This window comes from Oncorhynchus mykiss, chromosome 19 (genome assembly GCF_013265735.2).
Source record: "Oncorhynchus mykiss isolate Arlee chromosome 19, USDA_OmykA_1.1, whole genome shotgun sequence".
NCBI classification, from domain to species: Eukaryota; Metazoa; Chordata; class Actinopteri; order Salmoniformes; family Salmonidae; genus Oncorhynchus; species Oncorhynchus mykiss.
In genome coordinates, this window is record NC_048583.1 from 8051407 (window position 1) to 8195585 (window position 144179).

The 144179-nt window shown below is 41.8% G+C and overlaps 3 protein-coding genes across 10 annotated transcripts; 2 read left to right on the forward strand and 1 right to left on the reverse strand.

Moving 5' to 3' along the window:
* Positions 1–6891: 6891 nt before the first annotated feature.
* LOC110534596 (C-type lectin domain family 4 member M-like) lies at positions 6892–14298 on the forward strand. Its single transcript, XM_036954119.1, has 7 exons — positions 6892–6997; positions 9229–9304; positions 9422–9523; positions 9609–10928; positions 11017–11159; positions 12727–12821; positions 13773–14298. Exons 2-7 carry the CDS (start codon positions 9244–9246, stop codon positions 13918–13920), a joined length of 1869 nt encoding a protein of 622 aa, XP_036810014.1. The 5' UTR covers positions 6892–6997; positions 9229–9243; the 3' UTR covers positions 13921–14298.
* A 5914-nt stretch (positions 14299–20212) lies between these two features.
* On the forward strand, positions 20213–85229 carry LOC110534593 (fibronectin). Of its 7 annotated transcripts, XM_036954121.1 has the most exons (16): positions 20213–20333; positions 25845–25887; positions 26075–26341; positions 26806–27072; positions 30524–30793; positions 39837–40097; positions 40593–40862; positions 43467–43742; positions 74001–74270; positions 76105–76374; positions 79939–80022; positions 80107–80505; positions 83832–83971; positions 84046–84155; positions 84583–84726; positions 84966–85229. In XM_036954121.1, exons 1-15 carry the CDS (start codon positions 20331–20333, stop codon positions 84713–84715), a joined length of 3063 nt encoding a protein of 1020 aa, XP_036810016.1. In that variant the 5' UTR covers positions 20213–20330; the 3' UTR covers positions 84716–84726; positions 84966–85229. The 7 variants fall into 7 exon arrangements, with proteins under 7 accessions (XP_036810016.1, XP_036810015.1, XP_036810018.1 ...); XM_036954120.1 differs by having other exon boundaries at positions 84583–85229; XM_036954123.1 differs by lacking the exon at positions 76105–76374 and having other exon boundaries at positions 84583–85229.
* A 5441-nt stretch (positions 85230–90670) lies between these two features.
* Positions 90671–120388, reverse strand: LOC110518665 (interferon-induced very large GTPase 1). 2 transcript variants are annotated; one of them, XM_036954127.1, is made up of 8 exons: positions 120301–120388; positions 104802–105213; positions 104600–104658; positions 103046–103136; positions 98705–98760; positions 98394–98477; positions 97606–97681; positions 90671–97286 (listed from the first exon to the last, which is right to left on the reverse strand). In XM_036954127.1, the coding sequence occupies exons 2-8, from the start codon at positions 105145–105147 to the stop codon at positions 92599–92601; spliced, it is 5400 nt and encodes a 1799-aa protein (XP_036810022.1). In that variant the 5' UTR covers positions 105148–105213; positions 120301–120388; the 3' UTR covers positions 90671–92598. The 2 variants fall into 2 exon arrangements, with proteins under 2 accessions (XP_036810022.1, XP_036810023.1); XM_036954128.1 differs by lacking the exon at positions 120301–120388 and adding an exon at positions 113335–113507.
* Positions 120389–144179: the final 23791 nt, after the last annotated feature.

Consider the following 144179-nt stretch of genomic DNA (forward strand, 5'->3'; position numbering starts at 1 on the left):
TCGTGCTGATGAGTCGAGAATGTTTGTGTAAAACATTCACCTGATGTTGCATGAACATTCCTAGAAAACGTTGCGTCTGTCCTTTTAAAAGGTTCCCAGAATGTTTCATTACGTTGTGGGAACAGTCTAGTGGGAACATTGTGAGGACAAAAGGACAAAATATATAGTATGTTCCCAAAACATAAATACTGTCCAGTTGTGAAGATGATTCTACATTATGTTCCTTTGAAGGTGCATTCCTAGAACACATCTAGTCAGTTCTTAAAAGGTTCCAATAATGTTTATTTAGGTTGTGGGAACATTGTGGGGATATGACAAAAGATGGGTTCCCAAAACAACAACAAAAACAGTCTAGTTGTGCTGACATCCAGATAATGTTTGTATCAGGGTGCACAAAACCTTCCTTTGATGTTGCCAAAACAGCCTTTCTGATTTCTTTAATTAAAAGGTTCCCAGAACATTTAATTTGGTTGTGGGAACAGTGTGGGTACATTACAAGAAAATGTAGGTGATACAGAGACAAACAACATTTTAATTTCATTCATAGGACATTTGAACAGAATTTTATCAAACAATCATAGTTTATATTTCATATGTTAACAATCTGCACATGTGGAGTTTGAACCTGCAACGTCTGGTTCTTATTTCTTCTATCCTCTGTGGCACAAGGGAATCTCTTTTACATCTTGATTTGTTTTCAGTTTGTTCTTAGACATTATTAACCCAGGGGAAATACTGGTAACTGGGTTATTCACCATCATGTCACCCGTCCTCTTTATGGCTGTGCACTGCTGGACCATATTTAGATGATGAAAAATAAGCATTTCTGACTGGATTTATACATCTGGACGAAATAAAGAAACATGGTTGAATAATATGTGGGCTTGAACCACACATGTTCAGCTCTGCTGCCAGATCATTACCCATTCATTTGAAAAATGTTCAAATGTTAGATAAATCACTAACTAAAACTTAAATTGGAATATTGGCTAATGTTATGGGAATGTCGCTGGTTTGCTGGGAGTGCACTTGCCCTGGTCAAAAGAAGTGCACTTAGTAGGGAATAGAGCGCCATTTCATCATCTCTCTAGTCTCTGTAGAATATTTAGACGTATGTAAAACCTAAAGAAAGTGCTGCATCAGCAGACTCAAATCAGGGCCCATGTTTATCAAACGTGTCAGTGTAGGAGTGCTGATCTAGGATCAGTGTATCCTTTTTGATCATAATGAATAAGGTCATGTGGACAGGGAGGACTTGATCCCAGGTCAGTGGTGGTTGTGGGCATTTAGAGGTTGACGTCTGTGTTTCAAGACTATACTGTGGTGTGGATATAGAAACATACTGTACACTGAACCCAACTGACACACAAACACACCATCTTATCCTGTGGTTGTGTTGTCCTGTATGTTAGAGCATGTTTGCAGAGAGACAGCCTTAGGCACGGCGTTTGTGTGTGAGAATGCATGAGATGTATGTGTGATACATGTAAAAGCCTATACATCCATTCTGTGTGACTGCTCAGTGACCATGCAGGATAACCATGCTCACCACATCTGGCCCAGAAGCTCTACATCCTGTGCAGGCTTCAGTTCCAGTCTAGCGGAGTAATAACACAACACGAACCCCGTACACTTGGGCTGTCTCTCAGTCACCTAAAACTCTGTCCTCTCCTGCACTGATCTGAAAGAAGTGACCAGGTGAAAGCTAAGCCAGTCTAAGCTTCCTTCCACTGTTATTTTTATTTTAACTGTGAAGCCAATCAGTGCAGATGAAGAGGAGACAATTGAGAAATAGCCTCTGGCCACGTTTAGTAGCCAAACGTGGTCGAACGTTGCAGAAATGCCATGAATTAAGCAGACTTGATTCCTTATTCTACACATCCGATGGGTAAGTTTTTTCTACACAGCATATTTCTATCTGAACGTTTCTAAACGTTGCATCCTGCTGAACAGGCCCCTTGGTCTGGTCACATGTCCACAGATGACGGACCAAGACCACCATCTACTGGTCAATTATTGTACTGCTATAACCTTCCTTATAAAGACGAGTTTCTATCAATGATGTGTAATAACACAAGACTAACAGGGAGAACTGTTTTGAAGCGATGGCACAGTCATGTTGGTACTACTCCTCCATTGAAACCCTAACCCTTACCCTAACCATAACCCTTACCTAATTCTTACCATTTTTACGTTTCAACCTCAATGGGTTAGGGAGGTCCCAAGGTTCCCGGAGAGCACAGACCATTTTTTAACATCTACATTTGTTTTTGACAAGTATATTCTACTACAGAATCTCTAATTAGTACTTAAAAATTATATTAAGTAACCTGAACATAAACATTATATTTCAAAAATATATAAAAACATATTCCTTAAAATATATTTTAGAGAGTACTAATGTTACTGTCCCCACTACAACAAAAACACTTAAATACATGATTGAAATAATGTAGATTTAAATTCATTCCTATGGAGGACGGGGAGTGTCAATATGGCCAACCGGTGGCTTCAAAGCCTCTCATTGGCCAATACAAAGCATCAGCAATCCAAGGTTTATATACATCATTGGTTTCTATCTGTTCAATCTGACCTTTTCTTTTCACACTGCGTTGTTAACTTATAACTGACACCATTTAGAAGTGAAACACTGGTCTTACTATACTATTAGTACAGTACAGCATGCATGCATACCAATACATCTTTAATCCCAACGTTGTAGGGTCACTAGCTGGTCTATAGTAGGATCCCTATATTGTCTATTGTAGGGTCCCTAGATGGTCACTAGCTGGTCTATTGTAGGGTCACTAGCTGGCACCTGCCTGCTGAGTGCTTGTTGCTAACTAGGTAGATAGCCTGTTGTAGAGCCACCTGCCTGCTAAGTGCTTGTTGCTAACTGGGTAGCTAGCCTCGTGGAGAGGCACCTGCCTGCTGAGTGCTTGTTGCTAACTAGGTAGATAGCCTGTTGTAGAGCCACCTGCCTGCTGAGTGCTTGTTGCTAACTAGGTAGATAGCCTGTTGTAGAGCCACCTGCCTGCTGAGTGCTTGTTGCTAACTAGGTAGATAGCCTGTTGTAGAGCCACCTGCCTGCTGAGTGCTTGTTGCTAACTGGGTAGCTAGCCTGTTGTAAGGCCTTGTAGGGGCTACTGTAGGTCAACCAAGATCATGTGGTTTACAAGAAACTGTATAGGACTTTAAGAAGTCACATGTTACCCCCGTGGAGTGTTAAGTGGATTCCTTCTCATAACCCTGACACAGCTCCTCCACTTCTCCTTTTCTCACACCAAACATTCATATTTTTATCTTTCACTTTCCTCTTTTTTTCTCTGTAGTTTTAGACTTTTGTAAAACCTAAAGAAAGTGCCTCATTAGCAGACTCAAGTCAGGGCCCATATTTGTCAAATGTCTCACTGTAGGTGTGCTGATCTAGGATCTGTTTATCCTTTTTGATCATTATGAATAAGGTCATGTTGGCAGGGATGACTTGATCCCAGATCAGTATTTCTGACATGCTTGATAAAGAAGGGCCCTGATCTCTAGATTTGCTCTTGCATTGAGTTAAGGTTTGGGTTGATTTCACTGAAGAAGATTGCCTGCACTGTCATTCACACAGACCACATTATTTCACAAAATATTTATTTGAAAGTACGGTATAGACACATTTTGGTGTTGAATCTTTCAAGTTTTCTAATGTTAGGGAATTTTGGAGTAGCAGAATTTTCAACCATTCATAACCCCAGGATTTGTGCTTGAGAGAGGGGGTTGTGAAAGCCAGCAGCCTGCAAATTTAACTTTCAGTTGGACTGAGCTTGACTGAACTTTAGTTACATATCCTTCCTGTTTCCAACCAACCACACATTCTGTTGTTGTCACATTATGTATCTGAGCCTATCAGACAGTGGTACATCAGTTCATTATTGTTTGGCCTATCTTAATCATGCTCTATCACTACTATTGTGTTATCAATCAAATGTATTTATAAAGCTCTTCTTACATCAGCTGAGATCACAAAGTGCTGTACAGAAACCCAGCCTTAAACCTCAAACAGCAAGCAATGCAGGTGTAGAAGCATGGTGGCTAGTAAAAACTCCCTAGAAAGGCCAGAACCTACTATAGACCTGCTAGGGATCCTACAATAGACCAGCTAGGTATCCTACTATAGGCCTGCTAGGGATCCTACTATAGACCTGCTAGGTACTCTATAATAGGCCTGCTAGGTACTCTATAATAGGCCTGCTAGGTACTCTATAATAGGCCTGCTAGGTACTCTATAATAGGCCTGCTAGGGATCTTACTATAGACCTGCTAGGTACTCTATAATAGGCCTGCTAGGGATCTTACTATAGGCCTGCTAGGGATCCTACTATAGGCCTGCTAGGGATCCTATTATAGGCCTGCTAGGTACCCTATAATAGGCCTGCTAGGTACTCTATAATAGGCCTGCTAGGGATCTTACTATAGGCCTGCTAGGTACTCTATAATAGGCCTGCTAGGGATCCTACTATAGGCCTGCTAGGGATCCTATTATAGGCCAGCTAGGTACTCTATAATAGGCCTGCTAGGGATCCTATTATAGGCCTGCTAGGGATCCTATTATAGGCCTGCTAGGTACTCTATAATAGGCCTGCTAGGGATCCTACTATAGGCCTGCTAGGGATCCTATTATAGACCTGCTAGGGATCCTACTATAGACCTGCTAGGGATCCTACTATAGACCTGCTAGGTACTCTATAATAGGCCTGCTAGGGATCCTACTATAGGCCTGCTAGGTACTCTATAATAGGCCTGCTAGGGATCCTACTATAGGCCTGCTAGGGATCCTATTATAGGCCTGCTAGGTACCCTATAATAGGCCTGCTAGGTACTCTATAATAGGCCTGCTAGGGATCTTACTATAGGCCTGCTAGGTACTCTATAATAGGCCTGCTAGGGATCCTACTATAGGCCTGCTAGGGATCCTATTATAGGCCAGCTAGGTACTCTATAATAGGCCTGCTAGGGATCCTATTATAGGCCTGCTAGGGATCCTATTATAGGCCTGCTAGGTACTCTATAATAGGCCTGCTAGGGATCCTACTATAGGCCTGCTAGGGATCCTATTATAGACCTGCTAGGGATCCTACTATAGACCTGCTAGGGATCCTACTATAGACCTGCTAGGTACTCTATAATAGGCCTGCTAGGGATCCTACTATAGGCCTGCTAGGTACTCTATAATAGGCCTGCTAGGGATCCTACTATAGGCCTGCTAGGTACTCTATAATAGGCCTGCTAGGGATCCTACTATAGGCCTGCTAGGGATCCTATTATAGGCCTGCTAGGTACTCTATAATAGGCCTGCTAGGGATCCTACTATAGGCCTGCTAGGTACTCTATAATAGGCCTGCTAGGGATCCTACTATAGGCCAGCTAGGTACTCTATAATAGGCCTGCTAGGGATCCTATTATAGGACTGCTAGGTACTCTATAATAGGCCTGCTAGGGATCCTACTATAGGCCAGCTAGGTACTCTATAATAGGCCTGCTAGGGATCCTACTATAGGCCTGCTAGGGATCCTACTATAGGCCTGCTAGGGATCCTACTATAGGCCTGCTAGGGATCCTACTATAGGCCTGCTAGGTACTCTATAATAGGCCTGCTAGGGATCCTACTATAGGCCTGCTAGGTACTCTATAATAGGCCTGCTAGGGATCCTACTATAGGCCTGCTAGGGATCCTATTATAGGCCTGCTAGGTACTCTATAATAGGCCTGCTAGGGATCCTACTATAGGCCTGCTAGGTACTCTATAATAGGCCTGCTAGGGATCCTACTATAGGCCAGCTAGGTACTCTATAATAGGCCTGCTAGGGATCCTATTATAGGACTGCTAGGTACTCTATAATAGGCCTGCTAGGGATCCTACTATAGGCCAGCTAGGTACTCTATAATAGGCCTGCTAGGGATCCTACTATAGGCCAGCTAGGTACTCTATAATAGGCCTGCTAGGGATCCTACTATAGGCCAGCTAGGTACTCTATAATAGGCCTGCTAGGGATCCTATTATAGGCCTGCTAGGTACTCTATAATAGGCCTGCTAGGGATCTTACTATAGGCCTGCTAGGTACTCTATAATAGGCCTGCTAGGTACTCTATAATAGGCCTGCTAGGGATCTTACTATAGGCCTGCTAGGTACTCTATAATAGGCCTGCTAGGTACTCTATAATAGGCCTGCTAGGGATCCTACTATAGGCCAGCTAGGTACTCCATAATAGGCCTGCTAGGGATCTTACTACAGGCCTGCTAGGTACTCTATAATATGCCAGCTGACTGCAGGATGCCAAATGCATTAAAGAGAAGGGGGTGGGGGGATAACTAATGTTGCCTCCAGAGTGATTAATATCTTACGAGCTAGGCCTGTCACGGACAGTTTGGTGAATCTGTTGTTGGCCTAAACCATTCTAGCACCCTCCTCCTGATCAGAGTTCAACAAGTAGTTACAAAAGGTCTGCTATGCATCCTGCAAGTAGGTCAGGACAGGAACAGGATTAGAAAGTTCAGAACCCAGTTTGAACACTGAACATTGTTATAAAATGACAGTTGACAGGGATTTAAATAAGATATAGACACGTTCAGCCTTCCAAATTTTCTAAGCTTTAGAATTCTGGAGTAACTGAACATACAACCATTACTTTTAACCTAAAGTTTACCTTTGACCCCTATAGCTCATGTGCTTGAGAGAGAGGGGAAATGAAACACTTATATGCAGCATTCTGTAACTTGAACTTTCAGTTTGACTTACTTCCTGTCAACCACGTTGCCTTTTATCTGAACCTAACATCCAGTGGTATATTAGTTCATAATTGTTTTACCAAATTTAAAGGATATGCTGACGTTGACACAAAAGGTGGGGTCTCTCAGACTATAAAAAACGTGGACACATTATTCCAATCTTACTTTGATGCTCATTCATTTAACATATTTGTATGCATCCGTTTTCAACTCTCAAAGACTGTGGTAAGATTGTATTTCTCTATTTCACCAGATATTATCATTTTATGAGGTGTGTTTATTGTGTGATTCTTATGTAATATGTTAGTGTCTCTGGGAGACTAAGCAGGTGAACAGTAAACAGGACAAAGTACATATCTACAATACATTCGGAAAGTATTCAGACCCCTTGACTTTTTCCACAGTTTGTTACGTTACAGCCTTATTCTGAAATGCATTAAATTGTATTTTTCCTCTCATCAATCTACACACAAGACCCCATAATGAAAAAAAACCCGGAAATATTACATTGACCTAAGTATTCAGACCTTTTACTCAGTACTTTGTTGAAGCTCCTATGGCAGCGAATACAGCCTTGAGTCTTCTTGGGAATGTCGCTACGAGCTTGGCACACCTGCTCTGGTTGGGCAACTCAAGGACATTCAGAGACTCCTAAGTTCTCTTGGCTGTGTGCTTAGGGTCATTGTCCTGTTGGAAGGTGAACCTTCGCCCAAGTCTGAGGTCCTCAGCGCTCTGTACTTTGCTTCGTTCATCTTTCCCTCGTTCCTGACTGATCTCCCAGTCCCTGCTGCTGAAAAATATCCCCATAGTATGATGCTGCCACCACCATGCTTCATCGTAGGGATAGTGCCAGGTTTCATTCAAACTTGACACTTGGCTTTCAGGCCAAATCTTGCTTTCTTCAGACCAGAGACTCTTGTTTCTCATTGTCTGAGAGTCCTTAAGGTGCCTCTTGGCAACCTCCAAGCGGACTGTTATGTGCCTTTTTCTACCATCTGTCTGGCCACTCCACCATAAAGGCCTAATTGGTGTAGTGCTGCAGAGTTGGTTGTCCTTCTGGAAGGTTCTCCCATCTCCACAGAGGAACTCTGTCAGAATGACCATTGGGTTCCTGACCAAGGGCCTTCCCCCCCGATTGCTCAGTTTGGCCGGGCGGCCATCTTTAGGAAGAGTCTTGGTGGATCCAAACTACTTCAATTTAAGAATGATGGAGGCCACTGTGTTCTTGGGGACCTTCCTTTTTTGGTACCCTTCCCCAGATATGTACCTCGACACAATCCTGTCTCGGAGCTTTACGGACAATTCCTTTGACATAGTGGCTTGGTTCACTCTGACATGCAATGTCAACTGTGGGACCTTGTATAGACAGACCTTATAATGGTCTGAATAGTTATGCATATAATGTATTTCTGTTTTTTAATACATTTGCAAAAAAATCCATAAACATGTTTATACTAGTCATTATGGGGTATTTTTTGTAGATCGATTAGGATTTAAAGAAAATACAAATCATTATACAATAAGGCTGTAACGTAACAAAATGTGGAAAAAGTCAAATTTATTTATATAGCCCTTCGTACATCAGCTGATATCTCAATGTGATGTACAGAAACCCAGCCTAAAACCCCAAACAGCAAGAAGCACGGTGGCTAGGAAAAACTCCCTAGAAAGGCCAAAATCTAGGAAGAAACCTAGAGAGGAACCAGGCTATGTGGGGTGGCCAGTCCTCTTCTGGCTCTGCCGGGTGGAGATTATAACAGAACATGGCCAAGATGTTCAAATTACCAGCATGGACCAATAATAATAAGGCAGAACAGTTGAAACTGGAGCAGCAGCACGGCCAGGTGGACTGGGGACAGCAAGGAGTCATCATGTCAGGTAGTCCTGAGGCAGGGTCCGAGGGCTCAGGTCCTCCGAGAGAGAGAAAGAAAGAGAGAAAGAGAGAATTAGAGAGAGCACACTTAAATTCACACAGGACACCGAATAGGACAGGAGAAGTACTCCAGATATAACAAACTGACCCTAGCCCCCCGACACATAAACTACTGCAGCATAAATACTGGAGGCTGAGACAGGAAGGGTCAGGAGACACTGTGGCCCCATCCGAGGACACCCCTGGACAGGGCCAAACAGGAAGGATATAACCCCACCCACTTTGCCAAAGCACAGCCCCCACACCACTAGAGGGATATCTGAGGGGTCTGAGTACTTTCCAAATGCACTGTACTGAAGTGTGCTTGTTTGAGCTCTACTACCGTGTATGTGTCGCTAGTTGGGTAGAGATTGGGACTATCCTATTGTTTCCTTTGTACTGGGTAAGCCAAGTCAGGTGACCTCAAGTATTTGCCTTGACGACACATAAGGCACAGTTACAAACCTATACTAGAGCTGAAGTAACAGAGGAAAATATAGCATTTAACTTCTACAAATGTAAGAGACAATCTATACAAACACAGGTGGAGAATACAACAATGCAGACCATGGTTATTGATGACAACACGTCTCCCAACAAGCCCAGTGTTACATTTTCAGGTATCAATTCAAGTACAAGCACACACCATATGTACCTTCAAATCCTGGATAATATAAGTATTTTAAGATTACCAGAGAGAGTGCAAAGATCTTACATGATACATCCCTGTGATTCAGCTAATTTTCTGTGGTGGAAGAGACCCTCTGGAGTTGCTGCAGTGTGTCTGGGGCTGCTGTGTGTTCTTCTATTGGCTGGGATCATAGGCCTGTCTGTCTACTGTAAGTGTATAATGCCGTTTTGTTAACTTTAATGGTGTGATAGTTAAACATAATTTAATATTTGATCAACTTTTCCCTTTTACAGATGGAGTCATTGATCATCACTACTCAACAGAGAGAGACCAACAGACCAGTTACAGCCTTCTGACTAAAGAAGGAGATCTGCAACCAACCAGTTATAATAACTTGACAAAAGAGGGAGACGAGCTACAGAGCAGTTACAACACCTTAACTAAAGAGAGAGACGAGCTACAGAGCAGTTACAACACCTTAACTAAAGAGAGAGACGAGCTACAGAGCAGTTACAACACCTTAACTAAAGAGAGAGACGAGATACAGAGCAGTTACAACACCCTGACTAAAGGAGATCTGCAACCAGACAGTTTTAATAACTTGACAAAAGAGGGAGCCAAGCTACAGAGCAGTTACAACGCCTTAACTAAAGAGAGAGACGAGGTACAGAGCAGTTACAACACCTTAACTAAAGAGAGAGACGAGCTACAGAGCAGTTACAACACCTTAACTAAAGAGAGAGACGAGCTACAGAGCAGTTACAACAACTTAACTAAAGAGAGAGACGAGATACAGAGCAGTTACAACACCCTGACTAAAGAGAGAGACCAGCTACAGAATAGTCTCACCACGAGGACCAAAGACAGGGACCAGCAGCAAAATAGTCTTAAAGTTATGACTGCTGAAAGGGATCAATTAAAGAATAGTCTTAACTCACGGACAAAAGAGAGAGACCAGTTGCAGAATAATCTAAATACTAGGACCACAGAGAAAAACCAGCTACAGAATAGTCTAAATACAAGGACCACAGAGAGAAACCAGCTACAGAATAGTCTCACAACCAAAACTAAGGAGAAAGACCAGTTGCAGAATACTCTCACCACAATAACTCAGGAGAGAGACCAGATACAGAATAGTCTAAATACCAGGACCACAGAGAGAAACCAGCTACAGAATAGTCTCACAACCAAAACTAAGGAGAAAGACCAGTTGCAGAATACTCTCACCACAATAACTCAGGAGAGAGACCAGCTACAGAATAGTCTAAATACAAAAACTAAGGAGAGAAACCAGCTACAGAATAGCCTAAATACCAGGACCACAGAGAGAGACCAGCTACAGAATAGCCTAAATACCAGGACCAAAGAGAGAGATCAGCTACAAAATAGTCTCACTACAAGGACCAAAGACAGGGACAAGCAACAAAATAGTCTTAAAGTCATGACTGCTGAAAGGGATCAATTAAAAAATAATCTTAACTCACAGACCAAAGAGAGAGACCAGTTACAGAATAGTCTAAATACCAGGACCACTGAGAGAGACCAGCTACAGAATAGTCTAAATACCACAACCACTGAGAGAGACCAGTTCAAAACGAGGCTTAGGTTCTATGGTGAGTGGAGTCTTTCATTTTCTTATTTTAGAAGTATAATTTTATTTCATACTTTTAAATGCCTGCAGTTCTGTTGTGTTTATCTCAGAGAAACCCTGTCTGGATGGATGGTGGAAGTTTGGCACCAGCTGTTATTATGTCTCCTCCACGATGAACACAGCTGGGGGCGGTCAGAGGGAGTGCAGAACAATGGGAGGAGAGTCGGTTATTATAAACAGCAGAGAAGAACAGGTAATAGATAATACATTAGTAATACTATAATACTACTGTTTCATTATTATTATTATCTCTCATTCATTTTCAACATGTTTAATTCTGTGTGGTTACAGGGTTAATTCTGTGTGGCTACAGGGTTAATTCTGTGCGCTTACAGGGTTAATTCTGTGTGCTTACAGGGTTAATTCTGTGTGGTTACAGGGTTATTTCTGTGTGGTTACAGGGTTATTTCTGTGTGGTTACAGGGTTAATTCTGTGTAGTTACAGGGTTAATTCTGTGTAGTTACAGGGTTAATTATGTGTGGTTACAGGGTTAATTCTGTGTGGTTACAGGGTTAATTCTGTGTGCTTACAGGGTTAATTGTGTGTGGTTACAGGGTTAATTATGTGTGGTTACAGGGTTAATTCTGTGTGGTTACAGGGCTATTTCTGTGTGGTTACAGGGTTATTTCTGTGTGGTTACAGGGTTAATTCTGTGTGGTTACAGGGTTAATTCTGTGTGGTTACAGGGTTAATTCTGTGTAGTTACAGGGTTAATTGTGTGTGGTTACAGGGTTAATTCTGTGTGCTTACAGGGTTAATTCTGTGTGGTTACAGGGTTAATTCTGTGTGGTTACAGGGTTAATTCTGTGTGGTTACAGGGTTAATTCTGTGTGGTTACAGGGTTAATTCTGTGTAGTTACAGGGTTAATTATGTGTGGTTACAGGGTTAATTCTGTGTGGTTACAGGGTTAATTCTGTGTGGTTACAGGGTTAATTCTGTGTGGTTACAGGGATATTTCTGCGTGGTTACAGGGTTATTTCTGTGTGGTTACAGGGTTAATTCTGTGTGGTTACAGAGTTAATTCTGTGTGGTTACAGGGTTAATTATGTGTGGTTACAGGGTTAATTCTGTGTGCTTACAGGGTTAATTCTGTGTGGTTACAGGATTATTTATGTGTGGTTACAGGGTTATTTCTGTGTGGTTACAGGGTTAATTCTGTGTGGTTACAGGGTTAATTCTGTGTAGTTGCAGGGGTAAAACCGAAACAATTCAAATGGTTAGTGTCTATGGTTAGTGGTTAAGGTTAGAGCTATGGTTAGGGGTTAAGGTTAGTGGTTATGGTTAGTGGTTAAGGTTTGTGGTTATGGTTATGGTAAGTAGTTAAGGTTAGTGGTTATGGTAACTGGTTAAGGTTAGTGTCTATGGGTTGGGGAAAGATTAAAACGAAAATGATTAAACACAACACACTCTCCCAGCTCTCCCAGCTTGCTAGATCATTGTGAACTGCCGTGGTGCAGTCGTCAGAGCAGAGTGCTTGGTCTGTGTGGTCTGAGCACGCTTCCCCTCGAGCATCATGAGTTTGCACCAGTGTTCTGCAACAGTTTTGTATTGTTTTTGTGAGGAAGGAATATATGGAAGTACTCAGGACCTTTTCAAACATCCTAAATCCCCTTGTATGTCTAGTTACCAGGCTGAGTACATTATACTACAACTACTATTAGACTACTACTACTACTATTATTTATAAAATGTAAAAGTGTTTCTCTGCTGTGGAGATGAAATAATGGCCATTGTTTTTTATCCACAATTCTATTCTAGATGTTTATCCATGGATTTAAGAAGAATGTCTGGATTGGTACATATAAAAAAGACAGAATCTGGCAGTGGGTTGACAGCACACCATTTAAACCTACGTAAGGAACAGGTTCTGGAGGACTTTTACATTATTTTCTGTTGTAATAAATTACTGATTACTGATAATTACTGATATTCTCATTCTCAGCCAGCTCTCTGTCTCCCTATCTGTAGAATGGTAACAACTGAGCCTGGGGACTAGGTTAACTGTCTGATTCTCTCTGTAGAATGGTAACAACTGAGCCTGGGGACTAGGTTAACTGTCTGATTCTCCTTGTAGAATGGTAACAACTGAGCCTGGGGACTAGGTTAACTGTCTGATTCTCTCTGTAGAATGGTAACAACTGAGCCTGGGGACTAGGTTAACTGTCTGATTCTCTCTGTAGAATGGTAACAACTGAGCCTGGGGAATAGGTTAACTATCTGATTCTCTCTGTAGAATGGTAACAACTGAGCCTGGGGACTAGGTTAACTGTCTGATTCTCTCTGTAGAATGGTAACAACTGAGCCTGGGGACTAGGTTAACTGTCTGATTCTCTCTGTAGAATGGTAACAACTGAGCCTGGGGATGTCACGAGTCCGACCGAGGGTGTTTCCCTTTCCCGGGCAGGTGGCGCTCGGCGGTCGTCGTCACCGGCCTATTAGCTGCCACTGATTGTTTTTTCTTCCCCTCCTTGTATGTTGAGTGGTAGCACCTGTGGATGTTTAATTAGTTTGTCTTTATTAGACAGCCTGGTTGTTGTGCGGGATTATTTCTATGTAACCTTCGGCTCTGTGGTATAGGCACGTGTTAGTGTCCGGTCGGGATTGTTTCCCATTGTACATTTTGATTCCCTGTGTTTTGGGAACGTAACTTTTTTGTGAGCACCCTGTGGTGCGTTGGTGCGATTAAAAGACGCGCAGCATTGAACTCTCTGTCTCCTGCATTTGACTCCACACCCACGACACCCGGAGCATTACAGGGGACTTGTATTGGATGATTTTAAATTCTGAATCTCTGTGGTTTATAGATATTGGATGGAAGGGGAACCTAATAACTTGAATGACGAGGCGGCTTGTGTTGAGATCTCACAGACGGCATCAGACCCATTGAAGAGTTGGAAGGATGGACCGTGTATTCCAAAACACTGGGTGTGTGAAAAACCGTTCACACCGTAGTCTAATTATAGTAGCGAAGGTAACCCCATATCTTATGGAGTTGTTCTGGTTTTGCCTGTTAATCTTAACCTGTTTTTGTTTCTATGTGGAACTAACTACATTGAAAGATGTATTCCTGTCTTTAAAGAGACCAGTGCTATGTGGAGTCTACCGTTTATCAGGCCCAGGGGAGTGGAACTGTGGCCTCGTAGGCTCTAACTGTGGTTTACATTTTTACCTATATGGTGTACATATACCAATTTAACAAGATACTGTTTCATTGAAGTTTTTACAGCTATCAATACATTTGAAATGCAGCAGTGTTCTATGTTTGCTTCCATTCTGTTCCATATGTTCCATGTGTTCATTCTACTGATTAAATACATCTATATACTGTGATCCAGGTATGTCATCTGCTTGTCAAGTATACTGTATTACTTAAGTGTTATAATATACAAATAGTAACTCGTGTTTTCCTTCTAAATATAACTGACATAGTGCAGTAAAAATACTTTAGTTAATAGAAAATATTCCTTATCATAAAAGTTCTAGCAATACCAGAGTGGACACTAGATGGGTTGTGTCATCCATGGACATGTGACCAGAGCCTGTATTCACAGAGAGTCCCAGAGTAATAAGAGTGCTGATCTAGGATCAGTTTTGTCTTTGACTTCTCTCTGGTAATGTTCTTTTATTATTATTATTATTTTTACTTAGCTTACCCAGTACAATGGAACCAATGGGATTGTCCCAAAAGTGCAAACTCTACCCAACTAGCGACACAACACTCCTTTTGGATAAAATATTCACATTTAGAACATCTGTGCAGTATTCTGGGACATGAACTTTCAGTTGACTGTGAACTTTAGTTACACATAGTGTCTGTTTCCAACCACCCACACATTTTTTGAATAAGCCCACGTTAACCACCTTACCGTATAGCTGAACCTATTGTCCAATGGTATATTAGTTAATAATTGTTTGTCTAAATGAGATATTACATCCTGCGTAGGCTACTGACCCACACGGACACTTTACTCCAATATTACACCCAGTGTAGTCTACTGACCCACAAGGACACTTTACTCCAATATTACACCCAGTGTAGGCTACTGACCCACAAGGACACTTTACTCCAATATTATAATTTTTGAGATCAGATATGATATGGCAATTTATGAGATCAGATATGGTACACTGCCAGGACCAGACGGCATCCCCAGCCACGTCCTCAGAGCATTCGCAGACCAGCTGGCTGGTGTGTTTACGGACATATTCATTCAATCCTTATCCCAGTTTGCTGTTCCCAAATGCTTCAAGAGGGCCACCATTGTTCCTGTTCTCAAGAAAGCTAAGGTAACTGAGCTAAACGACTACCGCCCCGTAGCACTCACTTCCGTCATCATGAAGTGCTTTGAGAGACTAGTCAAGGATCATATCACCTCCACCCTACCTGACACCCTAGACCCACTCCAATTTGCTTACCGTCCCAATAGGAATACCTATGTAAGAATGCTGTTCATCAACTACAGCTCAGCATTTAACACCATAGCACCCTCCAAACTCGTCATTAAGCTCGAGACCCTGGGTCTCGATCCCACCCTGTGCAACTGGGTCCTGGACTTCCTGTCGGGCCGACCCAGGTGGTGAGGGTAGGAAACAACATCTCCACCCCGCTGATCCTCAACATTGGGGACCCACAAGGGTGCATTCTCAGCCCTCTCCTGTACTCCCTGTTCACCCAAGACTGCGTGGCCATGCACACCTCCAACTCAATCATCAAGTTTGTAGACAACACTAGTGGTAGGCTTGATTACCAACAACGACGAGACAGCCTACAGGGAGGAGGTGAGGGCCCTCTGGGTGTGGTGTCAGGAACATAACCTCACACTCAGCGTCAACAAAACAAAGGAGATAATTGTAATTGTTTACCAAGACGACAATGAATGTTCCCGAATGGCCTAGTTACAGTTTTGATTTAAATGGGCTTGAAAATCTATGGCAATACTTGAAAATGGCTCTCCAGCAATGGTCAACAATTGTTAAAAGAATAATGTGCAAATATTGTACAATGCAGGTGTACAAAGCTCTTGGCAGTTTACCCAGAAATGCTCACAGCTGTAATCCCTGCCAAAGGTGTTTCTAACTTGTAATGAGTCAGGGGTGTAAATACGTATGTCAACTTGATAGTTCTGTACATTCAATACATTTGTAAACATTTCTAAAAACATATTTTCACTTTGTCATTATGGTGTATTGTGTGTAGTTTAGTGAGATTATTTTTAAATGAATTTTGAATTCAGGTTGTAATTCAACACAATGTGGAATAAGGGCTATGAATCCTATCTGAAGGCACTGTACATTCAACTGTGTTTGGTATTATAGCACTGCAATCACTGAGTTGTTTGAATATACAGATTATTGCTGCAAGAACTGATTCATATAAGCATAATGACACAACGATACAGTATGGGAGAGAAAAGTGGATTGATTCTTTGTTCAAAATCTCAGCATTCTTTTATCGTAGAAAAGTGCATGCAACCTATTTCAATGAATCTGTTAAACATTAAACAAACAAAGATGTACACGATTTATAATTGAATACTTTTTAAAATAACAATTGTTTAAAGGAAAATAAATGAACACATAAAAATTAAGTACAACTCTTGAACATTATTTCTAATTGTGGTGAATGATCCCAAATAAACTACAATAAATCTGAATAAATAGAGAGGAAATGGAAAGAAGGGGATGGAGGAAGAAAGAGAGAGGGAGAAAGGTGTTGAAAGAGAGGTGTAGAGAGAGAGCTGTAGAGAGAGAGGTGTAGAAAGAGAGATGAAAGAGAGAGGGAGAAAGGTGTAGAAAGAGAGGTGTAGAGAGAGAGGTGTAGAAAGAGAGATGAAAGAGAGAGGGAGAAAGGTGTTGAAAGAGAGGTGTAGAGAGAGAGGTGTAGAAAGAGAGATGAAAGAGAGAGGGAGAAAGGTGTTGAAAGAGAGGTGTAGAGAGAGAGGTGTAGAAAGAGAGATGAAAGAGAGAGGGAGAAAGGTGTAGAAAGAGAGGTGTAGAGAGAGAGGTGTAGAAAGAGAGATGAAAGAGAGAGGGAGAAAGGTGTTGAAAGAAAGGTGTAGAGAGAGAGGTGTAGAAAGAGAGATGAAAGAGAGAGGGAGAAAGGTATAGAAAGAGAGGTGTAGAGAGAGAGGTGTAGAAAGAGAGATGAAAGAGAGAGGGAGAAAGGTATAGAAAGAGAGGTGTAGAGAGTAGAGAGAGAGGTGTAGAAAGAGAGATGAAAGAGAGAGCGAGAAATGTATAGAAAGAGAGGTGTAGAGAGAGAGGTGTAGAAAGAGAGATGAAAGAGAGAGGGAGAAAGGTGTAGAAAGAGAGATGTAGAGAGAGAGGTGTAGAAAGAGAGATGAAAGAGAGAGGGAGAAAGGTGTAGAAAGAGAGGTGTAGAAAGAGAGATGAAAGAGAGAGGGAGAAAGGTGTAGAAAGAGAGGTGTAGAGAGAGAGGTGTAGAAAGAGAGATGAAAGAGAGAGGGAGAAAGGTGTAGAAAGAGACGTGTAGAGAGAGAGGTGTAGAAAGAGAGATGAAAGAGAGAGGGAGAAAGGTGTAGAAAGAGAGGTGTAGAAAGAGAGGTGTAGAAAGAGAGATGAAAGAGAGAGGGAGAAAGGTGTAGAAAGAGAGGTGTAGAGAGAGAGGTGTAGAAAGAGAGATGAAAGAGAGAGGGAGAAAGGTGTAGAAAGAGAGGTGTAGAAAGAGAGGTGTAGAAAGAGAGATGAAAGAGAGAGGGAGAAAGGTGTAGAAAGAGAGGTGTAGAGAGAGAGGTGTAGAAAGAGAGATGAAAGAGAGAGGGAGAAAGGTGTAGAAAGAGAGGTGTAGAAAGAGAGATGAAAGAGAGAGGGAGAAAGGTATAGAAAGAGAGGTGTAGAGAGAGAGGTGTAGAAAGAGAGATGAAAGAGAGAGGGAGAAAGGTGTTGAAAGAGAGGTGTAGAGAGAGAGGTGTAGAAAGAGAGATGAAAGAGAGAGGGAGAAAGGTGTAGAAAGAGAGGTGTAGAGAGAGAGGTGTAGAAAGAGAGGTGTAGAGAGAGAGGTGTAGAAAGAGAGATGAAAGAGAGAGGGAGAAAGGTGTTGAAAGAGAGGTGTAGAGAGAGAGGTGTAGAAAGAGAGATGAAAGAGAGAGGGAGAAAGGTGTAGAAAGAGAGGTGTAGAGAGAAAGGTATAGAAAGAGAGGTGTAGAGAGAGAGGTGTAGAAAGAGAGATGAAAGAGAGAGGGAGAAAGGTGTAGAAAGAGAGGTGTAGAAAGAGAGGTGTAGAGAGAGAGGTGTAGAAAGAGAGATGAAAGAGAGAGGGAGAAAGGTGTTGAAAGAGAGGTGTAGAGAGAGAGGTGTAGAGAGAGAGGTGTAGAGAGAGAGAGGGAGAAAGGTGTTGAAAGAGAGGTGTAGAGAGAGAGGTGTAGAGAGAGAGGTGTAGAAAGAGAAAGGGAGAAAGGTGTTGAAAGAGAGGTGTAGAGAGAGAGGTGTAGAGAGAGAGGTGTAGAGAGAGAGGTGTAGAAAGAGAGAGGGAGAAAGGTATAGAAAGAGAGGTGTAGAGAGAGAGATGAAAGAGATGAAAGAGAGAGGGAGAAAGGTGTAGAAAGAGAGATGAAAGAGAGAGGGAGAAAGGTATAGAAAGAGAGGTGTAGAGAGAGAGATGAAAGAGAGAGGGAGAAAGGTGTAGAAAGAGAGATGAAAGAGAGAGGGAGAAAGGTGTAGAAAGAGAGATGAAAGAGAGAGGGAGAGAAAGGTATAGAAAGAGAGGTGTAGAGAGAGAGATGAAAGAGAGAGGGAGAAAGGTGTAGAAAGAGAGATGAAAGAGAGAGGGAGAAAGGTGTAGAAAGAGAGATGAAAGAGAGAGGGAGAAAGGTATAGAAAGAGAGGTGTAGAGAGAGAGCTGAAAGAGAGAGGGAGAAAGGTGTAGAAAGAGAGATGAAAGAGAGAGGGAGAAAGGTGTAGAAAGAGAGGTGTAGAGAGAAAGGTATAGAAAGAGAGGTGTAGAGAGAGAGGTGTAGAAAGAGAGATGAAAGAGATGGAGAAAGGTGTAGAAAGAGAGGTGTAGAAAGAGAGGTGTAGAGAGAGAGGTGTAGAAAGAGAGATGAAAGAGAGAGGGAGAAAGGTGTTGAAAGAGAGGTGTAGAGAGAGGTGTAGAAAGAGAGGTGTAGAAAGAGAGAGGGAGAAAGGTGTTGAAAGAGAGGTGTAGAGAGAGAGGTGTAGAGAGAGAGGTGTAGAGAGAGAGAGGGAGAAAGGTGTTGAAAGAGAGGTGTAGAGAGAGAGGTGTAGAGAGAGAGGTGTAGAAAGAGAGAGGGAGAAAGGTGTTGAAAGAGAGGTGTAGAGAGAGAGGTGTAGAGAGAGAGGTGTAGAGAGAGAGGTGTAGAAAGAGAGAGGGAGAAAGGTATAGAAAGAGAGGTGTAGAGAGAGAGATGAAAGAGAGAGGGAGAAAGGTGTAGAAAGAGAGATGAAAGAGAGAGGGAGAAAGGTATAGAAAGAGAGGTGTAGAGAGAGAGATGAAAGAGAGAGGGAGAAAGGTGTAGAAAGAGAGATGAAAGAGAGAGGGAGAAAGGTGTAGAAACAGAGATGAAAGAGAGAGGGAGAGAAAGGTATAGAAAGAGAGGTGTAGAGAGAGAGATGAAAGAGAGAGGGAGAAAGGTGTAGAAAGAGAGATGAAAGAGAGAGGGAGAAAGGTGTAGAAAGAGAGATGAAAGAGAGAGGGAGAAAGGTATAGAAAGAGAGGTGTAGAGAGAGAGATGAAAGAGAGAGGGAGAAAGGTGTAGAAAGAGAGATGAAAGAGAGAGGGAGAAAGGTGTAGAAAGAGAGATGAAAGAGAGAGGGAGAAAGGTATAGAAAGAGAGGTGTAGAGAGAGAGATGAAAGAGAGAGGGATAAAGGTGTAGAAAGAGAGATGAAAGAGAGAGGGAGAAAGGTGTTGAAAGAGCAGGTTGAGAGAAAATAAGTTCTGTCACTTAATCTCTGTGACCACACTCTTTATTTCATAAAAGCATTGAATATAATGAATATTTTATTGGGTCTCCGTACCGCATTGAAATCATCCCTGAGCTTCACTCTTATCATGTCTGCTTTCTGACAACGTTTTAGGACCATCAGCTCCACAAAGACCTCTGCTTCCACCTGGAGGAACAACGGAGTGATTACAACTGTCACAGGAATGACAAAAAAACAAGGAAGAATACTGTATGTTTTCTGGTCTGTTTGTTTGTTTGTATGTTAACAGCATTTAACCAAGAGCTGAAGACATTTCAACTTGATCAAATGTTTTCATGTATAATAAATATTTTAAATAGTGTTTAACTGAAATAGTAAGTGAAAGTAGTAGTGAAACTGAAAGTAAATTCGACAACTATTTTATGTAGCTTCACACGAGACAGCTCAACAGCAGGAGAAATGGTAGGTTAATATTTGTATCATATAAGTCAGGTGTCAGATCTTTTGGCGTCACTTCTTATTTATCCAAAAGAAACGTGAAGATAATACGGCCGTTGTTCAACGTCTTGCTAATAAATGGCAGGTCAAAATATAGAATACCAAACTAGGCCCAGTATGGCGAGGGGCGCACAAAGAAGTCTACGAAACGTGTTCTCTTTTACACAGCGATCGAGTGTATTCAGTGTATTTCTTCCACACTTTGAAAGGAGGTCATGTCATTGATTGCGCTATAAGCAAAATTGAGTTTCGTTACATTTGTTCGGTGTATACCCATACTTGCTTTTAATTAGTAGGCATTTTAGGATGGGCGAAAATAGGGACTTTTATATTATGTGAAATTTGGAAAATAATGTACAATTTCAAAAAGTGAGTACTTTAAATGCCAGGATATTAAACTAATTTCTGCCGTGGTAGATTTCGACCAAGAGAATCTTCTTTACACACTCAGGTATTTACTTACTGCATTCATTTTTACTAAACAGTACGTTCTATATAGTATGTAGATTTCAGACATGGCCTATGACTTCCGGTAGCAGCTGCTCCCAGTCGACCCATACAAAACGGATGCGTAAAAACGGTAAAAATGCAGACAATTTTGGGGTTGAAGGTGGGACCATGGAGATAGATAGATGACTCAACTTTGTATCTATGCCATTTAACATCTGAAATCATGGGCAGCGCCATGAGTGTATCTCCATTTTAAAGTAGTACATTTTCTTCTTCAGCCAGTGAAGTTGGAAATCCCACCCAGTTGACTACATTAATACGATGAAATCCCTCAATGGCGCTGCTCATTTATAAAATAGTTCTTTGGCCACTAGAGGCCTCTATTATTCTCTATGGTTGGGGCAGGTTGGAACATTTGGGCTAGTAAGGTACAACTTTGACGTCAATTATACATAAACTGTATCCCATCTAGCCATGACCAGGTTCGGGCGGATAGGTGTCCAGCCTAGGCCTGGGTCATTTCTACAACGCAGTGCGTTTTCTGTCTCCAGGAAATATCACTTTTTATTTAGTTTCAAATGTGGATTCCAAAATTCTTTAAATATAAGGTCCTTAAAAACTAAAATATTCATCCTGAAAGGATGTATTTTGAACACTATTCTTCAGTGGATGAAAGTGTTTTTGCCATGTCCCTGGGTGTTATTTGTTTGAATGTTAATGACGAGACAGAGGCATTGATGCGAGTAACCAGTCTTGTTCAGAACATCACAACACATCCGGGTATCTCAAGCACCCCGGTAAAACACAAGAGTTGCAGTAATGAATATTTACCAACAGATGGCATCACTGTGCCATTTTACACCCATAACATTATTCATCAACTTCCGCAGGAAACATAAGCAATACATTATTGTATCTTTCTTCATTATTTTATAGTTCCTAGTTAAATTCTCTCATCAATAATGTTTTTTAAATTATTTGTATTATTGCATTATTATTATTGTGTTTAAGATGTTCTGTGTGTCCCTGATATCACTTTCCACCCTGTTAGTTTGTTGTAAATCTCCATTTAAGAAAACAACCATTTCCTAAAGTGACACCACATTCAGGAAGTGTCATAATTTCTTTGGTGGGAAAACAATGGTTTTAAGCTACAGAAATATAAACACTCAGTTGTATCTATTTTTCATGTTTCATGATGTTAGTCTGTACACTATGTCCCACTGTATGTCCCACTGTATGTCCCACTGTATGTCCCACTGTATGTCCCACTGTATGTCCCACTGTATGTCCCACTCATATCTGTATGTCCCACTGTATGTCCCACTGTATGTCCCACTCATATCTGTATGTCCCACTGTATGTCCCACTGTATGTCCCACTCATATCTGTATGTCCCACTGTATGTCCCACTGTATGTCCCACTGTATGTCCCACTCATATCTGTATGTCCCACTGTATGTCCCACTGTATGTCCCACTGTATGTCCCACTGTATGTCCCACTGTATGTCCCACTCATATCTGTATGTCCCACTGTATGTCCCACTCATATCTGTATGTCCCACTGTATGTCCCACTGTATGTCCCACTGTATGTCCCACTGTATGTCCCACTCATATCTGTATGTCCCACTGTATGTCCCACTGTATGTCCCACTCATATCTGTATGTCCCACTGTATGTCCCACTGTATGTCCCACTGTATGTCCCACTGTACGTCCCACTGTATGTCCCACTGTATGTCCCACTGTATGTCCCACTCATATCTGTATGTCCCACTGTATGTCCCACTGTATGTCCCACTGTATGTCCCACTGTATGTCCCACTCATATCTGTATGTCCCACTGTATGTCCCACTGTACGTCCCACTGTATGTCCCACTGTATGTCCCACTGTATGTCCCACTCATATCTGTATGTCCCACTGTATGTCCCACTGTATGTCCCACTGTATGTCCCACTGTATGTCCCACTGTATGTCCCACTCATATCTGTATGTCCCACTGTATGTCCCACTCATATCTGTATGTCCCACTGTATGTCCCACTGTATGTCCCACTGTATGTCCCACTGTATGTCCCACTGTATGTCCCACTCATATCTGTATGTCCCACTGTATGTCCCACTGTATGTCCGACTGTATGTCCCACTGTATGTCCCACTCATATCTGTATGTCCCACTGTATGTCCCACTGTATGTCCCACTGTATGTCCCACTGTATGTCCCACTCATATCTGTATGTCCCACTGTATGTCCCACTGTATGTCCCACTGTATGTCCCACTCATATCTGTATGTCCCACTGTATGTCCCACTGTATGTCCCACTGTATGTCCCACTGTATGTCCCACTCATATCTGTATGTCCCACTGTATGTCCCACTGTATGTCCCACTGTATGTCCCACTCATATCTGTATGTCCCACTGTATGTCCCACTGTATGTCCCACTGTATGTCCCACTCATATCTGGATGTCCCACTGTATGTCCCACTGTATGTACCACTCATATCTGTATGTCCCACTGTATGTCCCACTGTATGTCCCACTGTATGTCCCACTCATATCTGTATGTCCCACTCATATCTGTATGTCCCACTGTATGTCCCACTCATATCTGTATGTCCCACTCACATCTGTATGTACTACTCAAATCTGTATGTACCACTCATATCTGTATGTCCCACTGTATGTCCCACTCATATCTGTATGTCCCACTGTATGTCCCACTCATATCTGTATGTCCCACTCACATCTGTATGTCCCACTCATATCTGTATGTCCCACTGTATGTCCCACTCATATCTGTATGTCCCACTGTATGTCCCACTCATATCTGTATGTCCCACTCATATCTGTATGTCCCACTGTATGTCCCACTCATATCTGTATGTCCCACTGTATGTCCCACTCATATCTGTATGTCCCACTCATATCTGTATGTCCCACTGTATGTCCCAATCATATCTGTATGTCCCACTCATATCTGCATGTTCCACTGTATGTCCCACTCATATCTGTATGTCCCACTGTATGTCCCACTCATATCTGTATGTCCCACTCATATGTGTATGTTCCACTGTATGTCCCACTCATATCTGTATGTCCCACTCATATCTGTATGTCCCACTGTATGTCCCACTCATATCTGTATGTCCCACTGTATGTCCCACTCATATCTGTATGTCCCACTCATATCTGTATGTCCCACTGTATGTCCCAATCATATCTGTATGTCCCACTCATATCTGTATGTCCCACTCATATCTGTATGTTCCACTGTATGTCCCACTCATATCTGTATGTCCCACTGTATGTCCCACTCATATCTGTATGTCCCACTGTATGTCCCACTCATATCTGTATGTCCCACTCATATCTGTATGTCCCACTGTATGTCCCAATCATATCTGTATGTCCCACTCATATCTGCATGTTCCACTGTATGTCCCACTCATATCTGTATGTCCCACTGTATGTCCCACTCATATCTGTATGTCCCACTCATATGTGTATGTTCCACTGTATGTCCCACTCATATCTGTATGTCCCACTCATATCTGTATGTCCCACTGTATGTCCCACTCATATCTGTATGTCCCACTGTATGTCCCACTCATATCTGTATGTCCCACTCATATCTGTATGTCCCACTGTATGTCCCAATCATATCTGTATGTCCCACTCATATCTGTATGTCCCACTCATATCTGTATGTTCCACTGTATGTCCCACTCATATCTGTATGTCCCACTGTATGTCCCACTCATATCTGTATGTTCCACTGTATGTCCCACTCATATCTGTATGTCCCACTCATATCTGTATGTCCCACTCATACATGTCTACCCTGTTAGGTTAAATAGAGAAAAATCACAACATTTCTAAATGTTAAAAAATGTTTGATAGAGAAGTTCAAATCCTGTTCAAGTGTCCACCATTGTACTAGCTCAAACTAGCTCAGTCATACATGTCCTTTTTCTGATAGAATACTACAACATTTCCTAAAAGATGACGACATGAAAAATACAACGAAATAACCTAATTACATAACGACTATAATTGATTTATATAATCTTTGGCTATCATTACAAGATAGCCTAGGTTACCATTACAAGATAGCCTAGGTTACCATTACAAGATAGCCTAGGTTACCATTACAAGATAGCCTAGGTTATCATTACAAGACAGCCTAGGTTACCATTACAACAAGGGTTGTACAGTACAGTTCTGAGGTGCTGAAAAGTGAGGTCAGGTACCGTATCAACAGAACTATTGTTGCAATGTGTGACCACACCGTCAGTGTTTTATCCTAACATTATGTTTTTTAGAATACAATGAAACCTGCAATTGTGCTTGTTTCCTGGCACACTCTCCTTCACCGTTGCAAAACATTCAGGATAACTTCAGTGCCCGTATAAGTGGGAATGCTGTGAAATAATATACAGGTATCTGACCAAATAAAGTATCTTAACAAGGAGCCACCATGAGCCAGAACAGCTTCAATACACCTTGTAATACATTCTACAAGTGTCTGGAACTCTATTGGAGGGATGCAACACTTTTCTTCCAAGAGAAATTCCATCATTTGGTGTTTTTTTGATTGTGGTGTAAAACGCTGCCTCAGGCTCGGCTCCAGAGTCTCCTATAAGTGTTTCATTGGTTTGAGATCTGGAGACAGACACACCCTTTAAAGCCCTTACGCTCCTTTTGAGAGCCCTCTTTCAGAGTCACTGAGATCTCTTCTAGCCCTGTTAGCCAAAATAATGGGCAACTGGAAGTAGTTATACATGACCCAATGCATGATGGGATGTTTTAATGGCTTAATTAACTCAGGAACCACACCTGTGTGTATATACTTTGTATCCCTCATTTACTCCAGTGTTTCCATTGTTTTGTAGGTTACCAGTAGGTCAAAAGCAGTTGATGTATCTTGACTTTAAAATATTTGTTGTACATTTAGCAAAATAACAATTTCTATGTTGTTATAGAAATGACTCATTCTTATTTTGTTCTCACACTTTAAGAGTTGTGATGGCGACCAGCACACAATGCAGTCCTCAGATGATGGTAGGTATGGAAACACAGAATAAACTGACTCAAACTATATTATTTAATTTAAATCTACATTTAAGAGGATACATTTACTAAGATATCAATTGTTGTCCCTTTACTGCTGGGATGAATAACACACATTTGGTTTAGTAATTTTATTTTCAATAAAGTCTTTTTATCTCTCTCATTATTCCTTCACCAGTGCTGCCCACTCCTGGTGACATCCAGGTCCTGTTGCTGACATTAGATTCTGTGTCTCTGAGCTGGAGTTCTCCTCAAGGGCTGACAGGACCACAGACATTCAGAGTGACCTGGGGGTGTGACGGTGAAACAAGCTCAACAAGAGTGAAAGATGTGCATCATCTTGAAATAAGCAGTCTCAAACCTGATGAAAAGTACCAGTTCAACATGGCAACAGAGGGAGAAGATGGAAGACAAAGCAGATGGGTGTCAGCATCCCTATCTACAGGTACAGTAGGCCTCAGCATCCCTATCTACAGGTACAGTAGGTCTCAGCATCCCGATCCACAGGTACAGTAGGCCTCAGCATCCCTATCCACAGGTACAGTAGGTCTCAGCATCTCTATCCAAAGGTACAGTAGGTCTCAGCATCCCTATCCACAGGTACAGTAGGTCTCAGCATCCCTATCCGCAGGTACAGTAGATCTCAGCATCCCTATCCACAGGTACAGTAGGTCTCAGCATCCCTATCCACAGGTACAGTAGATCTCAGCATCCCTATCCACAGGTACAGTAGGTCTCAGCATCCCTATCCACAGGTACAGTAGGCCTCAGCATCCCTATCCACAGGTACAGTAGGCTAACTTGTGTTTTTATCCAGACTACATCAGTCATTCATTACTAGAGACATTTTTGGACTCTGTCAAAAACAGCACATCCTCTATTCTAAACTAATCTTGGTTTTTGTTCCAGTGGTCACACCCAGAGATTTAAAGGTAGACCATTTGGAAGAGACCTCCTTCACTCTCCACTGGTCCAAGGCTGAAGGGATGGAGAAAGTCCCACAGCACTTCTTCATATCCAACTGCATCCCAGGAACAGACCCCCTCACAGCCGTTACTGACGACTGCCACAAAACCTTCTCAAACCTGCAGCCTGGCACTGAGTACACTGTTAGTGTTGCAACTGTGCTGAGTAATGGGGAACAGAGTGAACCTGTCTCTACAACAGTCTGCACTAGTAAGAGATATTCCCCTAATTACAGCTCATCATCTCTTTACCAGTAACTACAGAGATATCTCTTTACCTGTAACTAGAGAGATGTCTCTTTACCAGTAACTACAGAGATATCTCTTTACCTGTAACTAGAGAGATATCTCTTTACCTGTAACTACAGAGATATCTCTTTACCTGTAACTAGAGAGATATCTCTTTACCAGTAACTACAGAGATATCTCTTTACCTGTAACTAGAGAGATATCTCTTTACCAGTAACTACAGAGATATCTCTTTACCAGTAACTACAGAGATATCTCTTTACCAGTAACTAGAGAGATATCTCTTTACCTGTAACTAGAGAGATATCTCTTTACCTGTAACTACAGAGATATCTCTTTACCAGTAACTACAGAGATATCTCTTTACCAGTAACTAGAGATATCTCTTTACCAGTAACTACAGAGATATCTCTTTACCAGTAACTGGAGAGATTTTGTTACTTTACAAATAACATTTTTGTTTTGTTGTTAGTGATCTGTTTTGTGTGTGTGTGTGTTTTTTTCTCCCATATCTGAAGCCCTGGCTTTATTCTACTGTTCCACCCTTAAGGCTATAAACATTTGATTAAATGTTTAAGTGATAAATATTTTTGAAAATGAGGTGAACTAAAATGTTAAGGTAGAAATAGGGCTGTTGCGGCATATTGCATGAACAGTAACAGACAGTTACATGACCTTTCAACATCATCAAATCAGAACCATGGACAGTGTAGTGACTTTAAATAAAAGTCCTCAGATTAATGTTAAACTAATCAATGAACTATGTACTAAAATGAATCATGTAACACTTAACTTTATTTGGATTTGGGGCACCACGAGAGCGGTTCTTTAAAGAGTTACCATCTCCCGAATTAAACTCTTCAAGGTCTTTACCTATCACATCTATAAACAGTAAACTTATGAACCATGACCTCGTATCATATCACCATTCGTAAACTCGTTGCATCTGCAAAAACCTGAGCCTTACTGATGTTTCAGAACTACGGAAATTGGTTTAATTATTAATTTAGATGCTAATTAAATGGGAACACAGGTGAAAACACAACCACTGTACAGGTTATTGACTGGAGACATAATGCGATGAAAACAGGTCCCTAGCAGAATTACAACTTTGATCAATAGTTGTTTAGTGGGGGGGCTTCCCCTGTGATTTTACCCACACACAGCTACTGAAATTGAAAACAGATTTGACGTATTATACTGAGCAAAATATAAACGCAACATTTTATATAATTTTACTGAGTTAAAGTTCATATAAGGAAATCTGTCAATTGAAATAAATTAATTAGGCCCTCATCTATGCATTTCACAATGGGAGCCAGGCCCAGCCAATCAGAATGAGTTTTCTCCCACAAAAGGGCTTTATTACAGACAGAAATACTCCTCAGTTTCATCAGCTCTCCTGGTGGCTGGTCTCAGACAATCCCGCAGAAATATGAAATATGAACATTCAATTATTTGTCAACATCTCTGGTAGACATTCCTGCAGTCAGTATGCTAATTGCACAATCCCTCAAAAGTCATCTGTGGCATTGTGTTGTGACAAAACTGCACATTTTATAGTGGCCCAATATTTCCCCCAGCACCTGTGTAATGATCATGCTGTTTAATGCCATGCCTGTCAGGTGGAGGGATTATCTTGGCAAAGGAGAAACACTCACTGACAGGGATGTAAACAAATTTGAGAGAAATTAGCTTTTTGTGCAAATGGAACATTTCTAGGATATTTTATTCCAACGAATGAAACATGGGACCAACCCTTTACATGTTGCTTTTATATTTTTGTTCAGTAGTGTAAAGGCAAGATTAAATTGAGAATAGTCTAATGGGTGAAAATATGATCACTTGATGAGAGAACAGTGTGTGCAGCCTGAAGCTTTTTTGCTTGCACTCGGTCCCTATAGTCCTATAATGCAGCCCATATATGTTTTCATTTCTAAGACATTCTAAGGGTTTCTATAATTCAAAACTAAAGTTACCAAATAACTTTGAATCTTGCATATAGGACCTGTTTCAAATGATCACTTTTACACTCAACATAGACACTTGGTATGCGCACCAGCTCTGGATTGGGAAAAATATCCTCTCTATTTTATTCAGCTAAGTTCCATTATATTCTTCTTACTATAAATGTATATAATATAAAATAATCGCACAGGACTTAAGCATATATTGTCTGCTAAATGAGCAAGCCTACAGTCTATGGCATGGCACATAGCCAGATAACATACAGTAGAACTCTTCATATATTGTCTGCTAAATGAGCAAGCCTACAGTCTATGGCATGGCACATAGCCAGATAACATACAGTAGAACTCTTCATATATTGTCTGCTAAATGAGTAAGCCTACAGTCTATGGCATGGCACATAGCCAGATAATATACAGTAGAACTCTTCATATCTTGTCTGCTAAATGAGCAAGCCTACAGTCTATGGCATGGCACATAGCCAGATAACATACAGTAGAACTCTTCATATCTTGTCTGCTAAATGAGCAAGCCTACAGTCTATGGCATGGCACATAGCCAGATAACATACAGTAGAACTCTTCATATCTTGTACTCCCGAAGCACTTCACTTTTTGTGCTTGCCAGTTAGCAGTTGTCAGCTGTTAGCAGCCAATGGCTAGCAGTTTCTTTCTGGCTATAAACATGGATGATTGCCATAATGATTGCATGACAATAACCAGCTGACAAAATGTCGTGACCTCCACATCCCTAGCGAGAACATCTTAAAATACTACAGCAATCTTAGTGAAACACCTAGCAGCCTAATCAAGAGATGTTGTACTGCTGGGGAGGCTGAAAGAGGCATAGTTCAGACATTATCTGAGAGGAAGGTATGTATGTCTTCATCAAAAGCTTGAGGACTTTCAAGTTTTACATTTTTCTGATTATACAATTTTTGAGAAATGTTAAGTGGGACATCTATTAAACATTGAATTACATTTGAGTGTACAACACATTTTGCCCCCAGAACAGCCTCAATCTGTTGGATCATAGACTCCTCAAGGTGTCGAAAGCGTTCCACAGGGATGCTGGCCCATGTTGACTCCAATGTTTCCTACAGTTGTGTCAAGTTGGCTGGATATTCTTTGGGTGGTGGAACATTCTTGATACACACTTGAAACTGTGGAGTGTGAAAAACCCAGCAGCGTTGCAGTTCTTGACCCAAACTTATGCTCCTGGCACCTACCATACCCTGTTTAAAGGCACTTAAATATTTCTGTCTTGCTCATTCAAGACAGAAAGTATATTTAACGAGTGACATCAAAAAGGATCATAGCTTTCATCTGGATTCACCTGGTCTGTCTATGTCATGGAAAGAGCAGGTATCCTTAATGTTTTGTACACTCAGTGTATATCTGGAGTTAAACTGTAACCCTGACAATAATGTCTTTATTTTCCCTTAGTACTTCCTGCTCCAGACCAGCTGACTGTTGACTCAGTGGACACCACATCAGCTGCTGTTAGCTGGAGCCAGCCACCAGGATTGGACCAAACCCAACATCATTACCAGATCTCCTACCGCTGTCCAGGGATAAAACCACACATCACTACCACATCTTCACCCAGCATCACTCTCTCTGACCTGAAACCTGCTACTGAGTACTCGGTCACTGTCTGCACTGTGCTGGAAAATGGAAAGCAAAGTCAACTGGTGTTAACGACCCTCACCACAGGTAACTACCCTACTTAAGTATTAGGTCTGGTTATCAAAATGACTATATGTGAATTCCCCAGATCTCAAAATGCAGTTTGGTAGTGAAATCAATAAAAGTTGTGCATCCTATTTCCATTGGTCCTCCTTGATATGTTTCTACAACTTGATTGTAGTGCACCTGTGGTAAATTCAATTGATTGGACATGATTTGGAAAGGCACACACCTGTCTATATAAGGTCCCACAGGTGACAGTGCATGTCAGAGCAAAGCCACCAAGCCATTTGGTGGACGGAAGGTCCCCAAGAACATAGTGGCTTCCATCATTCTTAAATGGAAGAAGTTTGTTACCACCAAAACTCTTCCTAGAGCTGGCCAAAACTGAGCAATCAGGGGAGAAGGGCCTTAGTCAGGTAAGTGACCGAGAAACCGATGGTCACTCTGACAGAGCTCCAGAGTTCCTCTGTGGAATGGAAGAACCTTCCAGAAGGACAACCAGCCCTGCATCACTCCACCAATCAGGCCTTTATGTTAGATTGTCCAGACGGAAACTGTTACTCAGTAAAAGGCTAATGAAAGCCCATTTGGAGTTTGCCAAGAGCCACCTAAAGGACTCTCAGACCATGAGAAACAAGATTATCTGGTCTGATGAAACCAAGATTGAACTCTTTGGCCTGAATGTGAATCGTCACGTATGTAGGAAACCTGGCACCATCCCTACGGTGAAGCATGTTGGTGGCAGCATCATGCTGTGGGGATATTTTTCAGCGGCAGGGACTGGGAGACTAGTCATGATCGAGGAAGAGATTAACGGAGCAAAGTACAGAAAGATCCTTGATGAAAACCTGCCCCAGAGCGCTCAGGACCTCAGACTGGGTGGAAGGTTCACCTTCCAACAGGACAATGACCCTAAGCACACAGACAAGACAATTCAGGATTGGCTTCGGGACAAGACTGTGAATGTCCTTGAGTGGCCCAGCCAGGGCCCGAACTTGAACCCGATCAAACATCTCTGGAAAGACCTGACAATATCTGTGCTTTGACGCCCCCATCCAACCTGACAGAGCTTGAGAAGATCGAAAAAGAATGGGATTAACTTCCCAAATACAGGTATGCCAAGCTTGTAGCGTCATACCCAAGAAGACTCACGGATGTAATCGCTTCCAAAGCTGCTTCAACAAAGTAATGAGTAAAGGGTCTGAGTATTAATGTAAATGTGATGTTTCAGTTGTTTTTTAAATCAAATTTGCAATATAAAAAAAATACAAATGTTTTGTCACTATGGAGTATTGACAAGGGGGGGAAAATTATTTAAAACATTTTAGAAAAAGGCTGTAACGTCACAGAGTGTGGAAAAGTTAAGGGGTCTTAATACTTTGCGAAAGCACTAATATCAGAGTTCACGCTTTCACACTTTCGAATAGCCCCCACGATATGCAACTTTTCAGGGAAGTTAGGGACCAATATACAAAGGCAGCTAGGAAAGAAAAGGCTAGCTTTTTCAAACAGAAATTTGCATCTTGTAGCACAAACTCCAAAAAGTTCTGGGACAGTGTAAAGTCCATGGAGAATAAGAGCACCTCCTCCCAGCTGCCCACTGCTCTGAGGCTAGGAAACATTGTCACCACCGATATATCTGAGATGATTGAGAATTTCAATAAGCATTTTTCTACAGCTGGCCATGCTTTCCACCTGGCTACCCCTACCACGGTCAACAACTCCGCACCCCCCATAGCACTTGCCCAAGCCTCCCCAGCTTCTCCTTCACCTAAATCCAGATAGCTGATGTTCTGTAAGAGCTGCAATATCTGGACCCCTACAAATCAGCTGGGCTAGACAATCTGGACCCTCTCTTTCTAAAATTATCCACCGCAATTGTTGCAACCCCTTTTACTAGCCTGTTCAACTCTCTTTCATATCGTCTGATATCCCCAAAGATTGGAAAGTTGCCGCGACCATCCCCCTCTTCAAAAGGAGAGACACCCTAGACCCAAACTGTTACAGACCTATATCTATCCTACCCTGCCTCTCTAATGTCTTCGAAAGCCAAGTTAACAAAGCATTTCGGATCCCACCGTACCTTCTCTGCGATTACATTTTGGTTTCCGAGCTGGTCATGGGTGCACCTCAGCCACGCTCAAGGTCCTAAACGACATCATAACCGCCATCGATAAAAGACAATACTGTGCTACCGTATTCATCGACCTGGCCAAGGCTTTCGACTGTCAATCACCGCATTCTTATCGGCAGACTCAATAGCCTTGGCTTCTCAAATGACTGTCTCGCCTGGTTCACCAACTACTTCTCAGATAGAGTTCAGTGTGTCAAATGAGAAGGCCTGTTGTCTGGACGTCTGGCAGTCTCTATTCAATTCTCGGGCCGACTATTTTCTCTGTATACATCAATGATGTCGCTCTTGCTGCTGGTGATTCTCTGATCCACCTCTACGCAGACAACACCATTCTGTATACTTCTGGCCCTTCTTTGGACACTGTGTTAACTAACCTCCAGATGAGCTTCAGTGCCATACAACACTCTTTCCGTGGCCTCCAACTGCTCTTAAATGCAAGTAAAACTAAATGCATGCTCTTCAACCGATCGCTGCCCGCACCTGCCGCCCGTCTAGCATCACCTGTCTGGACGGTTCTGACTTAGAATACGTGGATAACTACAAATACCTAAGTGTCTGGTTAGACTGTAAACTCTCCTTCCAGACGCATATTAAGCATCTTCAATCCAAAATTAAATCTAGAATCGGCCTCCTATTTCGCAAACAAAGCATCCTTCACTCATGCTGCCAAACATACCCTCGTAAAACTGACTATCCTACCGATCCTTGACTTCGCAATGTCATTTACCAAATAGCCTCCAACACTCTACTCAGCAATTGGATGCAGTCTATCACAGTGCCATCCGTTTTATCACCAAAGCCCCATATAGATGACCTGGAGCCAGTGGGTTTCGCGACGAATATGAGGCGAGGGCCAGCCAATAAGAGCATACAGGTCGCAGTGGTGGGTAGTATAAGTATTTTCTAGGTAAAGCCCTGCCTTATCTCAGCTCACTGGTCACCATAGCAGCACCCACCCGTAGTACGTGTTCCAGCAGGTATATTTCACTGGTCACCCCCAAAGCCAATTCCTCCTTTGGCCACCTTTCCTTCCAGTTCTCTGCTGCCAATGACTGGAACGAACTGCAAAAGTCACTGAAGCTGGAGACTCATATCTCCCTCTCTAACTTTAAGCACCAGCTGTCAGAGCAGCTTACATATCATTGCACCTGTACATAGCCCATCTGTAAATAGCCCACCCAACTACCTCATCCCCATATTGTCACGCCCTGACCATAGTTTACTTTGTATTTTCTATGTTTTGATTGGTCAGGGTGTGATCTGAGTGGGCATTCTATGTTTCATGTCTTGTTTGTCTATTTCTATGTTCAGCCTGATATGGTTCTCAGTCAGAGGCAGGTGTTCGTCATTGTCTCTGATTGGGAACCATATTTAGGTAGCCTGGGTTTCACTGTGTGTTTGTGGGTGATTGTTCCTGTCTATGTGTTTTCACCAGATAGGGCTGTTTAGGTTTTCGTTACGTTCATCACGTTCTTTATTTTGTAGTGTTTGTATTGATTCGTGTTTTACATTTGTTCATTAAAACATGGATCGCAATCTACATGCTGCATTTTGGTCCGACTCTCCTTCTCACCTAGAAAACCGTTACAGAATCACCCACCACAAAAGGACCAAGCAGCGTGTCAACAGGCAGGAGCAGCGCGAGGAGACGCGCAATAAGGATTTCTGGACATGGGAGGAAATCCTCGACGGGAGAGGACCCTGGGCTAAACCAGGGGAGTGTAGCCGCCCAAAGAGGCAACAGGAGCAGCCCAAAGAGGAGGTATGGACATGGGAGGACGAATTAGAAGGAAGAGGACCCTGGGCTCAGCCAGGAGAATATCGGCGCCCCAAAGAAGAACTGGAGGCGGCGAAAGCGGAGAGGCGCAGATATGAGGAGGCAGCACGACGTAGCGGATGGAAGCCTGAGAGGCAGCCCCAAAAATTTCTTGGGGGGGGGCTAACAGGGAGTATGGCTACGCCAGGTAGGAGACCTGGGCAGACTCCCTGTGTTTACCGGGGGGCTAGAGAGACCGGACAGGCACCGTGTTATGCAGTGGTGCGCACGGTGTCTCCAGTGCGGGTGCATAGCCCGGTGCGGTATATTCCAGCTCCGCGTGTCGGCCGGGCTAGATTGAGCGTCGAGCCTAATGCCATGAAGCCGGCTCTACGCAGCTGGTCCCCAGTGCGTCTCCTTGGGCCGGCTTACATGGCACCAGCCTTGCGCTCGGTGTCTCCGGTTCGCCTGCATAGCCCAGTGCGGGCTATTCCACCTCGCCGCACTGGCAGGGCGACCGTGAGCATTCAACCAGGTAAGGTTGGGCAGGCTCGGTGCTCAAGAGCTCCAGTGCACCTGCACGGTCCGGTTTTTCCAGTACCACCTCCACACCCCAGCCCTCCGGTAGCAGCTCCCCGCACCAGGCTTCCTGTGCGTGTCCTCGGCCCAGTACCACCAGTGCCAGCACCACGCATCAGGCCTACAGTGCGCCTCGCCTGTCCAGCGCTGCCAGAGCCTCCCTCCTCTTCAGCGCTGTCGGAGTCTCCCGCCTGTTTAGCGCTGTCAGAGCTTTCCGCCTCTACAGCGCTGCCGGAGTCTCCCGCCTGTTCGGAACTGCCAGTTTGCAAGGAGCTGCCAGTTTGCAAGGAGCTGCCAGTTTGCAAGGAGCTGCCAGTCTGTAAGGAGCTGCCAGTCTGTATGGAGCTGCCAGTCTGTATGGAGCTGCCAGTCTGCATGGAGCTGCCAGTCTGCAAGGAGCTGCCAGTCTGCAAGGAGCTGCCAGTCTGCAAGGAGCCGCCAGAGCTGCCTTTCTGCAGGATGCCGCCAAAGCTGCCAGTCTGCAAGGAGCCGCCAGAGCTGCCAGTCTGCAAGGAGCCGCCAGAGCTGCCAGTTAGCATGGAGCAGCCAGAGCCGCCAGTCAGCATGGAGCAGCCAGGGCCGCCAGTCAGCATGGAGCAGCCAGGGCCGCCAGTCAGCATGGAGCAGCCAGGGCCGCCAGTCAGCATGGAGCAGCCAGAGCAGCCAGTCAGCATGGAGCAGCCAGAGCTGCCAGTCAGCATGGAGCAGCCAGTCAGCATGGAGCAGCCAGAGCTGCCAGTCAGCATGGAGCAGCCAGTCAGCACGGAGCAGCCAGAGCTGTCAGTCGACCAGACTCTTCCAGATCTGCCAGTCGACCAGACTCTTCCAGATCTGCCAGTCGACCAGACTCTTCCAGATCTGCCAGTCGTCCAGACTCTTCCAGATCTGCCAGTCGACCAGACTCTTCCAGATCTGCCAGTCGACCAGACTCTTCCAGATCTGCCAGTCGACCAGACTCTTCCAGATCTGCCAGTCGACCAGACTCTTCCAGATCTGCCAGTCGACCAGACTCTTCCAGATCTGCCAGTCGACCAGACTCTCCCAGATCCGCCAGTCGACCAGATTCTTCCAGATCTGCTAGTCGACCAGGATCTGCTGAAACCGCCAGCCAGCCAGGTTCTGGTAGTTTCTACTACCTGCCTGGGCTTCCTCTCAGTGCTGAGCTTCTTCTCAGTGCTGAGCTTCCTCTCAGTGCTGAGCTACCCATCTGTCCCGAGTTACCTCTGTCCCGAGCTGTCCCTCTGTCCCATGTTATCATTGTGGTGGGTAACCTATTTAGGGACGTTTAGGAGGGGGATTAAAACTGTCATGGAGTGGGGTCCACGTCCAGCGCCAGAGCCGCCACCGCGGACAGATGCCCACCCAGACCCTCCCCTATAGGTTCAGGTTTTGCGGCCGGAGTCCGCACCTTGGGGGGGGGGGGGTACTGTCACGCCCTGACCATAGTTTACTTTGTATTTTCTATGTTTTGATTGGTCAGGGTGTGATCTGAGTGGGCATTCTATGTTTCATGTCTTGTTTGTCTATTTCTATGTTCAGCCTGATATGGTTCTCAGTCAGAGGCAGGTGTTCGTCATTGTCTCTGATTGGGAACCATATTTAGGTAGCCTGGGTTTCACTGTGTGTTTGTGGGTGATTGTTCCTGTCTATGTGTTTTCACCAGATAGGGCTGTTTAGGTTTTCGTTACGTTCATCACGTTCTTTATTTTGTAGTGTTTGTATTGATTCGTGTTTTACATTTGTTCATTAAAACATGGATCGCAATCTACACGCTGCATTTTGGTCCGACTCTCCTTCACATACAGAAAACCGTTACACATATTGTATTTTTTCCTCCTATGCACCCCAGTATCTCTACTTGCACATCCATCTTTTGCACATCTATCACTCCAGTGTTTAATTGCTAAATTGTAATTATTTTGCCACTATGGCCTATTTATTGCCTTACCTCCCTAATCTTACCTCATTTGCACACACTGTATATACATTTGTCTATTGTGTAATTGACTGTATGTTTGTTTATTCCATGTGTAACGCTGTGCTGTGGTTTGTGTCGCACTGCTTTGCTTTATCTTGGCCAGGTCGCAGTTGTAAATGAGAACTTGTTCTCAACTGGCCTAGCTGGATAAATAAAGGTTAAATAAATAAAAATATACTGGGCCTTGCGAAAGTATTCGGCCCCCTTGAACTTTGCGACCTTTTGCCACATTTCAGGCTTCAAACATAAAGATATAAAACTGTATTTTTTTGTGAAGAATCAACAACAAGTGGGACACAATCATGAAGTGGAACAACATTTATTGGATATTTAAAACTTTTTTTAACAAATCAAAAACTGAAAAATTGGGCGTGCAAAATTATTCAGCCCCCTTAAGTTAATACTTTGTAGCGCCAACTTTTGCTGCGATTACAGCTGTAAGTCGCTTGGGGTATGTCTCTATCAGTTTTGCACATCGAGAGACTGACATTTTTACCCATTCCTCCTTGCAAAACAGCTCGAGCTCAGTGAGGTTGGATGGAGAGCATTTGTGAACAATCAATCAATCAATCAAATTTATTTTATATAGCCCTTCGTACATCAGCTGATATCTCAAAGTGCTGTACAGAAACCCAGCCTAAAACCCCAAACAGCAAGCAATGCAGGTGAAGAAGCACGGTGGCTAGGAAAAACTCCCTAGAAAGGCCAAAACCTAGGAAGAAACCTAGAGAGGAACCAGGCTATGTGGGGTGGCCAGTCCTCTTCTGGCTGTGCCGGGTGGAGATTATAACAAAACATGGTCAAGATGTTCAAATGTTCATAAATGACCAGCATGGTCGAATAATAATAAGGCAGAATAGTTGAAACTGGAGCAGCAGCACAGTCAGGTGGACTGGGGACAGCAAGGAGTCATCATGTCAGGTATTCCTGGGGCATGGTCCTAGGGCTCAGGTCCTCCGAGAGTGTGAACAGCAGTTTTCAGTTCTTTCCACAGATTCTCGATTGGATTCAGGTCTGGACTTTGACTTGGCCATTCTAACACCTGGATATGTTTATTTTTGAACCATTCCATTGTAGATTTTGCTTTATGTTTTGGATCATTGTCTTGTTGGAAGACAAATCTCCGTCCCAGTCTCAGGTCTTTTGCAGACTCCATCAGGTTTTCTTCCAGAATGGTCCTGTATTTGGCTCCATCCATCTTCCCATCAATTTTAACCATCTTCCCTGTCCCTGCTGAAGAAAAGCAGGCCCAAACCATGATGCTGCCACCACCATGTTTGACAGTGGGGATGGTGTGTTCAGCTGTGTTGCTTTTACGCCAAACATAACGTTTTGCATTGTTGCCAAAAAGTTCAATTTTGGTTTCATCTGACCAGAGCACCTTCTTCCACATGTTTGGTGTGTCTCCCATGTGGCTTGTGGCAAACTTTAAACAACACTTTTTATGGATATCTTTAAGAAATGGCTTTCTTCTTGCCACTCTTCCATAAAGGCCAGATTTGTGCAATATACGACTGATTGTTGTCCTATGGACAGAGTCTCCCACCTCAGCTGTAGATCTCTGCAGTTCATCCAGAGTGATCATGGGCCTCTTGGCTGCATCTCTAATCAGTCTTCTCCTTGTATGAGCTGAAAGTTTAGAGGGACGGCCAGGTCTTGGTAGATTTGCAGTGGTCTGATACTCCTTCCATTTCAATATTATCGCTTGCTCAGTGCTCCTTGGGATGTTTAAAGCTTGGGAAATCTTTTGTATCCAAATCCGGCTTTAAACTTCTTCACAACAGTATCTCGGACCTGCCTGGTGTGTTCCTTGTTCTTCATGATGCTCTCTGCTCTTTTAACGGACCTCTGAGACTATCACAGTGCAGGTGCATTGATACGGAGACTTGATTACACACAGGTGGATTGTATTTATCATCATTAGTCATTTAGGTCAACATTGGATCATTCAGAGATCCTCACTGAACTTCTGGAGAGAGTTTGCTGCACTGAAAGTAAAGGGGCTGAATAATTTTGCACGCCCAATTTTTCAGTTTTTGATTTGTTAAAAAAGTTTGAAATATCCAATAAATGTCGTTCCACTTCATGATTGTGTCCCACTTGTTGTTGATTCTTCACAAAAAAATACAGTTTTATATCTTTATGTTTGAAGCCTGAAATGTGGCAAAAGGTCGCAAAGTTCAAGGGGGCCGAATACTTTCTCAAGGCACTGTATATTATTCCATTCCTGTGAGTCATCATACAGTTTGGTGCTGAAATGAATACACGTTTTTATAGTGTCTGAATTCTTGTTTTCTTCCATTAGTGTGAGTCATTATGTCAAGGAGTTGATCTGCTTCTGCTTGCTTTAACTTGATCAGTAGTACAGTATTAAACACTTGTTATTGTGGAGATATAATTACACCATTCTTTTCATTTATATTTATTAATGAATATAGCAGAAACTCTTCTTTTTTATTTACATTATCTAATATCTGACCTCTGTTCTGACTTCTGCTTTAGCTTATTTTTTCCCATATTAAAAGGAATTGCAAGCTTATTTTTCAAGTACTATTCTACTTTTCCTTCTGTAGTTTCTAGAGATAAACAATAGCCCTGACAAAAGTTTATTTCCCCTTAGTACCCACTGCTCCTGGCCAGCTGACTGTTGACACCACATCAGCTACTGTTAGCTGGAGCCAGCCACCAGGATTGGACCAAACCCAACATCATTACCAGATCTCCTACCACTGTCCAGGGACAGAACCACACTACACTACCACATCTTTACACAGCATCAGTCTCTCTGACCTGCAATGTGGTACTCAGTACTCTGTCACTGTCTGCACTGTGCTGGAAAATGGAAAGAAAAGTCGACTGGTGTCAACAACCCTCACCACAGGTAAGGAAGTACTCTGCTTAAGTATTCTGTTTAGTGTCAAAGCTGATTAAACTTGAACTAGTTATTGAAATAACTATGAACTAATGATAATGGATGTGTCAATATGGGATGTAAAGGTCCAGTATCTTCCCTGATGAGAAATATATGATGGTTAATTCCCCAGACCTCATCATGCAGTTTGGTGCTGAAATTAATAAAGGTTTTTATAGTGTGTGAATTCTTGCTTGCTTCCCATTAGTGTGAGTCATTATGTCAAGGAGTTGATCTGCCTCTGATTGCTTCAACTTTATCAGTAGTACAGTGTTAAACACTTGTTATTGTGGAGAGGATTTATAATGACACCATTATTTTATTTTATATTTAAAGAAATTGGAGTGGCGACAACAATGTAGCAGCAGCGGACCACCGTTGATAAATGGATACAGCAGAAACCCCTAAATCCAACTTCTGTTGTGACTTCTATTTTTTAGCTTCTTTCTTATTTATCTTTCTTAGTACTTCCTGCTCCAGACCAGCTGACCGTTGACTCAGTGGACACCACATCAGCTGCTGTTAGCTGGAACCAGCCACCAGGATTGAACCAAACCCAACATCATTACCAGATCTCCTACCGCTGTCCAGGGACAGAACCACACATCACTACCACATCTTCACACAGCATCACTCTCTCTGACCTGCAATGTGGTACTCAGTACTCTGTCACTGTCTGCACTGTGCTGGAAAATGGAAGGCAAAGTCGACTAGTGTCAACAACCCTCACCACAAGTAAGGAAGTACCCAACTAAAGTATTCTGTCTGGTGTCACATTTTGACTAGATATCAAAAAGACAAATGTAATTTAACAAATCATAATTATGTGTCTGTTTTATGTTCCCAAAAGACAAACAGTCGTCACTCCCAGAAAAGGGAACTAACAAAGATAATCACTTCAACAACCAAACACAGAAAGGGTTTCAAAAGGGCTTCTGATAGACACCATGGGGGTTCCCACTGAAAGATGGCAAAGCCACTAGTAACGGGTTCTAAAGACACCATGGGGGTTCCCACTGAAAGATGGCAAAGACACTAGTAACGGGTTCTAAAGACACCATGGGGGTTCCCACTGAAAGATGGCAAAGCCACTAGTAACGGGTTCTAAAGACACCATGGGGGTTCCCACTGAAAGATGGCAAAGACACTAGTAACGGGTTCTAAAGACACCATGGGGGTTCCCACTGAAAGATGGCAAAGCCACTAGTAACGGGTTCTAAAACACACCATGGGGGTTCCCACTGAAAGATGGCAAAGCCACTAGTAACGGGTTCTAAAGACACCATGGGGGTTCCCACTGAAAGATGGCAAAGCCACTAGTAACGGGTTCTAAAACACACCATGGGGGTTCCCACTGAAAGATGGCAAAGCCACTAGTAACGGGTTCTAAAAGACACCATGGGGGTTCCCACTGAAAGATGGCAAAGCCACTAGTAACGGGTTCTAAAAGACACCATGGGGGTTCCCACTGAAAGATGGCAAAGCCACTAGTAACGGGTTCTAAAAGACACCATGGGGGTTCCCACTGAAAGATGGCAAAGCCACTAGTAACGGGTTCTAAAGACACCATGGGGGTTCCCACTGAAAGATGGCAAAGACACTAGTAACGGGTTCTAAAGACACCATGGGGGTTCCCACTGAAAGATGGCAAAGCCACTAGTAACGGGTTCTAAAAGACACCATGGGGGTTCCCACTGAAAGATGGCAAAGACACTAGTAACGGGTTCTAAAGACACCATGGGGGTTCCCACTGAAAGATGGCAAAGCCACTAGTAACGGGTTCTAAAAGACACCATGGGGGTTCCCACTGAAAGATGGCAAAGCCACTAGTAACGGGATCTAAAGACACCATGGGGGTTCCCACTGAAAGATGGCAAAGCCACTAGTAACGGGTTCTAAAAGACACCATGGGGGTTCCCACTGAAAGATGGCAAAGCCACTAGTAACGGGTTCTAAAAGCCACCCTCCATGGATGCCCCTTAAGGTTTGTCTCAGATAAGCAAACACCAACTTAGGATCTGAAGTTAAAAGGGATATGGAGCTAAATAAACAGGAGTTTCTCGCTAAATGCCTTGGCCATCCTAACATGAGGTGTAGGTATCCCAATATGCCCAAATGTGCCTCATTTGTTTATTAATAACTTTTCATGTTCAAAATTATACACTCTCCTCAAACAATAGCATGGTATTATTGCACTGTAAAAGCTGCTGTAATTTGGACAGTGCAGTTAGATTAACAATAATTTAAGTTTTCTGCCAATATCAGATATGTCTATGTCCTGGGAAATTTTCTTGTGACTTACAACCTCATGCTAATCGCATTAGCCTATGTTAGCTCAACCTCATGCTAATCTCATTGGCCTATGTTAGCTCAACCTCATGCTAATCTCATTGGCCTATGTTAGCGCAACCTCATGCTAATCTCATTGGCCTATGTTAGCTCAACCTCATGCTAATCTCATTGGCCTATGTTAGCGCAACCTCATGCTAATCTCATTGGCCTATGTTAGCTCAACCTCATGCTAATCTCATTGGCCTATGTTAGCTCAACCTCATGCTAATCTCATTGGCCTATGTTAGCTCAACCTCATGCTAATCTCATTGGCCTATGTTAGCTCAACCTTCCCATGGAAGGGAAACCGATCCCAAATAAGTTTTAAATTCCAGCAGGACCAGCAGCTCTTAAATACCAGCAGGGCCAGCACAGCTGTAACACATACTGACTAACGAGGTGACTCCAATCAGAGTGCCCAGCCTAGTCAACCTCTAAATGGATAGAGAAACTGAAACTCGTAACAGAACCGAAACCCGTAACAGTCAGCATGGGGTGTAAAGGTCCAGTATCTTCCCTGATGAGTTATATATGATGGTGAATTCCCAGATCTTATCATGCAGTTTGGTGCTGATATCATTAAACATTGTTTATAATACAGTGTCTGAATTCAGGCTGTCTTCTATTCCTGTGAGTCATTATATCAAGGAGTTGATCTGCCTCTGATTGCTTTAACTTTATCAGTAGTACAGTATTAAACACTTGTTATTGTGGAGAGGATTTATAATCACAACATTCTTTTCATTTATATTGATTTATCTTTGGTGTGGCAACAATCTGGCAGCGGCACAGCACCGTTACTAAATGAATAGAGCAGAAACCCTTCATTTGTGTTACTTTACAAATCCAACTGCTGTTGTGTGACGTCTGTTTTTAACTTATTTCTTCCCATATCTAAAGGAATTGCAAGCTGGCCTTTTCTACTTCATTACAACTATTCTACTTTCCCTTCTGTAGTTTATTTCTAGAGTTAATCTATAGCACTGACAATAATGTATTTTCCCTTAGTACTTCCTGCTCCAGACCAGCTGACTGTTGACTCAGTGGACACCACATCAGCTGCTGTTAGCTGGAGTCAGCCACCAGGATTGAACCAAACCCAACATCATTATCATTACCAAATCTCCTACCAGTGTCCAGGGACAAAACCACACATCACTACCACATCTTCACACAGCATCAGTCTCTCTGACCTGCAATGTGGTACTCAGTACTCCGTCACTGTCTGCACTGTGCTGGAAAATGGAAAGCAAAGTCAACTGGTGTCAACAACCCTAACCACAGGTAAGGAATTATCCTACTAAAGTATTATGTTTGGTGTCAAAGTTTATAAGATCTTAACTAGATATCAAAATAACCTCCTACATAGGCGATTACATCACCTGGTTTAAACATCTCTAGAGACTATATCACTCTCTTCATTACTCAATGCCTAGGTTTACCTCCAATGTACTCACATCCTACCTTACCTTTGTCTGTACATTTTGCCTTGAATCTATGCTATCGTGCCCAGAAACCTGCTCCTTTTACTCTTTGTTTACGAATGTGCTAGACGGCCAGTTCTTATAGCATTTAGCCGTACCCTTATCCTACTTCTCCTCTGTTCCTCTGGTGATGTAGAGGTTAATCCAGAACCTGCAGTGCCTAGCTCCACTCCCACTCCCCAGATGCTCTCATTTGTTAACTTCTGCAACCGTAAAAGCCTTGGTTTCATGCATGTTAACATTAGAAGCCTACTCCCTAAGTTTGTTTTACTCACTGCTTTAGCACACTCTGCCAACCCCGGATGTCTTAGCCATGTCTGAATCCTGGCTTAGGAAAACCACAAAACCCCCTGAAATTTCCATCCCTAACTATAACATTTTCTGCCAAGATAGAACTGCCAAAGGCGGCGGTATTGCAATCTACTGCAAAGATAACCTGCAGAGTTCTGTCTTACTATCCAGGTCTGTACCCAAACAATGCGAGCTTCTACTTCTAAAAATGAACCTTTCCAGAAACAAGTCTCTCACCGTTGCCACTTGCTATAGACCACCCTCTGCCCCCAGTTGTGCCCTCGACACCATATGTGAATTGATTGCCACCCATCTATCTTCTGAGCTTAACCCCGGCCATCCTACAATCTAAGCTTGATGCCCTCAATCTCACACAATTTATCAATGAACCTGCCAGGTACAACCCCAAATCCGTAAACACGGGCACCCTCATAGATATCATTCTAACTAACTCGCCCTCCAAATACACCTCTGCTGTTTTCAATCAAGATCTCAGCGATCACTGCCTCATTGCCTGCATCCGTAAAGGGTCTGCGATAAAACGACCACCCCTCATCAGTGTCAAACGCTCCCTAAAATACTTCAGCGAGCAGGCCTTTCTAATCGACCTGGCCAGGGTATCCTGGAATGACATTGACCTCATCCCGTCAGTAGAGGATGCCTGGTTATTCTTTAAAAGTGCCTTCCTCAACATCTTAAATAAGCATGCTCCATTCAAAAAATGTAGAACCAGGAATAGATATAGCTATATATATAGCTAGATATATACCCTTGGTTCACTCCAGACGTGACCAGCAAAAAAACATCCTGTGGCGTTCTGCATTAGCATCGAATAGCTCCTGTGATATGCAATTTTTCAGGGAAGTTAGGAACCAATATACACAGGCTGTTAGGAAAGCTAAGGCTAGCTTTTTCAATCAGAAATGTGCATCCTGTAGTACAAACTCCGAAATGTTCTGGGACACTGTAAAGTCCATGGAGAATAAGAGCACCTCCTCCCAGCTACCCACTGCTCTGAGGCTAGGAAACACTGTTACCACCAATAAATCCAGTATAATTGAGAATTTCAATAAGCATTTCTCTATGCACCCTCCACAGCAACCCGCCCAAGCCCGCATCATTTCTCCTTCACCCATATCCAGATAGCTTATGTTCTGAAAGAGCTTGCAAAATCTGGACCCCTACAAATCAGCCGTACTGGACAATCTGGAACCTCTCTTTCTAAAATGATCTCTCGAAATTGTTGCAACACCTATTACTAGCCTGTTCAACCTCTCTTTCATATTGTCTGAGATTCCCAAAGATTGGAAAGCTGCCGCGGTCATCCCCCTCTTCAAAGGGGGAGACACTCTAGACGCAAACTGCTACATACCTATATCTATCCTACCTCTCTAAGGTCTTCGAAAGCCAAGTTAACAAACAGATTAACGACCATTTCGTATCCCAACGTACCTTCTCCGCTATGCAATCTGTTTTCGGAGCTGGTCAAGGGTGCACCTCAGCCACGCTCAAGCTCCTTAACAATATCATAACCGCCATCGACAAAAGACATTACTGTGCAGCCGTGTTCATCGACCTGGCCAAAGCTTTCGACTCTGTCAATCACCACATTCTTATTGGCTAACTCAACAGCCTTGGTTTCTCAAATGATTGCCTCGCCTGGTTCACCAACTACTTCTCTGATAGAGTTCAGTGTGTCAAATCGGAGGGCCTGTTGTCCGGACCTCTGGCAGTCTCTTTGGGGGTGCCACAGGGTTCAATTCTCAGGCCGACTCTCTTCTCTGTCTACATCAATGATGTCGCTCTTTCTGCTGGTGTTATCTGATCCACCTCTAAACAGACGACACCATTCTGTATACTTCTTGCCCCTCTTTGGACACTGTGTTAACTAACCTCCAGACGAGCTTCAATGCCATACAACTCTCCTTCCATGGCCTCCAACTGCTCTTAAATGCAAGTAAAACTAAATGCATGCTCTTCAACCGATCATTGCCCGCACCTGCCCGCCCATCCAGCATCACTGGATTGCTCTGACTTAGAATACGTGGATAACTACAAATACCTAGGTGTCAGGCTAGACTGTAAACTCTCCTTCCAGACCCACATTAAGCATCTCCAATTCAAAATTAAATCTAGAATCGGCTTCCTAATTCGCAACAAAGCATCCTTCACTCATGCTGCCTAACATACCCTCGTAAAACTGACCATCCTACCAATCCTCGACTTCGGCTATGTCATCTATAAAATAGCCTCCAACACTCTACTCCACAAATTGGATGCAGTCTATCATAGTGCCATCCGTTTTGTCACCAAAGCCCTATACACTACCCACCACTGCGACCCATACGCTCTCGTTGGCTGGCCCTTGCTTCATACTCGTCACCAAACCCACTGGCTACAGGTTATCTACACGTCTCTGCTAGGTAATGCCCCGCCTTATCTCAGCTCGCTAGCAGCACCCAATCACCATAGCAGCACCCAATCGTAACACGCGCTCCAGAAGGTATATTTCACTGGTCACCCCCAAAGCCAATTCCTCCTTTGGTCACCTTTCCTTCCAGTTCTCGGCTGCCAATGACTGGAGCAAACTGCAAAAATCACTGAAGCTGGAGACTCCTATCTCCCTCACTAGATTTAAGCACCAGTTGTCAGAGCAGCTCTCAGATCACTGCACCTGGACATAGCCCATCTGTAAAAAGCCCATCCAACTACCTCATCCCCATGCTGTATTTATTTGCTTATCTTGCTCCTTTGTACCCCAGTATCTCTACTTGCACGTCCATCTTTTGCACATCTACCATTCCAGTGTTTAATTGCTATATTGTAATTACTTCGCCACCATGGCCTATTTATTGCCTTAACTCCCTTATCTTACCTCATTTGCACTCAGTATATACTTTTTTTCCCTACTGTATTATTGACTGTATGTTTTGTTTGTTCCATGTGTCACTCTGGGTTGTTGTATGTGTCGAACTGCTATGCTTTATCTTGGCCAGGTTGCAGTTGCAAATGAGAACTTGTTCTCCACTAGCCTACCTGGTTAAATAAAGGTGAAATAAATAAATAAATAAATACTTTAGTAATCATAATGTATGTGTCAGCATGGGATGTAAAGGTACATTTTCTTTGACTACTATTCTACTTTTCCTCCTGTTCAAGAGTATAGAAATCCTCATAATTTCATTTATAATTTTAGCGTAATATTTCTATATAGTCTATACTTTCTCACTCTGAACTTCTAACTCCAGTGGGAAGGGTGTGACTTCTTGACAACGATCACAATGGCTCCAACCTGCAGCAATTAGGATGAAGTGCCTTGTTCAAAGGCACAACATATTTTTCACCTTGTCCGCTCCGGTATTCAAACCTGCAACCTTTGGTTATTGGCACAACACTGTAACCTCGAGGCTGCCTGCCTCTACCTTACCCCTAACTACAGTGCCCGTTAATATTGAGGCTACCTGCCTCTACCTACAGTGCCCTTTTTCAGGTGCGAGCTGAAAATCTAAGTTTTCACATTGCATTTGTTTTAGGGGGTAGGAGAATTGACGAGGAGAAAACTCAAAATAACTTTGATTGCTTTAATTATAATTTTTTTACACTGCAAATTGTAACTATTTGTAATGCCATGAGAGGTAGCGGATCCAGCCAAATAGGTTGTGGAATCCATCAGTCCAAAACTGAGGTGCTGTTCCTGTTCCTGCAGAATCCAGCTCAAATAAAACAATGATACAGTAAAACACATTACCACATTACCAAAGATCTGACTTTAATAACTTGTTATTCAGAACATGTTCAGTGGTGGAAGAGGCCCTCCAGAGTTGCTGCAGTGTTTGTTCTACTGGCTGTGATCATTGGCCTGTGGGATTCCTGTAAGTCAACATTGTTTTTTACTAAAACATTTGTAGTCAATGTTGTGACAGTTACACATTTTGATTGAGTTTTCCCTTTTACAGATGCAGCTGCAGAGAGAGACCAGCTACAGACAATTTACAACACCCTGACTAAAGAGAGAGACCAGCTACAGAATAGTCTAAATACAAGGACCACAGAGAGAGACCAGCTACAGAATAGTCTAAATACCAGGACCACAGAGAGAGACCAGCTACAGAATAGTCTAAATACCAGGACCACAGAGAGAGACCAGCTACAGAATAGTCTAAATACCAGGACCACAGATAGAGACCAGCTACAGAATAGTCTAAATACTAGGACCACAGAGAGAGACCAGCTACAGAATAGTCTAAATACCAGGACCACAGAGAGAGACCAGCTACAGAATAGTCTAAATACCAGGACCACAGAGAGAGACCAGCTACAGAATAGTCTAAATACCAGGACCACAGAGAGAGACCAGCTACAGAATAGTCTAAATACCAAAACCACTGAAATAGACAAGTTGATGAAGAGACTGAACACTATAACTATGGAGCATGACCAGCTACAGAAGGATATAGGTAAGGATAGACCTGTCCCCCACATGCCACAGGAGATCAGAGTTAATCAGAACTACCTACCTCGAACACCCTCAGATTTAGGTTTGTCAGTCAAGGAAGTTAGATAAATTGTTGTTGGACATTTTTTTATAATTCACCAGTGGCCTTGTGGTTAGTCCGCCCTGAGATTGGAAGTCTGGGAGTTTGATCCCCGACCGAGTCATATGAAAGGCTGTAAAATGTTACCCGATGAGTGTCTGCTTGGCACTCAGCATAAAGGAGATAAAGCGGAGGTCCTACGATAGACTAGTGTCCAGCGGGTGTACTTACATTTTTATTTTATTTAAACAGGATCAACTAGGACCAATGTCTCATTTGCAGTAGAGCCCTGTTTTCAATACAAATAAATAAAACACATACATGCACAACTACTTAGACACAAGACATATACACCTTAAGAAAACAATCACAATGAACAGTTAAAAACTGTTCCACATGTAAGGTGCATCACAACTGAAGGGACATTTTCTGATCTGTGTAGAAACTGGGGATCTGAAGTGTAATGTAATTAATTGACCCAGTTTTATAATGAGTAATTCTAGAAGAGACTAGAGACTAGAGACTAGAGAGTGTTTACTTGAACATCAAGCTGCCTCTACAAAAACAGGAGACTAGATCCTATGAGCTGTTCTGGCCCCTCATAAGCCAAGGCTCATGCAAAGCTACTTATTGAATGTGTGAATAAATAATAGTTGCAAAAGTTATGTTTAACGTGTAAATGTCAGACACACTGAACAAAAATATAAACGCAACATGTAAAGTGTTGGTCTCATGTTTCATGAGCAGAAATAAAAGATACCAGAAATGCTCCAAAAGCCAGTTTCTCTCAAATGCTCAAATTTGTTTTCATCTCTGTTAGTGAGCATTTCTCCTTTGCCAAGATGATCCGGTCCACCTGAAAGGTGTGGCATATCAAGAAGGTGATTAAACAGCATCATAATTACACAGGTGCAACTTGTGCTGGGGACAATAAAAGGACACACTAAATTGTGCAGTTTTGTCCACAACACAGATGTCTCAAGTTGAGGGATCATGCAATTGGCATGGCAACTACAAGAATGTCGACCAGAGCTGTTGCCAGATCATTGAATATTCATTTCTCTACCGTAAGCCACCTCCAACGTTGTTTTAGAGAATTTGTCAGTACGTCCACCCGGTCTCACAACCCCAGACCACGTGTAACCACGCCAGCTCAGGACCTCCACATCTGACTCCTTCACCTGCCACCCGGACAGCTGATGAAACTGAAGGTTTGCACAATCGATGAATTTCTGCACAAACTGTTAGAAATCGTCTCCGGGAAGCTCTTCTGCATGTAGCAAGGATCTGTACACATTTCCTGGAAGATGAAAATGTCCCAGTTCTTCCATGTCCTGAATAGTCACCAGACATGTCACCCATTGAGCATGTCTGTGATGCTCTGGATTGACGTATATGACAGTGTGTTCCAGTTCCCGCCAATATCCAGCAACTTTGCACAGGCATTGAAGTGGAGTGGGACAACATTCCACAGGCCACAATCAACAGTCTGATCAACTCTATGAAGGAGACAAATGATGGTTGTCTGATCCACACCCCTACCTTTTATTTAAGATATCTGTGCCCAACAGATGCATATCTGTATTCCCAGTCATGTGAAATCCATACATTAGGGCCTAATTTTTTTTATTTCTGTCACAGGATTCTTCTGTTGAAGGAGAGGCGGACCAAAACGCAGCGTGGTTATTTAGATACATCTTTAATAAAGATGAAAATAGAACAATATACAAAAAGAAGAAACGTGAAAAACCAAAAACAGCCCTATCTGGTGTAACAAAGACAGGAACAATCACCCACAAAACCCAACACAAAACAGGCTACCTAAATATGGCTCCCAATCAGAGACAATGACTAACACCTTCCCCAGATTGAGAACCATATCAGGCCCAAACACAGAAACAGACAAACAAGACATCCAACATAGAATGCCCACTCAGATCACACCCTGACCAAACAAAACAGAACATACAAAGCAAACTATGGTCAGGGTGTGACAGTACCCCCCCCCCAAGGTGCGGACTCCGGCCGCAAAACCTGGCCCAAGGAGACGCACTGGAGACCAGATTCGTAGAGCCGGCTTCATGGCACTTGGCTCGATGCCCACTCTAGCCCGGCCTATACGCGGAGCTGGTATGTACCGCACAGGACTATACACCCGCACTGGGGACACCGAGCGCTCCACAGCATAACACGGTGCCTGCCCTGTCTCTCTCGCCCCCCCGGTAAGCACAGGAAGTTGGCGCAGGTCTCCTACCTGGCTTCACCACACTTCCTGTGTGCCCCCCCAAGAAATTTTTGGGGCTGACTCTCGGGCTTCCATCCGCTCTGCCGTGCTAGCTCCTCATAATGCCGCCTCTCTGCTTTCGCTGCCTCCAGCTCGGCTTTGGGGCGGCAATATTCCCCTGGCTCTGCCCAGGGTCCTTTCCCGTCTAGGATCTCCTCCCAATTCCATTTCTCCAAATAGTGCTGCCTCTCCCACTGCTGCTGCTGCTGCTGCTTCTCCTGCTGCCTCTGTTGCTTCTACTGCTTCCGCTGCCTGTCACCACGCTGCTTGGTCCTGTTGTGGTGGGTGATTCTGTCACGGGATTCTTCTGTTGAAGGAGAGGCGGACCAAAACTCAGCATGGTTATTTAGATACATCTTTATTAAAGATGAAAATAGAACAATATACAAAAACAAGAAACGTGAAAAACCGAAAACAGCCCTATTTTTTTTATTTTTTATAAAAAATAATTTATTACCTTCAATACCATTCATTCTTTACAACTCAGAATTTTCATACATACTCCAATAATGGTATTTTAATTTAACTAAACAAAAACCTCAAACAAAACCTCAGGGGAGCATCTTCCCTCCCCGTCACCCTACAAACTACCTTTCCCTATCTCCCCGTCCCTAATCTATCCCCTTACAAATCTAAATGACACCCAGCCCTAAACCCCCCTTCCACCTCTCCCGAGCAGCATGCTGCCCCCACTTCCTCTCCTCCCTCTTCATCCTCCCCCTCAAATCTCCTTCCACCCTCCTCACTATCCCTTCCACCCCCCAATCTCTCCCTGTCTTCACCATGTTCTGCCTGGCTTCCCACAGCCCCTATTTAAAGAGACTCATGAGAAGCCAGAGCAGAAACCTGTCCCTATCCGTCCCTCTCGCTCTCCCTACACCTCTCTCTAACCTTGCCCACGTCAATACAAAATCCCCCCTTACCAAACCTAACAACACCCGTGCCTCTAGCCCATACTACTCCGGCAAATGCACAGTCCCAAAAGACATGGCTCACAGTCTCCTCCCTGCCAGAAGAGGATCTTGGACAGGTGGGGGATTGCACCAAACTATACCGGTACATGATGGAACGTACCGGCAAGCACTTATGGAGGCTCAACCAATTCAGGTCCTTGAGCCTGTTGTCCAGACCCCGCGCCTGCACTCCCTCCCAGACCACTTCCGAGATGCCCACTACAGGCGCCGGACTCCCTGCCTTTCTGACCTCCTCGTACAGGTGCCTGTGATCTAAACCTACTCGGGCAACTTCAACCTCAGGGTGCGCACGCAGCCACTTGGCCGCATGACCAAAGTGCCACGGCAGCTGTTCCGCCCGAGGACCCGTGTTAGACCACACCATTACGCTTCTCGCCTGATACGAGAAGAACACCCGCAGGAGGTAACCGTACGGGTGTATCACTGGATGAGCAATCTCCGTTAACAAGAAAGAAACAAAAATTGCGTCCAGCAATCTCTCTCTAACCTGGCCCACGTCAATACAAAATCCCCCCTTACCAAACCTAACAACACCCGTGCCTCTAGCCCATACTACTCCGGCAAAGGCACAGTCCCAAAAGACATGGCTCACAGTCTCCTCCCTGCCACAAGAGGATCTTGGACAGGTGGGGGATTGCACCAAACTCGTGTTAGACCACACCATTACGCTTCTCGCCTGATACGAGAAGAACACCCGCAGGAGGTGCTTGAGGGGGAAATGTGGTACCCCCCTACCTCCCTCCCCGATGGGACAGAGCATGCGTGCCCTGGCGACCCACTCGCACCTGCCACTCCACATGAACTGAAACACAAGCCTCACTAGAGGCCTCCTCAGACAAGCCGGCAATGGGTAGATGTACGCCAAATACAAAAGAGACGGCAATACATCCACCTTTAGGACCAGGACTTTGCCCATAAAAGACAAATACCTAGCCTTCCACATTGCTAGCTTCCTCTGTACCACTGCGATACGCATGTTCCAGTTTAGCGTCGCTGAGCCGGAGGTCTCAAAATGGACCCCGAGAATCCTCAGGGCCCCCTCACAGAGAGATAACCCCCCGGGCACATCCGTTCTACCGCGCCATCTTCCGAAAAACTTGACAGAAGACTTTGCATGGTTCAGAACCGCTCCCGACGCTCGGGTGAAATCCCCAAAGATGGCAAGGGACCTTGTCAGGCACGAGTCCTTGCACAGCAGCAAGGAAGTGTCGTCGGCGTACTGCGTCATCTTAACACACAGCCCACCACTTCCAGGGATCAACAAGCCTTCCACCCCTGTGTCTGCCCTAATGGCAGCCCCCAGAGCCTCCATGTACAGAACGAAGAGGAGAGCCGAGAGTGGGCACCCCTGCCTGACCCCAGACGAGAGGTCAAAAACGTCACCCAAGTGACTATTTACACTAACTCGGCACCCCGCTCCGACATATAATGTACGAATCCATCCTATGAACTTCTCCCCAAATCCTAATCGACCTAACACTCTGAATAAAAATGATCTATTCACGCGATCAAAGGCTTTCGCCTGATCTAGCGCTGCTACCATTAAAGGCAGTCCTCTATCTTCAATCCAAGCGATGGAGTCCCTGATTAACTGTAGGTTCCATCTAATAGAGCGGCCCTCTACCCCGCACGTCTGATCCTCATGAACGACGTAGGGAAGGGCTGTGCGCAACCGGTCTGCTAAAACCTTTGCAAGTAGCTTGTAACCTACACACAGCATGGTCAACGGCCGCCAGTTGCCAAGGTCTGTTACTTCCCCCTTCTTATATAAAAGTGACAGCACACCAACAGCCATTGATCCCCCCGGGACCCCCATCTCAAGGATGGTCTTCAAGACTTCGAGGACCACTGGTCCAAGTATACCCCAAAACTTGAGATAAAACTCAGCCGGCAGCTCATCCATCCCAGGCACCTTCCCTTTTCCCATCCTCCTAAGAGCGCTCTCAACCTCTTCTAGTGAGATCTGGGCCTCCATCACTTCTCTAATGTCCTCCGGCAACCGCCTGGACAAGTGTTCTATAAACACATTTCCCTGCTCTACATCTATTTCCCTTTCCTTAAATAAACCTTGGAAATTATCAGTTGTCACCCTGACCATATCCTCTGGTTCTCTAACTATACTACCATTTTCTTCCCTAACGCCATGCATTACCTTCCTACTCTGTCTGGCCCTAACCGACTAAAGAACATAGCAGAACAAGTCTCAATGTGTTCTAGAAAGCCACTATGCGCACACTCCAGGAAAGCTTGAGCCTTCTGCTCCTGCAACTCCCTGAGCTGCGCCTTTAGGGTTGCGGATCTCTCCCAGTCAAACGACCCGCCGAGGTTGCCTGCCTCGTACTCGAGTTCAATTAACCTTTGGATACAATCCACCTCCCTCCTCTCCTCCCTTTTTTCCTCTTGCAATACCCTATTATAAAAGCCCTAATCCTCACCTTAACTAATTCCCACCACTCTAACACCCCCTCGCACATGGACCGGAGGCTTTCAAGCCTCCAAAAGAAACCAAAAAACCTGTCAACAAAAGCCTGCTCCTCCAGCACATCCCGATCTAACTTCCAGTACCCCCTACCAAAGAGGCAGACTGGCGACCCCACCTGCAGGAGCACCCCGTCGTGATCCGAAAAGAAAACAGGCAACAGCCGCCCAGACAACTTACCCAAAGACCTGGGTACAAAAATATAGTCGAGCCTCCGCGCAACCCCCCTGGAGTTGCGCCATGTAGGACCGGCCATTTTCGGAGTAGTGTGCAGGCCACCATCAACCAGACCATGGCAAGCCATTAGCCCGGTGATGGCGCCTGCACTGCTATCCCCCCCTATTCCTAAATCTGTATTAAAATCCCCCCCTATCACTAATTTCCTATTTGTGACACACAGGGGCGCCAGACAGTCCACCATCTCCCTCCTGTCTGCCACCACCTGTGGCCCATACACCACCACTAATCTAAATTTACAATCCCTTATCGTGACATCCACCCCTATAACCCTCCCTTGCATCACCACAAAAGAACCCTCCACTTTTACCTCCCTGTGCCCACACAAAATCCCTACCCCCGATGAGTGCACCCCCCCAATACCCCAAACCGACTCCCCCTTGTCCCACTCCCTCTTAAACCTACTAACATCCCCTCCATCCCTCAGGTGAACCTCCTGTAAAAAACAAAAATCAAACCCCACACCCTCCAAATAACTAAAAACCGCCCTCCTCTTAACATAATCCCTTAAACCCCTTACATTTAAACTAACAAAAGTAAAATTAGACCCCATGAAAGAATAAAATAAAAACATGTAATACACTCAAATACTAAACCCAGACAGAAAAAAACAAAAACAGGAGACTCACCTGATGCTCCCCTGCTCCATATCTACCTGTGAAAACACCATCCGTACTCCCGACATCCCCCCCTCTTCCTCCATCTCACCAACCCAGGATGCAGGAATAGTGTTTGGCTCCGAGGTGCCCTGCACACTGGGTCTACCCCCACACTCCTACCCCTCCCCAGTGCTGCAGCTGGTTTGGAAAAAAATAGGGGAGGCTGAGTCCCCAAACAAAAAACTCCCCACCTCCTCCTGTACCCAGTCCTGAGTCTCGTTAGGTGTGACCCCACCCAACATAAGTTGAGGGCCTGGGGAAACCAGCAGCAACCCAGAGGTTTCTCCCACCCCATCACTCTCTTGACCATCCCCTCCCTCTCATTGTCGGCCAATCGCACCCTCCTCTTCATTCTCTTCTTTGGTGATGGCGGCAGTGGAGAGATACCACCCTCCCCCCCGCCAGTTACTCCACCATACCTCTCATCTCTTCCACCAGGGCACTTTCCCCCACTCCACTTGCTCTTCCACCGTCTCCTTCTCCACCGCCCCTCCCTCGCTTTCTTCTCTCTCATGCTCCTCCACTCAGTTGCCTTCTTCTGCCGCTTTTCCTGGTTCTCCTACTCCCGTGACTTCCGTTTCCTTCTCTCTTCCATCCGCCGCTTCTTGCTCCTCCTCCTTCCTTGCGACCCTCCCACTCTGGTCATGAGGCGTGCTTCCTTCCCCTCCTCTTCTTCCCCCGCTCCTGCTCCCCCCCCCCCCAGCCACAGACGTGTATGACCTCTGACAAGCCGGGCACCCCCGCCACAGGTGTGCTAACGAGCCACACCCGTGGCACGCCTTAGGCTCGTCACAATCCTTCGCCTTGTGCTCCCCAGATCCACAAAATCTGCATTTTCTTGCGCTGCACGAGGCGAGGATGTGGCCGTAGGCCATACAGCGCCTGCAAAATGGAGGCTGACGTGCATAAAACAACGTCCCCCTGTCAGCCCCCAGGGAGAACATAGCAGGAGGATGGAGGTAGCCACCATGTCCCTTTGGGTCCTCCCTGAGGAGGGCCTGGAAGCCTCTCCTCCCATTCCAAAACCCAAGGGAGTCTTTGAGGTGCCTTGCTGAGGAGACGTTATCCATGTATCTCCCCAGAAAGGCCCTCACCTTTTCGTTCTTAACGTATGGGTTGTAAATGTTGACAGTTACAACCCTAATGTTGTTCCTCGCCAGGCTTGTTATTTCATAGTGGCTCATCGGCCTCTCACCTCCCACTGCTCTTGCCCTTCTCAGGATATCATCGTGTTTCTCCTCTGTATGTAGTGCCACGTCGTATGCTCCCTCCCGTTGGAGTTGCCTTGGAAACAAAACACGTCCTTCACCGTCAGCTTTAGAATCCCCATCAAAATTGTCCTTCCAAAAGTTTCCCGTCCTAAAGGCTCCAACTCCTTTTCCTTCCAAGCAAACCGACTCGTGTTAGCCAGCCCAATCCCAGGGACCGACCGTGTTGATGGATTTTGCACCATCTCCGCAAGGACAGAGCCTGGGCGCGAACCCAGAGTCTCTGGTGGCACAGCTGGCACTGCAGTACAGCGCCCTTAACCACTGCGCCACCCGGGAGGCCATGTTCTTTTTATTTTAAATAACATTTGAGTGTCAAAGTCATAGTAAATGTCATTCAAGTAACACATATGGTAAATGTCAAACTTCTAGGGTCCTATCCTGAAGGATGGAGAAGGTTTGGCTGCAGCTGTTACTACCTCTCTACTGAGAGGAAATCCTGGAAGGAGAGTAGACAGGACTGTCTGGAGAGAGGAGCAGATCTGGTGATCATTAACAGTGAAGAGGAACAGGTGAGAGACAGACATGTATTGGTTGGGAGTCCCATAGGGCGGCGCACAATTGGCCCGGCGTCGTCTGGGTTTGACCGGTGTAGGCCGTCATTGTAAATAAGAATTTGTTCTCAGCTGATTTGCCCGGTTGAATAAAACATAAATGAGTTAAACTGTACCAATGTTTTTTCTGTTCCTCAACAGACATTCATCAATGGGTTTGAATCAGTCACTTTTGCCTGGATTGGTCTGACTGACTCTGTTACTGAGGGGACCTGGAAATGGGTGGACGGAACCCCACTGACCACCCCAAGGTAAGAGACTACTGATCTATAGTAACACTGACCAGCCCAAGGAAAGAGACTACTGCTCTATAATAACACTGACCACCCCAAGGTTAGAGACTACTGCTCTATAATAACACTGACCACCCCAAGGTAAGAGACTCCTGCTCCACAGTAACACTGACCACCCCAAGGTAAGAGACTACTGCTCTAATAACACTGACCACCCCAAGGTAAGAGATGACTGCTCTATAATAACACTGACCACCCCAAGGTTAGAGACTACTGCTCTATAATTACACTGACCACCCCAAGGTAAGAGACTCCTGCTCCATAGTAACACTGACCACCCCAAGGTAAGAGACTCCTGCTCTATAGTAACACTGACCACCCCAAGGAAAGAGACTACTGCTCTAATAACACTGACCACCCCAAGGTAAGAGACTACTGCTCTATAATAACACTGACCACCCCAAGGTAAGAGACTACTGCTCTAATACCACTGACCACCCCAAGGTAAGAGACTCCTGCTCTAATAACACTGACCACCCCAAGGTAAGAGACTACTGCTCTATAATAACACTGACCACAGTGGAAGAAGTAGGACTGATTCTGTGTTGTTCATACTCTAGGTTCTGAGAGAGTGGTCAGTCTAACTCTGTGTTGTTCATACTCTAGGTTCTGAAATAGAGGTCAGTCTAACTATGTGTTGTTCTACTACAGGTATTGGTGGAGTGGAGAGCCTGATGGTTGGACAGACCAGAACTGTGTGGAAATATACATGTCGTCAGGTCAAGGAGTATGGAGGGATTATGATTGTACCTTTTCACAACAATGGATCTGTGAGAAATAGGCTTCTCATAGGTACTTTCTCTGCACTGCTGATTAATGAACTCTACTGTATGTTAATGATGTTCTGAAGACTGGTTTGATTTGATAGAATTGTACTCAACTACAGCTAGGAGAGAAACACATACAAACACATTCACACACACGAAGATAGTGATCTGAACCAGAGTCTCCCGCAGGAGAAGCCAACGTCTTAATTAGACAAAGAGGAAATTCCCTTTCGGGCCGAGAGCTGACACTGATTTTGAAGTTTTAGGCGGGGCTTCCTCATCACATGACTATGAGCAACCAATCATGACCGAGTCATGTCCTCTACACAAGCTTTCACATAATTAATTTGTCAAACAATGATGTGTAGAATAGGGGTGTAATATCATTCAATTGCCGCTGTCAATCAATTACTGTTGTTTTACACTTCAAATACATTTAAAATGACTGTATATGTTTATCAGATATACAATATGTTTGCTTCTTGTGCTTTTATCATTCTGAACATAAACATTGTGTTCTTCCTGCTAATTCAATAAATCATTCAACCGAGATTAAAGACATTTCCTGTCTAGTACATTATTGTTCTCTACTATGTTTAAGCTAACATGGAATCTAGAAGGACAAGACACCTCTCTGCCACTTTAGGATAGAGAGTGAATGTTACTGTTTACATTTGGACTCATATCTTGTTAACTTCCTGTTTGTGGTGACAACACCAGAATGTAGGGTTGGATCATAAATCACCATCATTTATCAAAACAGTGTCTATGGTTTTGTTACTAAACTAACTAGGACTAATCATTGACTACAGTAGAACAGGTGGCAAATACCTCCAGTTATCAGAGAGACAGCCTTAGACAGGGTTTTGTTGGTGTGTGTGCATGTGATTGACAGAATGCATGAGATTCATCTAATAGGGTATAAATCATTGGAGGCTGCTGAGGAGGACGGCTCATAATAATGTCTGGAACAGAGCAAATAGAATGGCATCAAACACAGAAACCATACGCTTGATGTATTTGATACCATTCCACTAATTCTTGACCAGCCATGACAAGCCCGTCCTCCACAATTAAGGGTCCACCAATAAACATGTGTGACCGGCCTAGAGGAGCTGCAGCCTGTGCTAATTCAACACTACACTACACAACACTAACCCAATACACCTGGGCTCTTTCTCAGTCTTCTAAACATCTGTCTTCTCCTTCACTGATCTGGAAGAGTTGACCAGGTGAAAGCTAAGCCAGTCTAATGAGCTTCCTTCCACCATATTGTTTTCACCTGTTAAGCCAATCAGTGCAGCGGTAGGGGAGGAGACAAGGACAGGGAGACTATAGTGAAAGAGCCTCTGGCCACATTCAGATGTCAAACTTGGTCAAAAGTTGCAGATATAAATCATATCAATAAAGCAGAATTGATTCCTTATTCTACACGTCAGAGAGGCATGCTCTTTTTACTACATACTATATTTAAGTTCCTAAACGTTGCACCCTGCTGAACGGGACTCTGGTCTGGTCACATGTCCATAGATTACGTACCAAGTCCACCATCTACTGGTCAATTATTATACTGCTAAAACTTTCCTCATTGACTAGTTTCTAACAAAGATATGCATTACCCCTTGACAACTGACAGGGGGCGCTGTTTTGAAGCCTCTGCACATTCATTTTGGTGCTACTCCATTGTAAAGATTTTGGAAGATACAGAAATGCATTTATTAATGTCTACATTCAAATGGCAATTATTATATTAGATCATTTAAAGCATACTTTAAAATTATATTAAATTAAGATTAAAATATTTAACACATGGGTTCATTGTACAACAACAAAATCAATGAGCAACCATGGGGCATAACTGACAGGGTTGGCTTAGATTGTTGACAGCATGTAAACTATATTTAGTCTCCAATGTTTGAAAACAAATACATTTGAACAATGAGCCCTTGTATCAAATACATCTTTACTGTTGCTGGTGAGACAGCTAGCAAATATTACCCATATTAAAGTGAAATCAGTCAAAACACCTAAAACAAGAAACGGTATCAATAATGATGAAACAAGCTGAAACCAGCCATTTACAATTCACCACATGGATGTTTCTTGTCAATCTTGCTAGCAATTTGGTCATCCAGAATCACAACCACTTACGTTTTCCAGCAAGAACCAAATAATGTAGCTCAAACAGAAGTGGGAACTAACAGAGAGTCACTGACAACAACCAACAAGAAACAGGTGGGCTTTAGGAGGGGTTCTGAAAGACACTCATGGGGGAGTCCACTGGGAGTTGACTAGCAACAACAACAGGAACCTGAAAGACACTCATGGGGGAGTCCACTGGGAGTTGACTAGCAACAACTGGAACCTAAAAGACACCAATCATGAGCACCCACTAAATGTTCCCCAAGAACAGGCAAATAAAATAAAAACCCACACTAGATTGAAAAGACACCAAACTTGAAAGACATGAAAGCATTAATTGACTAAATGTATATTACTGTGTGAATTAAATTGTTGTGTTTGTTTTTTTCCAAGAGTTTTTAAAGAGCTGCACATATGGATATTATTTGCATTATGTTTTCTGGTTGATGTATTTTTAAAATGACTGGGTTGAAATTGTATGTTGGGTTGACTGGTTATCAGGAACATCCATGTTGTCTGGTCAGAACATTCAAATTCATTAGATTAGTATCTGGGTGTGTGTTCCGGTCTTTTATTTTTTACTAGCAATGTGCTAAGAAATTTTCATTCAGGTTGGGGTTGCATTTCCTCTTGAATTTGGTTAAAAGGACAGTGAATTCACTCATACTTTGAGGACTTGCTACCAAGCTACCAAGCTACCAAGCTACTAAGCTACCAAGCTTTCCACTAGATGTTGGAACATTGCAGCAGGGACTTGCTTCCATTCAGCCACAGGATCATTTGTGATGTGGGTCACTGATGTTGGGCGATTAGGCCTGGCTTGCAGTTGGCGTTCCAATTCATTCCAAAGGTGTTTGATGGGGTTGAGGTCAGGGCTCTGTGCAGGCCAGTCAATTTCTTCCACACAGATTTCAACAACCAATTTCTGCATTGACCTCGCTTTGTGCCCGGGGGCATTGTCATGCTCAAACAGCAAAGAAAATTGTTCCTCCTCCACCAAACTTTACAGTTGGCACTATGCATTGAGGCAGGTAGCGTTCTCCTGTCATCCCCCAAACTCAGATTTGTCCATCAGAATGCCAGAAGGTGAAGCGTGATTCATCACTCCAGAGAACGCGTTTCCACTGCTCCAGAGTCCAATGTCAGCAAGCTTTACACCACTCCACCCGATGCTTGGCATTGCACATGGCCACGTTGAAAGTCACCGATAAAAGCACTCACAATCCTTATTAGCCGTACAGTTTGTATTATTTATGACAATATACTACATCCAGTATATAAGGCCTTTCTTTGAGGGCCTTGTTATTCAGAAAATCTCCCTGAAAAATGCTATATGGTTATGTTTTTTCCCCATGTCATTTTGTTTGATTAGAAATAGTGAAAATAGCTAAAGTATTTCTGACCCCTGAACCTACAGTGTAGCGCTACCACCTGAGCTTAGGTTTCCCATCGCTTAAGGTTTGTTAAAATAGAGCCCTAGGTGTTCTAGCTAGAAAATGGGGGACTATGTACAAAAAGTGCTGTCATTCCTAAATGGATGAAAATACCCTCAAATTAAAGGTGACATTGTTTGATTTCAAATGCAAACTTTTAGAATAAAGAGTCAAAAGAATAAAAAATTATTCACTGTCCCAATAATTAAAAAGGGCACTGTATCTCAAGGAATGCTTTTCCAAGAGTCTTGAAGGAGTTCCAATATATGCTGAGCACTTGTGTTGGCTACTTTTCCTTCACCTTGCGGTCCAACTCATCCCAAACCATCTCAACTGGGTTGAGGTCGGGTGAAGTTATTAAGGATACTTTGGATAGTGTATCAATACACCCAGTCACTACAATACAGGCGTAATTTCCTAACTCAGTTGCCAGAGAGGAAGGAAACCATTCAGTGATTTTACCATGATGCCAAATGTGAATTTAAAACCATTACAGAGTTGAATTGCTGTGATAGGAGAAAACTGAGGATGGATCAACAACGTTGTAGTTACTCCACAATACTAACCTAAATGACAGACTGAAAAGAAGGAAGCCTGTACAGAATACAAAATATTCCGAAACATGCATCCTGTTTGCAATAAGGCACTTAAGTAAAACTGCAAAAAATGTGGCAAAGAAATTAAATAGAAAGTACAAGTACAAAGCATTATGTTTGTGGCAAATCCATTACAACACATAACTGTATATCCCTCTTCATATTGTCAAGCCTGGTGGTGGCTGCATCATGCTATGGGTATCCTTGTCATTGTAAAAGAATAAGGATAAAAGTAAATGGAATGCAGCTTTAAGGACAGGTGAAATCCTAGATGAAAACCTGGTTGAGTCTGCTATCCTACAGACATCAGTAGACAAATTCACCTTTCAGCAATAACCTAAAACACAAGGTCAAATATACACTGTAATTGTTACCAAGATGACATTAAATGTTCCCGGGTGGCCTAGTTACATTTTTGACTTAAATATATGGGAAGACTTGAAAATGGCTGTCCAGCAATGATCAACAACCAACTTAACAGAGCTTGAAGAATTAAAAAAATAATAATGTGCAACTATTGTACAATCCAGGTGTGCAAAGATCTTAGAGACTTACTCAGTAATACTCACAGATGTAATTGCTGCCAAAGGTGATTTTAACACTCAGGGGGCTGAAAACGTATGTAAATGAGATATTTCTGTATTTCATTTTCAATAAGTTGGCAAACATTTCTAAAAACATGTTTTCACTTCGTCATTATAGGATATTGTGTGTAGATTTGTAAAACATAATTCATTTTGAATTCAGGCTGTAATACAACTAAATGTGAACTACTGTGTTTGGGATTATAGCACTGTTATCATATACTGATTATTGCTGATAGGACTCATTCATATAAACATAATGACACAACTTTTCAGTACAGGAGAGAAAAGTGTATTGCATCTTTGTTAAAGATGCACAATGTAAAGAATGACTTCTGATTATTTTTAAAAAATCTCTGCATTCTTTAATTGTATAAAAATGGATGCAACATATCTCAGTTTAATGAATAAATATGTAACACTTCATCATTAAATACTTTTTAAAATAATTGTTTATAGAAAAATTAATTAACACATAAAAAATAAATACAACTCATTGAATGAACAATATTTCTAATTGTGGTGATTTCTCCCAAATAAACTACAATAAGTATGAACACATAGAGAGGAAATGGAAAGCAAAAGGAGAGCGAGAGAGACGAGAGAGCGAAGAGGCGAGAGAGAGCGAGAGAGGCGCGAGAGAGCGAGAGAGGCGCGAGAGAGAGGTGTAGAAAGAGCAGGTTGAGAGAAAATACGTTCTGGCATTTAATCTTTGTGCTCTTCAGATACACACAAAACCAATCTCTTCATATCATAAACGCATTAAATATAATTCACATTGGGTCTCTGTACCTCTGAACTCATCCCTGAGCTCATTCACTCTCGTCATGTCTGCTTTCTGACAACGTTTTAGGACCATCAGCTCCACAGAGACCTTTGCTTCCACCTGGAGGAACAAAGGAGTGATTACAACTGTCGCAGGGATGACAAAAAATATCATAGGAATACTGTACATTTTCTGGTCTGTTTGTTGGTATGTTAACAGCATTTAACCACGAGTTGAAGACATTTCAACTTGGTGAACCATTTGAATGCAGAATAAATATTTTAAATAAAGTTTGTGGCATATGCCAAGATTTATCAGATGTGTTGTTATTTCCAGATGTTTTTAATTTATTTGACACCAGAAAAATGACAATTATCACAACTACATACTCTGGCTCTTAGAAAACGTAGAACTGTTTTTTAAAGAGTCGTTTGAAGCTGAAAGCGCGTCGGTTACAGTTAACGAGACAGTTGAGTTGACAACAGTCCAAGAATGGAACAAAAAGTGCTAAGATTGTTGTTTAAAATGAGTCTGATGAATCGTTCTTTGTTGGAATACGCTTTTTTTGGATAACAATGTTAAGGGTGAAAGAGTTGAGGTGTCAAGCAAATCTCTTTTGTGGAGGCGGTGAAGAACATTGAAGGGGCAAGAGGCCACAGTTCTGAAGAAGATGCACCACAACCAGTTGCAAATGTTATACTTCAATCAAGTGATCTGGATACACTTATTGTGAAAAAGGTGGATTTTGTAGAATGTATCGCCACTGTTATTAAATGTCCTCCACAAGTGTCCAAGAAGCTGGACATCATTATATCCGCAGCCGATACGTTTTTGGGCCTCCTTGCAGTGTAAGGACTACTGTCGCCTGGAAATGTCCCGCAATCACATGATCCTTCTGAGCCAGTGTAGGGATGGATACCTGTTAAAAAATATTATTATTATCCACCTGTACAGTAGGTGGCGGAATGCACATATAATTGTTGCGAATGCCATTAAGACAAAGAAGAAGGTACATTTGACAACTATTTTATGTAGGCTGAGGCTTCTCGACAGCGGGAGAAATGGTAGGTTAATAATATTTATATTTTATAAGTCAGGTGTAACATTCTTTAGGAGTCCATTTTTATTTATCCCAACGAAACGTGAAGATAATAGCCCGATTTTCAACTTCTTTCTAATAAACGTCAGGTAAAAACATAAACACCCAACTAGGCCCACTATGGCGGTGGCCACAAAGTCTACAAAAGGTTTTCTCTTTTACACGCTGAGATGTGTTTTGTTAAGCCGATATATTATATTTATCCTAAAATAATACATGCTTATGTTGAAAGAAACAATAAGCGATAGTGTTAGTGTATTTCTTGCTAACTTTGATAGGCGGTCATGTCATTGAGTGCTCTATAGGCCTTATTGAGTTCTATTACATTTTTAGTGTCCGAATACCAATCAGATTTGAAGAAAATTGCGGAAAAATATGTAGCCGAAGTCAGGCGACTAAGGATACAAATTCATTGTTTTTAATAATTATGACAAATGTTAAGAAACTGTTGAACAATGTAGAGACTTTTGAAATAAGTTACAAAATGACATTTTGTTAGCTGCACTATCCTTACGAACCACATAGCATATCATTACAGTACGTTAGTAGCTACCGAAGTTGGCTACAAATGTATATATTTTTTATTTAGCGGTTATTTAACTAGACAAGTTAGTTAAGAACAAATTCTTATTTACAATAACGGCCTACCCCGTCCAAACCCAAACCCGGACGACGCTGGGCCAATTGTGCGCTGCCCTATGGGACTCCCAATCACGGCCGGTTGTGATACAGCCTGGAATCAAACCAGGGTCTGTAGTGATGCCTCTAGCACTGAGATGCAGTGACTTAGACCGCTGCGTCACTCGGGAGCCCCCTCAAATACGTTCAATTGGACAGTAAATTGACTATATGCGGGTTGGTATAATTTGTGGAACGTTCCAACAGGAATCTGTTCCAAAGACTTTAAGTACACGGTTGTCAACAAACAACATGTTCAAAGTAGCATGGTCAATTCACGTAGCTAATTAGCTGGCGAATAGGCATCAACTCACCACGTAGCTTATTCTTTATGTTTGTCCACAGGCTACCAGAGTGAGGAAATACTTTATTCAGAATAAACATGGTGAGTGAAAAACTTAATGAAATAGGCCAGTCCCCACCCGGTATCTCATTCTGCCGCTATACAACTTTATATGCGTTGTTTGTTGGCAACCTTGTTATTTACAACGTTTTTGGAACAGATTCCTGTTGGAACGTTCCACAAACTATACCCACCCCTATATGCTATCTAACTACCCAACCTTCATTGGCTTGATTACTCACATCATGCTTAGCTAAGTTAGGTGGTATAGTCGTTGCACGTTCTCAATAGACATTGTTAATTCGGGTGTGTTTGTAAATTTGCTCTGGCTGTCTACTCTGATTTCAGAGCACTCTCCTCTGAGTGTGCCTGAGCGCAGAATAACTGATGAATTTACGAAGGCTGAACACCCCTTGAATATGGCCGGTGTAAGTAATCCTAGGCGAAAAGGCGTTATTAAGTTGTTGCCAGCAGCACAGCTACAGTCACCAATGAGTTGGATAACATGAAAACAGCCTAACCAGCTCAGCTAGAGTGAATAAAATGGCCAGAGTGAGGTGTTCTCTCATTTATGTCTGGGAGTAGCTACTGTAGCAAGCTAGCCAACGTTAGTCAGTTAGCTTGGGAGCTTGACTGCCGTTGTGAGGCCAGAACGCTCTGATCAACCCTACTACTCCCTGGCCAGAGCGTCCAGTGTGCGCTCTGAACTCTCCGGGAGCGAAACGCTCTGAATTTACAAATGGGCAATCTGACAACGCTCTGAATTTACTGTCGCCCGGACCGAAATTTGGCACTCCAGATTAAATTTACGAACACACCCTAGTTAAGTATTATACAGTATGTTAGTATGCGGCACTGGTTCCCAAACTTTTTATAGTCCTGTACCCCTTCAAACATTCAACCTCCAGCTCTGCCCCCTCTAGCACCAGGGTCAGTGCACTCTCAAATGTTGTTTTTGCCATCATTGTAAGCCTGCCACACACACTCTATATGATACATTTATTAAACATAAGAATGAGTGTGAGTTTTTGTCACAACCTGGCTTGTGGGAAGTGACAAAGTGCTCTTACAGGACCAGGGAACAAATAATAATATAATAATTTTGCTCTTTATTTAGCCATCTTACATATAAAACCTTATTTGTTCATCAAATTGTACAAAAAATACATCACCCAGATAGGCCAGTCGTGTGAGAAACTCACCATCATGCAGGCGGTCAGACAAGTGAAAATTATGGTCAGTAAAAACTTTAAGCTCGTCTCTCAATTTAAAAAAAAATGCCCCTTGATAACCAGCACACTTCGTATGTTGTAAAAGCGTTACATGGTCGCTCCCCATATCATTGCATAATGCAGAAAATACACGAGAGTTCAGGGGCCTTGCTTTAACAAAGTTAACCATTTTCACTGTAGTGTCCAAAATGTCTTTCAAGCTGTCAATCATCCTCTCGGTGGATGCTGCAGTGTACCCAAGTGGTGTTGGGAGCAACCACTTGCACGCACGCTACCACTCCACTATGTCTCCCTGTCATGGCTTTTGCACCATCAGTACAGATACCAACACATCTTGACCACCAAAGTCCAATTGATGTCACAAAGCTGTCCAGTACTTAAAAATATCCTCTCCTGTTGTCCTGGTTTCCAGTGGTTTGCAGAAGAGGATGTCTTCCTTAATTGACCCCCCATAAACGTAACAGACATTTACCGGGAGCTGTGCCAGACCCGCCACGTCTGTTGACTCATCCAGCTGTAACGCATAGAATTCACTGGCTTGTATGCGAAGCAGTAATTGTTTAAAAACATCTCCATGTCACTGATACGTCGTGAAACAGTGTTGTTTGATGAAGACATTGTATCGTTTTTGGGGCCTTTTCCCCCAGCATTATCACAATTCTTCCTGCTGCTGCGGATGTGGCTAAGTCCTCCACAATAGTTTGGCAATGGACTGTTAGTGGAATTCCCGCGAGAGAGTAACGGTTAATGTAATTGAATGTTCATTATTTCACTAGGCTACATTTATTTGACATTATTTCGCTGAACACTAGATGGTTTCATTTTATTTTTGGCAGTGAACCGAAGCTATTCAGGCGAGGGGAAAAACACCACCCAAATGTACAGCCCTATTGGAGAATCTAAATGGACAGTTTGAAAATGTAAAACACGTTTTTATTTGGCATACCCCCGACGGCATTGCCCGTATCCCAGTTTGGGAATAGCCTGTATGGGGTATTCAAACGCAGCTCAGGATTTACTTTTTGTAGCAGGTTGATAAGGAGAAATTATGCAGCAAGTTAGGACAATTAACCCGATTATCCTAACCTACTATGTTAAGGTTAGGAAAAGGGTTAGGGTTAACTTAAATGCAAAAAGAAATCAACGTCTGACGTCAATCAGACATCAACTGTATCCCGTCTAGCCATGACCAGGTTCAGGCAGATTGGTGTCCAACCTAAGCCTGGGTCATTTCTACAACGCGGTGTGTTTTCTGCCCCCAGAAAATATAACTTCTTATTAGTTTAAATGTGGATTCCAAAAGTCTTTAAATATGAGGTCCGGTGTCCTTAAAAACAAAAATATGGCTCTTTAAGGGGAATATTTTGTATTTTGAACACTTTTCTTCAGTGGATGTAGTTGTTTTTAACATGTGTTAACTGCTGGGATGAATAATACACTTGTTTTTGTAATTTTACTGTCAATAAAGTCTGTTTTTCTCTCTCTCTCTCTCTCATTATTCCATCACCAGTGCTGCCCCCTCCTGGTGAATCCATGTCCTGCTGCTGACATCAATATTTGACAGAAGTATTTGTGTCTCTGAGCTGTAGTTGTCCTCAGTGGCTGACAGGACCACAGACATTCAGTGACCTGGGGGTGTGACGGTGAAACAAGCTCAACAAGAGTGAAAGGTGGGCATCATCTTAAAATAAGCAGTCTCAAACCTGATGAAAGTACCAGTTCAACATGGCAACAGAGGGAGAAGATGGAAGACAAAGCAGATGGATCTCAGCATCCCTATCCACAGGTACAGTGGATCTCAGCATCCCTATCCACAGGTACAGTAGGCCTCAGCATCCCTATCCACAGTTACAGTAGGCCTCAGCATCCCTATCCACAGTTACAGTAGGCCTCAGCATCCCTATCCACAGGTACAGTAGGCCTCAGCATCCCTATCCACAGGTACAGTAGGCCTCAGCATCCCTATCCAGGTACAGTAGGTCTCAGCATCCCTATCCACAGGTACAGTAGGCCTCAGCATCCCTATCCAGGTACAGTAGGTCTCAGCAACCCTATCCACAGGTACAGTAGGCTAACTTGTGTTTTTATCCAGACTACATCAGTCATTCATTACTAGAGACATTTTCTGTGTTGCCATGTGTTGCTGCTTTGCTAATGTTTTTTTTTTTTTATCCCAGCCCCCGCAGGAGGCGTTTTCTTTTTAGTAGGCCGCCATTGTAAATAAGAATGTTTTTAACTAAGTTGCCTAGTTAAACAAATAAAAAATAAACGAACTACAACAATTGTTACATTACAAATATACATTTTGTTGCTTCTGTTCTGTTTCTAGCTTATTTCTTCCCATATCAAAAGCCCTGGATTTATTCTACTTTTCCATCTGGAAGGTTATAAACATTTAATAAAATGACTAGAACGTTACCGGTGGAAAAGTAGAGTGATGTTGCAGGGACCATGAAATTGTTAAATCTATACCAAGAGTTAGAAGTGTCCATCCAAGTATACAGCTATATTCTCATATAGTACACGTTTCTAATTTTGTCAGTCGTTTTCATTTCGAGTTAGTGTACTTTTAGCTAGCTAACGTTACGTATGATCTGTGTGTAGTTATAATATTCGTATATCAGAGCCTTTGCTGGTTATAGCTAGTTATGAACCTGGTTGGTTAGCTATCTGCAGATTCATGCAGGGTAGTAACGTCATGCGTTGGGGTTATGGTTCATTCTTTAGCTAGCTACAAGTCTTCGATACGAAAGACTCCACTATGCAAGTTACCATTTAAATAGAATGGTCATGTCACTGCGACAACTGTTGATAGATGTAGCTGGCAAATTCCCTCTAGCTGTCTACTCCGATTTCAGAGCACTCTCGTCTGTGTGCCAGAGGGCAGAATAACTGACCAATTTACGAACGCTCTACACTTGTTGAATGTGTCAGTAAACGTTGGTTATTTAAACATAATTAAATTGTTACCAGCAGCACAGTTACAGTCACCAATGTTCTGGATAACATAAAAACAACCTAACCAGCTCTGCTAGGGCGAGTGAAATGGTCACAGTGAGGTGTTCTCTCATTAATATCTGGATGTAGCTCCTAAACTAGCCAACGTTAGCCAGTTAGCTTGGGTGCTTGACTGCTGCTGTTAGGTCAGAACGCTCGGATCAATCCTACTTTAGGGCCATAGCTTCCAGTGTGCGCTCTGAATTTACAAACCGACATTCTGGCAACGCTCTGAGTTTACGAACACCCAGAGCACACTCTGGCACTCTAGATAAAATGTATGAACACACTGTAGTATAAACCAGCTTTTAGTCTTGAAATGGTTAGCACATGGCCTCACATGTGAATCCCTAAAGAGATGGGTGAGGCTAAAGCTTAACAGGGGGTGAACGATGCTGAATGGGAGTAGACAAAGAGTATTCAAAGACCATTTTCTCAAAAGTGAGGTTACAAGTTTATGTAGTGTAAGTTATACAACTTTGTAGCTCTGAGTCTCTACTTTTATCCAATGTGAAAAAACACAATTTATTTTGCTGCATAAGACCGAATCGAGCCGGTCAGTCACATATTACCGGCAGTCATGGGTCATGACCTCAGTAATATTCCACATGACTACTGAGTTATGGTCATCTCTTTTTTGCACTCTGGACATGCTTTGGTAGTACCCAACTTGCAAACTACCAGCAGGTCCTAATGGCTTGGTACTCAGGGTTCTATTGTCCCTGTAACCTCTCTGACGTCAATGCAATCGAAAATCACATCAAACACTTAAACAGTATGTGCTTTTAAAACTCACCTCACTGTGATGAGCAATTTGAAGAAATAAGTTCAATAACAGGTTGAAACTGAATGGAAAACATGGTAATTGTGGATGTAGTTTCAAAGCGCAACACAACGAAATGAACAGCCCTCTCTAAGGTGATAATTCATTCAAAACACACATGAGCATAAGATTTTACATATAGGCCTATATGAGCCCCAGCCCCCCAAAAGTAAAACTGAATTAAAATAATGATTATGTATTCTTCTTACGATAAAATTATATCAAAGAATCGCACGGGACTTAAGCGTATCTTGTCTGCTAAAATGAACAAGTCTACATGCTATGGGGCGACAGGGTAGCCTAGTGGTTAGAGCGTTGGACTAGTAACCAGAAGGTGGCGAGTTCAAACCCCCGAGCTGACAAGGTACAAATCTGTCGTTCTGCCCCTGAACAGGCAGTTAACCCACTGTTCCCAGGCCGTCATTGAAAATAAGAATGTGTTCTTAACTGACTTGCCAGGTTAAATAAAGGTAAAATAAACAAATAAAAAAAATATGGCATGGTGCATAGCCAGATAATATACAGTAGAACTTCTGTTCTTCTGAAATACATTTTCTTCATATTATGTTTATTTAGTCCTGCCTAAAATACATCATTGATTTGTGATTGTGTACATTAAATTATTTATTACACTTGATGATGCTCCAATGGCACGTATCAGCGGCTTGTAGGTGTTGAGGCCTGGAGATGTTAAACGTGTTTACCATAAAAGTGAAATTGGTCACTGGAAACAACAGGCGGTTATTAGAGACAGGTTTCTATTTGAGCCAGCCGTCTATTTCCTTAATGTACACACCTTTTGCTCATTTGCATAGTTAATTGTTTAATTCCAGCATTCACTTCCAGCATTTTAATAAATATACTAATGTGTTATCATTTACCCGTCACATGTATTTTGTCTTAGTATGCCTTTATTTCAAATAAAAAAATAACTTCCTTGACAGAATATTCTCTTCTTTGACTGTGCATTTTCGGCAGCTGATTTCTTGGGGTCTGTACTCCCGAACTTCACTGTTTTTGTGCTTGCCAGTTAGCAGTGGTCAGCTGTTAACAGCCCATGGCTAGCAGTTTCTTACTGGCAAATTATTCATTAATTATTTAATGTATCGAATCAAACATTAAACATTGTAAATAATTCATGAATTCACGGTCAATTGCCATGAGACCGGCTGTCTATTGCATGACAATAAACAGCTGACTAAATGTCATGACCTCCACAGCTCTAGGTAAAACATTTTCTTAAAACATTATGGCAATCCTTAGTGCAACACCTAGCAGCCTAATCAAGAGATGTTGGCCTTTTGTGGAGGCTGAAAGAGGCATAGTTCAGACATTATCTGAGAGGAAGTTATTTATCTCTTTATTGAAAGCTGGGGGACTTTCTTTTTTTACAACTTTTAAATTTTTCAGATTATTTAACTTATGAGAAATGTTAAGTGGGACATCTGTTAAACATTTAATTACATTTGAGTGTACGACACATTTTGCCCCCAGAACAGCCTCAATCCATCAGGGCATGGACTCTACTAGGTGTTGAAAGCGTTCTACAGGGATTCTGGCCCATGTTGACTCCAATTCTTTCCACAGTTGTCAAGTTGCCGTGATGTCCTTTAGGTGGTGGAACATTCTTGATACACACGGGAAACTGTTGAGCGTGAAAAACCCAGCAGCGTTGCAGTTCTTGACCCAAACTTATGCTCTTGGCACATACCATACATACCCTGTTCAAAGGCACTTAAATATTTCTGTCTTGCCCATTCACCCTCTGAATGGCACACACACAAAATCCTTCTTTAACCTGTCTCCTTCTTTAACCTGTCTCCTTCTTTAACCTGTCTACTTTTTTAACCTGTCTCCTCTCCTTCATCTACACTGATTGAAGTGGATTTAACAAGTGACATTAATAAGGGATCATAACTTTAATGTGGATTCAACTGGTCAGTCTGTCATGAAAAGAACAGGTATCCTTAATGTTTTGTACACTCAGTGTATATCTGGAGTTAAACTGTAACCCTGACAATAATGTATTTATTTTCCCTTAGTACTTCCTGCTCCAGACCAGCTGACTGTTGATTCAGTGGACATCACATCAGCTGCTGTTAGCTGGAGCCAGCCAGCAGAATTGGACCAAACCCGACATCATTACCAGATCTCCTACCGCTGTCCAGGGATAAAACCACACATCACTACCACATCTTCACCCAGCATCACTCTCTCTGACCTGCAACCTGCTACTGAATACTCTGTCACTGTCTGCACTGTGCTGGAAAAGGGAAAGCAAAGTCAACTGGTGTTGAATTAGAATATTTTCCTGTCCTTCTAAGTATTCGAAATGTAACGAGTACTTTTGTGTATCAGGGAAAATGTCTGGAGTAAAAAAGTATGTTATTTTCTTAAGGGATGTAGTGAAGTAAAAGTAGTCAAACATAAATAGTAAAGTACAGATACCTTAACTACTTAAGTAGTACTTTCAAGTAATTTTATTAGTACTTTCAAGTATTTTTATTAGTACTTTCAAGTATTTTTTATGTAAGTACGTTACACCACTGTGAGTCATTATTTCAAGGAGTTGATCTGCTTGCTTTAACTTTATCCAAAGTACAGCGTAAAACACTTGTTATTGTGGAGAGTATTTATAATCACAGCATTCTTTTTAATTTATATGAATTAATGAATATAAATCAAATCAGTTTATTTGTCACGTGCGCCGAATACAACAGTGAAATGCTTACTTACAAGCGGCCGTGGGACGGCCCGTCAGGAAGTCCGGGGGGGGGGTGGGGGGGCGTCAGGAAGTCCAGGCGTGGGACGGCGCCGGAAGAAATGGTGCCGGAATAGCAGAAACACTTCATTTTTGTTACAAATCAGCTTCTGTTGTGACTTCTGCTTTAGCTTATTTCTTCCCATATCAAAAGGAATTGCAAACTGGCTTTTTCTATTTTTTAAACTACTATTCTACTTTTCCTATTGTAGTCTATTTCTGGAGTTAAACGATAACACTGACAATAATGTATTTTCTCTTAGTACTTCCTGCTCCAGACCAGCTGACTGTTGACTCAGTGGACACCACATCAGCTGCTGTTAGCTGGAGTCAGCCACCAGGATTGGACCAAACCCAACATCAGTACCAGATCTCCTACCACTGTCCAGGGACAGAACCACACATCACCACCACGTCTTCACCCAGCATCACTCTCTCTGACCTGAAACCTGCTACTGAATACTCTGTCACTGTCTGCACTGTGCTGGAAAATGGAAAGCAAAGTCAACTGGTGTCAACAACCTTCACCACAAGTAAGGAAGTCAAATACGTCAAGTTTGTCACCAGACATATTATTTATCGAACCTTAACTAGTTATCAAAATAACTATGAACTAATCATAATGGATGTGTCAGCATGGGATGTTAAGGTCCAGTATCCTTCCTGATGAGAAATATATGATGGTGAATTCCCCAGATCTCAACATGCAGTTTGGTGCTGAAATTAATACAAGTTTTTTATAGTGTCTGAATTCTTGCTTTCTTCCATTAGTGTGAGTCATTATGTTAAGGAGTTGATCTGCCTTTGCTTACTATAACTTTATCAGTAGTGCAGTGTTAAACACTATTGTGGAGAGGATTTAGAACTGCAGTGTTTTTTGCTTTGTTGCCATGGTGACAACAATGTAGCAGTGGCACAGTGAGGTTGATAAATGCATATACCAGATTTTTTTTTTTCAAATCTAACCTGTTGTGACTTATGCTTTAGTTTATTTCTTCCCTTCCCATTACCCTCATAAAACTGACGATCCTACCGATCCTTGTCTTCCACGATGTAATTTACAAAATAGCCTCCAAAACACTACTCAGCAAATTGGATGCAGTCTATCACAGCGCCATCCGTTTTGTCACTAAAGCCCCATAACCTCCCCACCACTGTGACCTGTATGCTCTCGTTGGCTGGTCTTCGCAACATATTCGTCGCCAAACCCACTGGCTCCAGGTCATCTATAACTCTTTGCTAGGTAAAGCTCCACCTTATCTCAGCTCGCTGGTCACCATAGCAACACCCACCCCTAGCACACGCTTCAGCAGGTGTATTTCACTGGTCACCATAGCAACACCCACCCGTAGCACACGCTTCAGCAGGTGTATTTCACTGGTCACCATAGCAACACCCACCCATAGCACACGCTTCAGCAGGTGTATTTCACTGGTCACCATAGCAACACCCACCCGTAGCACACGCTTCAGCAGGTGTATTTCACTGGTCACCATAGCAACACCCACCCGTAGCACACGCTTCAGCAGGTGTATTTCACTGGTCACCATAGCAACACCCACCCGTAGCACACACTTCAGCAGGTGTATTTCACTGGTCACCATAGCAACACCCACCCGTAGCACACACTTCAGCAGGTGTATTTCACTGGTCACCATAGCAACACCCACCCGTAGCACACGCTCCAGCAGGTGTATTTCACTGGTCACCCCCAAAGCCAACACCTCTTTTTGCTGCCTTGCCTTCCAGTTCTCTGCTGCCAATGACTGGAACGAATTGCAAAAATGACTGAAGTTATATCTCCCTCACTGACTTTAAGCATCAGCTGTCAGAGCAGCTTATCGATGGCTGCAGCTGTACACAGCCCATCTGTAAATAGCCCATCCAACCAACTACCTACCTCATCCAATATCTGTTTTTGTATTTCTACGTGCACATCCTCTTCTGCACATCTATCACTCCTGTGTTAATTGCTCATTTGTAATTACTTTGCCACTATTGGCCTATTTATTGCCTTACCTCCTTACTTCATTTGTACACACTGTATACAGATGTTTCTATTGTGTTATTGACTGTATGTTTGTTTATTCCATGTGTAACTCTGTTGTTGTTTTTGTCTTACTGCTCTGCTTTATCTCTGCTTTATCTTGGCCAGGTCACAGTTGTAAATGAGAACTTGTTCTCAACCGGCCGACCTGGTTAAATAAAGGTGAAATAAAAAAATAAATATCAAAAGGATTTGCAAGCTGACCTTTTCTACTTTAAGCTACTATTCTACTATTCTACTATTCTACTATTCTACTTTCCCTTCTGTAGTATATTTCTGGAGTTAAACTGTAGCCCTGACAATAATCTATTTCCCCTTAGTACTTCCTGCTCCAGACCAGCTGACTGTTGACTCGGTGGACACCACATCAGCTGCTGTTAGCTGGAACCAGCCACCAGGATTGGACCAAACCCAACATCATTACCAGATCTCCTATCGCTGTTCAGGGACAGAACCACACATCGCTACCACATCTTCACACAGCATCACTCTCTCTGACCTGCAACCTGCTACTCAGTACTCTGTCACTGTCTGCACTGTGCTGGAAAATGGAAAGCAAAGTCAACTGGTGTCCACAACCTTCACCACAAGTAAGGAAGTACCATACTTAAGTATTGTGCCTGGTGTTAATGTAATGAATGTGTTGCGATGTTCCTGCTTGTTTCTGTTCCTGTGGGTCATTATGTCAAGGAGTTGATTTGCCTCTGATTGCTTTAACTTTATCAGCACTACAGTGTAAAACTCTTGTTATTGTGGAGAGGATTTATAATGCATTCAGAAAATATTCAGACACCTTGACTTTTCCCACATTTTGTTCTGTTACAAACTTATTCTAAAATTGATCAAATGTTTTTTCCTCGTCTATCTACACACAATACCCAATAATGACGAAGTGAAAACAGGTTTAGAAATTGTTGCAAATATATAAAAAACAGATACCTTATTTACATAAGTATTCAGATCCTTTGCTATGAGACTCGAAATTGAGCTCAGGTGCCATGAGGTCGAGGGAATTACATTTCTAATGCCAGTGGGACTTCGTGACAATGATCACAATGTCTCCAACGTACAGCGCTCCCGGAGCAATTAGGATGAAGTGCCTTGTTGAAGGGCACAACAACAGATTTTTCACCTTGTCTGCTCCGGTATTTAAACCAGCAACCATTTGGTTACTGGCCCAACACTGTAACCTCAAGGCTACCTGCCTCTACCTTACCGCTACCTACAGTGCCCGTTAATATTGAGTTTACCTGCCTCTACCTTACCACTACATACAGTATCCTCTGTTAATATTGAGCCTACCAGCCTCTACCTTACCCCTACCTACAGTATCCTCTGTTAATATTGAGGCTATCAGTCTCTACCTTACCCCTACCTACAGTACCCTCTGTTAATATTGAGTCTACCTTACCACTACATACAGTACCCTCTGTTAATATTGAGGCTACCAGCCTCAACCTTACCACTACATACAGTTCCCTCTGTTAATATTGAGGCTACCAGCCTCTACCTTACCCCTACATACAGTACCCCCTGTTAATATTGAGGCTACCAGCCTCAACCTTACCACTACATACAGTACCCTCTGTTAATATTGAGGCTACCAGCCTCTACCTTACCCCTACCTACAGTACCCTCTGTTAATATTGAGGCTACCTGTCTCTACCTTACCCCTACCTACAGTATCCTCTGTTAATATTGAGGCTACCTGTCTCTACCTTACCCCTTCCTACAGTATCCTCTGTTAATATTGAGGATACCTGTCTCTACCTTACACCTACCTACATTATCCTCTGTTAATATTGAGGATACCTGCCTCTACCTTACCCCTACCTACAGTATCCTCTGTTAATATTGAGGCTACCTGTCTCTACCTTACCCCTACCTACAGTATCCTCTGTTAATATTGAGGCTACCTGCCTCTACCTTACCCCTACCTACAGTACCCTCTGTTAATATTGAGTCTACCTGTCTCTACCTTACCCCTACCTACAGTACCCTCTGTTAATATTGAGTCTACCTGTCTCTACCTTACCCCTACCTACAGTACCCTCTGTTAATATTGAGGCTACCTGTCTCTACCTTACCCCTACTTACAGTACCCTCTGTTAATATTGAGTCTACCTGTCTCTACCTTACCCCTACCTACAGTACCCTCTGTTAATATTGAGTCTACCTTACCACTACATACAGTACCCTCTGTTAATATTGAGGCTACCAGCCTCAACCTTACCACTACATACAGTTCCCTCTGTTAATATTGAGGCTACCAGCCTCTACCTTACCCCTACATACAGTACCCCCTGTTAATATTGAGGCTACCAGCCTCAACTTTACCACTACATACAGTACCCTCTGTTAATATTGAGGCTACCAGCCTCTACCTTACCCCTACCTACAGTACCCTCTGTTAATATTGAGGCTACCTGTCTCTACCTTACCCCTTCCTACAGTATCCTCTGTTAATATTGAGGATACCTGCCTCTACCTTACCCCTACCTACAGTATCCTCTGTTAATATTGAGGCTACCTGTCTCTACCTTACCCCTACCTACAGTATCCTCTGTTAATATTGAGACTACCTGTCTCTACCTTCCACCTACCTACATTATCCTCTGTTAATATTGAGGATACCTGCCTCTACCTTACCCCTACCTACAGTATCCTCTGTTAATATTGAGGCTACCTGTCTCTACCTTACCCCTACCTACAGTATCCTCTGTTAATATTGAGGCTACCTGCCTCTACCTTACCCCTACCTACAGTACCCTCTGTTAATATTGAGTCTACCTGTCTCTACCTTACCCCTACCTACAGTACCCTCTGTTAATATTGAGTCTACCTGTCTCTACCTTACCCCTACCTACAGTACCCTCTGTTAATACTGAGGCTACCTGTCTCTACCTTACCCCTACCTACAGTACCCTCTGTTAATATTGAGTCTACCTGTCTCTACCTTACCACTACCTACAGTATCCTCTGTTAATATTGAGTCTACCTGTCTCTACCTTACCCCTACCTACAGTACCCTCTGTTAATATTGAGGCTACCTGTCTCTACCTTACCCCTACCTACAGTACCCTCTGTTAATATTGAGGCTACCTGCCTCTACCTTACCCCTACCTACAGTACCCTCTGTTAATACTGAGGCTACCTGTCTCTACCTTACCCCTACCTACAGTACCCTCTGTTAATATTGAGTCTACCTGTCTCTACCTTACCACTACCTACAGTACCCTCTGTTAATATTGAGGCTACCTGCCTCTACCTTACCCCTACCTACAGTACCCTCTGTTAATATTGAGTCTACCTGTCTCTACCTTACCCCTACCTACAGTACCCTCTGTTAATATTGAGTCTACCTGTCTCTACCTTACCCCTACCTACAGTACCCTCTGTTAATATTGAGGCTACCTGCCTCTACCTTACCCCTACCTACAGTACCCTCTGTTAATATTGAGTCTACCTGTCTCTACCTTACCCCTACCTACAGTACCCTCTGTTAATATTGAGTCTACCTGTCTCTACCTTACCCCTACCTACAGTGTCCTCTGTTAATATTGAGGCTACCTGCCTCTACCTTACCCCTACCTACAGTGTCCTCTGTTAATATTGAGTCTACCTGTCTCTACCTTACCCCTACCTACAGGCCCTCCGTAGTTATTGGGACAGTGAAGCATGTTTTCTTCTTATGGCTCTATACTCCAAAAGTTTGGATTTTAAATAATGACTATGGGGTTAAAGTGCAACTCGTCAGCTTTAATTTGAAGGTATTGTCATCCATATCGGGTTAGAAATAACAGCGTAATGAGTAATAAAATTGTGAAAAGTTTAGTATTCTCAGAAAATCAGTCCCGGGATAGAAATCTACGTTTTTACATTGCATTTATTTTAGGGGGCAGGAGAATTAACGAGGAGGAAACTCAAATTAACTTTGAGCTCTTTAATTCAAATTCTTTCATTGCAAACAGTAACAATTATTTTCTATGCCACGAGAGGTAGCGGATCCGACCAAATAGGTTGTGGAATCCATCAGTCCAAAACTGAGAGCTGACGGATCCTGTTCCTGCAGAATCCAGCTCAAATAAAACACTGATACAGTAAAACACATTACCACATTACCAAAGATCTGACTTTAATAACTTGTTATTCAGAACATGTTCAGTGGTGGAAGAGACCCTCCACAGTTGCTGCAGTGTTTGTTCTACTGGCTGTGATCATAGGCCTGTGGGATTCCTGTAAGTGAACATTGTTTTTTACTAAAACATTTGTAGTCAATGTTGTGACAGTTACACATTTTGATTGACTTTTCCATTTTACAGATGCAACTTCAGAGCGAGACCAGCTACAGAATAGTCTAAATACCAGGACCACAGAGAGAGACCAGCTACAGACCAGTTACAACACCCCGACTAAAGAGAGAGACCAGCTACAGATAAGTTACAACACCCTGACTAAAGAGAGAGACCAGCTACAGAATCGTCTAAATACCAGGACCACAGAAAGAGACCAGCTACAGACCAGTTACAACACCCTGACTAAAGAGAGAGACCAGCTACAGATAAGTTACAACACCCTGACTATAGAGAGAGACCAGCTACAGAGTAGTCTAAATACCAGAACCACTGAAATAGACAAGTTGAAGAAGAGTCTGAACACTACAACTATGGAGCGTGACCAGCTACAGAAGGAGATAGAAAGACTGAACTGGGAGAACAAAGGTAAATGTGTACAAAGGGCCCACCTTTTTATTTGCTTCCTGATCCACAGTTTCTGTAGTTGACCTGTTATCTCACACACAAGCATATTCAAGAAGTATTGCCAATGCTATCCATGACCATTAGGACCAGAAACAAATTAAGTTGACTGGAGCTGTGTTGTGCCTTTGCGCTCAACACACGCCACAGGAGATCAGAGGTCATCAGAACTACCTAGAACTCAGATTGTATTATTTTTTAGGGGGTAGATCAGCTTTAATGTTGCAGATAGATTGTGGCTTCCTTTAATGTGGATCGGCAGGGTAGGGGCAGCAGGGTAGCCTAGTGGTTAGAGTGTTGGACAAGTAACCGAAAGGTTGAAATATCGAATCCCCGAGCTAGCAAGGTAGAAATCTGTCGTTCTGCCCCTGAACAAGGCAGTTAAACCACTGTTCCTAGAACGTCATTGAAAATAAGAATTTGTTCTTAACTGACTTGCCTAGGTAAATAATTAAATATAAAAACATGTAATTGTCTGCACCATTTCCAATCCCCCATTTATATTGTCTGTAAAGGGTTTTTCTTTATTTGTACTATTTTCTACATCGTAGAATAATAGTGAAGACATCAAAACTATGAAATAACACATATGGAATCATATAGTAACCAAAAAAGTGTTAAACAAATCTAAATATATTTTATATTTGAGATTCTTCAAATAGCAACCCTTTGCCTTGATGACAGCTTTTCACACTTGGCATTCTCTCAACCAGCTTCATGAGGTAGTCACCTGGAATGCATTTCAGTTAACAGGTGTGCCTTCTTAAAAGTGAATTTGTGGAATTTCTTTCCTTAATGTGTTTGAGCCCATCAGTTGTGTTGTGACAAGGTAGGGGTGGTATACAGAAGATAGCCCTATTTGGTAAAATACCAAGTCCACATTATGGGAAGAACAGCTCAAATAAGCAAAGAGAAACCACATTCCATCATTACTTGAAAGAATCTCAAATATAAAATATATTTTGATTTGTTCAATAGCATGTGTTATTTCATAGTTGTGATGTCTTCACTGTTATTCTACAATGTAGAAAATAGTCAAACTAAAGAAAAACCCTTGAATGAGTAGGTGTGCCCAAACTTTTGACTGGTAGTATATATATTTAAAAATATATATTTTACTTATTAATTCCACTAACCCTACCGCCCGTCCCCTAAATGTTGTAAACCAACTGAAAACAACACTTAGGCTTCTACTTCCAGCTTGTGCATACTATATACATATTATGGACTGAGCATATTTTACAATAATTATAATTTGCTTGTTTTTAGTCCCATCCTTCAGCTCCACTCAACCCCTCCCATCTATATCTGAACACCATCCAGTTTTCATTCATATTTGTCATATTTTTCAACTGTGCTGTGACGTTTCACAAACATCTGGAACCTTTCTAGTCTCCCAGATTCCACATATTGTAACAAAGTAAAAATGTTTTGCTAGGAGTATTATTATAATATTGATGGATTGACTATGGCTTCTTAAAATCACCCAGCAGTGCTATCTGCAGAGTTAGCTCCGGGTAAATGTTGCAATTCTCCAGTCATTCCTGAACCTGCGACCAAAAACAAGCTACATATGGACAGTACCAAAAGAATTGATCTAATGATTCTTTCTCTAAGCAGCTAAATCTGTGGAGCTGGGATGGTTGTATCCCCTCCATATACAATGCATTCAGAAAGTATTCAGACCCCTTCACTTTTTCCACATTTTATTAAGTTACAGCCTTATTCTAAATTGTATTTTAGAATGTCTATCCTCATCAATCTACACACAATACCCCACGATGACAAAGCGAAACAGTTTTTTGGGGGGTGTGCAAGTTGAATAAAAAACAGATACCTTGTTTACTTAACGTCTGAAGTGTGGGACCTTTTTCTTGTTACATTTTCACCTAAAATGACATTCCCAAATCTAACTGCCTGTAGCTCAGGACTTGAACAAGGATATGCATGTTCTTGATACCATTTGTAAGGAAACACTTTGAAGTTTGTGGAAATGTGAAATTAATGTAGGATAATATAACACATTAGATCTGGTAAAAGACAATATGTTTGTTTTTTCCATCTTTTATAATGCAAAGAAAGGCAAATATATGACTACGGAATTTAGATTTTGTCCACTAGATGGCAGCAGTATATGTGCAAAGTTTTAGACTAATCCAATGAACCATTGCATTTCTGTTCAAAATGTTGTATCAAGACTGCCCAAATGTGCCTAATTGGTTTATGAATACATTTAAGTTCATAACTGTTCACTCTCCTCAAACAATAGCATGGTATTATTCAGGACCTCAGAATGGGGGCGAAAGTTCACCTTCCAACAGGACAACGACCCTAAGCACACAGTCTAGAAAACACAGGAGTGGCTACGGGACAAGTCTCTGAATGTCCTTGAGTGGCCCAGCCAGAGCACGGACTTAAACCCGATCCAACATCTCTGGAGAGACCTGAAAATAGCTTTGCAGCGACACTCCCCATCCAACCTGACAGAGCTTGAGAGGATCTGCAGAGAAGAATGGAAGAAACTCTCCAAATACAGGTGTGCCATGCTTGTAGCGTCATACCCAAGAAGACCTCAAGGCTGTAATCACTGCCGAATGTGCTTCAGCAAAGTACTGAGTAAACTGTCTTAATACTTATGTAAATGTTGCAAAAATGCAAAAATGTTTTTGCTTTGTCATTATGGGGTATTGTGTGTGGATTGATGACGGGGGATTTATTTTTTACATTTAACACTTTCTGAATGCACTGTATATAACCTTCTATTGGTTGCAAGAATGGTGTGTAATAATTTAAACTTTAAAACCTTTTTTTAATCCAGGGTCGTTTTGTGTATCAGTTCATAAACCATGTACCATGGAATAGGTACATGGAAAATCTCTTCCCCAACGTTGGTTTTCATTTAGAGTAGAACAGACATTTCCATATATTTTTGTTAGCTGCATGTGTAACAACTCTACCAGTCCTATTTCTAGAACGTAGAAAGATTATAACGCTTTATATAAAAAATAAAAAATAACATTTTTTAAAAATCAATTAGTATATTTGAGTTTAACCATAATATTTGGAATAAACTGAAATTGCAACCAACTTTTTATGGCTTGTTTTAAAAATAGCGATATTTTGGATATCATTTCATTTTAAAATAACCAAAAGTGAGAGGTTGTAATGTAATGCCATTCTTGAACATGGGGTGAGACATTTTTACTAATTTGCTGGAGAACCACTTCAGATTTAAGTATAACTTTAGTATGACTGAAGCCTTTAGTGAGAGGTTTAATTGAAACTTCTAGGGTCCTGTCCTGAAGGATGGAGAAGGTTTGGCTGCAGCTGTTACTACCTCTCTACTGAGAGGAAATCCTGGGAGGAGAGTAGACAGGACTGTCTGGAGAGAGGAGCAGATCTGGTGATCATTAACAGTGAAGAGGAACAGGTGAGAGACAGAGAGATACTTTATTTATTATTCCATCATGTGTTAGTAACAATGCTTTTTCTGTGTCACAACAGACATTCATCAATGGGTTTAAATCAGTCAGTTATGTCTGGATTGGTCTGACTGACTCTGTTACTGAGGGGACCTGGAAATGGGTGGACGGCACCCCACTGACCACCCCAAGGTAAGAGACTACTGATCTAATAACACTGACCACCCCAAGGTAAGAGACTACTGATCTAATAACACTGACCACAGTGGAAGGAGTAGGACGGATTATCTGTGTTGTTCATACTCTAGGTTCTGAGAGAGTGGTCAGCCTAACTGTGTTGTTCATACTCTTTCTGAGAGAGTGGTCAGTCTAACTCTGTGTTGTTCATACTCTAGGTTCTGAGAGAGAGGTCAGTCTAACTGTGTTGTTCATACTCTAGGTTCTGAGAGAGAGGTCAGTCTAACTCTGTGTTGTTCATACTCTAGGTTCTGAGAGAGAGGTCAATCTAACTCTGTGTTGTTCATACTCTAGGTTCTGAGAGAGTGGTCAGCCTAACTCTGTTGTTCATACTCTAGGTTCTGAGAGAGTGGTCAGTCTAACTATGTTGTTTCTACTGCAGGTATTGGTGGAGTGGAGAGCCTGGTGGTGGTACGTACCAGAACTGTGGGGAAATCTATTACATATCGTCAGGCCAAGGAGTATGGAGGGATTTGGGATGTTCGTTTTCACAAGAATGGATCTGTGAGAAATAGGCTTCTCATAGGTACTTTTAATGAACTCTCTACTGTATGTTAATGATGCTCTGTAGACTGGTGTGATTTGATAGAATGGTACTCTGAACTTCAGGTAGGAGAGAAACAAATGTTCACATTCAGACAGACACACACACACAAGAAGACACTGATCTGAACCTGAGTCTCCCACAGGAGAAACCAACTTCTTCATTAGATAAGGAGGTAATCCTCTTGGGCCGAGAGCTGACACTGATTTTTGAAGTCGCAGGTTGGGCTGCCGCATCACGTGACCAGGAGCAACATGACTGACTACTGTCTGCTGCACAAGCTGACACACAATCATGTATTCATACTGTATGTCAAAAAGTGTGAATAAATAGGGGCATAACATCTGTAATCTAGAAGGACAAGACATCTCCCTGCCTCTTTAGGACAGTGAATTTTACAGTGTACATTTTAAAGGTCTACTCCTAAACTTGAAGAAAGAAAAACTGGTGTCAATAAGACATTGTGCCTTTTAAGACAGAGTGAATGTTACTATTTATATTTGAACTCATATCTTGTTCACTTCCTGTTTGTGGTGACAACACCAGAATGAAGGGTTGGATCATAACCATCAGTTATCAAAACAGTGTCTAAGGTTTTGCAACAAACAGGTCACGACCCCTGGTGACCTTTAATACAGGTAGTGATTAGATTCAACTGTTTTGAAAAGCAGATATTATTTAGCAAGTGAATGTAGTTGTTTAATGGTTGTATTATATTTCAGAGGGAGAGACAGAATCCCAAATGATACCCTATCCCCTTTGTATTGCATTCCTTTTGGTGAGTAGTGCACTATAAAGGGAATGGGGTGTCATTTGGGATTCTCTCACAGCCAGAGAGTTAGGCCGAATACAGGGAGAGACAGTTTACGCACGACTCACCATGGCCCAATGGAGGCCCGTTGAGGCTCTTCAGTTGGCCATCCCAAGATCTCAACAAAATCACAACAAGGAAAACAAAAAGACTATCCAAACCAACCTGGTTGGGAGGCTACTTTCATATAGCTTCTCTGATCAGTAATTACCTGTCAATCATCCATGCCTGAGAGCAACAGGGTTGGGAGGCTACTTTCATATAGCTTCTCTGATCAGTAATTACCTGTCAATCATCCATGCCTGAGAGCAACAGGGTTGGGAGGCTACTTTCATATAGCTTCTCTGATCTGTAATTACCTGTCAATCATCCATGCCTGAGAGCAACAGGGTTGGGAGGCTACTTTCATATAGCTTCTCTGATCAGTAATTACCTGTCAATCATCCATGCCTGAGAGCAACAGGGTTGGGATCAATTCCATTTAAAAAAGGAAACGCCACATGTACGTTTAAACATTTCTTAGAAAAGATTACAATGCATAGTCTTGGAGGTTGGCAGTGAGCTACCCTGAAGGAGCAGATCCTGAGTGAAGTGTCACATTCAGTTAATAATATAGAACTGTTCTGTAGAATAGACCACATGTAAGTACAGTGTGAATCCAATTGGCACAATATCTGCTGATGCGATCAAATGATGTCACCACACTCAGGTTTCTTTCATGAACTGGCTTCGCTTCATATCCATTCAGTCAATTCAAGAAATAAACAGAAATTCCTATTTAACATTGTTTCTCATAGACAACTCCAACTTCCAATTTCAACATTCTCATTACATAGACAAGCTTTGAGGAAAATGTATTTCAGTTTATTCACTGTATTGAAATGGAATTGACCCTAAACCTGGTGCGAAATCACTTTCTTAAAGGTCCAGTCCAACAAGAACTTGGCCCTGGCTGCTGCTGCCCCCTAGTGGTAGGATGTGAGACGTGGAAATAGACTTGATTTGTCCCAATCTCTCTTCCCACGACAAGTTTAAAAGCATTGGATTGGTTTAGGCATAGGCCATGGAACAAGTTTCCATACCTGGCATTTTCTTTCCAATTTGACATTTTATTTCACCTTTATTTAACCAGGTAGGCCAGTTGAGAACAAGTTCAAATTTACAACTGCGACCTGGCCAAGATAAAGCAAAGCAGTGCGACACAAACAACAACACAGAGTTACACATGGAGTAAAACAAACATACAGTCAATAACACAATAGAAAAGTCTATATGCAGTGTGCGCAAATTAGGTTTCCAAGAAGGGAAGTGAACACGTGCACACTACAGGAGAAGGGAGATATTGGCCCGCAACTTGTCGCATAATCCACATATCTACCTCCATTCCTAACATTATTACACTGCGTCTCATACTAAATGTTGATTTTTTATGACAATTACAAAATGCAGAAAAATGGTTTGAACGCATTTCTGTTGTGAAATGTTAACTAAAAAAGTAGACTCAGCAATATGACGTAGATGCAGAAAGTAAACCGCATAGTGGGTCAATTTCAACAACAACTAAGAGCGTTCTTCTCTGCTGTTTTGGTGCCCTGGATACCACACTTTAAACAGCGTGATGCGAACCTGTGCACATGCGCAGATACTGTGTTTGACTGCGAAGTGTTGCATCTCGTTAATCTCAATATCTCCGGTGCGGCCCGTGGCATCGTCATTTCGCGGAGTCTACCTGGATGTGTTATATTTTTCTTGCGCCAAAATGACAGGTATATTTGTTCATGGCTTGAGCAGGGAGGTCTGGATTGGACTTCAGCCATACAGAGGGAGTTTGGGAGTGGGTTGATGGCACCAGTGGTGTAAAAAGTACCCAATTATCATATTTGAGTAAAAGTAAAGATACCTTAATAGAAAATGACTCAAATAAAAGTAATCCAGTAAAATACTACTTGAGTAAAAGTAAAAATGTATTTGGTTCTGAATATAGTTAAGTATCAAAAGAAAATGTATAAATAGTGGGTTGATGGGACACCTCATCTTATGGATATCAATTTCAAGTTTTAAGCAGTTTGTTCTTATTTGTAATTAAACTGGCATATCAGAAATGTATGTAATCTAGTGCACTAAATATATAATAGAAGTTAGCAGGTGTTATATTAGTGGTGAAGAATACATGTACACCATTGTGTAATGTATTGTAGTGAATGTGGGGACTAGTCCTTCATCCAGCAACTGTCAACCCAACACCTTAGTAGTTACACCAAGAGATATGAAACCTTTGAGGTTGCTAAGTGTTGGGTTAAGGTCACTACAGTATAAACTCAGTATAGACCAGGTTATGAGGTTGCTAGGTGTTGGGTTAAGGTCACTACAGTATAAACTCAGTATAGACCAGGTTATGAGGTTGCTAGGTGTTGGGTTAAGGTCACCACAGTATAAACTCAGTATAGACCAGGTTATGAGGTTGCTAGGTGTTGGGTTAAGGTCACTACAGTATAAACTCAGTATAGACCAGGTTATGAGGTTGCTACAGTAGGTGTTGGGTTAAGGTCACTACAGTATAAACTCAGTATAGACCAGGTTATGAGGTTGCTAGGTGTTGGGTTAAGGTCACTACAGTATAAACTTAGTATAGAACAGGTTATGAGGTTGCTAGGCGTTGGATTAAGGACACTACAGTATAAAGCTAGGTTATGGGGACTGTTCGGTAATTAGTCAAATCCTATGTCATTGGGACAGAAAAGGTAATGATCTGTAGTCAATGTATAATACATATTGTATTGTTAAAACATGTTTATTGTGTTAATAACGAACACAGTGTGCTGCAATCTGTTCATTATGTTTATTTAAACCAGTCTTGTTGTCTGTGGAACATGTCTATGGCTGAACATGGAACAGAACACTAGTGTGATTCAGGAATTATTCTGGAATGTTAAAGGCAAGATTCACACATTTTGAATCTTATATCGTATTCGTGTATCTGAGCAATTTTTGCCAGATAACTGACCTGTTATAGTAGTGTAGATGTCAGAACACTATAATATCACCAGATAACTGACCTGTTATAGTAGTGTAGATATCAGAACACTATACTATCACCAGATAACTGACCTGTTATAGTAGTGTAGATATCAACACTATACTATCACCAGATAACTGACCTGTTATAGTAGTGTAGATGTCAGAACACTATACTATCACCAGATAACTGACATGTTATAGTAGTGTAGATATCAACACTATACTATCACCAGATAACTGACCTGTTATAGTAGTGTAGATATCAACACTATACTATCACCAGATACCTGACCTGTTATAGTAGTGTAGATGTCAGAACACTATACTATCACCAGATAACTGACCTGTTATAGTAGTGTAGATGTCAGAACACTATACTATCACCAGATAACTGACCTGTTATAGTAGTGTAGATGTCAGAACAAGCTACTATCACCAGATAACTGACCTGTTATAGTGTAGACCCCCCCAAAAAATCCTAAGGAATAAGATTTTAAAGATTGAAGATTTTGAAGGAAATATAGGAAAGCTCAAGACATATGTTTTGGACATATTTAATCCCTTATTTTTGTTGGCACTAAACTACCTCCATATTTGCATTCATTTGTATGGGTTACTTTCAAACGAGTCCCGTGACACATTCGTTTCTTGCTCAAACGGTTCAGAACAGACAGAAGTTGGCACATCAGCGTTACTGACTTCAGATGAGTCCCATGACACTTGTGAGGATCGAAGAACAAAACAGAGGACATCCTCGCATTCGTGAGAGTCTCCCCTTTCCAAATAGTGTGGTCATAATAGGCTGTAGGCCGTTCGGAAGTGATTTTCAGGATGTCTCATGGTCTGAAAAGCATTGCTAAAGCTCAGCCACCTTCCACCACAGATGCAGAAATCCGACAGGGGCGGGCAGATGTGGCGGATTGAAATGCAGCCCATGCAAAAACCTTGATGCCTTGTGCTTAAACTGTTTGCTTTTGATTGGGATTTTTAAAATGATTTTACTAAAATTGACGCACGGGTGGAAGCAAACTGAAGAGAACGGGGAGGGACCTACCTGAATATGTCCAATAGAAACAGAATTGTTTAAAAACTGTTTGGACTAATGATTACACCCCTGTCCTCTCCCTCGTCTCTTTCATTGAACTGAAAGAACTGACCTGAAAGAACTGTACGGTTTCCCAAAAGCATCTCAAGGCTATGTTTATTTTAGAACAGGATATGTGTTTTTGGGTCAGTCAATTACACCATGCCCACTTCAAGCTTGTCTTTCTAAAAAATAATATTTAGGCAAGTTAGTTGGCTAACTCATTGATCCTGCTTTGTAGTATACCCCTCTAGGTGAAAGCTAATCCAACCTTATGATGAGCTTCCTTTCACCATATTGGAAGGAGAGGAGGGATTTTTATGTACTGGGTCTGGTCACATTTCCACTGATGCCATACCAACACCGCCATCTATCTAGTGTCAATTCTGGTGTTTATGACCACTAGCGGACAAATGTATCAAGTATCAGTAGCTGTGTTTACAGCCCAATAAAAACATTTAAAAAGTCCACTAATTGGTATTTTGTCCAATTACATTAGATTTTTTCACATTAGATCATGTTCAGCACAAATATCAGAAGTGGACTGCCTGTGTAAATGCGGCCTTAGAGTAACATCACTGATTTATGTTTTTTTTTTTTTTTGAGCGGGGTATGGTAGTAGATGCCAGGTGCACCAGTTTATGTCAAGAACCTTTTTGATCACATTGGCTGTTTACATAGCCAGCCCAATTCTGAAATTTTTTCCACTAATTGGTCTCTTTTGACCAATCACATAAGATCTTTTTCAGAGCTGAAAAATATATAATTTGGCTGCCTGTTTAAATGCAGCCATTGAATAAGATTACATGAACAGGGAGGACCTGATCCTAGCCAGAACAGCACCTCTGAGACACACATTGTGTGCCTTGATTTATCTAGCTAATAGCTGCTTAATAATGTCTACAACAGATTCCAAGTGAGCAAGCAATAATGTTATTTTGATGGACAGTATTTCTCATGAGATCAAATCATATTCTTAAACCAAAACATGTTTTAAACCAACTCATGTTTTGAAATTATAGATTTTTATTAAACATCTCTAGTAACACGATAATGGACAAGTATTTTGTATTTTCAATTGCAACAATTCACATGATTTCACAATATGTCTGCAAAGTACAACTCAACTTTCTTTTGTCTTCATCATATTGGCTTGGCCAACTGAATATTGGCTTGGCCAACTTGGCCGTCATTATATAGCTTGGCCAACTGAAAACCATTCCCTGCAGGCTCAGAGTTCAACTCACATCATCATCATCACCACTAACTACAAAAATAATAATCATCATTATACTTATTAATAACAAGAGAAAAACTTATCATAATCATCCTTATACTCATCAATAACAACAAGAGGAAAACTATCCTCATTATACTCATCAATAACAACAAGAGAAACTATCCTCATTATACTCATCAATAACAACAAGAGAAACTATCCTCATTATACTCATCAATAACAACAAGAGAAACTATCCTCATTATACTCATCAATAACAACAAGAGAAACTATCCTCATTATACTCATCAATAACAACAAGAGAAACTATCCTCATTATACTCATCAATAACAACAAGAGGAAAACTATCCTCATTATACTCATCAATAACAACAAGAGAAACTATCCTCATTATACTCATCAATAACAACAAGAGAAACTATCATCATTATACTCATCAATAACAACAAGAGAAACTATCATCATTATACTCATCAATAACAACAAGAGGAAAACTATCCTCATTATACTCATCAATAACAACAAGAGAAACTATCCTCATTATACTCATCAATAACAACAAGAGAAACTATCCTCATTATACTCATCAATAACAACAAGAGAAACTATCCTCATTATACTCATCAATAACAACAAGAGAAACTATCCTCATTATACTCATCAATAACAACAAGAGAAACTATCATCATTATACTCATCAATAACAACAAGAGAAACTATCATCATTATACTCATCAATAACAACAAGAGAAACTATCATCATTATACTCATCAATAACAACAAGAAGAGGGAACCTATTATTATCATTATACTCATGAACAAAAAGAAAATGACCGTCAAGAACAAACAAATAATCTTCATCAATAACAACAGCAACAACCTAATCAACAACACAAATAAAATAATTTGACTCACTCATCAACACATAAAAATCATCAACAAACTAAATCTTAGTAACTTAATTCTTAACTTACTCTAAGAATATTGGCATTCCTTTCTCATACACTGAGTGGACAACTGCTCTTTCCATGACAGACTGACCAGGTGAATCCTTTAATCAGTGTAGATGAAGCAGAGGAGACAGGTTAAAGATGGATTTGTCAGCTTTAAGACATGGATTGTTTGTGTGCCATTGAACAGGGTATGGTAGTAGGTGCCAGGTGCACCGGTTAATGTCAAGAACTGCAACCTGCTGGGTTTTCACGCTCAACAGTTTCCCGTGTGTATCAAGAATGATCTACCACCCAAAGGACAACCAGCCAACTTGACACAACTGTGAGGAATATTTGAGTCAACATGGACCAGCATCCCTGTGGAACTCTTTCGACATCTTGTAGAGTTCATGCCCTGATGAATTGAGGCTGTTCTGAGGGTTCTGGTATACTAAGTGTATATTCAAAGTGAACGCTTTTCCATTATAGAACATCTGATCTGTAAATAGCTAAGAAGTCATAAGTTTGCAAAGCTATGAATGTATTTGCAAATATTATTTTCTGTGCTGCAGTTTTTTTCAAAATTGCATTTGGTATGATCAGATCTGCACATTTTTTGCTTAACTCTTGTTTGAAACAACTGGCTCCTCATATTTTGATTCTGTGATATACCATGTGTGAGGTATTTGTGGTTGTCAACTTAATATATGTTTTAATGGCCAATAATATATTTGGACTACAATTCAGAGCCTTGTTATAGATTTCCCCTATTCACTCACATTGAATGAGCCCTTCAAACTCTTCATTGCATCCTCAGCTGTTAAAAGGTTCCAATCCTCTGGGATATCAGCAGGAAGTGCGTCATATGCTTCAGCAATTGTCTCATTGAATTTTGCCATCACATACTTCCAATAGTCTGAAGCCTCAATACTGGTGTCACCAGTTATGATCCAGTCAGGGTAGTATGTCTGGTACTTCTTATAAAGGTGACCATCATCTCCTGTTAGATCATTAATGAACAGCCCATTGCCTATCACGGAGGAGGAGCATATGTTAGTTAATAACACATTTGAACTGTTATTCACCGAACCACTGAGCCCTTTTGGACGATGAATGGAGGTGAAGTGTTTGGTATGCTCCTTACCTCCTGCTTCACAGGGTGCTTTGCAGAAAGGACATACCTCCCCACAGCCAAACAGGCTGGTGAACATCTTGTCCTGAGGCTTGAATGGCAGAGATCTGAGCCTTTTTGTGATGTATCCAAGGTCAGTTTTCCGGTCATAAACAGATGCCAGTGACTTCTCCATTTCACTCACAAACTCTGTGAGACATTTAGCAAACTGTTCTGTGTTTGCGGTGCTCGTGTTCAGAATCATAATGGAATCCAAAGCATCCTTGGGAAAGGCAAGATCCTCTCCCAATTTATTGCAAATATTCCCAATGAACGTCTTAATGTTGTTTACCGTGCTAGATGCTTTACTGACAGTTGAAATGTTATCAGTAATAATCCGGACTATATTTGAAAGATGTTTGTTCTCCAATTTCTGCAGACTGCTCTCTTTTGAGAGTTTCTCCACCATTTGGCAAAATAGCCACTGCTTCACAAACGTTTTATATTGTTTTATGTACTCTCTATATTTCTCATAATTTTCATCAGTCAGGAGTTCTTTTAAAATGGAGAACTGGAAAGCTGTTCTTGTGCTGTAATCCTCTGACCCTTCACCGGTCACCACTTCATCAACCACATCAGGACCAATCCTTTTTGTCACATATTCCTCTACAGCTGGCCGCAAACAGAGCTTTGTGAAGTCCTCAGCTTTCTTTTGGCACTGGTCTCGCTCATGGAACAAGTTCATGAAGTCAGTATAGTAGTTGTCCTTTGACTGTTGCAGACAATTCCTTGGGTCATTGAGTGCAATGAAATCATCATGCATCTTTTGGAACTGTCTTGCTGCTATGCCACAGATGTGTAGCTTCAGATAAACCTCACATTCATCACCGACTTTCATTTTCTTTTGTTGCTGCAATGTTTCATCAATCTCGTTAAGAAGTTCTTTGATGTTAGTGTCATGATAATCTGTTTTGTGCTCCACCTTCTGTCTTATAAAGTCCTGACACTGTGTTATGATGTCATTACAGAAGTCTTGCAGCTTTTTCCTGTGATGGTCACGATCCCTGTGCACCACAAAGCCTTTAGTCTTCTCCCACAAACCCCCTGATTCCACAACAAAGGCTGCCTTCCCACAATCCACCAGTCTGGTTCCAACCAACAGACTGTTGACATGACTGCCCCTTGTTGACAGATTTCCACTCAACATGATAAAGGCATCTTGGGAAACATCTCGCTTAGGAAGTCCTTTGAAATGTATCTCAGACAGAGTTTTACTCCACATGTTTTCAAACTCTTTACTGAGGGCCTTATCTGAAAGAACAGATTTTTTCTGTCTACAATTCTGAAGCAGATCTAGAACCTTCTTTTCCATTGTACTTGCCTGAGAACTCTTGATGTTGTTCAGTTCTGTCATTCCCTCTTTGATCTCAACAACTCCTTGCAGTTTGTTCTTCACTGTGTTTTCTGTCTCTCGTCTCAGTGTTTTGGCACTGGACACAAAGTCCTCCTTGTATTTTTCCACCAGACTAACATGGCCATCTTGATTTTCAAAGTATTTCACCAGATTGTCTTGGATTTCCTTTTCTCCCAATGACAGTTTCTCAGATGCCTCTGCGATCAATTCATTTAGCACATTTCCTATGGACCGCCCAAGATTTTGATCTGTCATGCCAATATTGTTAATTTTTGTTTCAGCACCAATCATCCAGTTGTACATCTCCTTCTGGAAGGCCCATTCCCAACCATTGTACTCAGAGCACAATTTGGAATATGCATCTGCAACCAAGCTGTTTCTGAAACTAAAGATGAATTTCTCAAATTTCACAGACTTCCACAAACTTTGTGTCCACTTCAGGAAATGTGTCAAGTCATCATTTCTCTGGCATTTTATGAAATCTTTCATCAAGGTCTTCTTGAAGCTGTACACAGCCTCACTGTAGCCAGCATTTACTGGAGCCATAGGGGGAGTCCCGTGCCAGAGTCCTGGGATGTAGCAGCTGCTTGTGTCTGGATCATACTCCATCACATCAGTGAACTTGGTGATATTCTCCTTCTTCTCCATTCTGGCTGCTGCCTGGGTCATTTCATTCAACTGTTCCAACAACTTCTTCCTGTCCCTCATGTTGTTGTCATGAGCAGACATGTCTGACACATTCTGGTGCACAAAATGACATATCGGCTTCTTCCCCACTTCCTTCATCCTGATAAAAGCATGAACAACAATCTGTAGAATGTCTTTCATCTCTGTGGAGTTCTCCATGGCGATGTTGATGATAGTGACATCACTGAGTCCTATCACCAGTGTGGCCAGTTCATTGTCATGTTCATGGCTGTCATCTAGTTGAGCCAACTCTGGTGATTTCAACCCCTCTGTGTCAATGATCATGATGAAGTCACATTTCAGCTCCTCCTTGAGTTCTTTGTTGACTTTAATCAGTAGCATGAAGGCACCTCTGGTGCATCTTCCACTGCTGACAGCAAACTGGACCCCAAACATGGTGTTGAGGAGAGTGGATTTCCCTGTGCTTTGGACCCCTAAAACTGTGACCACCCGGATCTTGCTGTTGGATTGGACAAGAGTATGAAGCTCAGTCAGAACAGCTGAAATCCATTTCAGAGGGATATTTGATGCATCTCCATCCACAAGCTCAATGGGGAAACCCTCCAACAGCATCTGAGCACACAATCCAGGGAGATGCTCCATCTGTTTCCTTTGTAGGCTACTTTCAGGAAGGGAGCAGGAAGCCTCATATAACTGGCCCAACTCACGCAGGAAGTGTTCAAGACCCAAGGAACAGTCAGATAATTGCTTATCCAAATCTTTAATGTCGTCTTTTTTCTCCGGAGAATGTTGGCAAAGATTTTTGTACCGCTCCCGCAATCCAGACAGGTTCTGACGTGACAGATTGTCCAGATTTATCCGCATCCATTTGAGGAAATAGGAACGCTCAGCTCCTGAACTTGACAATCCTAAAATGAAGCTTGCCATTGAATCTGACATGTCAAATGTATATTGCTTCTCTCTCAGCTCTTTCTCCTTTTTCTTCAGAGAGCTCTTGTAGTGTTCAATGTCTTTATCTCCTGCTTTTCTCAGTCTACACATCTCTTTTTCCAACTGGGAAAGCTCTTTCCAGATTGTTCCTTGTAAGGGTAGTTGTTCATGTTTGAATTTCATTGTGTCTTTGATGTTCCTGGTGATTTCATCTGCTGTCTTCTTGGCACTCTGACAGTCATCACTGTCTTCATCAACCAGAATCCCAAACTGATGAGCCACATCAGCCATGTTTTCAATTGTCAATATGTTTTTACTTTTTTCAATGATGTCACCCACAGAGGACTGCAGGTTTTTGACAAATTCTGCATCATTCTGCTTCTTCTTCACAATCACATTTGTTGGGTTGATACTGTAGTTTGTGATCATTTTCTTCAATGTGTCCACCCTGTATGTTTTTCTCTGAGAGTTGACAACCAGAAATATCTCTGCTTTTGTGATTTCTGCTTCCAAAACCTTGAAATCTGCCTCAAAATCATCAATGAAAATGTAAACTGCAGCTGATGTTTGACACAGAAAGGAGAACTGTGTTTTAAAGGACCTGATGTCTCCTCTGAGATTGGCCACCGCCACAGGCTTGGTGAACATGTCTATGTTTCTGTTTCCACATGGAAAGTACCAGCTGATTTCAACCAGACCATCTGAGATTTGCCGAGGGACATCGCCACATTCCATATCATGATGAACAAATGTATCATGGTACTGTTGAGGGTTACTAAGCAACTTGTTCAAAATCTGAGACTTGGACAAGCTGCTTTGTCCTAACCTAACAAAAGACACCATAGGAATATCAGAGAGAACTATTCTCTCCTCCACAAAAGCATTTGTGGCCATTTGTGAAGACGATCTAAACTTCTTCACTATGTCCCTCAGGGCCCACAGCATCAAAGTGCTTTGTTTTGTGTCACAGTTGGGCAGCAGGAGAGGAACAGAAAACTGACACATGGACATTTTCTGGACCATCTCCTGCTGCAGGAAACCATCTGAACACAGAAACAGGGCTGTTATCAGGTCCAGTGGATTAATGACATCGCTGCTATCAGAGTCAGTGTCCAGGTTGTCTACACCATAATAGGAAACTTCCTGGTCAATGGTCAGACATTTCACACTCCTGGCATTTACATTTGCCATCATTAATTTCTTAAGGAAGGCCCCTGGAAGTGACTGCATAGTGGTAAGAGGTTCATCTGATGTAGTATCAGCATTTATCTCAAGGACAGTACTTAACGTCAGCTTGTTTTCATAATGATCTTCTAGTCCAGCCTTTGACAACAGCTCCCTGACACAAGGTCCTGTAAATAGAAATGAAAAGATAACCATGATAACAAATACAAATCCTCTTCAAAGAATAGCAGAAAAGCACACCAACAGGTGTTTTACACTGTACTTTGGATAAGGTTACAGAAGGCAGAGGCAGACCATCTCTGTGACTCAATGACTCACAAAAATGGAAGCTAACATTTAAATGTGAATTCAGAAATGAAAAGACAAATTTACAATTCTTACAAATACTTATAATGATTACAAATGTGTATAAATGCTGGAACAGTGCACACATGTCAAACCAAAATGCTTATTAATAATGCTATTGTAAGTGAAGTGTCGTAGTACCTTGGGGTGTTTCTTCTGAGGAACCCTCCTTCTTTGGCTTCAACTCATCTCTGGCTTTTGGCACTGGCTCAATATTCTATAAAAAGTTGAATTCACAGGTTAACATGTTTACTATATTATGACATCGAATCTACAATTCTGGTCTGTTGAGGATAAAGCACAATAGCTTCCATTTCAAATAATGGCACGTTAATGCCTAGTCTGGCATGCCGAGCTTTGGTTTAATTCACATTAGGATGTGGTTGCCTTGTTGTGGTGCCTATCATACAGACATAGCCAATGTTGCATCAGGATAGGCAGTATGTTTGGAAAAAGGAAAGTTACTTTACACTTTTTAAATAAATATGTCCCGTATCTTCCCATTTTAATCTTTTGCGACAAGCAATCCCGGATCCGGGAGCGTAATCATCGCCTCAAACGAATTAGCATAACGCAGGGGACATAACTACCCCTAGAAACTTTTCCTATTCATGAAAATCGCAAATGAAATGAATTAAATATATTCAAACACAAGCTTAGCCTTTTGGTAACACAGGTATTAAATCATATTTGAAGATCCAGTATATCCCTGTTAAAGCAGCAGCCATAACATCAAACTGTCCATGATAAACTATTCAACTTTTTCAAAGTGAACCCCTAGAAAGTTCAAGATCTCACCCACTAGACTTAATTAGAGCAAGATTACACAATGTGATCGCACAACAACAGTGGTTGGCTGCTATCTTGGAATTTATGTAAGTAAATATGTTCATAGTAGCCTACACAGCACAACCCTAGTCAACACCCACTTTTAGTTTTCCTTGTTCTCCCTGGTGAATCTTCTCTTCCCAGCCCTTCAGTGGTTTGGAAGGAGATGGAATCTCTGGATGGGGCTTTGGGTCAAGAATACATCCACAAATTAGTGATTTCACTAGATTCAGAGTTAATTTACTGTTTTATTGTTATTCACTTTACATAGCTTATTTTCAAAATGTATATTACACAGAAACAAGCTGGAACGCAACGTTATATAACATTTAGCTTTAACCTTGAAATGAAACATGTCACATTACAGGAACATGATCAGCATGATCACTGAGGATGTAAAAGTGTGTCTTACCCTCTCAGCCTCTTCCTTCTTGTCATTGTGATTCCCCAATACCTCCTCTGCTGCACCTGGAATAGAGGTTGAGATATAATACTTTAGTGATGGCAGTATCTCAGATGCGGAAGGGAGATGCAGTGAGATCAGTGAAACCGTGTTTATGACTCTGGCTTACAAAGCCCTGACCTCAAATTTGTGGGCAGAACTGAAAAAGCATGTGCGAGCAAGGAGGCCTACAAACCTGACTCAGTTACACCAGCTCTGTTAGGAGGAATGGGCCAAAATTCACCCAACTTATTGTGGGAAGCTTGTGGAAGTCTGCCTAAAACGTTTTACCCAAGTTAAACAATTTAAAGGCAATGCTAACAAATACTATTTGAGTGTATGTAAACTTCTGACCCCCTGGGAATGTGATGACAGAAATAAAAGCTGAAATAAATCATTCTTTCTACGATTATTCTGACATTTCACATTCTTAAAATAAGTGTTGATCCTAACTGACCTAAGTCAGGGCATTTTTGCTATGATTAAATGTCAGGAATTGTGAAAAACTGAGTTTAAATTTATTTGGCTAAGGTGTATGTAAACTTCCAACTTCAACTGTACATAGTAATTGCTATTAGCTAATTCATATTGTAGTTTGTAAGCTGAGAGTTAGAAAATATGACCGCTTGTGTTGCTCAATCTTTCCTCAGTTAGCGTTAGGACAAATGTAGCCTACATTTTTCCGGTTAGGATGATTGTGTTATGCTATAGTTACTTCTGTGAATATCTGAACATTGCATCCAAAAATAAACTGCTCACATAACTTTGTAAGGACTGTGTTTGTGTAAATAGTTTCTGAAAAAATGTGGCCAGCTCAAACGCTGATTGTTGCGTCATTCGAAACTGGCCGTTCTAAATAAGAGTTCTAAATAAGTGTCCTAATCACACGGGTGTAATCGTATGCTTCAGGGACCACTGTGGAATGATCACACCCGTGTGATGGTACGTGTGAAAGGGTTAATTAGATACCACTATTACTACCAACTATATACATAATTATATACTACTACTACCACTACTACTACTACTACTACATAATAATAATTATTATAATAGTACTACAACTACTAATACATACTAATACTACTACTACCACTATTTAATGATATACTACTACTACTACTACTACTGCTACTACTACTATATAATTAGATACGATTACTACTACTACCACTACTGTCACGCCCTGGCCTTAGTATTCTGTGTTTTCTTTATTATTTTGGTTAGGCCAGGGTGTGACATGGGTGATTTATGTGTCTTGTTTTGTCTAGGGTTTTTTGTAGTCTATGGGGTTGTGTTCAGTTGAGTGTTCTAGGTAAGTCTATGGTTGCCTGGAGTGGTTCTCAATCAGAGGCAGGTGTTTATCGTTGTCTCTGATTGGGAACCATATTTAGGCAGCCATATTCTTTAGGTATCTTGTGGGTGATTGTTCCTGTCTCTGTGGTTTGCACCAGTTAGGACTGTGTCGGTTTTTCCACGGTTTCTTATTTTGTATAGTTGATCAAATGAAGTGCCGTTTTCTTTGATAAAATCCATTTTTATAGCCTAAATCGAAATATTTTGTAAACCGTTTGTGACGTGAATTCCATCTCTATCAATTTTTTACGAAGCATTCGGCATGGTGAGTTTCAGTGCATTCCTCTGGATGTTTGCAACACAGTCCAACATCACTTTTTTTTTGCAGGGAGAATTGACCGAAGTGAGCTGATTTGAAGACAACTATAAATGACTGCCTTACGCACCAATAATTTTAGCGAAGCTTCATTGATTGACTATTTCTGCCCAATGACCACTGATCTTCTTGAAATCTAGCTGGGTAGATAGCCAATGAGCTGAGGTAAAAGCCATTATGTAATGGTTTGGGGTTGGACCACAATTCCTTGTTTGTAATCGCATGCGCAGGGAACTCCATTTTCGCCTTGACGATCAGAGGAGTTGCTGTAAGGCTTTTTATGCGCAGCTGTTTTTCGGAAAGTTGTAGTTTCAACGATTTCATTGAAGATATAAAGGCGAATAAATCATGTAAAGCAAAGTGAAAGTGAGATATTTTGTTTGAGGAATCTTGAAGTGTTATGATTCAAACAGGAACTGAGGAGCTGTTTCTGCAAGGACAGGACGTACTTCTGGACGGGTAAGTGCTAATGCCATTTTATGAAATATAAAAATATATACGTATTATATATATAAAAAATAAAACATATTTTTTTGCAATGAAATGTATGGTGTGTGTGTCCTCTCCTTCCCAGGAAGAACCGTTACAACTACAATATAATTAAATAGTGCTACTTCTACTACTATACAACTAGATACTAATACTACTAGAACTAAGACTATAACATTATATACTACTATCAGTACAACTAAAACTATATAAGTAGATACCACTACTACAACCATTAATACTACTGTATAATTAAATACTACTACTACTAGTGATACTACTTCTACTACTAATATATAATTACAAACTACTACTAGAGATTTAGATACTACTACTATATAAATATATACTACTAATAATAATACATCTACTATATAATTTGATACTACAACTACTACTATATAATTAGATACTACTACTACTATATAATTAGATACTACTACTACTATATAATTAGATACTACTACTACATACATAATTAGATATTACTACTACTACTACTATATAATTAGATACTACTATATAAATAGCTACTACTACTAATAATACATCTACTATATAATTCGATAATTCTACTACTAATATTATATAAGTATATACTACTACTATATAATTAGATCTTACTACTACTTTATAATTAGATACTTCTACTAGTATATAATTATACACTACTACTAGTATATAATTATTGACTACTATATAATTATATACTACTACTACATACGTATATACTACATAATTAGATACTTCTACTACTACTACTAATACTATATAAGTATATACCACTATTACTATATAATTAGATCTTACTACTACTATATAATTAGATACTTCTACTCCTACTACTATATAATTAAATACTACTGCTACTACATAATTTGATACTACTACTACTATATAATTAGTGTATATACTACTACTACATAATTTGATACTACTACTACTACTGATTCAACTTCTACTACTATGAGACTCCTACTACTACTACATAACGTTCCATTACTATGCCAACTTCAATAGTTTGAGTTATTATATTGACAAAATGTACATTTTAGTCATTAGAGATCATGCGAATTTTTGCAGCTTTTTGTGAAAAATCGCGCAACTTTTCAACGTCCTGCTACTCATGCCAGGAATATAGTATATGCATATGATAAGTATGTGTGTATAGAAAACACTCTGAAGTTTCTAAAACTAGTTAAATCATGTCTGTGGCTATAACAGAACGTGTTCAGGAGTAAAAATCCCAGGGAAAACTGTTCACCAAAAACACACAAAAAATATTAATCAGCCAGTCTTTGAATTGTCTAAGGCGATAGAAAATAGATGAGGTTCCCATTACAATGCCTACAGCTTCCACACGATGTCGCCAATACTGGCATTTTATTGCAGGTTTATCCTTGGTGGGATGACGTGTAGGCACTTCCTGTCTTGTGGTGCACCGAGGAAGTTTATGAAAGTGAAAAAATGGACGACGATTTCAAGACTTGCTGCTATCGAATACAGATCGCTCCGTGATCAATTTGATCGATTATTAACGTTTATTAATACCTAAAGTTGGTTTACAAAAGTAGTTTGAAGTGATTTGTAAAAGTTTATAGGCAACTTGTTTAATTTTAAAAAGTGACGTTGCGTCTTGTAAAGGTGATTTTTTTTTTTTCTGGATCAGACGGGCTTTATAAATAGACATTTTAGGTATACAATGACGGATTTAATCGGGAAAAATACCCAATTGTGATGTTTATGGGACATATAGGAGTGCCAACAAAGAAATTAATGTTTTATATTTTATTTCTGCGTTTTGTGTAGCGCCGGCTACCGCTAAATCTTTCGTTTAGGTCTCGTTCAGGTATTTCGGGGGGTGCATGCTATTAGATAATAGCTTCTCATGCTTTCGCCGAAAAGCATTTTACAAATCTGACATGTTGGCTAGATTCACAACGAGTGTAGCTTTAATTGAGTACCTTGCATGTGTGTTTTAATGAAAGTTTGAGTTTTATCGAGGACTACAGGTGGCGCTCTGAAATTTCCGCTGATTTTGGTTCCTGTACAGGAACAACAATACGCGTCATCCTTAAGAGGTTTTAACAGACATGACATTTAAGGGCAATTAAAGGTGGTGTAAAGAACTTTAAAACAGGAGACAATACCTTTGGTTGTTTCTCTGTTTCCTTCTGAAGAGCCATCGGTCTCTGGTTTTGACTCATCATCGGACAAAGGCTGTTGAACATCTTCCAATTTCTAACAAAACAGTTAAATCAATAAATAACATTGGTTAAACTGAACTTGAAAATAAAAAGGGAAATTCCACCACTTTTTAATCTCATTTCCATTTATTAACCATTTACTAATCACTAGTAAAGTGTTTTTGCAACCCCTCATCTAAAGCGATTGCTGTTCATTCTTTATAAATGTTTTGCAAAGTGATGCATTGGTAGACCTGCCATTGGTAGACATTCCAGCTGTACTTGATGCCCCTTTAAGGTGTCAAAATGGCTCAGAACATATCAATGGTAAAATAATAATCACAGAATGTGAAAGGAAACGTATCATATAAGCTATATAAAAAAAAAGAGAGCAGCACACTCATATATATATATATATATATATATATATATATATATATTAGTCCCTGGGAGTATATATCTTTATTTTTATACCTTACAGTTTATTGGGCGTTAGTCATCACTACATCAAATTTTTTTATCTGTGTGTGCGCCAGCTCATGTATATTAAAGGAAATATATCAAACATTTTCTATAAATAATTTGCAAATGTTGGGGTAATGGTGAGCAAACTGTTTCTAAATGCTCTATACATAGTTTATTACTGACTGTTAATACATAGTATTACCCTTTTCTGTCTGTTTATACATGGTTTATTACTGACTGTTAATACACAGTATTACCCTGTTCTCTCTGTTTATACATGGTTTATTACTGACTGTTAATACACAGTATTACCCTGTTCTCTCTGTTTATACATGGTTTATTACTGACTGTTAATACACAGTATTACCCTGTTCTGTCTGTTTATACATGGTTTATTACTGACTGTTAATACATAGTATTACCCTGTTCTGTCTGTTTATACATGGTTTATTACTGACTGTTAATACATAGTATTACCCTGTTCTCTCTGTTTATACATGGTTTATTACTGACTGTTAATACATAGTATTACCCTTTTCTGTCTGTTTATACATGGTTTATTACTGACTGTTAATACACAGTATTACCCTGTTCTCTCTGTTTATACATGGTTTATTACTGACTGTTAGTACACAGTATTACTCTGTTCTCTGTTTAGACATGGTTTATTACTGATGTCTAATACACAGTATTACCCTGTTCTCTCTGTTTATACATGGTTTATTACTGTCTAATACACAGTATTATCCTGTTCTGTCTGTTTATACATGGTTTATTACTGACTGCTAAGACTGTTCTGCCCCTGAACAGGCAGTTAACCCACTGTTCCTAGGCCGTCATTGAAAATAACAATTTGTTCTGACTTGCCTAGTTAAATTTAAAAAAATACAAAGTATTTCCCTGTGATCTCTCAATTACTATGAATTTCACAAACATGTAGAGGCCCCTGGATGGAAATTCATAAGGGGTTTTTAAATATCAGTTTTAACTTTAGATGACATCATAATGTGATACTTTCTTAGGACCTTTTCTTCTTATGTAATTGTGTCTTACCATCTCTGCTGCCTCCTCCTTCTTGTCAACGTGTTCACCTGATACCTCCTCTGCTGGGTCTAGAATGGAGGGTGAGATATAGTACTGTAGATCAGCATACATGCAGAAAGTGGTTAGTTTGCAGACTGCTTATGAACTGTTGAAATGTTGTCTATTGTATAGTTATACTCAAATAGCTGCATCTTTTTGATGAACAACTTGCCTCGAGACTGAGGAGCTGGTCTTGTCAAAGTGTCTGGGTTTGCTGCTGGTAAAGGGGTCACAACACACTGTTGCTTTGTCTTTCCTTTCTGCACCTCCTCCTGTAGCTGGCTGATCTGCTGCTGCGTCTGTTGCTGCATGGATTGCATTGCCTGTTGCATTGACTGCTGTTGCTGTTGCAGTTGCATTGACTGCTGTTGCTGTTGATTATATATGAAGACCTGTAGCATGACTCCTCGTGCTGCCATGCCATCAGGAGTGCCAGTGTTGTGAACAGGTGTGGTGTCTCTTCCGTCCCCTTCACCACCTGTTGCACCTTGTGACCCCTCATCACCAGGCCTCTCCATCACTAGAACCCCACCAGGTGGGGAATCCCACCACCTAAAGATGGACGGGCTGCAGCAGTCTAACGTCTGGCAGGGAAAACATATTGTTTTTAGAGTTTCTCAAAGTAAAAACATTGTTAGTGGTTTAGTCTCACAAAACAATACATTGAGTGGAGTGTGCAAAGTGACCAACACTAAGAACAGATCTCATATTAGTCATATGTTGTTCTCCTTACACTGGCTGTCAGTGGTATTGTTTTATAAATTCTCTAGATCACCTACATAGCCCCTGAATATTTAGCAACATTTTTGGTACATTACAAAACACACTGTCTTTCAAAGATTCCTTGACATATCCAATACACAGTTAAAAGTACTACAAAGGGTTTATTTCTGCAGGCTTCAAAATGGCTAACATGCATGAAGATGTCAGAATACAGATATGATGTCATTGTTTTAAAATAAAAAGCACACGTTTTTAACAACAGAGCACAACATGGTTCAACGTGGCAATACATCAGCACAGTCTTTATTCACGTTTTTTTTTTTAAATCACAGCCGTCTGGGAGCTAGATAAGGAATTCTATTACATTTTTTATTTTACATTTATTCAACCAAAGAAGTCACTTTCAGATTGACATCTCTTTTTCAAGTGAGCCCTGGTCAAGAAACCAGCATACATATAGTTAGTTACACAACACATCAAAAAACAGTTAAAACAGTGTCAAGTGCATAGGGGAGTTTAAAAGTGCCGGTTTAAAAACATAAAACTTGTGGTCAACAGCCCTACAATCTGGGATTTAAATGCATCAAACAGAACAAAATGTTCTAGTTTTAAGTCCTTTTCCAAAGTTTTTCAAGGGCAGCAAAGTCACGCGTAACCAACTCAGTTATTGTGTTGGGAACAGTTCTGTGTTCTCAGATGGTAATGTCCATGGGAAGAATCTGAATTGCATACTCCTCGTGTCCTCTCTTCTATCCTTGCCTCTTTCTCAAGCCCTATTGAATGAGAAAGCCAGAGGTACCACCACTCTGACCTTCTCCTCCAATGGGTTTTGAGAAAGAGGCAAGGATAGAAGAGAGGACACGAGGAGTATGCAATTCAGATTCTTCCCATGACTCTGTAGGATATACACTACATTACCAAAAGTATGTGGACACCGGCTCGTCGAACATCTCATTCCAAAATCATGGCTATTAATATGGAGTTGGTCCCCCCTTACTGCTATAACAGACTCCACTCATCTGGTAAGGCTTTCCACTAGATTTTAGGACATTGCTGCGGGGACTTGCTTCAGCCACAAGAGCATTAGTGAGGTTGGGCACTGATGTTGGGCAATTAAGCCTGGCTCTCAGTCGGGGTTCCAATTCATCTCAAATGTGTTTGATGGGGTTGAGGTCAGGGCTCTGTGCAGGCCAGTCAAGTTCTTCCACACCAATCTCGACAAAGCACTTCTGTATGGACCTTGCTTTGTGCACAGGTGCATCGTCATGCTGAAACAGGAAAAGGCCTTCCCCAACTGTTGCCAAACATTTGAAGCACAGAATCATCTAGAATGTCAGTGAATGCAGAAGCGTTGATTTCCCTTCACTGGAACTAAGGGGCCTAGCCCGAACCATGAAAAACATTTGGCACCAAACGTTACAGTTGGCACTATGCATTAGGGCAGGTAGCATTCTCTTGGCATCCGCCAAACCCAGATTCGTCTGTCGGACTGCCAGATGGTGAAGCGTGATTTATCACTCCAGAGAACGTGTTTCCACTGCTCCAATGAGTCCAATGGCAGCGAGCTTTGCACCACTCCAGCCAATGCTTGTCATGTACATTGTGATCTTTTTAAGCGCTACGTGGTATGAGCTTGTGTTGCCTACCACTTCGCATCTGTGTCGTTGTTGCTCCTAGACGTTGCCAATAACAGCACTTACACTTGACCGGGGCAGCTCTAGCAGGGCAGAAATGTGAAGATCTGACTTGTTGGAAACGTGACATCCTATGACAGTGCCATGTTGAAAGTCACTGAGCTCTTCAATCAGATAATTTAAAAAAACATTTTACTTCACCTTTATTTAACCAGGTAGTAGGCAAGTTGAGAACAAGTTCTCATTTACAATTGCGACCTGGCCAAGATAAAGCAAAGCAGTTTGACACACAACAACACAGAGTTACACATGGAGTAAAACAAACATACAGTCAATAATACAGTATAAACAAGTCTATATACGATGTGAGCAAATGAGGTGTGATAAGGGAGGTAAAGGCAAAAAAAGGCCATGGTGGCAAAGTAAATGCAATATAGCAAGTAAAACAATGGAATGGTAGATTTGCAGTGGAAGAATGTGCAAAGTAGAAATAAAAATAATGGGGAGCAAAATAAATTAATTAATTAATTAAATACAGTAGCGAAAGAGGTAGTTGTTTGGGTTAAATTATAGGTGGGCTATGTACAGGTGCAGTAATCTGTGAGCTGCTCTGACAGAGAGCTAGTGAGGGAGATAAGTGTTCCCAGTTTCAGAGATTTTTGTAGTTTGTTCCAGTCATTGTCAGCAGAGAACTGGAAGGAGAGGCGGCCAAAGAAAGAATTGGTTTTGGGGGTGACCAGAGAGATATACCTGCTGGAGCGCGTGCTACAGGTGGGTGCTGCTATAGTGACCAGCGAGCTGAGATAAGGGGGGACTTTACCTAGCAGGGTCTTGTAGATGACATGGAGCTTGGCGACGAGTATGACGCGAGGGCCAGCCAACGAGAGTGTACAGGTCGCAATGGTGGGTAGTATATGGGGCTTTGGTGACAAAACGGATTGCACTGTGATAGACTGCATCCAGTTTGTTGAGTAGGGTATTGGAGGCTATTTTGTAAATGTCATCGCCGAAGTCGAGGATTGGTAGGATAGTCACTTTTACAAGGGTATGTTTGGCAGCATGAGTGAAGGATGCTTTGTTGCGAAATAGGAAGCCAATTCTAGATTTAACTTTGGATTGGAGATGTTTGAAAGGAGAGTTTACAGTCTAACCAGACACCTAGGTATTTGTAGTTGTCCACGTATTCTAAGTCAGAGCAGTCCAGAGTAGTGATGTTGGACAGGCGGGCAGGTGCAGGCAGCGATCGGTTGAAGAGCATGCATTTAGTTTTACTTGTATTTAAGAGCAATTGGAGGCCACGGAAGGAGAGTTGTATGGCATTGAAGCTTGCCTGGAGGGTTGTCAACACAGTGTCCAAAGGGCTAGAAGTATACAGAATGGTGTCGTCTGCGCAGAGGTGGATCAGAGACTCACCAGCAGCAAGAGCGACATCATTGATGTATACAGAGAAGAGAGTCGGTCCAAGAATTGAACCCTGTGGCACCCCCATAGAGACTGCCAGAGGTCCGGACAGCAGACCCGCCGATTTGACACACTGAACTCTATCAGGGAAGTAGTTGGTGAACATTCTACTGCCAGTGTTTGTCTATAGAGATTGCATGGCTGTGTACTTTATTTTATACACCTGTTAGCAACAGGTGTGGATTAAATAGCAGAATCCACTCATTTGAAGGAATGTACACATACTTTTCTATATATAGAGTATATACAGTTCATTCGGAAAGCATTCAGACCTCTTGGCTTTTTCCACATGTTATTACGCTAAAGCCTTATTCTAAAATAGATTAAATAAAAAATCTACCCATAATGCCAAAGCAAAAACAGGCTATTAGAAAATGTTAGCAAATTTAAATAAAACATTTTTATTTATAAAATAATAATACCTTATTTGCATAAGTATTCACACCCTTTGCTATGAGACTCGAAATTGAGCTCAGATGAATCCTGTTTCCAATGATCATCCTTGAGATGTTACCACAGGAGTGCCCCTAGTAAATTCAATTGACTGGACATTATTTGGAAAGGCACAAACCTGTCTATATATAAGGTCTCACAGAGCAAAAACCAAGCCACGAGGTCAAAGCATATGTCCATAGAGCTCCAAGACAGGATTTTGTCAAGGAACAGATCTGGGGAAGGGTACCAAAACATTTCTGAAGCATTGAATGTCCCCAAGAAAACAGTGGCCTCTGATCTTGGGGACATTCAATGCTGCAGACATTTTTTGGTATTTATGTTTTAGAATTTTTTATACATTGCAAAAATGTCTAAAAAACATGTTTTTGGTTTGTCATTATGGGGTACTGCGTGTATATTGAGGAGGAAAATAAGGTTGTAATGTAACAAAATGTGGAAAGAGTCAAGGGGTCTGAATACTTTCTGGACACACTGTATCATCACCCTTGTCACTCCTGTTTAATAATTCAAAATCATTTTGGCACAGTAGGCATCAAGTCACTTGCCGATAATGTTGCAGAGCCCCACCTGTTTTGAGACCCACTTGTTTAGCATGTTATTTTGGCATTAATACATACCAGTTTGAAAAAAATATATATATATATAATTGAGTTAATAAAGCTGCATACAGACCTGGTGTATTTTTTGCTTTCTTGACTAAGGCAGCTCCAAAATGCAGTTGTTTCAGCCTAGCTTAGTGCTTTCTGTGGTGGTGGGGCAGCCGGCTAAAGCACAGAGCACTGACATTGGTAATTTTCTCTAGTTGCGCCGTAACTGGCTCAGTGTTCTTTCACTCATGGGGACACCACATCACCACATAGTCTTCAGAGAGAGCTAAACAGTTCAAGCACCCTTGAGTGCTTCCATTGACATACATTAGAAGTGCCTGTCCAAGAAGGCTCAGGGTCATTGGCCACAGATACCATGATGTCAAATCACGTTTAATCTACTGTAGCTTTGATTGGACTGATCATGTCAACATCATACTTTCAAAATCTTAGCTAGCAAGCAGTCATCATCATGAATCTACTGGCAAATCCTTTTCAATCCTTGTCCTAAGAAGATCAATTACAGATAAAACGTATCATCGGCCACTGGACATAAACATAACACAAGTCAAATCGCAAATTCAACAGTGAGTGTTTTGGAAGGAATCAGTGGCTAACTGCAAAGCAAAGGAACTGGGAAATCTCTGACTTTAGTGCATTCAAAACAACTGGGAACTCAGAAAAAACTAGCTCCAACTGGGAAAAGATGTTTCGAACAGTCATCCTACTTGGAATTTCAAGTCGGGAACTCGGGTCTCTTTCTAGAGCTCTGACTTTCTGACCTGAAGATCACTCACTTCATGAATCAACCTTGTTTTTTATTTTAGTTCCCAGTTGTCTTGAACGCATCATCAATCCAGAGAATGCCAGACTTTGATGACAAAGTTTGCCCACAAGAAGGACCGCAGCTCTAGTTTTCTGTTCAAGTGAGCACAGAACAACAATGGTGAGTCCAAAAATAGGTTTTGTATGCTGCTTCATAAATGAAATATACCAGGGAGATACAGTGGGGAGAACAAGTATTTGATACGCTGCCGATTTTGCAGGTTTTCCTACTTACAAAGCATGTAGAGGTCTGTCATGTTGTGACCATTCCATATTTCAGGAATCACATCATATTTCTCATCTTGATTCATTAGTTCTCAATATTTTTGTTGGTCCAGGATATGGCCAGCACCATTTTAAATTGCGATAGTAATGATTGACGCCAGTGAGTCACTGGCAGGAATTAGCTAATTGTCTGTGGTATTGAGTTTTAGCGTGAATGGAAGAGTTGAAGTTTGGGTGTGGACAACGAAAATGGCAACAACAAGTAGTAATTCAAACATGAGCTGTATAGCGCAAGGCTGTATGATTAGGCAAAAATAAATTCCCTCTGTAAAATACCATAGGCTACCCAAGTACCACATATTTTAAATATGTGGCTCCATGTCCTAAAAGGGAAGGAAATGCCAGCTTGAGCTAGCAGGATCTGCAGCCATCATGGACAAAGACTTTGCGATGAAGGGCACTTTTGATGCGCCAACTGGGAGTTTCCGAATGGAAGGGTCATAGGCCTACATTGAAGCCCTCTGCTTGAACCTCCATATTCAAATTCAAGGGTTATGGTGTAGGGGTTACTGAACGACCATCATCAACAACGCTGACTTCGGAGTTAAGCCAAAGCTGAACTGAATGAAGGAGGCGACGCGAGTCAATGCCGCCTGAGGTAAAGTTAACCGATCAGGAGTCATGACTGTTGTTGACTAAGCTAGTGATACACTGGACAACTTTGTTGCAACTTTAGTTGAAGGTAATTGCGTCCAAAGTGCTTTGTGTAACACCCCCAGCAACTAGCAAGCAACTTAACTGCAACACATTTTTTCCATGAGCCCTGTTATTAGATAGCTATTGTTAGCTAACTTCCACCTCAGATAGTCAATTAATACATCTTGCTGACAGATTAGTTTGTTTTTAGCTCCACCTCAGAGAGCTAGACTGAATTTCACATCACTAATGTTTACAAAAAAATAAATGTCCCTGTATTTGCTTTTGTGTGTGTGTGCTTACATAGCATACAAGACAGGTAGCTTGTTAATGCCAACTGTTATATTTGGGTTCAGTTGTCTTAACAAAATGTTTGTTTGTTTTCAGGATGACATCATCATCCCTGAAAAGATTTTCATCCTGGAGTAGACTAGGCAGAGGAGGTACATTTAAGCTCAGTTTTTCACAATTCCTGACATTTAATTCTAGTTAAAATTCTCTGTTTTATGTCAGTTAGGACCACCACTTTATTTTAAGAATGTGAAATTAGTATTTGGTAGCATTCCCTTTAAATTGTTTAACTTGGGTCAAACATTTTGAGTAGCCTTCCACAACATTCCCGCAATAAGTTGGGTGAATTTTGGACTATCCATCCTGACAGAGCTGGTGTAATTTTCACAACCTGGCCTAAGCAAAATAGAGAATAAAAACCTCTCTATGGCCAGGGTGTGAAAATTACACCAGCTCTGTGTAATTTAGGGTGGGCAATCTAGTTTCTTCATTTCTATGTTTTCTGTTTCTATGTTTTGGCCGGGTATGGTTCTCAATCAGGGAAAGCTGTCTATTGTTGTCTCTGATTGGGAATCATACGTAGGCAACATTTTTTCCTTCGCATTCTGGTGGGTAGTTGACTTTGTTAGTGGCACTAAAGCCCTAGTAAGCTTCACGGTCGTTTCTTTGTTTCTTGTTTTGTTGGCGACATTTCTATAAATAAAAGGAATATGTACGCTCACCACGCTGACAGTAACTGAGTCAGGTTTGTAGGCCTCCTTGCTTGCACATGCTTTTTCAGTTCTGCTTACACATTGTCTATAGGATTGAGGTCAGGGCATTGTGATGGCCACTCCAATACCTTGACTTTGTTGTCCTTAAGCCATTTTGCCACAACTTTGGAAGTATGCTTGGGGTCATTTTTCATTTGGAAGACCCATTTGCGACCAAGCTTTTTAACTTACTGACTGATATCTTGAGATTTTGCTTCAATATATCCACATAATTTTTCTCCCTCATGATGCCATATATTTTGTGAAGTGCATCAGCCCCTCCTGCAGCAAAGCACCTCCACAACATGATGCTGCCAACCAGATGCTTCACGGTTGGGATGGTGTTCTACGGCTTGCATGCCTCCCCCTAAGGCTTGCATGCCTCCCCCTCCATATATAACGATGGTCATTATGGACAGTTCTATTCTTGTTTCATCAGACCAGAGGATATTTATCCAAAAAGTGCGATCTTTGTCCCAATGTGCAGTTGCAAACCATAGTCTGGCTTTTTTTATGGCGGTTGTGGAGCAGTGGCTTCTTCCTTGCTGAGCGGCCTTTCGGGTTATGTCGATATAGGACTTATTTTACTGTGGATGTAGATACTTTTGTACCTATTTGAAATAATCTGTCTGTAAACAATTGTTGGAAAAAGTACTTATGCACAAAGTAGATGTCATAACTGACTTGCCCAAACTATAGTTTGATCCAGGAAAAAACTGCTTTAGAAAACGCAACGTCATTTTTTAAAATTAACAAAGTTGCCTATAAACTTTGACAAAACACTTCAAACTACTTTTGTAATCCAACTTTAGGTATTAGTAAACGTTAATAATCGATCAAATTGATCACGGGGCGATGTGTATTCAATAGCTCCACGTCTTGAAATGATGGTCGATATTCTCTCTTCCAAAACATACCCACAAAACCTTTTCTCACCTGTGTTTTGCGGGTAGTTATTTTCGGTTTTGTGTTTCTGCACCTGACAGAACTGTTCGTTTCACGCTTTGTTATTTTTGTTCTAGTGTTCAGTTTTAATAAAAATCATGAACACTTACCACGCTGCGCTTTGGTCCGATCCTTCTTCATCAGACGACCGTTACACAGAGTTCCACAATAAATGTTTGTTTTGTTCAATAATGTCCATCATTTATGTCCACATTCCTCCTTGATGTTAGCGCGTTCGCCCAGTAATCCAACTTTATGACGCATGAGCAGTCCAAAAGTGCCTTTACAGTCTGTAGAAACATGTCAAACGAAGTATAGAATAAATCTTTATGTTTTTAACATCAATCTTCAATAATGTTCCAACCGGAGAATTCCTTTGTCTGTGAGAAAAGCAATGGAACGCGAGGTCACGAGCGCGTGGCTCTCTGCCAGACACCTGACTCATTCCCCTCTCATTCAGCCCCACTTCACAGTAGAAGCCTGAAACAACGTTCTAAAGACTGACATCTAGTGGAAGTCTTAGGAAGTGCAACATGTCCAATATCCCACTGTATCTTCAATAGGGAATGAGTTGAAAAACGACCAACCTCAGATTTCCCACTTTCTGGTTAGATTTTTTTTCTCAGGTTTTTGCCTGCCATGAGTTATGTTATACTCACAGACATCATTCAAACAGTTTTAGAAACGTCAGAGTGTTTTCTATCAAAATCTACTAATTATATGCATATTCTAGCTTTTATGGCTGAGTACCAAGCATTTTAATTTGGGCACGCTTTTCATCAAATTCCCAATGCTGCCCCCTACCCTAGAGAAGATAAGATAAACTACTGTTGTATTATTCTTGTGAATTAAGCCTTTCATGTGATGCCTCTTCTTGTTTCATTGGAACTTGTAAAAACACCTTAATTACCCCTGTAATTTACTAGCTAGCTATGTACAGTATGTTTGTAATCTGTCTCCACTACCATGTACCCAGTTTGCTTTGGATAAATAACACTTGATTTGATTTACTATTTGTACATAAGGTGCTGGAATTAGTCCTATGTCTTGAAAAACTTAAAGCAGGCTAGATTCACTAAAAGGACTGGTTTTATTCCAACTCAAACCCTATGTAGATGCCACTTGCTTCTGGGTATGCGCACCTTATGGGAGACACCACTCACCTAGAGATGATGCGACCTACACCTCGTCCAATTCTCTCTTGTGCCAATAGGGTGAACTGGCACTAAGCATAATGTAGTTATATTGAGCACTCATTGGTTAAAATGAGATTTCATGATGCTGACTGCGATTCAAACTCTAGTCGTCTAATCAAAAGGTGAAAGCATGCCAAATAACACTGGTAATAATTACTGTTGTAGGTTACTGATTGTATATAAATGGAGCACTCCGCCATTATTGGTCTTCATAAAAAAACCTGATGTTAGCTTCAAACAACTTATAATCAAGAAAAATGGTAGTAACTATTTAACTGGCATATCGGCTGCTGACTGGTCGAGTAACCTCTTCTGCCAGGAAGTCCTTCATAAGGATTAGTGAAACGTCCAATATATTGGCCATTATCTGTCAGAATCCGCACTCACACCAGTTTGTCAACACTACGCCAACCCTCTAGCTGAGGTGTCGCTGGCGGCATATACAGTATATGTCTTCCTACTGCTACGAGAACAAACTCTCTGATCTGGGGTACCGATTGGCTCAAAAATAAATGGTTTCAGTAAGTTTATTGGCTCCCTAAGTAACATTATTTTCTCTGTCATAAACTCTTTCGCAGACTTGGTGTTACTTTGCCACTCTGTAAATTCAGCCATTTTTGGGATTTCCAAAACTCAGGGCTGCCAACTTCTGAAGAAAGCTTGGAGTGAGATGTGAAATGCATTGCCCCTGGCACTAGATGGGAAAAATGTTACTGTTTTACTCATTTCCTGTAATTCTACGTTTTTTGACATAGTAAAAATATAAAATAAACCCAGATCAGGGATATTCAGGATGATTTGAACACTAAATGAACACTTAAAATTCAACAATTTTGTTACTTTGAGATTTTGAGGGGGGTGACATTTTAGTATGTTATTCTTTTTTTGGGTGATTTGACGCTTTATTCAGTCAGTAAGGAAATGAGATGGGAAGGTGGGAAGCAGGGATTGATCCCTTTTCTCAGGTGGAAAGTTGTATGTGACACGTGGGAGTATTACCACTACAACAATTGTAATATTAATGGTTGATGGCAGTTTGTAGCCAAATCCTAGATTGCAATCTCCTTGTCCATAGACTGCTTTCAAGGTAAGGACACAAACATTTCACATTTTTTAATTTGAACTATCTCTTTAAAATAGGGTTGGCAGAAAATCCTGCTTGCTCTCCAGGAGGGTTGGCCGACCATGATCTATGCTTCCCTAGTGCTGGGTGTTTGAAAATGTTCTTGTCATAACAATGTGTTTTTTTTATCACCAACCTTCAAGACAAATCTAATGAATATTAATATTCAGGTGGTTTATGTCTACTAGTTAAATATAACTTCCATCATCTTACTCTATATAGACAAAATATGATGTGTTTATGAGTTGACATTCCCCTTACCATCTCTGCCTAGCAGAGACTAAAATGAACTGAACTGAAACTAAAATGTCAAAAAGTATATTTTATTCCTGGAGCATTTAATATCCAATGCTTATTTCTATGATGTATTCAAAACTGTCCATGAATGGCTGCAAAAATACATAGCCTCTTATCAATTCATGTTCAAAGACACAAGTAGGCATATCAGATTTCAAATATGTAATTACACTGGCAAAATTGGGAAGTGGAAAAAGAAAGTGTGGGGCATAACAGCTTTGTTCTTTCTGATAAGCGCAGCAATTACCCTATATTTTAGGCCATTGTTAAGAATGCGAATTGTTCCACTGATCAGACTAAATAAAGTAAATAGATAATACAATCCACTGAAGATAATATTAGATTAATCTGCCCCACACCCTAACCAAATTATGTTTTTATTTATTGTCTCCCGTTTATAATCAAATGTTAACTTTTGGGTTCACAATCTGACAAAATTATTTTCATAGTTACAAAACAGGTCCCTGCTGCTTTTTCGTTGTCCCTTCCTAAATGCCAATCACCAGACCAGTGTGGATTACATCGATGTTAGTACATGTTGTCAAAAGCCAGCATTCTGCAATAGGGACGGGAGTAACAGCAACCAAATTTGTATATAAACCAACATTGTATATAAAACAGCGCCACCGTGCTACTCTTTCTACAGCTTTATAAACTCAGCAGAGAACGTTCTCTCCCCATTCATTTCCGTTCTAATCTTGAGTGGCGTTTCTTTAAAACATGCATCCAATCCCCTTTAGCACTTACATAACTAGACCAATCGTATGCTTCAATGTGGTCCGTTTCACAGTGCTGTGGCAAGACAGGACAATTATAGAGGTTCCTCTCATTTTGAGTTGCTCCGATTTCAAAATGATTTGAAGCACAGTTGAAAAGTTAACGCGCTGACTATATAATGGACTAATTACAAAAATAAAAGCAGTACTTTTCAGTGCGTGAGATATAAGAGGTGTGCAGTGAAAGCTTGAGAAGAGGGTCAAATGCGTGTTTACAGTCAATGCGTGAGAGTTGGCAGCTCTCAACTTTCTCTCGTGCCAGTGATGCAACACTGTCAATATGGCGGTTACAGTTAGCTGGCGTTCTAAAGCCAAGTGTTTCCATTTTCCTTTAAGTCAATACTAGACCCGTTTTAGGAGTGTGCATAATGCTTTTATCATAATGCCTACATTATATTGCCTTTAATTACAAATTATGTTTCCATGAGTTACTCTAGGGTGGGTTCATAAATTCACTCTGGCTATCTACTCCAATTTCAGAGCACTCTCGTCTGAGTGTGCGAGAGCACACAAGAACTGATGCGCAACACCTGTTGAATATGACCAGTGTGAGTAATTAGTTGTTGCCAGCAGCACAGTTAAAGTCACCAACGCTCCAGAAAACATGAAAACAGCCGAACCTGCTCTGCTAGGGAGAGTAAAATAGTCAGAATGAGTTGTTCTCTCATTTGTGTCTGGAAGTAGCTAGCCAACTTTAGCCAGTAAACTTGGGTGCTTGACTGCCTTTGTGAGATCAGAACGCTCTGATCAACCCTACTCCTCTGATCATCCTCCTTACTCCTGGCCAGAGCTTCAAGTGTGCGCTCTGAACACTCCGAGAGCAAAGCGCTCTGAATTTACAAACGCCCAGAGAGTGGATTTACGAACACACCCCTCGTTACAATAGTCCGCCACAGTGGACACATCATAAAACCCATAAAAACACAGAAATTGTTTCAATTGTTTTTCCTTCATTCATATTTCACATTGTGAATAAATAAATAAAAATTGAATGAATTGTGTGTTTGGTGTAGGCTTAGCTAGGCGTGATGTTTTGATCGCCATGGAATCAGTGGACATTTTATCATGTAAATCTTGGTTGAGCAAACTCAAAACAATGTTTTTCGATACATGCCAGCAAAGCCACTACACAACACTAAACAATACATGAATTGCACTATAACGGTGACAAACTGTTGGGACAGCATTATGTAGGCCCTAACAGCAGAGCTTTCTTTTCAGCACCATGGAGTGAATCCTTACCACCGCTACACCTGGCTATAAGCGGAGCCTCGCCTGGCAGGGAAACAATTAATTTAGCCTCGTTTACTGCATTTAAAAAAACATAGCTGTTATGGTTGACTTGCTTAAACAAATGTGGATTCCGCTCACAATTGAGATGTGCAAACTATGTCATAAGGGGACAACGAGCGGATGAGAGGCAATTCGTAATTTCGATGAAGACAATAATGAGCGAGCTAGGAAGGGTGTAGTCAATATAACTATTTGTTCAGCACTTTTGAAATGTGCAGTGACAAAATTCAGAACATGGACTGTTCTTACAATATTCTCCCTGTACACCAAGTCAGAACCGTAGGATAAATAAAGGGGGGGGAATATAAGCAGACATTGAAAGCTCTGACAATATTCAATGATTATATTTCTCAAAAACAGGTTATAGGCTACATGTGCACCACCAAGTCAGAACAGTAAGCTAAGTTATGAGGTACCAAATTATTAGGGTGTGGCACATGGGCTACTAACAGCTTACTACACAACATACAATTAGTGTTACTTTCTTAGCTACAGTATACATATCTCCCGGGTATATTCCATCATGTATGCAGCGGCATACAATACATTTTTCGACTAACCTTGCTGTATTGTGCTCACTAGAACAGGAAGGTGGTGCAGCGATCCTTATAGTCACATTTTGTCTTCAAACTTTGGCAACAAAGTCTGGCATTCTCTGGATTTATGGTGCTTTCAAGACAACTGGGAACTGGGAAAAAAACATGGTTGAATCATGACGTCAGTGATCTTCAGGTTGGAGCTCTGGAAAGAGGCCTGAGTTCCCGACTTGGATTTCCGAGTTGGATGATCGTTCAAAACTTATTTTCCCAGTCGGAGCTCATTTTTTTCTAGAGTTCCCAGTTGTCTTGAATTCACTGAAGTCTGAGATTTCTCAGTTCCAAGTTTCCAGTTGTTTTGACCTCGGCAGAAGTCATGCTGGATGGACAGCATGGCCAATGTATTCAACCTTTTCTGGCCCATGGCATGTGAATGTAAAAGAGAACCTTAAACCCAGACTTGGACCACACACACACTCCACTAAATAGCAGGACAGTGATTGCTTTACAATACTTGCAGTTAGCAACTGATTCCTTCCAAACCAATCATTGTTCATTTTGTTGTGTAATGTTTATGTTCAATGGCCGATGAGCACTGATACATTTTATCTGTAAGTTCTCTTCATGTGACAAAGATTGAAAAGGCTTTGCCAGTAGATTGTTGGTGGGATTCATGATGATGACTGCTTGTCTAGTTTGCTAGTTAAGATTTTAAAAGTATGATGTTGACATGATCAGTCTCAAAGCTACGGTAGATACAGTATAATGTGATTTGACGTAATTTTATTTGTGGCCAATGAACTTGAGCCTTCTTGGATCGGCACTTCTAATGCAACTCTATGGCAGCAACCATGGGGCTTGAATTTTGTAGCTCTCCCCGTAGATTATGGTGACGTAGTGTTCCCATGAGTCACATTTTCACACACTGTATATAGACTTTCTTCTTTTTCTATTGTGTTATTGACTGTACGCTTGTTAATTCCATGTGTAACTCTGTTGTTGTTTGTGTCACACTGCTTTGCTTAATCTTGGCCAGGTCGCAGTTGTAAATGAGAAATTGTTCTCAACTAGCCTACCTGGTTAAATTAAGGTGAAATTTAAGGTGAAATATAAAATAGAAATAAATAAATAAACAGAGGGCTGAGCCAACTGAGCGCAACTAGAGAACATTACCAACCCCTACACTGCCTCACCACCACAGAAAGCACTGAGCTAGACTGAAACACCTGCATTGTGGAGCTGCCTTACTCAAGAAAGCAAAAAAGAGACCATGTTTGTATGCGGCTTTATAAACTCAATTATATTTTTTTACACTGTTTGCAAACTGATATGTGACACGAATTAATGCCAAATTAACATGCTAAATAGGTGGGGCTCAAAACAGGTGGGGCCCTCAAAACGGGTCGCCACTGCATGTAATTCTCTCTCGGACAAAGTGAGATTTATCAATATATTTGCCTCAATTTACTCAAAAAAAATTGCAATGCTACTTATTGATAAAAGTGATCTCGTCTGAGAGATATTTGCACGATTATCAAAACGTCACGTGAGGGTAGGCCTACACGAAACACAGACCTTATACAAAGAAGTTCTACAATCCCAGTTGGAAACATGCATGGTGAAAAAACTATTGGAACCATTTCCTGGTTTTATGACTCATAATGTGGTACTCAATAAACGTTTTACAGAAGGCTTTGTATAAAATCATTTGCATATAGTCTTTACGGAAGTCATGCTTCATTTTTGAATGTCAATTTAGAAAGAAAAAAACAACCGTTTGTTGTATTAATACATGAAACAATAATGTGGTTTAGGTTTGTGCCTTTGCAATAGTAACTTTAAAAAAAGTCCTTACCTGTTGAGTTGGTACCCAGAGTCATATGTCTACAAATGGAGACGCAGCTGACACTTTATAGCGATGTGGGGCGTAGGCTTAGTTGTACTTCATGAAGTGATAGGTCACACTTATCTTGAAGGTTTTCCTTTTCTAGTCAATCAGGTTATTTCTTGTAAATCATGGAGTTCCAGTCTGTCTAGTTCAGGTGCAGAAGCAGTTGCCCCTCCCTTGCATACTGCCTGCCTCACCTGGGACAACTTTAGAGATTCCAGTTTTCTAACAGTCACAAGGCTGTTGACAACCAAGGCACCTTTATTTATTTATTTATTTATTTTTATTTAACCTTTATTTAACCAGGTAGGCAAGTTGAGAACAAGTTCTCATTTACAATTGCGACCTGGCCAAGATAAAGCAAAGCAGTTCGACACATACAACGACAGAGTTACACATGGAGTAAAACAAACATACAGTCAATAATACAGTATAAACAAGTCTATTTACAATGTGAGCAAATTAGGTGAGATAAGGGAGGTAAAGGCAAAAAAGGCCATGGTGGCAAAGTAAATACAATATAGCAAGTAAAACACTGGAATGGTAGATTTGCAATGGAAGAATGTGCAAAGTAGAACAAAAAATAATGGGGTGCAAAGGAGCAAAATAAATAAATAAATTAAATACAGTTGGGAAAGAGGTAGTTGATAGGGCTAAATTATAGGTGGGCTATGTACAGGTGCAGTAATCTGTGAGCTGCTCTGACAGTTGGTGCTTAAAGCTAGTGAGGGAGATAAGTGTTTCCAGTTTCAGAGATTTTTGTAGTTCGTTCCAGTCATTGGCAGCAGAGAACTGGAAGGAGAGGCGGCCAAAGAAATAATTGGTTTGGGGGTGACTAGAGAGATATACCTGCTGGAGCGTGTGCTACAGGTGGGAGATGCTATGGTGACCAGCGAGCTGAGATAAGGGGGGACTTTACCTAGCAGGGTCTTGTAGATGACGTGGAGCCAGTGGGTTTGGCGACGAGTATGAAGCGAGGGCCAGCCAACGAGAGCGTACAGGTCGCAATGGTGGGTAGTATATGGGGCTTTGGTGACAAAACGGATTGCACTGTGATAGACTGCATCCAATTTGTTGAGTAGGGTATTGGAGGCTATTTTGTAAATGACATCGCCAAAGTCGAGGATTGGTAGGATGGTCAGTTTTACAAGGGTATGTTTGGCAGCATGAGTGAAGGATGCTTTGTTGCGAAATAGGAAGCCAATTCTAGATTTAACTTTGGATTGGAGATGTTTGATATGGGTCTGGAAGGAGAGTTTACAGTCTAACCAGACACCTAAGTATTTGTAGTTGCCTGCAGTTGTTTAAGATATCAGTCAACCTATTTCCTGTATTCTTGAAATGATTCAACATTTTGTTTAATGTAGTAAAGTTTATTTTCAATATATACTTCAAATGGAGCACACTTGATTAAAAACATATATTAAATGTCATTCAAATAAGTTGACTCGCCCACATACAGATACTAATACAGTTGCTCAGAGAAAGAGTTTTTGTTTAACAATTTATAAAATCTCAAAAAGATAGTGATCAATATGATTGGATCCTCTGTTTCCAGTACTTTTTCCCCTTGTGAGGATAATGACGCAGCCTTTTTCTAAAATGTTTTATGAGATTGGGAAACACATATTGGGAGAAATCGAAGACCATTCCCCCATACAGAATCTTTCCTTTTCCTTGGTATCCTTCATCTGCGCTTGTGAACTGCCCTCTTCAATTAAAGCCACAGGTTTCCTTTGGGGTTGAAATCTGGAGACGGAGATGACCATTACAAAATGTTTTGGCCCTACAAATTAATACAAACCCATCGAAAGCGGAGACTGACATCATGAACACATACATACATGTGGGTTGATTTGCTCTACAACGCCCACAAGCCTCGAGACTTGTCTGAATGTAACCCATTAAAAAAATGAATGGAAGTACTTTAGAGCCCAAATAATTTTTACATTTAAAAAAATGGGTAATAAATACTGTATATATAATAATTTCCTGAGCCTTCTTATATCTCTAAGGTATAGAACAGACACTTCAAGGCATATTTACTTGTGATGAATTTTGGATGAATATGTTATCCAACGTGTTTTAGTCAGCTAATAGCAGTAAGGCCACATTTGATGTTTCATCAAATACTTTCTAATTTTTTTTGACACGCTCAGGAGTCCTAAAATTCCAAATCAAAAAGCAAAATGATCGTATTATCATCTTACCACCGATAAATCCACGACAATTGAGAATTTCAAAAAGTATTTATATGGCTGGCCATGCTTGCCACCTGGCTCAACAGCTCTGCACCCCAGCTGGGCTAGACAATCTGGACCCTCTCTTCCTAAAATGATCTGCCGCCATTGTCGCAACCCCTATTACTAGTCTGTTCAACATCTCTTTCATATCGTCGGATATTCCTAAAGATTGGAAAGCAGCTGCGGTCATCCCCTTCTTCAAAGGTGGAGACCCTCTAGACCAAAACTGTTACAGACCTATATCCATCTTGCCCTGCCTTTCTAAAGTCTTCAAAAGCCAAGTGAACAAACGGATTACTGACCATCTCGAATCCCACCGCACTTTCTCCGCTATGCAATCCGGTTTCCGAGCTGTTCACAGGTGCACCTCAGCCATACTCACGGTCCTAAACGATATTATAACTTCCATCGACAATAAAACAGTACTGTGCAGCCGTCTTCATTGACCTGGCCAAGGCTTTCGACTCTGTCAATCCCCGTATTCTTATCGGCAGACTCAACCGCGTTGGTTTCTCTAATGACTGCCTCGCCCGGTTCACTAACTACTTCTCAGATAAGAGTTCGGTATGTCAAATCGGAGGGCCTGTTGTCCGGACCTCTGGCAGTCTCTATGGGGGTGCCACAGGGTTTAAATATCGGGCTGACTCTTTTCTCTGTATATATCAATGATGTCGCTCTTGCTGCGGGTGATTCTTTGATCCATCTCCACGAAGACGACAGCATTCGGTATACATCTGGCCCTTCTTTGGACACTGTGTTAACAAACCTCCAAACGAGCTTCAATGCCATACACTCCTTCCATGACATCCAACTTCTCTTAAACGCTAGTAAAACTAAATGCATGGTCTTTAATCTCTTCAATCGATAAAAATAATATAAAAATGTTTTGCAGGAGATCTAATAATTTGTCCAGGTAAAAATGTATTTGATCGCACATTTCACGATCTGACATATGGTAGCCAACTTTTGGGGCTTTACATTAGATACGTGCACATTTTCCATGGTTCTAGATTGTTTTTTCAACATTTTGAAGGAAGATCCATTTGTGAGACGTCTCTTTTACTTGAATGGGGTTAAATGAACAGACTCACAGAAAAATCTCGGAACGCCCATCCCCATCAGCCACACATACACTCCGCAACAGCCTGCTCTCTCGCTCGGTGCCTCAAATTAACAGCTTCAGTTAATAACGTAGCTAAATAATATATATTTTCTGCTGCTTCCCTCTCTCGGATCGGATCAGACCGGGTTTGTACAGGGCTGAACCTGGTTGTCCTCTGTCCATTCGGACAGGGTCTCCAAATTTGTAATTAATGTATTCGGGACGATCAGGTAGGAAGTTAAGACTCAGATGCAGACCAGGTCAAATAAACAATAGTTTAATGATCCAATAGGGGCAGGGAATAGACAAGTCAAGGCAGGCAGGGGTCTACAGAGGTGAGGCAACGGTACCGGACGGCAGGCAGGCTCAGGGTCAGGGTAAGGTATAAATCAACACCTCTTCGCTGATCCTCAACACAGGCGGCCCACAAGGGTGCGTGCTCAATCCCCTCTTGTTCACCCATGATTGCGGGGCCACGCACGCCTCCAACTCAATCATCAAGTCTGCAGATGACACAACGGTAGTAGGCCTGTTTACCAACAATTACGAGACAGCCTACAGGGAGGAGGTGAGGGCCCTGGGAGAGTGGTGCCAGGAAAATAACCTCTCAGTCAACATCAACAAGGCAAAGGAGCTGATCTTGGACATCAGGAAACATCAGGAAACAGCCGGGAGCACCCCCCTATGGGGCGGCAGCGTAGCCTAGTGGTTAAAAAATTGGACTATTAACCGAAAGGTTGCAAGATCAAATCCCTGCGCTGGCAAGGTACAAATTTGACGTTCTGCCCCTGAATAAGGCAGTTAACCCACTGTTTCTAGGCCGTCATTGAAAATAAGAATTGTTCTAACTGACTTGCCAAGTTATATAAAGAGATTTGTTTTAATTGATGAGACTGCAGTGAAGAAGGTGGAAAGCTTCAAGTTCCTAGGTGAACACATCACTGACAATTTGAAATGGTCCACCCACACAGACTGTGTGGTGAAGAAGGTGCAACAGCACCTCCTCAACCTCAGAAGGCTGATGAAATTTGGCTTGGTACATAACACCCTCACAAACTTTTACAGATGCCCAATTGAGGGCATCCTGTCGGCTGCATCACCGCCTGGTATGGCAACTGCACCGCCCGCAACTACAGGGCTCTCCAGAGGGCAAACTACCTGCCCTCCAGGAAACCTACAGCACCCGATGTCACAGGAAGGCCAAAAAGTTAATCAAGGACAACAACCACCCAAGCCTGTTCACCCCGCTATCATCCAGAAGGTGAGGTGAGTACAGGTGCATCAAAGCTGGGACTGAGAGACTGAAAAACAACTTATTTCTCAAGGCCATCAGACTGTTCAATAGCCATCACTAGGTCGGCTGATTCCACCCGGGTACGCAAGCCTTCACCTTAGAGGCTGCTGTCGTATATACATAGACATGGAATCACGGGTCACTTTTATAATGTGTACTTTTTCTTTACCCATCTCATATGTATATACTGTATTCGATTTTACTGTATTTTAGTCTATGCCACTCTGACATTGCTCATCTTAACATTTTATACATTTCTTTATTCCATTCTTCAACTTTTACATTGTGTATAGTTGTGAATTGTTAGACACTACTGCACTGTTGGAACTAGAAACACAAGCATTTCGCTACACCCGCAGTAACGTTTTCTTAATATGGGTATGTGACAATAAAAATGTGATTTGATTTGAAACTCAGATGCGTAACTGTGCGTAAAGACCAAAGCTGTGTTCGAATACTCATACTAACCCACTAACCATACTATTTGTGATGTAAATTGAGTATATAGTATGCTTTTTGGTCATAGTCTGGATATAGTTGGTATGCCAAAAGTTCCCGGATGTCGTACTCCATTCGCCAAAATACATTGGGCACTATTTCACTCTGGCTAGCTACTCCGATTTCAGAGAACTCTCGTCTGAGTGTGCCAGAGTGCAGAATAACTGATGAATTTATGAATGCTCATTACTCACTGAATATGGCAGGTAAATGTCAGCAAAAAAAGCATAATTAAATTGTTGCTAGCAGCGTAGTTAGTCACCAATGCTCTGGATAACAGTGACGTGTTCTCTCATTTGTGTCTGGAAGTAGCTAGCAAGCTAGCCAATGTTAGCCAGTTAGCTTGAGTGTTTGACTGCCGTTGTGAGGCCAGAATACTCACATCAACCCTACTACTCCCTGGCCAGAGCATCCAGTGTGCGATCTGAACGCTCCGATAGCAAATGCTCTGAATTTACAAATGGACAATCTGACAACACTCTGAATTTACAAATGGACAATCTGACAACACTCTGAATTTACGAACGCCCAGAGCATACTCTGAGCGCACCTTGGCACTCCAGATTGAATTTACGAACACACCCTTAAAATCGTAAGATGTCTAGCTAGTAATTTGTTATGCTAAAAAGCTAGCAAGAGGTTGCATAGCAACAGCATCAACTTCCGGTAGACATGCTTAGCACAACTATGCTCAACTGAAAGGATACCATTTGTTTACAGTATACTAAAATTAACTTGTAGTATATAGTCATTAAGTATGTAGTGTATAATCTGCGGCATACAGCAGGTCAGCCACCAGGGGGAGACTCGTCGAGGCCTGGTGACAGATGGAGTAATACATCACGAGGCGATGGCTACGTCTGCTGGACGTGCCAGTTCTCGACGGGCTCTCCGCCCAGGACTAATTGGGGAGTTGGTGAGTAATCATGGGCTGATTGCTCACCAGCTGTACAAGCCCCATAAAGCTGCAAGAAGGACAGCAAACAGAGAGGACTTGGGGAAGTAAGGTGATTTCCATGTAGTTGTAGACAGTGCCTGATCTAAGACGAGGGACTTGAGTTTGTGTGCCCAACCGGATACAGCAAGACCCGGTGCCCAGAAGACGGTATCCCAGACAGGGTGTCATGGGGGAGAACTATCCTTTTCTTTTGATTTATTATTTCATAAACACCCTTGAAACCAAGCTAATCATACTCTGAACATGTCTGACCTGTGTAAACGTCTTGACCAAACCCCCTGGCCCTTTTGAGATCATTGAACAATGTTTGAGAGCCCGAATCAATTAGTTCATAAAAAGTTAAGCAGTCCTCCAGGGCTGTTTCCAGGTATGGCCGTTTAGAGTCGTGTTTAGTGGACATATTCCCCAAAAAGTGGAGTGGCTGTTCGCAACCACGTGATGTGCCATTTCAAGGTGAGAGCAGATCAACTTTTCAGATTTTGAGTGGGCTTGGCTTGAACAAAGCTTTTGACCTTTTTCTTCGCAACCTTTGTATCAGTGTCTATAGACAAGGCTTGTGGGCTTGTTTCTTGATCAAGCGGGCCCCAGACAGGGTCTTGAGTTAGAGCAGGAGAAATGTAATTTTTAATGTCCTTGCTAAGGGTATTAATTCCTGAGGACCTGGTGTCTGGCAAATCCCCGTCTAGTCCTTTAGTTCTTCATGTAGTGGAACTTTTAGAGAACATTGGTCTACGTTTTGATTGTCCTTTAACCCTTTGTTACCCTTGTCCTCTGACACTTTGTGTGGGTTGGGTGCAGGAACGTAGCGAACAGGTCGATTGTTGCGGTAGTCGTTTCAATGGTGACGTACTTTACAGTTATTTTGACCACGGAGATTATTGGATTCGTGCTAGAAACCGTTGTTGTTCGTCATCTTTCAACGCTCCCATACCTGATTATGCACCTTCTAACTGGAGTGAGTGCTACTGGTCAAACTTTAAAACCGAGTGGTCAGGGCTCTTAGCGTTGCGATCTTTTGATGTCTCAAAAGCTGTGCTTGCAAGCTCTCTGAGTTGTAAGATAGGCAAGCCAACGTGGGCTAATGGTAATAAACGTTCAACAGAAACATTTGTTTGAATGGGTGGCAGGGAAGCCTAGTGGTTAGAGTGTTGGACTAGTAACCGAGAAGGTTGGAAGATCAAATCCACGAGCTGACAAGGTTCAAATCTGTCGTTCTACCCTTGAACAAGGCAGTTAACTCACTGTTCCTAGGCTGTCATTGAAAATAAGAATAACTGACTTGCCTAGTCCTGTTTCAGTGAGTAGGCTGAATGAAGCCTATGATAGTAAGCTTGTGGGTGCTTGTGTAACAGTATAATTTTAGACCGTCCCCTCGCCCATACCCGGGCGCGAACCAGGGACCTTCTGCACACATCAACAGTCACCCTCGAAGCATCGTTACCCATCGCTCCACAAAAGCCGTGACCCTTGCAGAGCAAGGGGAACTACTACTTCAAGGTCTCAGAGCAAGTGACGTCACTGATTGAAACGCTATTTAGCGCCCACGCTAACTAAGCTAGCCGTTTCACATCTGTTACACTTGTTAGCCAGTGAGCTATTGTGTTTGCCAGTCGCAGAAGCACTGAATTCTAATTTTAAAGCTGTGGCAAGTTTTGCATAGTCGTTAAGCACGTGTTGCTGTTCTAGATGAATGAACCTTGTCACGTGTCTTCAACGTTTGCTTCAACAGGTAAACCCTGTCAGAACCGGTAGTGTTCGGGTAGCCATCCAATGCGTCCTCTATGTCAGCTAGGAACGTCTCAGTATCGTTTGGTTGACCTGGAATGGAGTCAAAGGTAGGGAAATTCTTCACGAGTTTGTCAAGGTGTTCCGCACCAAGTGGGCGGAGAGGGATGGCTTCATCCTGTGGGGAAATTGAGGCCAAAAGGCCAAGAGAAAGAGCAAAGCTTTGGCTTTGTTGGCGAAGAGGTGCCATATTACTCAGTGACGAATGGCCAAGAGGAGACTGAGGGACACGAGGGAGACAAAGTCTGAAAACTATCGTCTTCACTCCTTTGAATGCAGGGCTCCTGTTGCTTGGTTGGGTCGTCACGCTGTTGCGCGTGACCGTTCTGGAATTCCACCAGATTGTACTTAATGCTGGTATTCTGCTGCATTGCAGAGTACACTTGAGAGCTTAGAGTAGTGAGTGACACGTGAGTGGCGCATTTGCTCCTTTCGGTCTCAAACTTATCTGTCATGGTTTGCAGATAGAGGTCTTGCGTATGGAGCGAGAGATTCAGTAATGAGATTTCCTCTGCTTGCTAAGAAATCAATATTTCCATCCTCATCACTTAAGTTCTTTCATCAGTCAATTGGTCAGCGACTTCAATGAATTCTGCTGATTTGTCATCCAAGTTATTCATTGTGTTCATTAACTGATCGTCTTTGGTCTAAAGCTGTAACGCTCCGGGTGTCGTGGGTGTGGAGTCAGACGCAGGAAACAGAGTGCGATGCTGTGCTCTCTAATGTGCAAAACGCAACACAGGGTGCTAGCGTTAGCATTAGCGTTAGCATCCAGCACGCAACATTTCAACAAAAACATAACAGCCTTCAAATAAAATAATTTACCTTTGAAGAACTTCGGATGTTTTCAATGAGGAGACTCTCAGTTAGATAGCAGATGCTCAGTTTTTCCAAAAAGATTCTTTGTGTATTAGAAAAAGAAAGGTGGGTTGTATGCTACGCTAGCTAGCCACTTTTACACAAATAATTGTTTTCCTATGGTTGAGAAGCATATTTTGAAAATCTGAGATGACAGTGTTGTTTACAAAAGGCTAAGCTTGAGAGATGGCATATTAATTTCATTTCATTTGCGATTTTCATGAATAGTTAACGTTACGTTATGGTAATGAGCTTGAGTCTGTATTCCTGATACCGGATCCGGGATGGGAGATCAGAGAGGTTAATACATGCATTAAGAGAATTTAATATATCCAAATTACAGGGTATAAGCAGTATATTTACAAGGCCTACTGGTGACATATGTAATGGGGAATCGATAAACAATTTTAAAAAAGAGCAAACAATTCACACAATCAAACAATGAATGATCAAGAATTGGAAGATGACAGCTGAGAGCATTCTGGAATTGCTAATGAAATGATTTTATTTGGTTGCTTTTCTTATTTTTGTGAAAATGTTGCCTGCTGCCAGCACAGCCTAGCATAGCATTATGCCATGCTAAACTTACACAAATGCTTGTCTAGCGTTGGCTGTAACACATATTTTGAAAATCTGAGATGACAGTGTTGTTAACAAAAGGCTAAGCTTGTGTTTGAATATATTTATTTAATTTCATTTGCGATTTTCATGAATAGGAAACGTTGCGTTATGGTAATGCGCTTGAGGCTATGATTACGCTCCCGGATACGGGATTGCTCGTCGCTAGAGATTAATACAGGTAACGAGTGGAGGACAGAGGATCCTCTTAAAGACAAAGTTACAGGTCTGTGAGAGCCAGAAATCTTGCTTGTTTGTAGGTGACCAAATACTTATTTTCCACCATAATTTGCAAATAAATTCATGAAAAATCCTACAATGTGATTTTCTGGATTTTTTTCTCTCATTTTGTCTGTCATAGTTGAAGTGTACCTATGATGAAAATTACAGGCCTCATCTTTTTAAGTGGGAGAACTTGCACAATTGGTGTCTGACTAAATACTTTTTTGCCCCACTGTATGTAATGGGGAATTGATAAACAATTAACAAGAGCAAACAATTCACACAAATAAACAGTGAATGATCAAGAATTGGAGGATGACAGCTGAGAGCATTCTGGAATTCCTGATGAAGTGCATCCATTCTGGAGAGAGATGCCTCCACCACACCCCTCTCTCCTTCTTCTTCTTGCAACATTTTACATTATTCTAAAGACATTATCTTCACACATATTTTAGATGCTTTTCACTGACAGCCACAACTCAATCAGCTAGGCCTACTGTCACGTGCACTGCCCAAATTGCAGGCTTCCCACATAGGCCTTGGCATGCACACTTGTGATGAGTAACAATCCACAACAAAAATATATTTGTAAATAAGCTAATGATCCTCTGTGGTGAAGTCATGCTCTCTTGTGAAGTATTTTGAATGATTTTATGTAGGCAGGAGTAATAGATAATTTTGGCAAAACATCAATTTACTTTAGAGGAAGCCAGCATCCAAACAGTGCACAGTGTGCACCCGGCAACTTTCCCTTCCAATTCGCAAGAGGCTGAAACCAGAGATCTGTAGATAATGACGTGATACTCTGCCCTAACAATGGGATTAGTTGTCCCAAAGGCAGGAAGGCAGGCTACAAGCATAGGTCTGCATATTATGCCAATAGAAACACATTGGGTTAGTTCTGGACAGATTTAGGCGAGAGTGAGCCCTCCCGCTTCGCCTCTTCCTCTTTGCTTAAACTGTCTCAACGGAGAAAGCATCTGAGTGAGTGAAACAAAGCCCCTCTGTCTTACTACACAGTGTTTAGCCCATGTATCAGATGACATGACATACTATTTTGGTCCAGACAGCATCAGATACATGGTCTACACATACTGAGACAGAGAGGTGGTGTTTCACTGTCCAGACAGCATCAGCTACATGGTCTACACAACCTGAGACAGAGACGCGCTGTTTCACTGTCCAGACAGCATCAGATACATGGTCTATACATGCTGAGACAGAGGGGCGCTGTTTCACTGTCCAGACAGCATCAGATACATGGTCTATACATACTGAGACAGAGGGGCGCTTTTTCACTCGCTCGGACGCTTGATCTGAGATTTATGCTTATTTCTGTCGCCACGCGTCTGGGTCAAATAAATGATCAATACATCAATATTTTATTTGGCCGGGCTAGGAGGTATGGTACGGGGGGCTAGGCTTCCTAAGGACTGCCCATAACACCTGCCCTGTTGCCAGAAAACAAAAACAAATCATAGATGGCTGTCATACCTTGTCCATAATTTTGTAATTTTGGTGAACTATCCCTTTAACACATTTAGATTTTAGATACTGCACTTTGCGTTTGCGTTACCCATATATTGTAGTTGTTTAAGGTCATACAATGGCAGAGTGCAGTATCAGCTTTATAGGGGTCATAGGTCATGTGTTCATGGTTGATATGCATACAAAATAACTTCAGAAGATACTAGTCCCTCAGTGGATTATCACTTATCTGCCTACAATATGTTTGTCTATACAGCCAAAACATTTTAAAGAACCAATCCCCTGTTCAAACAGTAACAAAGCATTCACCCCTGCCTGTTTTGTTAAAAAGTTGAAGGATGGTCCTTGAGAAATGTAACCACTCTCAAATTCATAGACAGAGCTATGGATACAAGGAATGACCATTCATGATATCACAATCATAGTTTTAACGAAGTTTTGAGGCTATACAGTGGTCTGAACTAAGCTCATGAGACATTTATAAGTTACATTATTCTAGAATAAATAAGTATATATCATTCATTTATAAGTCATATTATTCTAGAATAAATAAGTATATATCATTCATTTAAAAGTAAAATGGATGTAGCAATTGCAGATAGTCCCTTTCAGGACATTTTTCTCAGTTTCCCTGTTTGCATAGTTACTGATCTTGGCCTTTGTAGGTTAGTTATTGACCTCAGGTGGCTGCCCTGCACTTGGTCCTAGTCTGCCTCATGTCCCTCCTTTCACCATGGGTACACATTCCTGAAAACTATAGCACTATACATTGCTTTAAACCTGTTCTGACAGTTAATTTCCTTGAAGATTAGAATCGTCCAACGTGGTTAGCCAAGAAGATGTCAAGATAGTAATCCTGGATGATGACTGTGTGAACTGTCAAACAGATATGTCACATTTCTGGTTCGTCCATAACTTGTTTTCTGCTTGTAGGAGGGTGCGTTTACATCAGTTAATGGAAAATGTTTCTTCAGTGAGGGTGTCTAATGCAGGTCAAGGTGTCCTTGGATGATTGTTAACAAGAGGCTGTTAGGTTCTTATTTTTCAGAGTAGATAATCCACGATCACTAGAGTAGCTTTAACCAAGTTTAATTCTTCCCAAAGTTCTGTACAGCTGTAATTCATACAACCCAAAATGTTTCCCTTCCAGATATGTATATCGCACTTAAGACTCTCCTCCTTCTCTCCAATCCTTACATCTTATGTTTCTACAGGAAAAGAGTAACAAGATAGTGTGCACCCGGCAACTTTCCCTTCCAATTCGCAAGAGGCTGAAACCAGAGATCTGTAGATAATGACGTGATACTCTGCCCTAACAATGGGATTAGTTGTCCCAAAGGCAGGAAGGCAGGCTACAAGCATAGGTCTGCATATTATGCCAATAGAAACACATTGGGTTAGTTCTGGACAGATTTAGGCGAGAGTGAGCCCTCCCGCTTCGCCTCTTCCTCTTTGCTTAAACTGTCTCAACGGAGAAAGCATCTGAGTGAGTGAAACAAAGCCCCTCTGTCTTACTACACAGTGTTTAGCCCATGTATCAGATGACATGACATACTATTTTGGTCCAGACAGCATCAGATACATGGTCTACACATACTGAGACAGAGAGGTGGTGTTTCACTGTCCAGACAGCATCAGCTACATGGTCTACACAACCTGAGACAGAGACACGCTGTTTCACTGTCCAGACAGCATCAGATACATAGTCTATACATACTGAGACAGAGGAGTGCTGTTTCACTGTCCAGACAGCATCAGATACATGGTCTACACAACCTGAGACAGAGAGGTGGTGTTTCACTGTCCAGACAGCATCAGCTACATGGTCTACACAACCTGAGACAGAGACGCGCTGTTTCACTGTCCAGACAGCATCAGATACATGGTCTATACATGCTGAGACAGAGGGGCGCTGTTTCACTGTCCAGACAGCATCAGATACATGGTCTATACATACTGAGACAGAGGGGAGCTGTTTCACTGTCCAGACAGCATCAGATACATGGTCTATACATACTGAGACAGAGGGGCGCTTTTTCACTGTCCAGACAGCATCAGATACATGGTCTATAGATACTGAGACAGAGGGGCTCTGTTTCACTGTCCAGTCAGCATCAGATACATGGTCTATACATACTGAGACAGAGGGGCTCTTTTTCACTGTCCAGACAGCATCAGATACATGGTCTATACATACTGAGACAGAGGGGCTCTTTTTCACTGTCCAGACAGCATCAGATACATGGTCTATACATACTGAGACAGAGGGGCGCTGTTTCACTGTCCAGACAGCATCAGATACATGGTCTATACATACTGAGACAGAGGGGCTCTTTTTCACTGTCCAGTCAGCATCAGATACATGGTCTACACATACTGAGACAGAGGGGCGCTGTTTCACTGTCCAGTCAGCATCAGATACATGGTCTATACATACTGAGACAGAGGGGCTCTTTTTCACTGTCCAGACAGCATCAGATACATGGTCTACACATACTGAGACAGAGGGGTGCTTTTTCACTGTCCAGACAGCATCAAATACATGGTCTATACATACTGAGACAGAGGGGAGCTGTTTCACTGTCCAGACAGCATCAGATACATGGTCTATACATACTGAGACAGAGGGGAGCTGTTTCACTGTCCAGACAGCATCAGATACATGGTCTATACATACTGAGACAGAGGGGAGCTGTTTCACTGTCCAGACAGCATCAGATACATGGTCTATACATACTGAGACAGAGGGGCGCTGTTTCACTGTCCAGACAGCATCAAATACATGGTCTATACATACTGAGACAGAGGGGCGCTGTTTCACTGTCCAGTCAGCATCAGATACATGGTCTATACATACTGAGACAGAGGGGCTCTTTTTCACTCGCTCGGACGCTTGATCTGAGATTTATGCTTATTTCTGTCGCCACGCGTCTGGGTCAAATAAATGATCAATACATCAATATTTTATTTGGCCGGGCTAGGAGGTATGGTACGGGGGGCTAGGCTTCCTAAGGACTGCCCATAACACCTGCCCTGTTGCCAGAAAACAAAAACAAATCATAGATGGCTGTCATACCTTGTCCATAATTTTGTAATTTTGGTGAACTATCCCTTTAACACATTTAGATTTTAGATACTGCACTTTGCGTTTGCGTTACCCATATATTGTAGTTGTTTAAGGTCATACAATGGCAGAGTACAGTATCAGCTTTATAGGGGTCATAGGTCATGTGTTCATGGTTGATATGCATACAAAATAACTTCAGAAGATACTAGTCCCTCAGTGGATTATCACTTATCTGCCTACAATATGTTTGTCTATACAGCCAAAACATTTTAAAGAACCAATCCCCTGTTCAAACAGTAACAAAGCATTCACCCCTGCCTGTTTTGTTAAAAAGTTGAAGGATGGTCCTTGAGAAATGTAACCACTCTCAAATTCATAGACAGAGCTATGGATACAAGGAATGACCATTCATGATATCACAATCATAGTTTTAACGAAGTTTTGAGGCTATACATTGGTCTGAACTAAGCTCATGAGACATTTAAAAGTTATAGTCTTCTAGAATAAATAAGTATATATCATTAATTTAAAAGTAAAATGGATGTAGCAACTGCAGATAGTCCCTTTCAGGACATTTTTCTCCGTTCCCCTCTTTGCATAGTTACTGATCTTGGCCTTTATAGGTTAGTTATGGACCTCAGGTGGCTGCCCTGCCCTTGGCCCTAGTCTGCTTCATGTCCCTCCTGTCACCATGTGTACACCTTCCTTAAAATAATAGCACTACACATTGCTTTAAACCTGTTCTGACAGTTAATTTCCTTGAAGATTAGAATCGTCCAACGTGGTTAGCCAAGAAGATGTCAAGATAGTAATCCTGGATGATGACTGTGTGAACTGTCAAACAGATATGTCACATTTCTGGTTCGTCCATAACTTGTTTTCTGCTTGTAGGAGGGTGCGTTTACATCAGTTAATGGAAAATGTTTCTTCAGTGAGGGTGTCTAATGCAGGTCAAGGTGTCCTTGGATGATTGTTAACAAGAGGCTGTTAGGTTCTTATTTTTCAGAGTAGATAATCCACGATCACTAGAGTAGCTTTAACCAAGTTTAATTCTTCCCAAAGTTCTGTACAGCTGTAATTCATACAACCCAAAATGTTTCCCTTCCAGATATGTATATCGCACTTAAGACTCTCCTCCTTCTCTCCAATCCTTACATCTTATGTTTCTACAGGAAAAGAGTAACAAGATAGTGTGCACCCGGCAACTTTCCCTTCCAATTCGCAAGAGGCTGAAACCAGAGATCTGTAGATAATGATGTGATACTCTGCCCTAACAATGGGATTAGTTGTCCCAAAGGCAGGAAGGCAGGCTACAAGCATAGGTCTGCATATTATGCCAATAGAAACACATTGGGTTAGTTCTGGACAGATTTAGGCGAGAGTGAGCCCTCCCGCTTCGCCTCTTCCTCTTTGCTTAAACTGTCTCAACGGAGAAAGCATCTGAGTGAGTGAAACAAAGCCCCTCTGTCTTACTACACAGTGTTTAGCCCATGTATCAGATGACATGACATACTATTTTGGTCCAGACAGCATCAGCTACATGGTCTACACAACCTGAGACAGAGACACGCTGTTTCACTGTCCAGACAGCATCAGATACATAGTCTATACATACTGAGACAGAGGAGTGCTGTTTCACTGTCCAGACAGCATCAGATACATGGTCTACACAACCTGAGACAGAGAGGTGGTGTTTCACTGTCCAGACAGCATCAGCTACATGGTCTACACAACCTGAGACAGAGACGCGCTGTTTCACTGTCCAGACAGCATCAGATACATGGTCTATACATGCTGAGACAGAGGGGCGCTGTTTCACTGTCCAGACAGCATCAGATACATGGTCTATACATGCTGAGACAGAGAGGCGCTTTTTCACTCGCTCGGACGCTTGATCTGAGATTTATGCTTATTTCTGTCGCCACGCGTCTGGGTCAAATAAATGATCAATACATCAATATTTTATTTGGCCGGGCTAGGAGGTATGGTACGGGGGGCTAGGCTTCCTAAGGACTGCCCATAACACCTGCCCTGTTGCCAGAAAACAAAAACAAATCATAGATGGCTGTCATACCTTGTCCATAATTTTGTAATTTTGGTGAACTATCCCTTTAACACATTTAGATTTTAGATACTGCACTTTGCGTTTGCGTTACCCATATATTGTAGTTGTTTAAGGTCATACAATGGCAGAGTGCAGTATCAGCTTTATAGGGGTCATAGGTCATGTGTTCATGGTTGATATGCATACAAAATAACTTCAGAAGATACTAGTCCCTCAGTGGATTATCACTTATCTGCCCACAATATGTTTGTCTATACAGCCAAAACATTTTAAAGAACCAATCCCCTGTTCAAACAGTAACAAAGCATCCACCCCTGCCTGTTTTGTTAAAAAGTTGAAGGATGGTCCTTGAGAAATGTAACCACTCTCAAATTCATAGACAGAGCTATGGATGCAAGGAATTACCATTCATGATATCACAATCATAGTTTTAACGAAGTTTTGAGGCTATACAGTGGTCTGAACTAAGCTCATCAGGCATTTATAAGTTACATTATTCTAGAATAAATAAGTATATATCATTAATTTAAAAGTAAAATGGATGTAGCAACTGCAGATAGTCCCTTTCAGTACATTTTTCTCAGTTTCCCTCTTTGCATAGTTACTGATCTTGGCCTTTATAGGTTAGTTATGGACCTCAGGTGGCACTCCTGGCCTTGGTCCAAGTCTGCTTCATGTCCCTCCTATCACCATGTGTACACCTTCCTGAAAACAATAGCACTACACATTGCTTTAAACCTGTTCTGACAGTTCATTTCCTTGAAGATTAGAATCGTCCAACGTGGTTCGCCAAGAAGATGTTCACATAGTAAATCTGGATGATGACTGTGTGAACTGTCAAACAGATATGTCACATTTCTGCCTCGTCGATAACTTGTTTCCTGCTTGTAGGAGGGGGCGTTTAGTTAATGGAAAATGTTTCTTCATTTAATAGCTATTCTGCATTACAATGACAAACAGCATTAATTACATTATTAAATGGATACTACAAAGCTGTATTTCTGGCATAACTAAATTTTGACAAAATGTTGGTCAAAATTGAGTTAGGACTGAAATCCAGCTGTGCAGTATCTATTTTATCTTGTGACAAAGTGTCCTGGTTCAATTGTATTCCGTTTCAGAGAAAATTGATTGTAAAATGTGCAGTAACTAAACAATCCAAGTAAAAACCAAAGCAAACAGAAGTAAGCGAAGTTACTTTACTCTGGCTTTGTTCCAACGTGTTTTCAGTACAGTCACTGCGGTTTGTCTTGGTATACATTGGGGATCCAAGTTCAGGCCATCCCAAACATGACACACACCATGAGACAGCCAGGGATCAAGTTTTTACCAGAATAAACATGACACTATCGCACTCGAAAATTATGGTTGAACTCACGTTGAAACGCAAATAACCACATAACGGTAAGATAGCAAACAGAATATATAAAAGTTAGCGAACATAAAGCAACTGACAGAATTATAACTATATTCATGTAAAGACAAATATTTCTTAAGTATAAATATTCTCCACGATTAAGTAGATATTTCATTCATACAATGCTTGAGGGTTAATTCAATACAACATTCAAAACATGAAAACATGGCTACATAAAACCATTATCTACATCTAGAATGTAGATAGAACTCTCAAACTGTTTCCATCAAACAGAAAAACAACAAGAAAGTTGGATTAACACATTTACATTTCAGATCCTATACTTTGCATTTACCAATATACCACTGCTCAAAAAAATGAAGGGAACACTAAAATAACACATCCTAGATCTGAATTAATGAAATATTCTTATTAAATACTTTTTTCTTTACATAGTTGAATGTGCTGACAACAAAATCACACAAAAATGATCAAGGGAAATCAAATGTATCAACCCATGGAGGTCTGGATTTGGAGTCACACTCAAAATGAAAGTGGAAAACCACACTACAGGCTGATCCAACTTTGATGTAATGTCCTTAAAACAAGTCAAAATGAGGCTCAGTAGTGTGTGTGGCCTCCACGTGCCTGTGTGACCTCCCTACAATGCCTGGGCATGCTCCTGATGAGGTGGCGGATGGTCTCCTGAGGGATCTCCTCCCAGACCTGGACTAAAGCATCTGCCAACTCCTGGACAGTCTGTGGTGCAACGTGGCATTGGTGGATGGAGGGAGACATTATGTCCCAGATGTGCTCAATTGGATTCAGGTCTGGGGAACAGGCGGGCCAGTCCATAGCATCAATGCCTTCCTCTTGCAGGAACTGCTGACACACTCCAGCCACATGAGGTCTTGCATTAGGAGGAACCCAGGGCCAACCGCACCAGCATATGGTCTCACAAGGGGTCTGAGGATCTCATCTCGGTACCTAATGGCAGTCAGGCTACCTCTGGTGAGCACATGGAGGGCTGTGCGGCCCCACAAAGAAATGCCACCCCACAACATAACTGATCCACCGCCAAACCGGTCATGCTGGAGGATGTTGCAGGCAGCAGAACGTTCTCCACGGCGTCTCCAGACTCTGTCACATCTGTCACGTGCTCAGTGTGAACCTGCTTTCATCTGTGAAGAGCACAGGGCGCCAGTGGGGAATTTGCCAATCTTGGTGTTCTCTGGCAAATGCCAAACGTCCTGCACGGTGTTGGGCTGTAAGCACAACCCCCACCTGTGGAAGTCGGGCCCTCATACCACCCCCATGGAGTCTGTTTCTGACCGTTTGAGCAGACACATGCACATTTGTGGCCTGCTGGAGGTAATTTTGCAGGGCTCTGGCAGTGCTCCTCCTGCTCCTCCTTGCACAAAGGCGGAGGTAGCGGTCCTGCTGCTGGGTTGTTGCTCTCCTACGGCCTCCTCCACATCTCCTGATGTACTGGCCTGTCTCCTGGTAGCGCCTCCATGCTCTGGGCACTACGCTGACAGACACAGCAAACCTTCTTGCCACAGCTCGCATTGATGTGCCATCCTGGATGAGCTGCACTACCTGAGCCACTTGGGTTGTAGACTCCGTCTCCTGCTACCACTAGAGTGAAAGCACCGCCAGCATTCAAAAGTGATCAAAACATCAACCAGGAAGCATAGGAACTGAGAAGTGGTCTGTGGTCACCACCTGCAGAACCACTCCTTTATTGGGGGTGTCTTGTTAATTGCCTATAATTTCCACCTGTTGTCTATTCCATTTGCACAACAGCATGTGACATTTATTGTCAATCAGTGTTGCTTCCTAAGTGGACAGTTTGATTTCACAGAAGTGTGATTGACTTGGAGTTACATAGTGTTAAAGTGTTCCCTTTATTTTTTTAGCAGTGTAGTTGTTTAAGGTCATACAAAGGGTGAGTGCAAACAGTTTGTGAACTCTGCAAATAATGTTTCCACTCTGAGAATGAGAACGGAAGGCTAATTGACTGTAATTAACACATGCATTAAGATAATTTAATGTATCCAAATTACAGGATATAAGCAGTATATTTACAAGGCCTACTGGTGACATATGTCATGGGGAATCGATAAACAATTTTAAAAAAGAGCAAACAATTCACACAATCAAACACTGAATGATCAAGAATTGGAGGATGACAGCTGAGAGCATTCTGGAATTGCTGATGAAGTGCATGCATTCTGGAGAGAGATGCCTCCGCCACACCCCCCTCCCCTTCTTCTTCTTGCAACATTTTACATTATTCTAAAGACATTATCTTCACACATATTTTAAATGCTTTTCACTGACAGCCACAACTCAATCAACTAGGCCTACTGTAACGTGCACTGCCCAAATTGCAGGCTTCCCACGTAGGCCTTGGCCTGCACACTTGTGATGTGTAACAATCCACAACAAAAATATATTTGTAAATAAGCTAATGATCCTCTGTGGCGAAGTCATGCTCATTGTGAAGTATTTTGAATGATTTTATGTAGGGAGGAGTAATAGATAATTTTGGCAAAACATCAATTTACTTTAGAGGAAGCCAGCATCCAAACAGTGCACAGTGTGCACCCGGCAACTTTCCCTTCCAATTCGCAAGAGGCTGAAACCAGAGATCTGTAGATAATGACGTGATACTCTTCCCTAACAATGGGATTAATGTGCAAAGGCAGGAAGGCAAGCTACGAGCATAAGCCTGCATATTATGCCAATAGAAACACATTGGGTTGGTTCTGGACAGATTTAGGCGAGAGTGAGCCCTCCCGCTTCGCCTCATCCTCTTTGCTTAAACTGTCTCAACGGAGACAGCATTCAAGCGAGCAAAACAAAGCCCCTCTGTCTTACTACACAGTGTTTAGCCCATGTATCAGATGCTGTCTGGCCAGAAATCGTATGACATGGCATACTATTTTGGTGCAGACAGCATCAGATACATGGTCTACACATACTGAGACAGAGAGGTGGTGTTTCACTGTCCAGACAGCATCAGATACATGGTCTATACATACTGAGACAGAGGAGTGCTGTTTCACTGTCCAGACAGCATCAGATTCATGGTCTACACATACTGATACAGAGGAGTGCTGTTTCACTGATCCGACAGCATCAGATACATAGTCTACACATTCTGAGACAGAGGGGTGCTGTTTCACTGTCCAGACAGTATCAAGTATTTGGTCTACACAACCTGAGACAGAGACGCGCTGTTTCACTGTCCAGACAGCATCAGATACATGGTCTACACATACTGAGACAGAGGGGCGCTGTTTCACTGTCCAGACAGTATCAGATACATGGTCTACACAACCTGAGACAGAGACGCGCTGTTTCACTGTATAGACAGCATCAGATACATGGTCTACACAACCTGAGACAGAGGGGCGCTGTTTCACTGTCCAGACAGCATCAGATACATGGTCTACACAACCTGAGACAGAGACGCGCTGTTTCACTGTCCAGACAGCATCAGATACATGGTCTATACATACTGAGACAGAGACGCGCTGTTTCACTGTCCAGACAGCATCAGATACATGGTCTACACATACTGAGACAGAGGGGCGCTGTTTCACTGTCCAGACAGCATCAGATACATGGTCTATACATACTGAGACAGAGGGGAGCTATTTCACTGTCCAGACAGCATCAGATACATGGTCTATACATACTGAGACAGAGGGGAGCTGTTTCACTGTCCAGACAGCATCAGATACATGGTCTATACATACTGAGACAGAGGGGCGCTTTTTCACTGTCCAGACAGCATCAGATACATGGTCTATAGATACTGAGACAGAGGGGCTCTGTTTCACTGTCCAGTCAGCATCAGATACATGGTCTATACATACTGAGACAGAGGGGCTCCTTTTCACTGTCCAGACAGCATCAGATACATGGTCTATACATACTGAGACAGAGGGGCTCTTTTTCACTGTCCAGACAGCATCAGATACATGGTCTATACATACTGAGACAGAGGGGCTCTTTTTCACTGTCCAGACAGCATCAGATACATGGTCTATACATACTGAGACAGAGGGGCGCTGTTTCACTGTCCAGACAGCATCAGATACATGGTCTATACATACTGAGACAGAGGGGCTCTTTTTCACTGTCCAGTCAGCATCAGATACATGGTCTACACATACTGAGACAGAGGGGCGCTGTTTCACTGTCCAGTCAGCATCAGATACATGGTCTATACATACTGAGACAGAGGGGCTCTTTTTCACTGTCCAGACAGCATCAGATACATGGTCTACACATACTGAGACAGAGGGGTGCTTTTTCACTGTCCAGACAGCATCAAATACATGGTCTATACATACTGAGACAGAGGGGAGCTGTTTCACTGTCCAGTCAGCATCAGATACATGGTCTATACATACTGAGACAGAGGGGCTCTTTTTCACTGTCCAGACAGCATCAGATACATGGTCTACACATACTGAGACAGAGGGGCTCTTTTTCACTGTCCAGACAGCATCAGATACATGGTCTATACATACTGAGACAGAGGGGCGCTTTTTCACTCGCTCGGACGCTTGATCTGAGATTTATGCTTATTTCTGTCGCCACGCGTCTGGGTCAAATAAATGATCAATACATCAATATTTTATTTGGCCGGGCTAGGAGGTATGGTACGGGGGGCTAGGCTTCCTAAGGACTGCCCATAACACCTGCCCTGTTGCCAGAAAACAAAAACAAATCATAGATGGCTGTCATACCTTGTCCATAATTTTGTAATTTTGGTGAACTATCCCTTTAACACATTTAGATTTTAGATACTGCACTTTGCGTTTGCGTTACCCATATATTGTAGTTGTTTAAGGTCATACAATGGCAGAGTGCAGTATCAGCTTTATAGGGGTCATAGGTCATGTGTTCATGGTTGATATGCATACAAAATAACTTCAGAAGATACTAGTCCCTCAGTGGATTATCACTTATCTGCCTACAATATGTTTGTCTATACAGCCAAAACATTTTAAAGAACCAATCCCCTGTTCAAACAGTAACAAAGCATTCACCCCTGCCTGTTTTGTTAAAAAGTTGAAGGATGGTCCTTGAGAAATGTAACCACTCTCAAATTCATAGACAGAGCTATGGATACAAGGAATGACCATTCATGATATCACAATCATAGTTTTAACGAAGTTTTGAGGCTATACAGTGTTCTGAACTAAGCTCATGAGACATTTAAAAGTTATAGTCTTCTAGAATAAATAAGTATATATCATTAATTTAAAAGTAAAATGGATGTAGCAACTGCAGATAGTCCCTTTCAGGACATTTTTCTCCGTTCCCCTCTTTGCATAGTTACTGATCTTGGCCTTTATAGGTTAGTTATGGACCTCAGGTGGCTGCCCTGCCCTTGGCCCTAGTCTGCTTCATGTCCCTCCTGTCACCATGTGTACACCTTCCTTAAAATAATAGCACTACACATTGCTTTAAACCTGTTCTGACAGTTAATTTCCTTGAAGATTAGAATCGTCCAACGTGGTTAGCCAAGAAGATGTCAAGATAGTAATCCTGGATGATGACTGTGTGAACTGTCAAACAGATATGTCACATTTCTGGTTCGTCCATAACTTGTTTTCTGCTTGTAGGAGGGTGCGTTTACATCAGTTAATGGAAAATGTTTCTTCAGTGAGGGTGTCTAATGCAGGTCAAGGTGTCCTTGGATGATTGTTAACAAGAGGCTGTTAGGTTCTTATTTTTCAGAGTAGATAATCCACGATCACTAGAGTAGCTTTAACCAAGTTTAATTCTTCCCAAAGTTCTGTACAGCTGTAATTCATACAACCCAAAATGTTTCCCTTCCAGATATGTATATCGCACTTAAGACTCTCCTCCTTCTCTCCAATCCTTACATCTTATGTTTCTACAGGAAAAGAGTAACAAGATACCAAACCCGTATTACTCCCTTCAGGTGACCTGTCCTCACCCCCTGACCTCAACCCCTCCTTCACCTCATCCACAGATATCCATCTGTCTTTCCTGCATCAACACGGTGCTCTGCTCCTGGTCCCCAACACATTCCAACACAGAGACCCAGTCTCTACAGAGACCCAGTCTCTTTTACTATACTATGCTTCTGAGCTATCATGTCTTTAATATCTCAATGTTCAAAGTGTCGAATCCAACAGTCCCTCGTCTTGAACAATAGCATCCTAATGTTCAAATCATATAAACTTGGAAATTACTAATAAATATATAAACAATGATAAACATGAATAAAAACTAAAAACA

Coding starts and splice junctions, on each gene's coding strand:
- LOC110534596 (XM_036954119.1), top strand. CDS start 9,244: ATGCAGACCATGGTTATTGATGACAACACGTCTCCCAACAAGCCCAGT. Junction 9,305..9,421: donor GCCCAGTGTTACATTTTCAG/GTATCAATTCAA, acceptor CCTGTGATTCAG/CTAATTTTCTGTGGTGGAAG. Junction 12,822..13,772: donor AGCACACCATTTAAACCTAC/GTAAGGAACAGG, acceptor TGTGGTTTATAG/ATATTGGATGGAAGGGGAAC.
- LOC110534593 (XM_036954120.1), top strand. Junction 27,073..30,523: donor CTCTACAACAGTCTGCACTA/GTAAGAGATATT, acceptor ATTTTCCCTTAG/TACTTCCTGCTCCAGACCAG. Junction 30,794..39,836: donor GTTAACGACCCTCACCACAG/GTAACTACCCTA, acceptor ATTTCCCCTTAG/TACCCACTGCTCCTGGCCAG.
- LOC110518665 (XM_036954127.1), bottom strand. CDS start 105,147: ATGGAGAGGCCTGGTGATGAGGGGTCACAAGGTGCAACAGGTGGTGAA. Junction 104,659..104,801: donor ACCAGCTCCTCAGTCTCGAG/GCAAGTTGTTCA, acceptor CCTCCATTCTAG/ACCCAGCAGAGGAGGTATCA. Junction 97,287..97,605: donor CTCAGAAGAAACACCCCAAG/GTACTACGACAC, acceptor TTCTATTTACAG/GACCTTGTGTCAGGGAGCTG.